A 141,014-nucleotide genomic window follows, 5' to 3' on the forward strand; every position below is an offset into this window, starting at 1 on the left:
AGACCCAGGCGCTAGAAGGGGGTCGTGGTCTGAACCCCCGCTCACACGCTGAGCTTCTAGGGCTTGGTGGGGAGAGGAGTGAGGGGTCTGTCTGTATGAAGGACCCAGGAGTGGTGAGCTCGGCTCCACGAAATTACAGCCTACAGCATCCGAAGCTTGGAAACCCCAGGGCAGAAGGGGACCTCGAGTCTGTGGGCCTCGGACTCTGCACGTCACAGCTCAGTTGCGGGGCCGCAGTGCGGATCCCCCCAACTGCCCCCTCTATCTAAGCTCCACTGTGGAGCGGCAGGTGCCGCAGCTGCCCCCTCCCGGGCCATGAGGGGGTGGGAGGAGGTGTAGAGGAGCCTCGCGTCTCCAGCCGCTGGCGCTCCCATCGGAGCACCCTGAGATCTCGGTGGAGAGGAAGAGGGGGTACAGGGGGCTGGGAGGAGGGGGAGGAGGACTGCAGAGCTCAGCCGCCAAGCTATGCGCGGGAGGGGGAGGGGCGGGGGCTCCCTTCCAGCCTCCGGGGTCTGGGGACTCTGGGATGTAAGGCGAGAGCAGGGGGGTGTGACAATTCAGCAGAGGTCGGGACGTACCACGGAGGCAGTGGCGGGGGGGGCAGAGGACGTGGTCACCGAGGGGAGCCCCCGCCCCCCTTCGCAAAGGCCTACAGCTGAGGTTGCAGGGAGAACTGGAACTGGGCTCGCTGTAGGGGGAAGCGGGGCGTGAAATCCGCCCCCTCCCCATACCCCACTTCCGAGGGGGTGGGCGATAGAGGGGAGGTCGGGGTTGGAGAGGCGGCGCGGGGGCCCCTCCCTCGCACCTCCCCCCACCGGACTTGGTCGCGCCCGAAGTGTAACACTTTCTCTTTGTCGGAGAAGCTCCGCTGTTTCTTGTGCTCCAGCTCTGGTGGCGGCGGCACCCGTGGCAGCCCTGGCGGACGCAGGAGCGATGGCAGCGACCGATATAGCTCGCCAGGTGGTGAGTGACCGGCTGGGGTGCCGGCGCCAGGGGCCAGGGGCCTGAGAAGGGTGGAGGAGACCTGGCCGCCGCCACCGCCGCGGCTAGGGCAGCGGGCAGCATCCAAGAGTCAAAGCGCGGCGGGACATCTGCTCCCGGGGTCCGCGGCTCACTCCCCCAGCCTGTCCCCGCGGGTGGCGGACGGATGAGGGGGCCTGGCGGAGGCTGCGGGCCGGCAGCTGAACTTGCATTGCCCTAGGGCTGCAGTGAGCGCCGCCGCCTCCCTTGCTGCAGCTGCCGCCGCGCCACTGGGGCGTTGCCGAATGAATGGCCGAACCAGCCGCGCAGCCCTCGAGGTCCCAGGCTCCCTGGTCTCGCTTCCTCCGGCCGTCGGGCCGCCCCCCTACGCCCAGTAATCCCCTCCCCGGGACCCGGGCCTCCTGCGGAAGAGGGGCGCGGGGCTGGGGTGAGCCCGGGGCAGGAGGCGGTGAGTGGTGGGGGGGGGCGGGGAGGTGACTGGCTGGGGTAGGGTTTCTCCATATGCATTACATATGTGACTGCGTCTCTGTGTGTGTGTGTATCACCGTATGCGTCCGAGTGCACGCGCGCGCACTCGTGCCTGCCGGGCAGGCGGCGGCGCCGGGGCTGTCTGTGACCCTAGATGAGTCCGCCTGTTTCTCTGTGGGCGCTCACCTCCGTGGCGTGTGTCCCTGTGTCCCAACCCCTCTCTGCTTGTGCCGGGTGCCTCTGGGTCCCGTGTGTGCGTGCGTGCGTGTGTGCGTGTGCGTGTGTGTGCCGCTCGCTGGTCTGGAGGGGGTGGCTGCGTGTTTTGGCATGTTTCTGGATACCTTGACCGGCGGTTTGCCAGCCCCTGGGGGTCTGCCTCGGGTGCGTGTTGCGCGTAACTGGGCTTGTATGCCAAAACCTGTGCAGGTGGCTTCTTTCTATTGGGACGCAGGAGAGTAAGTGTGAGGCTTGCAAAAGCGGTGCCGTCTCATTTTGTTGGCAACAGACTCTGGAAAAACAAAAAACATACAAACAAAACCTTCTTTTAAAGAACTGAAGTTTTCCAGCCTGGGATGTTCAGAGAAATCATAACTGAAGTGACCAGAATCTCCATATTTGTTTGTTTTTTTTTTTTTTTTTAGACCAGAAGTTTGGTTGTAAAGGGAGGGGGTGATTCCATTTGGGGGAACAGTCTAACATTTCTCTTCCTCCGTGGTATCGGAGATCTTCAGAAGCCCGCAGTTACCCTCACTCACTCTATGGTGAGGGAGAGTGAAGTAGGGATGGTGAACCCCACAACACCATATACTACTGGATGAAGATCTCGGAGCCACACACACACACACACAAGTTTTTAAACCTTGTGGCTTACTTATTTAGGGAAATAGTCTATGCACTGTAATTCCAGAGCAAAAACAAACAAACAAACAAAAAAACCAAAAACAAAAAAACCCCAAACCTCTAGGTATTTGTTGTAATTGAAATTGATTCGTTTTTGTTTTCAAAATCTGAATCCAGAATCTGGTTGTATTTTCTCTACAGGATATATATGAATTTTTTCCACCCTCTTGTCTCTGTCTGGAAGGGCAGGATGATTTCTTCTGAACCTCCCCAACCCCTGCAGACCCCAGAACCAGATCTTTACATTGTCATGATGCAAGAGGACCAGGAGTAGGTAGACAAGGCTCTGTGATCATGGAATTTGATAGAATTCTTTTCTCTCTGAGATTGGCACTGTCATATTTATTGCTGTAGCATTTTGAAGGTTCCCAGAGTGCTTTTCTGCTCCCTCTTACCTGCATTTTAGAGATGGCATGGCTTAAGTAGAGGGATTAAGTCTCCTGGATTACACTTGCCCTGTCTTTAGTGACCAAAAAGGACACTAATGATTTTTCTTGTCAGTTAATTAATTTGCATCGACCTGTCCTTGCTCCCTCACCAGTCCCCCTTGCCTGGATTAGGATTGCAGGGCAGATGTCGTAATGGGGAACATTCCAGAAGGTTGTGTTTCACCTCAGGCAGATTGAGGCAACCCAGAGGTCCCCTTTGTTTGGCGGATGGGGGGTTGGGGGGGTGATTTAGGGCCTTTTGGTTTGCTTTGCATGGTTCCAGTTTGCTCTGGCTGGCCTTGCCTATACCGTATGATGAAGAAGATAATTGTAAGCCAGATTCCGAAGCTGAAAGAGCAGCCCAAGCACTTGAGACCTTGTTATCAGGATAAATGGGTTTCTGGGAAGACTGACGTCACTCTCCCTGCCCCCCCCCACTCCAGTCTGTAAAGCTCTTGTTTATGTGTCATTTGTCTCTCTGTTCTCCTTTGTGTCTGCAAGAAGTTGTAATTCACCAGGGCAAGATGGAATTAACTCAGGAGACCTTGGGTGTCTGGTTGCTGCTTGTTTCTTCCAAGGACCACGTATCCAGGGTTCGGGAAGAGAAGACTGGAGAATCAACTTAAGTGTGTCTAGTGTAGGAGTTCTTTTGAATGAGCTCTGAGACATGGTGCCATCCAAGCAGCAGTCTGCTGTGTGCGTGACGGGGGAGGTGTTCTTTCCAGAATCAGTTGAAGGTCACCATGGCTAGTTAGGTAACATCATTAGTGACTTAAAACAGGCCATGGAGTTGTTGGATAGGACCCTTCTCTGGGCATGCATGCTGCTTGGAAGTTCAGCTTTTGAGTACGCAGTCCAATCCCGTCCCATCTGAACAAACACCACGAAGATTCTGCATGCCAAAACCGTTTCTCCATTGTGTCCACTCATTGACTTTTCACTGATAAGTGTCCAGCACTGTGGCTAGCCCTGGTGAACTCGACCAGAAAAAAAAAAAAAGTAGCAGACATAATTCCTGGCTTTTTTTTTTTTTAATTAAAAATTTTTTTTAATTTTTTAAAAAATTTATTTATTTGACAGAGATCACAAGTAGGCAGAGAGGCAGGCAGAGAGACAGGAGGAGGCAGGCTCCCAGCTGAGCAGAGAGCCCGATGCGGGGGCTGAATCCCAGGACTCTGGGATCACGACCTGAGCCAAAGGCAGACGCTTTAACCCACTGAGCCACTCAGGCGCCCTAAATTAAAAAAAATTTTTTTAAGGGTGCCTGGGTGGCTCAGTGGGTTAAGCCGCTGCCTTCGTCTCAGGTCATGATCTCAGGGTCCTGGTGTTGAGTCCCGCGGGCTCTCTGCTCAGCAGGGAGCCTGCTTCCTCCTCTCTCTCTCTCTGCCTGCCTCTTTGCCTACTTGTGCTCTCTCTGTCAAATAAATAAATAAAATCTTTGAAAAAAATTTTTTTTAAATTTTATTTATTTATTTATTTGAGAGACAAGAGAGACAGAGATAGCGAGAGAGCATGAGTGGGGAGGAGAAAGAGAAGCAGACTTCCTGCTGAGCAAGGAGCCGGATCTGGGATGATCCCAGGACCTTGGAATCATTACTGTAGCCAAAAGCAGACATTTAATGGACTGAGCCATCCAGGCGCCCAGCTTTTAAGCTTATGGTCTAGTTGGAGAGACAGACTGTGGACACTGTGAAATAATTAGAGAACTTCAGAAGATTCTTGGGCTGTCTCCACTCCCAGCCCCTACCTGTGAGGTGACTTGGGCTGCTATTAATATATACTGTTTAAGGGTACATGACTCGTCCAAGGTCACGTAGAAAGCCACAGCCCAGCAGGCCTCAGGGGCTGCATCTTCTGGCTTTTTCATTGAGCTGTTTCTTTCAGTGTTGCATTTTTAGGTCCAGACTGTTAAGTGCTGGCCTGTAAAAGGAACAGCTCATTGAGTCTGGCTTGAACCAGTCCCACAAGGTGGACAGTGATGCTGTCCCCCGGTGGCAGCCGGGGAATGGTCTTTCTCCCTAATGAAAGATTTTGCACTGCCCTACCCGGGGAACTGCCTACAGGCTGGCAGATGCCTGCCTCTGCATTCCAGTCTTGCTACCAAATGGCATTTACCCTCCATTCCCCCTGGAAGGTCCCTGCCTCACCAAAAGGAATAGTCTACTCCAAACGGGGAGAGCAAAACCCCAGTATGTACCCATACCTCCACTGAGGACACAGCACAGAGGGAAATGTACATGGCTGGGGTGCCTGGGTGGCTCAGGAAGTTGAGCAGCCATCTCCTCCTATCAGCTCAGATCATGATCATCTCAGGGTCATGCGATCAAGTGCGGCATGGGGGAGGGCTCCGTGCTCAGCTGGGCATCTGCTTGAGATTCTCTCTCAGCCTCTGCCCTCCCCCGTCCTGCTCACACACTCTTGCACTCTCTCTCTCTCTCTCTCTCAAATAAGTAAGTAAATCTTTAAACATAAGAAGAAAATTCGCACGGCCTCCAATATTAAAAATTCATTGAATCTAAATCAAGGTGATCTAAACCATTGCTGATCATGGTATTATTTTCTGACTTTTCTGTGTTTGAGACTTTTCCAAAGAAAAAGCTGGGGGGGACGGGGCACCCGGCTGGCTCATCCCCTGCCTTAGGCTCAGGTCAAGACAAGCTGGGCGGGAGTTGGGCTCGCTGCTCAGCAGGGAGCCTGCTTCCCTCCCCCTCTCTCTGCCTGCCTCTAGGCCTACTTGTAATCCCTGTCTGTCAAACAAATAAATAAAATATTTTTTTAAAAAGAAAATAAAGCTGGGGATGGCAGGAAATGACAATGTTCCGTCCCACCAAAGGCATACGGTCCCTTCCCTCAGGGAGTTTAGTATCTAGTAGTGGAGGCAGACTTAAATAACTATATAATTATCATCGTGATCAGTGCTACACAGCTGAGCTGTGGCCTGCTGTAAGAATTCATTACCAGCGGACCCAGTCCCGCCTCCAGTGCGGGTGGTGGGTGACTGGAAAGGCCTCCTGAGGGCTTTGGCTAAGAAAGGGGGTGGGTGTGAAGATGGGTGAGCTCTCACTCTGCTCCTGGCCTGGGAGCATTTCATTTGTTCATTCATGCACTTCTCTTCTCGTTCATTCCTTCAGTGCATGTTTTGAGCGGCACGCACTCTGCCAGGCCCTGGGCCAGGTGCTGGGGTGTATGTGGTGCCCAAGGCACACAGGACCATGCCCTCTGAAAGCCACCCCCCCCCCATGACAGGCAAGAATCATCCCCGTTTCCTTTCATTTCCTAAATCCTGGAAATGTTGAGTGTTAGCAGTGTTCTTATTACAAAACTGCATTACAGCTGAGCGGTTTGTCTGTATAGTATAATGAGATTTTGATCTGCAGTCATGTGCATAGCATTTACCTTGCGGAGCCTCTGCTGTAAATTTTCCGTTAATTGCTGGCTTTGTTACCCAGCACGGCCCCTCCCTTTGTGCGCAGCAAGGGAACACACCCGTTGCATGAGCCTGAGCAAAACTAATTAGGAAGATAAGTCCCCTGGAAAAAGGTATTCCAAAACCAAACAGGATTGATTTCTAGACTTGCCTGGGTTTCTGGATTATCAGAGCCATGGTTTTCTATTAGCGCGAATAACTGAGAAGGGCTTGTAAGTGGTGTGTAGTCTTTGGACCACATTCAAGAAAGAGAAGGAGAAGAGAAAGGAAAGAGAATACCATGGATAAGTGGAAAAGGTTTCTTTCAGTGGTCTCCAAATGCTGTCATCTATATTTCCCAGACGAGTCTTTGTGTTTTCTTCTTTTATGGGTACAGGGAGACCAAGGGACTTAGTCCCAAGTGTGTGTTAGTGTTGTTCAGTGGCTGAAACAGTGAGACCCACACCGGATGACATAGATCCGTTCAAAACAACCAAACCTGCCCTTTTCGCGAAGTTTCTAAGAAATAAAAATCCTGCCAGACCCTAACTTCCCCCTCTCTTCACTGCATTCCTTCCCACCCCAGTGCACCCGTAGCGGGGAGGGTGTAGCTCAGAGAAGATTATCCTTGGATGCCTCGATCCGTGATGGTGAAAAGATTCTCCGCTTCAATCCCAGATAGCGCAGTCATGGGTTACGTGTGGGTTTTCTTTTTTCTTTCTTCCCATATTGCTTTAAATAAAAATCTTGGAGCCACCAGCCATGTAATGATGGATTATTTTAAGTAACAACTGGGGTGGGGGAGGAGCCGAATAAATTAGAAACACAGACCCTTCCTCCTCGGTTTGGCAGGAGGAGGCTTCTGCTGCTGGGATTTGAAACCGTGGGTTTCTCCGCCGCCTGCAAGGGGAAGGAGGCCACATATGTGCTCAAGGAGGGTGAGAATTATGCCGCGTGCTCCTTGCTGGCCCTGGACTTGGGTCATCTGTTCCACTCACTTAAAGGTGACTGGGGAAAAGAGTTGCAGGCCTTTTCCGGGGTGGGGAGGTGAGAGACAGGATCAGGGCTCAGGTTTCTCCTGGCAGGGCCCCCTGGATCCCCATAAAGAAGGCCCAGGGGTAACAGCCACAGATCTCTGCTTTCTGACCCTGATGAGGTGTGAGGCGGTGCCGAGTTTCCTTTCCCAGCGAAGGCCCCGGCTCTGAGCACCGGCGAGGAGGCAGGAACTGGGTTTTCTTAGATCCACTTTAAATGAGACCAGATGGAGGCAGAGGCAAATTCAGGCTCCCTAGAGGACAGCTGGGCATTCATCCAGAGGCCTGTGAGTAAACCTTTTTTTCTTTTCTTTTCTTTCTTTCTTTTTTTTTTTTTAAAGCAGATTAGAGATAACAGTGGCCAGAACACCTCGAAAGCTCTGTTTAACGAGCCCAGCCCGGAGGGAATCTGGCTTTCTGTGGGAAAGGTGACCTGCTACCAGCAGGAGTGGCCCCTGGCCTGAGATGGAACTGGCTTTTACCTAGAATCTGGCTAGTTGGGTTAGGTCGCCCTGGGGCTCAGGCTTAGTTAGGCCCAAATCAGACTGCCTCAGTTGCCCTCCATGGGCCAGACCCACCTCGGTGAGCACACAGGGGTCCAGGTCGTGATCCGTGACTCTTGTCCCTCTTGACTGTCCTTAAGCCACAAGCCCGATGCCCCCAGAACTTTAGAAGCTTGAAGGAAAATACCTGCCAACTTGGAGTCAAGCTTTCCCACCTTAAAGCGGCCCTGCGCTCACCAGGGCCGGGAGCCCTGCACCCCTCCGCTCTCTGCCCCAAACCCCTCCATGACTTGGGCCAAATCACTTCCTCTCTCTCAGACAGTTTCCCCTTTTGCAAAATGAGCTGGTTGGCGTAGGTGAGCCTTCAGGGCCACGACCAGCTCTAACGCTGTATGGTCCTCTGTTTCCTTGTTCTCCAGCTTAATTTCTCTTAGGCTCCAGCCTGCTTCTACATCCGTCTGAGGTGGACGACTTGAACTCCACCTCTTCCCTGCTTTGACTCTCTGGAGCGAGCAGGGTGGGGAGAGAGTTGAGGGAAAGGCAAGTCTGTGCTTTGAGCTCAGCAGGATCTCTGTAAGCGGAACAGAAACAGCGGTTCAGATGGTCTGCCCATAGGTGTAGTGAGCTATTGTCTTCCTATAAAGGTACATGACGGCTGAATTTCTGTCTATTTGAATCCCATTTTAAATGCACTAGGAGAGCTGGCCATTTAATGGAATCCTGCTGCGAATCCTTTTATAGAATGAAAAGCCACTCAGGAACTGATCTGGTGTATTAAAATCCAGAGTTTCTTCTATTGGATTTGCCAAAAATGGGCCTTCTCCCTGCATGGTAAAGATGGTTTCCTTTGTGCTTCCCCAGGGTCCCTGAAGCTGCTTCCCCACTGAAAGGCCCAGGTGGGCAAGATTTCTCTTTCCTTGGAAAGGGCCCCCCCTTCCAAACGTCTCTCTCCCAATTCAGGGCATTGCTACTCTTGTCAGTTTCCTCTTAGCCTGGCTTAATCGGCAGGAGGGAAATCCTGACATTTGCCGTGGGAGACACACTGGAGGGTTTTTTGTTGTTGTTGTTTTTAATAATCTCTGGGAACTTATCAGTGTTTTTGTGGTTCTTAGGGCCAATAATACATTGGCGTCTACTTCCCCGACTGGAGGCCGTGGAGAGGGCTCTCAGCCACCTGATTGCTGCAGCAAGCAGTTTTTCTGGAAGTTTGTGGATATGTGATTTGACTTCTTGTTCCCATGAATCCTTATAATAATAAGTTATACCGTATAATAAGTTATGTATATATAATGTTATAGTAAGGATAATAATAGGGCTTTGTTCTCATATTGGGAAAATAAATGTTTACATACAATAAAACTGCCCCAAAGTGGACTACTTAACCGGATTTTCTGATTATCTATATGTAAAGCACCTTTCTCGGAGCTGTGGTTGAAGATTTTGCTAAAATATCTGAGGCTACTTCTCTTGTCTTGGAAAGCATCGTCATGAAATCTTCAAGAAAACATGACATTTTTCTACTCTGATTATAAACATAAAATCTGCCCCCCAAAAAGGTAAAAGATGCCTATTGTTGGAAATTTGGAAGACACAGAAAAGCAACAGTATCCACATTCCCTCTACCCGAAAGTATCTTTTTTTTTTTTAGATTTTATTTATTTATTTGACAGAGAGAGAGAGAGAGAGAGACAGCGACAGCGAAGGGGGGAACACAAACAGGGGGCGTGGGAGAGGGAGAAGCAGGCTTCCTGCTGAGCAGAGAGCCCGAGGCGGGGCTCGATCCCAGGACCCCAGATCATGACTTGAGCCAAAGGCAGATGCTTAACCAACTAAGCCACCCAGGTGCCCCCAAAAGTAACGGTTGTCACCGTTTTGACATAATGTTGACTTTGAACAACACAGGGGTTGGGGGTGCTAACCCCCTGCAGTGAAGAATCAAGAATCCACGTATAACTTTCATCTCCCCCAAAACTTAACTACTCAGAAGCCTACTGCTCACTGGAAGCTGTACCCGTAACAGGAATAGTAGGACCAGCACATCTTTTGTATGTTATCTGTATGACACACTGTATTCTTACAGGAAAGTAAGCTAGAGAAAGTAAAATGTTATTAAGAAAGCCATAAGGGGGGCGCCTGGGGGACTCAGTCGGTTAAGTGTCCAACTCTTGATTTCGGCTCAGGTCATGAGGTCGTGAGATCAAGTCCCACATCAGCTCTGCCCTCATACTGAGACCTTGCTCAGCTCAGAGTCTGCTTGAGATTTTCTCTCTCTCTCCCCCTGCCTCCCCTCCCTCGCTCTCTCTAATAAATAAATAAAATCTTAAAAAAAAAAAAGAAAAGCATAAGGAAGGGAAAACACATTTGTAGTCCTTTCTTGTATTTATGGGGAATAAATGCATGCATACGTGGACCCAGGCGATTCAAACTGCATTGTTCAAGAGTCAACTGTATATTCTTCTGTACATTCAGGCGGAGTGCCTGGGTGGCTCAGTCATTAAGGTTCTGCTTTCAGCTCAGGTCCTGATCCCAGAATCCTGGGCTGGAGCCCCGCATAAGGGCTCCTTTCTTGGCCGGGAGCCTGCTTCTCCTTCTGCCGCTCCCCCTGCTTGTGTTCCCTCTCTTGCTGTGTCTCTCTGTCAAATAAATAAAAATTTAATATATATATATATGTATATATATATATGCTTTCCCCCATGATTGGAATGATCCTGTATATATAGGGTTTTGTTTTGTTTTGTCATTTGCCTATTGGGTGATCATTTTCCCATGTCACTGAATATTCTTAGAAAATGTTGGGGCGCCTGGGTGGCTCAGTGGGTTAAGCCGCTGCCTTCGGCTCAGGTCATGATCTCAGGGTCCTGGGATCGAGTCCCGCATCGGGCTCTCTGCTCAGCGGGGAGCCTGCTTCCCTCTCTCTCTTTCTGCCTGCCTCTCCATCTACTTGTGATTTCTCTCTGTCAAATAAATAAATAAAATCTTAAAAAAAAAGAAAATGTCTTTATCACCTGCTTAATATTCCATTGTGCATCATTGAACTATTGTTTGATTTTGATCATCCTGAGGGTTGTAGGATCTATCAAAGATCCGTATTTAATGGGACCGGGAGGGAGAAAAACCATAAGAGACTCTTAATCTCAGGAAACAAACTGAGGGCTGCTGGGGTTGGGGGAGGGAGAGGGTGTGGGGGTGATGGACACTGGGGAGGGTATGTGCTATGGTGAGCGCTGTGAAATGTGTAAGCCTGATGAGTCACAGACCTGTACCCCTGGGGATAATAATACTTTATATGTTAATAAAAATAATTAAATTAAAGAAAAGATCAGTATTTAGGGGCATCTGGGGGGCGCAGTCGGTTAAGCTTTGGCTCTTGATTTGGACTCCGGTCATGATCTCAGGGTGGTGAGATCGAGCCCCGAGTGGGGTTCTGTACTGGGTGTGGAACTTGCTTAAGATTTTCTCTCTCCCTCTGTCCCTTCCCCAAAAATTGGCATTCAGGACTGGGACGGAGATGGAGAAAGGAAAGGTGTGAGAGATCAGGCCCACCAGTAAGTGACATGTGAGACTGTTGGAGTGAATCCTACTTCCAGTGTATCTACAAGGTGCAGAGGCCAGAGGAGAAAGTTTAGGGAAAGGCACGATGAGTTCCAACCTTTATGTTTTGGCCTCATACTTCTGTACTTCTTTATTGATTTAAGTCATCTCTGCCTCCCACGTGGGGTTTGAACCCACAACCCGGAGAGCAAGAGTCCCATGCTCTACCCACTGAGCCAGCCAGGTGCCTCGTTTTGTTTTCTTTCTTCAACATACCAGCTACTAACTCAGCTCCCCCAACTCGAGGCGGAGGCGGGGAAACTCCACTGATACAGATGGATCCTCAGTTCCCAGAGGCCTCCTGGACCTCTCGCTTCCTATCCCGCCAAGGCTGGAAGAGGGGTGGGGTGGGGGAGGGGGACAGGGAGACAGGGACTGCCCATCGGGGTGCTTATGGGACTCTCTGTTTTCAGAATAACAGCAATGGGAGCAAGCTGCACAGCTGGAACCGCCATAACTCGTTCTTAGTAACATGCACCTTTGAATATTCAATTAAAAAATGAAATCGGTGTGTCCCCAGGGGACGAGGCGGAAGAGAAAGAGAGCGGTGTTTCTGCCCGTGATATGAAATGTGGTATAACGTATTTCAAACCACAGGTGACTGCAGATGGGGAGAAAACAGGAAATGTAATTGGGGGGGGGAGGGGGGCTCTCCCAATTCTCAGGAGCACTCTCTCACTTTGCCTTCCTTTTAGCTCTTCTCAGATTTGGCATCCTAATTACCCCTGCTGCAAAGCTGAGTGAGAGCTCTCTTTTCTTGTATTAAAAATGTTTTTAAATGACATGGGTATTGTGTGAATACATTCATGCTGTAAAAGGATCAAATAATACGGAAGCATACAGACTAGCCCCTTGTGTAAGCCCCTGTTTCCGTATTGCTCCCCCGAGGTAGCCACCGACGTTCCTGGGTTTGGTGGTACTTTTTTCTTGGCTTCTTTCTATGCATTCACAACCATTTATGCGCAAGCACACATATATCAGGCTTTTTTTTTTTTTTTGCACATGTGGCCTCCCCCTGTGCTGCTTGTTCTACAGCCTCTTTTTTCTACATTGGAATATGTCTTGGAGATACTTGCCTCGGAACATACAGACCTGCTGCATTCTTCTTCCTTTTTAAGGATTTATTTATGTATTTAATTTATTATTTTTTAAAGATTTTTATTTTACTTATTTGACAGAGAGCGAGCACAAGTAGAGGGAGCCCCAGGCAGAGGGAGAGACAAGCAGGCTCCTCCCTGAGTGGGGAGCCTAACGCTGGATTCACTCCCAGGACCCCGGGATCGTGACCTGAACCAAAGGCAGATGCTTCACTAACTGAGCCACCCAGGCGCCCCTATTTATTTATTTTAGGGAGGGAGAGAGAGAGAGAGAGTGCACATGAGTGGGGGGAGGGCAGAGGGAGAGAGAGAACCTCAAGCAGGCTCCCCGCTGAGTGCAGAGCCTGATGTGGGGGCTCATCCCACGACCCCGAGATCACAACCTGAGCAGAAACCAAGAGTCGGGTGCTCAACAAACTGAGCCACCCTCGTGCCCCAAGACCTACCACATTCTTCTTAATGCCTGCAGAATATTCTAGAATATACATGTACCATAATTTAGTTAAATATTTTTCTATTTTCAGACATTTATGAGTTTTCCCCCTACTATTTCAGTATTGTCATCATGCTGTAATGAAGTTCCTTGTACATGGATCTTTGTACAGATACTGAGTTTCTTTTTTTTTTTTAAAGATTTTATTTATTTATTTGACAGAGAGAAATCACAAGTAGGCAGAGAGGCAGGCAGAGAGAGAGAGAGAGGGAAGCAGGCTCCCCGCTGAGCAGAGAGCCCGATGCGGGACTCGATCCCAGGACTCTGAGATCATGACCTGAGCCGAAGGCAGTGGCTTAACCCACTGAGCCACCCAGGCGCCCAGATACTGAGTTTCTACAGAATAGATTCCTAGGGAGGTTGCAGGGTGACAGGAGATGGGCCCTTAAAAAAAAGATTTTATTGATTTATTTGAGAGACAGCGTGAGAGCACATAAGTTGGGGATGGGGGAGGATCAGAGGGAGAGGGTGAAGCAGACTCCCCGCTGTGCAGGGAGCCGGATGCAGGACTCGATCCCAGGACCCTGGGATCATGAACTGAGCCGAAGGCAGATGCCACCCAGGTGCCTCAGAGATGGGTGACTGTGGCCCTTCTGGCATCTCAGTTCCAGCCTTAAACATGGCACCCACCACCTGCTACTCCAGATGATAACTTGAGGTATTACTGTTGGGCCAAGCTGTCAATTCCATCTTCTCTTGCACATATTGTAATCCAGGGAACGGGCAGTTAACTGCAGTCAGAGTAATTAAGGCCTCAGGTAATCAGGCCACCTTAAGGAGAAAGAGGAAAGAGATAAGATAGCAGAGCTTTAATGAGGCAGAGGACAGAAACTTCCAGGGGCTGTCCTGGGGTCAGTGTACATTCAGTCCAATGTCCTTTTTACCTCTACATATTTAGCTCTGAACAATGAGGACTAATACTCATAATGATGACTTGACATCTTATAAGATTTATCAAAACAAGAGTCAATGGTGCTCGCTAGACAGGATTTCCTAAAGCAGGAAATATATACACAAATACATTTTTGAAGCTTTCTCAACTACAAGCACTGAGACAAAAAGTTTCCTTCTCAAATCTTAGCAAGAAAAACACAGTAACCAGATCCCATGTCCCCTCGTCCCCAAACCTCCCAGTTAATTTTTGCGTATTGGATAGACACTAGGTAAAAAGACACAGAAGAAATAAGGATTCTAAAGTCACCAAATTCACCAAATTTCAGATTAATGGTTATTTCTCTGTAATTCTTCCTGACTTCAAACTTGGCCTCCGGTGCTAGAAAATTATTGGGTCATGTCTTATTTTTCTGATCATTTCCCTCGTGTGGAAGAATCCTTTCCATCCTCCCATTCCTTACTTGTGGGCATTTCCTATATTCAATCTCCAGCTCTTTTCTGTACGATCTCTTGGAGAACACATCCAGTTTCATACCTCCCACTCCTAAATTCATACCCCAGTCCTGAATTCTCCTTGAGCCTACAGTCCCATATGGGTAAGTAATTGTTGGATTTCTTCTCCTGCATATCTCACCAGAAAATCAAAACTGTCTTATTTTCCTTAACATACAGAATGCTTTGGGGCACCTGGGTGGCTCAGTTGGTTGAGTGTCCAACTCTTGATTTCAGCTCAGATCGTGATCTCAGAGACCTGGGATCGAGCCCTGCGTTGAGCTCTGTGCTCAGCTCTGAGTCTTGGCCCTCTCCCTCTGCTTCTCCCCTAGCTCATGCTCTTGCTCTTTCTCTCTCTCAAATAAATAAATAAAAGTCTTTTAAAAACATGCTTTTACAAATCCAGAAGACAGAGACAAGCACCAATTAAAAAAAATGGGCAAGGACGTGAATAGGCAACTCACATATATGTGTACCTTATACACAATGCATGTATAGAGTTGAACCATAAAAAGAATGTTCACCTTCACTAATACAAGCAGTTAAACGTTGTGATGCCATTTTTCAATGATCCTTTCACAGTGGTTTAAAAGCCTCAGAAACTTAGAGTTGGTCTAAGTATAGGTGAACAGACCCTCTCCTGTATTGGTGGTGGAAATAAGACGTTTGTACTATTCTCTATTGAATGATTTCACAATATGTACCAAAGTCTTTCAAATGTGTGTGCCCTTGGACCCAGTGGGCTTCAGTTCTAGGAATTTAACTTAAGACAATAATCAAAGATCTATGCAAACCTGTAAGAACAAGAATTATTGTTTCTATTGTTTAAAACTTGGAAACATGTGGAATGTCTAGCAGTGGAAGATTAGTTCTGTAGAATGCTATGTGGCCAGTACAAATAATGTTTTAGAAGTATGCTTAATTTCTCAGGAAAACATCCACACTCTTGTTAAGCGTCAGGCTACAAAAAGGAATATATAGAATTATCCCTATTTTGTAAGAAACAAAAGGTATACAGAACACATGAATGTTATGAGTGTTTGTTGTTTTCTCTTTTATCATTTTCCCTGTGTTGTAAAATTTCTACAGCGAACTTGCTTGCTTTTTAGAAACTAAAAACCCCCATAAATGTAATGTTTCTTAATAGCTTATTTAAAACCAGAATCCTCCATTTCCTCCACTAAACAAGCACCCTCTCCTGGCTTCTCTTTTTTCTGCTCATGGTGCCACCAATCCAAGCTCCCAGGCTCAGAACCTTGTGATTGCCCTGCGCTTCACTCCCACTTACCCGATCACTGATGGAGCGATCACCCTTCTTGAGGGCATGGCTCAAGTCTCTTCCTACCTCCTGAGTCCCAAGTCAGAGCAGCTCAGTTCAACCAGCATTTATTGGCACCGTGCCTGGATGTCACTCTGCCAGAATCATGTTAGTGGAGTCATCTGTCTTCCTGCTTCAGCTCTCTCTCTCCTCCAGTCAATCAAACGTCCTGCAGCTGGAATGATCTTTCAAAAACCGCCACTTGTACCATGCTCAAAAACACTCAAAGGGCCCCCGAATGCCGTTGCCTAGGAAATAAAGCCCATACTTTTTCTTCTTCTATTTAAGGCTCTTTACAGCACTGTGCTAGGTGGGAGGGAACAGTGGCAGGGGGAGGGGGGCACATGAGGTTCTTGGTGAGTTGTTGACAATGTAGGAAATCTTTAAGAATAAGGTGTGGAAGGGCGCCTGGGTGGCTCAGTCCATTAAGCATAGACTCTTAAATTCGGCTTGGGTCATGATCTCAAGGTCGTGAGATAGAGCCCCGTGTCAGGCTCTCTGTAGGGCTCCGCACTGGGCGTGGAGCCTGCTTATGATTCTCTCTCTCCCTCTCTGTCTCTTAAAAAAAAAAAAAGATTCTCTTCTTCTGTCCCTCCCCCTGCTCTCTCTCTCTCTCTCTCTCTCTCTCTCTCTTTTTCAAATGATTTAGCTGTTCATTTATTTTAGCGAGAGAGAGAGAGAAAGTGCTGGGAGGGGGCAGAGGGAGAGGGAGAGAGGAGAGGAACCCAAGGAGACTCTGCACCTAGCGTGGAGCCTGACCCGGGCTCCATCCTATGACTCCATCCCATGACTTCACCTGAGCTAAAACCAAGAGTCTAACGCTCAACCCACTGAGCCACACAGGCACCCATCTCTCCCTCTCTTAATTAAAAAAAAAAGTAGGAAGAAGAGGAGGGGCGCCTGGGTGGCTCAATCTGTTAAGCATCTGTCTTTGGCTCAGGTCCCAGGGTCCTGGGATCAAACCCCATGATGGGCTCCCTGCTCCGTGGGCAGTCTGCTTCTCCCTCTGCTGCTCCCCCCTGCTGGGCTCTCTCTCTTCCTGTCAATAAATAAATAAAATCTTAGGGACACCTGGGCGGCTCGGGGGTTAAGCCTCTGCCTTCAGCTCAGGTCATGATCTCAGGGTCCTGGGATCGAGCCCCGCATCAGGCTCTCTGCTGAGCAGAGAGCCTGCTTCCCCCACCCCCCTCTGCCTGCCTCTCTGCCTACTTATGATCTCTGTCTTCAAAAAATAAATAAAATATTTTAAATAAATAAGTAAATAAATAAAATCTTGAAAAGAAAAGGAGTAGCTTTCTTCCCATGTTTCCACTATGTTCAGTTTGAAAATTCTCTTTCCTTTTGGCGCTTGGACCAGAGGCCAGAGTTTCTTGGTGCTGAATTTGGAGACAGGAAGAGGCAGCCAGGGCTGATAAAATATGGCTCAGGAAACCTCAGCTCCGAGTGTGTCCCAATTTCCGATGCCTGCTATGTAGGAGGACCCACGGAGAAAGGCTGTTAAGTCTCTCTCTCCCCTGCCGTGTTGAGGACCAAGAACAACCGGTGGGAAACTTGCATCTTCGTTTGTTTGCTCTAAGAAAAAGGAGGAGGAAGGGGTGAGGGGAAGCAGAAAGGGGTGCATGTAGAACCAGCGCCCAAGGGCCGTGGCCCACGCAGGAATCCCAGCTGTTCTCAGGTGCCCCTCTGGGGCCCGGCAGACGCCAGCTCAGACTGAACTTTGGCATACGGTTGTGTGTCAGGAACACTCCGCTGGGAGGGCATGGGGGAAGACGTGTGAGGGTAACGAACTTTCCAGATGGCAGTCCCGGCCCTAGCCCTGTCTCTCGCTCTTGGAAGACCCGATGGCATGACTGGGTGAAGGGGCTACCTGGGCTGCCGTTCTGGCAACAGCAGCTGTGGAGGGGCTCAGCCCATCCCTCTCCAGGTGCAAATGCGCACTTAGGGACCTAGCCCGAAAGCAGGTGCAGGCAGCAGAAAGTGCTGCCAGTTAACACAGCCCAGGATGCTGGGGCGGGCCTCCTGACACAGACCATGCCCTTCTGGGCTTGCTCTGGGTCCCTTTCTGGTTCCCTAAAATCTTGGTGGAGCTCCCATCCACCAGAAACTCCCAACTCCTTACATAGCCCGCCGGTGTTTCCTGTCTAGCTGCTTCGGACTGCCCTTCTCTCTTCCCGTGGGGCCATTGGCAGTTAGCACTTTTCTTGAGTACACGCAGGCCTCTTTTTCCTCCCCCTTGGCTCCTTGGAAGCCTGCCCCAGTTTGAGGCTCTCCCTGCTTTACAAAACCACTAACAGTTAGAAGCACTGGGACTAACAGGTGAAGCAAGGGCCCTCTGCTTCCCAGGGCTGAGAATGGCTTGGCTGACCTTGGAGACCAGGGAACCAGGTGGGGGCAAGCACGGAGGCAGCTCTCTCAAGCTGGCGGGGGTGAGGGGGATTCCCAAGTGTCCCATGGCATCACGTGTTATTTGGGGACTCTGAGGAGAGGGGTAGCCTCCCGGAGCCCTAGCAGGAGCAGCTTCTGTCGATGGGAGGCTCCCCACATCCAAGGCACCATGCCCAGAGCTCATGGACCGATCGTCCGTGGGGTCCTCACCCCAGCCCTATGAGCTAGTCACTACTTGTCCCTGACTTGACAGATGGGCAAACTCAGAGGACTTAAGTAACTTGTCCGAGGTCAGAAGGTGAAGGGGGTGGGACTCTCACTGAGTCTCATTTCCAAGCCTAGTCTCTTGCCCCTTAAACTGCGCCCCCATTGTGTTTGCCCCCCATGGCCTGGGGAGAGGTGGAATTGCTTTCTGAAGTCCTTTTGTAATATTTACCGGACGCTTAGGCACGGACCAGGCCTTGTGCGAAGCTCCTTTGAGTCCCCCGACCACTGGACAGATGTGCAAGGAACCGGAGTCACGGGGAGATGACCTGGCTTTTCAGTGGTGGCGTGGAGCGTAACCCCATGACCGTGAACCTCGCCTGACCATGACCTGACCCCGCCCTCCCCCACTGTCCCAGAAGCCACCTGGGCAGTTTGCTCTGCGTGGACCCATGGTGACCTTCACCGTGGAGCCCACAGAGGCCTGCACTTGAGAAGCCATGACTTCTAAGCCAGTGGCCCTTCTGCTTCGGGGCAGGGAGGAGCTAAGGGAATATGGGGACCCACCAGGCTTGGGTTTGGGGGACTACTTCCTCGCTTGTGGGTCATTTGCATGAGAAGGGAGAACCCAGATTGCTTTTAAGCACATTTTCATTTTCTCCCCTCTCCGCCTCCCCTCCCAAATTAGGGTGAAGGTTGCCGCACAGTCCCCCTGGCTGGACACGTGGGGTTTGACAGCTTGCCCGACCAGCTGGTGAATAAGTCCGTCAGCGAGGGCTTCTGCTTCAACATCCTGTGCGTGGGTGAGTATTTCCACAGCAGGAAACGCTATTACAGAATATGGATCCTTTAATGGCTGCATGTGGCTTGGCAGGTAATTAGGTTAAATACAGTGTCATTCTGGTCCATTTGCAAAAGTGTCTTCCTCCTTCTTCCTCTTTAATCCCTCTGTTTGCCTTTGTGAGCAGCCAGCCCTGATGATGTTTTTCTCTGCTCAGACCAGAACACCAGGCCAGACCTTGCAGGGAAACTGAGCCGTGTGACACCCAGTGGAAATTTTTGTAAGGGAGCTGGCTGGCTCAGCTACCATGGTCAAGTTCACTTGGACTGCAGGAAATGGGAGCCAGGGCAGGACTAGGAGGGAGGCTGATGGCTGTGGTAGGATGCCTGCCAATCGGCTGTGGGCAGCAGGGTGGGGCTCTCCTCTGCAGCTTTGTGGTGCTCCGTCTGAGCTCAAGGCGAAAGTTCTTTTCTTCCCTTTGAGCATATGCCTGGGTGGCTCAGGTGGTTAAGCTTCCGGCTCCCTGCTCAGTAGGGAACCTGCTTCTCCCTCATCCTCTGCCTGCTGCTCCCCCTGCTTGTGCTCGCTCTTTCTCTCTCTCTCTGACCAATAAATAAATAAATGAAAATCTTAAAAAAAAAAGTATATCTCCACGTGGACCCTTAATCTCAAATGTGGGAGCCAGGCGTTCATCACCTCTCATGTGCTCATCACAGCGCCAAGAGAGTTCAGTAATGTTTGTGAAATGAATGAATGAGTTGACCCCATGGGCACCATTCGTTCTGTTTCTCAAACACTTTGCGTAGTAGCAGTTCGAGTCCTTCCAAGGACTCTGTGGTTCGAGCAGAGTGAGTACCATTTGTATCTTCACGGAGCAGGTGGAGACCCAGACATCTGGGGAGGATAAGAGACTTGACCAGGGCAACGCAGAGTAGGTGGGGGAGCGCGGACAAGGCCTGAGGTCTGACTGTGACCCCTTGACCCTCTCACTGTTTCTCTAACTGCTGCCAACGACATCTCTTGAGAACGCAAAGGCACTTCGGAAATGGTCAGGCACCAGCCACACAAACACGAGGAACAGCAGTTCCTTGACATTCTTAGGCTTTCCAAAGTCCCAAATTTGCAAACACGATGATAGCATACGATTTTCACTCTATTGGGCTGCAAAGTCTACCTGCACATTTTCAGCGCCCTTCTTCCAAACCTTAATGACTGTAGAAATACTATAACAGAGTCTGTTTGTCCACTGGTTGGAACACTCAGACACTCTTGTTGATTGCCCTTAGTTTTCTAGAGAGTGTATGGAGAACTCGTTCATGTTGAGGCTCCAAACTCCTGCTGAACTGGATATTTTACTCTTTTTTAAAAATTTTTATTTTTCTATAATTTTTAAAAATGATTTTATTTATTTGACAGAGGGAGATCACAAGTAGGCAGAGAGGCAGGCAGAGAGTGGGGGGAAGCAGGCTCCCTGCCGAGCAGAGAACCCAATGCAGGCCTCGATCCCAGGACCCTAAGACCATAACCTGAGCCGAAGGCAGAGGCTTTAACCCACTGAGCCACCCAGGCACCCTGGATATTTTACTCTTTAATGTCATCTACAGTTCTATTTTCTAACTAGGGTCATTCATTTTCTTGGACTCTTTCTTTTTCTTTTCCTCCATCCTTAGAGCTCTCTTTGTTGTTGTTTTTTTAAGATTTTATTTATTTGACAGAGAGAGAGTGGGAGAGAAAGAGAGCACAAGCAGGGGGAGCGGCAAAGGGAGAGGGAGAAGCAGGCTCCTCACTGAGCGGGGGGCCCAACTCAGGGCTCGATCTCAGGACCCTGGGATCATGACCTGAACCGAAGGCAGACTCTTAACTGACTGAGCCACCCAGGGGCCCCTTAGCCCTCTTTCTCAATCATTTCCTATAGGAGAATAACTGGACACTCAGGGGACGAGTAGACAACAAGGAGGCCACTTCTTAGTATGGACGACAGGCAGTCAGCTAGGCTCGCTTACTGGCCAAATGACTGTCCCCCACACGTCAGCTTGGGAACCCAGGAGATGACAATATGGGCGTCACAGAATTACATACTGTGGGCCTTGGCATCCAGAGCTAGGCCAGCAGTTCTTCAAGTGCTGAAGTCTACTACTCGTGGTTATGATGCGATGCTATTAGGAGAAGGACACAAAATAAACAGAAGCCACAGTGCTCAACACCGAGGTGCCATCATGTCCAATATCAGCACTGCCAAATTGCTTTGATCTTTGGGTGTTGGCCAGCTTACTTCGCATAATATTTGATTACCGCAAAATTTCCGCGCAAACATATTGGATTCCCTTGGCATCCCTCCCAGAGCTCCGCACGACCTGCACTGAAGCCGAGGAGCTCAGAAGTGACAGGACAGACCCACCCTCATCAACCTGTCAACGAGGGGTCGTCTGGCGGGTGACTGAGGCTCCAGGAGGGAGGCTGCGGAAATCGGAATGGCTTCCCAAGGGCCGGAAGTGTAGTACGCTTGGACCACCAGACCATGGGCTCCCTCAGGGCCCTGAAGAGGAGGCAGCCAAGCTCAAGGCAAAGGAGTGGGAGGAAGAGTGAACCCCTGTCCTCGAGTTCCCGCCCAGGCGCAGGACAGCGGCAGCCACTCGGCGTGCCCCTGCTGGGGTAGAATTTCTCCACCGCCCCCGACCCTTCAAGAGGGGAGGAGCAGGAAGGAGATCCTCACCCCCAAGAATCACCCCCTCTTTTTCTTGCGGCACCTGCCAGGTCCCAGGAAATCACCCTAGTAGCCCCCCTCTTGGCACTGCGGGGGCGCCCCGTGGATGCCCCGGCCTGGACTGGGTTCGTTTCGTTCCCCATCCCTGATCCAAATAAGCCGGCAGCCCGCACACCTCCTGCTCTCTGTTCTCACAACCCTGTCATTGCTCAGAGAACCCACAATTTGGGCTGAGGTCATGAGCGGTTTAGATGGGCTCTTAGGCAGCAATCTCAGCCCAGCCATGGGAATGGGTACTGTCACCGGCTTGGCCAGGGGTCTGTAGCTTGCCTGCGGGAGGTGACCTTTTCTCCCGCAGGACTTTCGGTGGTTGTGCCTTCAGGCCTACGGCTGGTGCGTAACTATCAGGTTTACTCCTGTAATGACTGTTCTCAGATAAGTCTGTTTGGGCCTAGCCTCTGTCCTCCCGAAGGATTTTTTTCTTCTTTTCTCCTAGGGCATGTTAAGGTCGAACTGATAGTAGCCCTAGCTTCAGTTACGAATAGAGACCTAGGACATTCGGATCACAGCATTGTTTATCTGGGTGCTGGGCTGCTGGCCGTAGGGGTCCAAGCCCAGCAGACTGAGTACCCTCTACCCTGACGGGAGTGTGTGCCCAAGAGCACAGGTGCGTGGTGGGACAGAGAGACAGAAATTTTGTGAATCCAGAGCCTAATTCATATGTAAGGCTACCAATAAATGGCACCCAATAGAGGGCCTGTTATGACTCCTGTTATGACTTCTATAATTATTATTATTATGGAATAATTACTGAGTGGGCTGAGGTTGCCCTCTCCATCCCCAGCCCTCCCCCACCCCCGACAAAAAACATACACTAATCGCTTAGCTCTGTTAATGGCAAAGATCCCAGGAGTCTAGATCTAGTGCAGGAGGCCTCGGCCACCAGAGCCAGCAGGACCAATGTCCTGGGGCTGGTTGCTCTTTTCTGCCAGGAGGGAGCTGCAGAGGGACGCTGCCCTCCAAATGTACCAGCAACAGTGACGCCCATGAAGAGTGCAGAGAGTCATAATGATAATATTTATTCTGAAGCTGCTCAGGATTCCAGGCTCAACTGGGCCGTGTTGAACTTGGAATAAAACACACACGAGAAGGAGATCTGCAACAGGCTGGGCGAGCCTGCTCCAGCACAACCCTCGGGGCCAGGCCTCAGCAAGGTTAGGAAGGAGAAGAGGGCAAGGTTACAGAGCCAGCTATGACCTTGTTCCTGTCATTAGTCTCCCTAGGGTTCCTGGAGAATTTCCTTTGGAATACCTCCTTGTTGAACCTGGGAAATGGCTCTCTTCGTTCGCAGCTTGCAGAGACCTCCGCTGCAGGGACCACGAGCTCCTTGCAAACAAGGACGGTGGCTATCCTGTGCACTGTTGTATCTTTCGTCCCTAAAATCGTGCATAGCTCCGGTGAGAGGCCCTGTGAACATTTGTCAAGTGACAAATGAGCTGATATTACATGCCCGTGGGATGCACTTGGGCTTATTGGTTATACGTCTGGGCTCCAGTGTCTGACTGGATTCAGGGCCCGCTCTGCCAGTGACTCCTCAGGGACCCTAGACCAGTTCCTTCCTCCCACTTTTTACAGATGAGGAAGGAGAGGAATGGAGAGACTGGGGAGTAGGGCAAATTCACACGGCTGGCAAGTGGCTTGGCTAACCCTTTGGTAACCAAAAGTCAAATAGTAATATCTACTTCCTAGGTTCATTGTGGGGAACAAATAAGGAAAGCTTTGTGTCACAGCTGTGCCTGGTACGTACAAAGTGCTCCAGAAACCACCGCTATCATTATTAGTCTGAACCTGTTCGTTTTCTGGGGAATGCATCTGTCCGGGCAAAGGATGTGGACATTAGCGGCAGACAGGAAAAAAGGGTGGATTATCCCAGGCAGTGTAGTTTGAAAAAGCGGATCTCACGTTACACGTTTCCAATGGAAATTCTTTGTTTAAAAAACCGGGTGTTTCCAGCATCCTATCTCCATCAAGCAAAGTGAGATGGAGTCTTCTGTGCCCGTGATGACGACCTTAAAAGGGTTAAGAAATCCCGCTGTCTGTTGGAGGAGGGAGGAGGAGAGAGAAATTGAACCCTGGGGACTCCCTGGGTTTCCTGTTGGAAACTGCCAAGTCCCCCACCTTCCTGCAGGGGTGTGGAGTCTGCTGACCTGACCCGATCCTCCTCCATGCTGGGTCCCCAGGGCAGCGTGGGAGGGGACTGCATCCTAGGCTCAGGCTGGGTCTGTGCCAACCACAGAGAGGGACCCCCACACCCTGCAGGCTCCACACTGATGGACCAGCTCACTTGATTCTCTGTCCTCTTCTCAGGTTGCATTTATCACAATTCCCTGGACGCCGGCGGGTTCCTGTCTTCCACTCATCGTTGGGCATCCAATTTCCACAGCCCTTTTGTGCTGGCAGGCATTCGCTTGGTCATTTGCCCTGCCGCTCCTCCCTTGTGCGCTGCCCTGCCCTGCCCTGCTCTGTCTGGCGGCCCTCCATTCCTCCAGCTGTGCAAACAGCAGCCGCCTGAGCCGCCTCTGGGCACGGGCACGCCTGGGCTAAGCCTTCTGAGGAGCACGGAAGATGCCCCATCCCTGTTCTCTGAGGATCTTGGGATCAGGGGCTGGGGAGCCAGCTCTGGGTGCTAGGGGACAGGGCTCAGCACTCTAGGAGCTGCGGGGAGCTTAGCCGAGAGCTCACTGAACAGAAGGAGGTGGGGATGTCCCTGGAAAGTTCATCAGGCGCACACAAACATGGGCTCCAAGGGGCCCAGAGGGGAGATGAAGGAGCCACCCGCTGTGTCCCCACATCAGCGGCTCTTGTCTCCTGGTCAGCGGCTCTTGTCTCCTCCTCAAGGGAGCTACACCCCCACCTGGGGCGGGGAGAGGGGGTGATACATTCCGTTGCTTGGCCAAATGTGTCACCTCCCATGGCTAAGGCCCCATCTCACTCAATCCTTCTGGAGACCCAAATACTTCCTGTTCCTTTAGGGAGGGGGGGAATGGGGGGCCTCTTCTGGGGGAATCTTTGCCGCTAATAGGTATAGCAGACCTTGGCTGGAAACATGATCTGGGGAGGGACCATTTCCCTGCACCCTGGCAATCCACCACGGTAGTGAGACCTGGCTACGAAGCTGGGTTGGGGGGCTGGGGAGCCAGGCTGAGTTGAATGTTCTTCTTGTTCTCAATCTCTCTCATCAGTCGCTACACACACAGAAAGCTCTCATCCGAGAGAGATTTGAAAAAGCGCCCCCTGTATTCATGGCTCATCATTCAGGATGAAAGGCAGGCAGGAGGCAGAGCTAGACACACCCAGAGGGCGGAAAGGGAGGGGGCCCTTTGCGTTTACATGTTCTTGTGGTGCGGCTCTAACCCTAGCCCTGGAGAGCAGAAGAGCAGGGTGGTCCAGAAGAGGCAATCCGGGGTGATTAGCTACTGAACCCTTTATTCCTGGCATTCCTGACTCGCTGGGGGGGGGGTGGAAGCCCAAATACAGTTTGGATCTCTGGAGATGACAAGCCTCTGTAGCGCCCAGCCCAGCTTGGGGCCTTCTGGCACATTCCTCCCCAACTCCCAGGCCACCAACTAACTCTCCTCCAACGTCTTCTTTCCCTGAAGACCCCTTGGCTCCTGGCAGTGGCTTGACCTCCCTCGGATCTCTCAGGAATGACCTCCACAAAACTTCACCGGTGTCCGCAGGCTTTCCCCCCCCGACTCCTCTCCCTGGGTGTGAAAGTCAAGACTTGAAATTCCAATGGTTTAGTTTATTAGTATCCCGCAGCCTGTTAGTTAAACAAACAAATGACTGGTTTGTTTGAAATTTAAGAAGAAGAATGTGTGGCCTGCTAATTTCCCACCCCCTTAGCTAAAAATGGCCTCCCCACTGGGATACACATCCAGGCTTGTGCAGAGCGCAGTCTGGGCCCGGCAGGGAGGTGAGGTGGCGATGAAAATCGAAAACAGCCCTTTAATTTTTATCACAAAAGCTATGCATGTTCCACCTAGAAAACTTGGAAAATACACAGAAGCAGGAGGAGAGAAAGGAAAACCGCACATCACCCTCACTACGCAGTGATAGCCATCTTGCTAAGTGTATTGTGTGCCCTTCTGGACTTTTTCCAGGTATAACTGCTACCTCTCCATCACTGCCGGCAACAGAGTTCTTTTTCTGACGATAAAAGCTGTGCGTCTGCAACCTTGAAATGACACAAAAATGGGAAGACTAAAAGGAAAATTACCCAGGTTCCACTCTCCTGAGAAGCTCCTGCTGATACGTTGATGCAGTTCCTCTCAGTGACTTCCACTTACCTGAGAGCCAACAGTCTGTCTAGTTTTACACGCTCTTCAGTTACCGCGCACATGCTCCCACGTCAATGAATATACGTCCAAAACCCGATGTGGGGTCCGCAGGGCCGTTGGGGGGACAGACCGTAATTTAATCTTTTGCTTTTCAGGAGAGACAGGTTTGGGCAAATCTACCCTCATGGACACCTTGTTCAACACCAAGTTTGAGGGGGAGCCAGCCACCCACACACAGCCGGGTGTCCAGCTCCGGTCCAACACCTATGACCTCCAAGAGAGCAACGTGGGGCTGAAGCTCACCATCGTTAGCACGGTGGGCTTTGGGGACCAGATCAACAAGGAGGACAGGTAAGGAAGGGGACGGTGTGGAGGCTGGTGGGAAGCCATGGGGAGGAGCCCACCGTGGGGACCTGCCTGGATCTCCTCCCAAAATGGCCGTGGACATGTACCAAGCGCTGCCCTCCTCCCCAGGTTTCCATTTCCACCAATCATTGTAGTCCATGCACTCTGCCAAAAGAAAGTTATCTTTCCGAGATACATGGATGAGGTCTCTATTCCATGTGGCAGACGCGTACTGAGTCCTTCCTACCTTGTGCCCTGACAACCTAAAAAGGAATGACTTTGTCTCTGTCCTTGAGGCACTCACAGGGGAGGCCAGTTTTGAACAAATAAGTTCCATCAAGTGTGATATGCTCTGGGAAGAACAAGGTACAAAGAGGTAAAGGGCAAGTAACAAAGAGCACACGAAGGAGACAACAAAGGTCTGGGAAGCCTTCCCTCCTCATCTGGACCTTGAAGGATGAACTCTTGCCAGACAGACAAGGGAAGGAAGGGAAGGGAAGTCTGGGCCGGGGGAATGCTTGTACAAAGGCAAAGTGTGGAAGACTATGGAATATTCTAGAGATCTATGGCTTCCTTGGTTTAGCTAGCTCAGAGGCAGATAGACTGTGGAGCTAATGAAGCTTAAGCTTCATGGCCCTCATTTGCATAGGCCCTGCCAAGTTCCTGGAACTAATTTTTCGTCATAATGTTGTTTTGACTTTCTGGAGGGCCCTTCTTCTAAGTGCATAAGCTTGATGTCCCACAGTACCTGTGTCTGCCCCTGGGCTGGGGCTTGGCGTGAGCGAGGGAAAAATCGGGGAGATGAGCCTGAAGAGGGAAGCAGAGTCAGGTCATGGGGGAATTTCTAGAATGTGCAGATATGGAGCCATTGAGAGGCTTTATGAAGTAGAATGAGATAGTCTTAGGGCATCTGGGTGGCTCAGTCGGTCAAGCGTCTGCCTTTGGCTCAGGTCACGATCCCAGGGTCCTGGGATGGAGTCACGAGGTGGGCTTCCTGCTCATCCGGGAGCTGCTTCTCCCTCTTCCTGGCCCCTGCTTGTGTGTGCTTTTTTTCTCTCTCAAATAAGTAAATAAAATCTTAAAAAAAGAGAGAAGGAGATAGTCTGATTGGCCTTGAAGTAGGTTCTTTGGAAGGGTAGGGAGGGCAAGAAGACCAATTAGGAGACTACTGGACCAATTAGATTGAGGCCAGAGCTAACACAGGTGCTGAGATAGGAAAGAGGAGGCAGGTTTGGTAAATATGGAGTAGATAGAATCAACAGAACTCGGCAGAGACTTGGTATGGGGTTGTGAAGGCAAGAGAAGGATCTAGAATGAGGCCCAGATTTCTGGCTTTGGAGAGTGGACAAATGGTGGCAGCATTCAGCAGGAGAATTCATTTTAGACCTGCTGAGGTTGAGCTGTCCGTGGCCTACTGAGACCCCCTGATGACCTTCTGTGGTAGGCAGCTGAATATGCAGGGGTTAGAGGTCGGCAGAGGGTCAGCCCTGGAAATATCGATTGGGATTGTCAAGGTAGAGGTGCTGTGTTCCAACCGCAGACACATGCAAGATCACCCAGGGATCATAGTGGAGTGTGGTAAACACTGGGGTACAGACAAAAAGCTAAGGGTAAGTCAGCAGATGGAGCAAAGGACCCATTCTGGAAACAGACCGAGCAGGAGTACGCAGAGAGACTGTGGGGCTGTGTGGGGGGGGCAGCTTGTGTTAAGAGTGGAGTGCGGGGTGGGGGGCGGGTGGGATGGCTTAGACACCGGGATGTGTTGAGGGAGGGGGTCAGGTGCCATGTGCATTTCACTAGATGTCACATGGTTAGCACACGGCCTGTCTCAGAGAAGGCCATTCATCATTCTGAGCGGTGTCTGTTCATCCTTTGAGGATCCTCTTGCTTCTTAGCCGAACTGGATCTCCAGTTCGCCTGTTTCTCCCTTGAAGTTCCAACAATCGTACTCATTTCCCGATAATGAGTAAATATATTTAGCTTCTTAATAATTGAACTGAATTTGGTTTTTCGTTGGAAATTCTAGACGGACATCTCTGCTTTTTATAGCTTTGCTTATTATGCTAATTTTGTTCCGTTGAGAATAAATCGGACCCTGGGCAAAGGGGATGGATATTTGGGGTCATCTCAGCTGCAGATGGCTCGGGAACTTTTCAATTAAATTTTTCACGATTCTTGGCAACATGCATTTAACATATCTGACATTGGAAACTGCTTTGGTAATGACAGTTTGGGAGGACTGAGCTGATACAGCCCCTTAGAGGCTAATCTACTTCCATTACATTGGTAATATCCTTATTGTTTTTCCTGATTATAAACATGATGCATACTAATACAAAATCAAATAATACAAACTCAAATAAGTAGAAATGAAAAGCCTCTCAGAAACTGGGCGGGAGAGCAGAGGTGGGGCAAGCTCCAGGGATTTGTAATAAAAAGCAGTGTTTTCTCCATACTGATGGGATCATTTGGGCATAGATAAGTCAGTGCAGCCGCACTGAAGCAGAGAACCAGAATGCAATCCTTTACCCATGGTGCATGGTCTTCTAAGAAGAGGAGTGATTAAGGCCGTACCCTGGGGAAAGCCACTGTTTAATAAAAGATGCAGAAGCATGGGATGCCTGGGTGGTTCAGTTGGGTAAACGTCTGTCTTCAGCTCAGGTCATGATCCCAGGTCCTGGGATCGCGCCAAGCATCTGGCTCCCTGCTCAACGGGGAGTCTGTTTCTCCCTCTGCCTCACCCCACCTGCTTGTGGATCCCTGGCACTCTTAACTCACTCTCTCTGTCAAATAAATGGATACAACCTTTCAAAATCCAAAAAGATGCAGGAGCACAGGAACTGAAGGAGACAGAGGACAGGCTAGAAAGAGGTGTGTTTAGGAACTTACGTTTTGGTCCAGACCGACCTGGGTTCAAATCCCATCTTGCTACTGATGAGCGATGTTGGTACAAGTGTTCTGTGCCGCTCTTGGCCTATTGATAACTATTGTCCTGGCTGGTCCCACGCTTGTGGCTTCTTACGATTGCAAGATGGTCTCAGCAATAAGGACCAGGGAACTTGGAGACCAGAAAAGTTTATTATTTGCAGGTCCTGGAAAGCACATGGCACAGCTGGGACCACACAGTGAGGTCGCAGGATAGAGAAAGAGAAACCGGGTGTGGGTCTGGCGTTCTGCTTTTATTGAGATGGAGAGTTTAGGTCTAGGATTTGGTGGGCTTGCTCTAGATGGATGAATTTATTTATTTATTTATTTATTTTATTTATTTAGTCACTTGAGAGAGTGAGTAAGAGAGAGCACAAGCTGGGGGAAGTGTAGGGGTAAGGCAGAGGGAAAAGATGACTCCCCGCTGAGCAGGAAGCTGGACATAGGGCTCAATCTCAGGACCCTGGGATCATGACCTGAGCCAAAGGCAGACGTGAAACCTACTGAGCCACCCAGGCGCCCCTAGATGGGCAAATTTAAAACATAAGAGAATTTTAAGCAGGAGAAGAGAAAAAACATGTGGCCCAAATGGTCTCATGGAAATCAACTAAGATTTCTGAAACAAAGGAGCCCCGTGGCGGGTGGTGGCAGCGGAGGGAGGGCTGACTCTTTACCTGAAGGAGGCTGGCAGTGTTTATTCCAGATAGTCAGTTGTCTTTGAAGTGGATGCTTCTGCAATAAAACTTAAATCAGGCACTTGGCATGGCAGAAAAGAAAAACCAACCCTCGGAGCTTACACCATAAGACACTTAAATTCTCTATAGCTCAGTTTTCCCACCTGTAGAGTGGGGATGACGATAGTACTAGTATCTACCCTAGAGGGCTGTGGTGAGGCATACTTGCTGTGTTTGGCATATGGAATGGCCCAGCAGTGGTGGGCACAGGGACGCTGGGTGGCTCAGTCCATTAAGTGCCTGCCTTCCGCTCAGGTCATGATTCCCAAGGTCCTAGGATTGAGCCCCGCATCAGGCTCTCTGCTCAGTGGGGAGCCTGCTTCTCCCTCTCCCTCTGATCCTCCTCCCACTTGAGCTCTCTCCCTCTCTCTCTCTCTCTCATAAATAAATAAATACCTAAAAAAAAAGCAGTGCCCAACACAGAGTAACTAGGGAACAGAAGATATTGTTATGATCATTACTTTTATTGGTAGAAGAATTGAGGGAAAGTTGTACCATGTAGCATAATGGGAGAGAATAACAAATGGAACTGAAAAATATCCATTGGCTTTGGCAATATGAAGGTCATTAATACACTAAGGAATAATAATTCCAGGGAAGTTGTGGGTGGAAGCTAAATGGCCATGAGTGAATGGAAGATAAGTAAGTAAAGGCATCAGAGTAGCAAAAAGAGCAACAGGACAGAAAAGTGGGACTAAGATCAAATGCATGTTTACATGGGAATTTGCCATATGTAAGTCAGCAGGGAAAGAATGGACTATTCAAGAGAATGTGCTGGAAAAATAGGCCATCCATCAGGAAAAAATAAAACGAGACCGTCCCACACAAACACTAGGCAAAAAATAGATTCCAGATGGATTGAAAACAAATTCTAAAAATATAAGGAGAAAATATAGAAGAATGTTTTTATAGCTTTAGGGATAAAGAAGGTTTTTCTAATTGTGACACAAAATCCCAAAGCCATGTAAGAAATGACCAACACATTTAAACTTTCTAAAATTAGGGGAAAAAAAACCTTTGCATACTGAAAGATGCTATAAACAAAAGACAAACTACAAACAGGGAGAAGATATTTGCAACCTATGTCACAGACAAATGATTCTTCTGAAGTGTGAAAAGAGCTTCTCCAGTTCAGTGAGAAATAAACAGGTAACTGACAGAAGGGGGCGGGAGGAATAGAAATTGACAACTAACCTACAAACCCAGACTCATCCCACAGTCACCAGTGTTTAGGAAGAGCAAAATGAAACAAAGATTTTTTATCCATCAGAGTTGCAAAAATAAGAGACAAAGAGACAATGGCTGCTAACACCAGCTAATTTCATTCATGTTGCTGGAGAATGTAACTGGATACAGATGTTTTAAAGGGCAGATGTGGTGGGACATATTAAAATCTTAAATGTGGCTACCTTATGATCCAGCAATTCCACTTGTAAGAATACAGCCGAGGGAAACAATTGCACACATTCATGAAAAACATACAGAGTGTTCACTGCTGCATTGGATATGGAAAAAAAAATTCGTAAGCACCTGAAATTTCCACCAATAGAGCAGCTAAATGAGCTATGGTACAACCGTACCATGGAATACGTTTGGCAGTTTAAAAAAAAGGCAAATCTGTGTACACTCATGTGGGGATGTTATTAAGTGAAAAGAGAGGTTGCAGAATGATAATGATACACAGATCATGACGCCATTTGTATAAGCCCGCCCTTCCCAATGAAACACCAAACACGACCCCCGCCATCAATGCAGAGAAAAAGATCTGTGAGGTGAACAAACAAACTGAAATCGTAGTTACCTCCGAGGAGGGGAGATCGAGTCCCAGGTTGGGTGTAGAGATTACTACAAAAAATAAATACAAACTTAAAAAAAAAAAAGTCGCGGGACGCCTGGGTGGCGCAGTTGGTTAAATGACTGCCTCCGGCTCAGGGCGTGATCCTGGAGTCCCGGGATCGAGTCCCACATCAGGCTCCCAGCTCCATGGGGAGTCTGCTTCTCCCTCTGACCTTCTCCTCGCTCATGCTCTCTCTCACTGTCTCTCTCTCTCAAATAAATAAAATAAAATCTTAAAAAAAAAGAAAAATTAAAAAAAAAAAAAAAGTCGCTCCTGACCTCTACACACTGCCTTATCTCTTTTTCCCAGTTCAGGAAAGCTTTTTAAGGGAGTGGTCTACACCCACTTTCTGTGTTTTTGAGGCTGAGAGAGAGAGGGTGAGGGCTTGAACGGGAATGGAAGCTTCGAGGACAGAGAGAAGGAGGCAGGTATGAGAGAAAGAATCCACAACACCTAGTAACCTAATTGATGTGGGGGATCTAGTTCAGTTGATAACATTACACTAAATGTCAACTGTCTGCCAGATACGTGTGAGGTGCCTGGGATACTAAGAAATAAGCAAGTTGTGGTTTAATGGAAGGGACTAATACGTAACCTACAAATTCTACACAGTGTAGTGAGTACCGTAACAAAGGCACATGGAGAGAGCTGTGGGGAAAAGTGTAGCCATCAGCAGAGCCTGGTGGGGGTTTCAGGTGGGGAGGAGGGGGTCAGGAATGGCTGAGCTAAGTCTTGAAATCGCGTGGGATGCGCACAAGTTAGCCAACCGGCATACTGTGGGTATTCGGTACCTATCTGTCGAGTGAATGAAACATACATTCAAGGGGAAAAGAAAATTTTAAAAATACCTCTAAGGTTTTATCTTTCAAGACAAAATGGATCCACTGAACGTTCTTAATGAGGATGCCAGTGAGGGTAGAAAACAGTCTACGATGTGTCGGAGACTGAATGAGAATGAATGAATGAGTGAATGAATGATTCTTTCCAAAAGATCTCCATTTACCCATTAAATATTTATTGAACTTCTATTATATGCCTGGCCCTGGCATATGAGAATGAATGAATGAGTGAATGAATGATTCTTTCCAAAAGATCTGCATTTACCCATTAAATATTTATTGAACTTCTATTATATGCCAAGCTCTGTTCCTGAGGGAACAAAAGGCATAGGGCAGTAGTTGGATAGAAATGTGTGGTTGAGAGGGGTTGGGTTGAGGAAATATCTTTCTTTTGAGATGAGGGAAGAGTCCAGCATATTTACAGGTTGAAGAGTCAGTCGGGGGTGAGGACCCCAGAGATGAAACAAGATTATCAAAGAGTGGAGATGTCACACGCGAGCAAGTTTTGGAGCTCGAGGAAAGCAGTGAAATTTTGGAAGGGTCCGTGGAGGCCATGGGAAGGGAGCCAGTCAAGGTCAAGGTTGCTCTGTCTGACGTTGGAGGCCATGGCTTTGAGTGCCAAGACTTTTGTGATGGCCTCTAGCTAACTTCACAAGCCTCTGTGTGGGAGCAGAGGGCAGGTCCCGAAATGTTTTCAGCGCAGCAATTTGCTGGCCCGCTAAGGTGGAGGGGAGATGAAGGCATTGATAAAAGAGTGTTTCAGGTAATCAGTCATGAGGTTCGGCCCGGGTGGAGGAGGAGATGAGGCCAGCGAGGGGCTGATTGCCAGTGAGACAATGGAGAGAGGTCAGGGTACCCCAGGAGTCCGTGAGGCAAAAGGTCAGGTGGAGGAGGATCCAAGGTGTAAGAGGGTTGGAAAGGTGAGAGGTCATGGTCAGAGAGCGGGGGGTTAGAGGATGTCTTGGGGGAAGCTGATGCGGCCAATGGTAAGATGTGTCGGTGGCTGAAGCAGATGGAGCCTGAGAGTTGTGGAGTTTGCACAATCAGGGAATAAAGAGGCTGAAGTCGGACGGGTTGTCCAGGGGCACACTGCTGACTGCTGACACCCAGACCGGGAGAGAGACCGCGTGGGTCAGGCGCCGCCAGAAGACGACAGAATAGGTCTCGAGCGAAAAAAAAGGTAGAGGAGGAATTGTCTCGCAGTGGCACCGGGGGGCTGCAGGAAGGCCCGCCCTGCTGACCCCAAGGCACACAGGCTGTGGGAGAGGACTTCTGGGTGGGACTGGGGAGTCTGCAGTTCCTACAAGCCTGCATGTTCGGCTCTGACCTTGTGCCTCCTTGGTTTTGCTGGCGGAGACAATTGTGTCAAGCACAGCGGGTGTGACCAGACCTTGTAGGGTTGTGGTTGTGGGGGCACTCGGATGGCTGTGGCTACGCAGAGGATGGCACATGGGAGAGGGAAGAGACTGGGGTGACCTGAAGGTGTCTAGGAGGCATCTAGGAAGGTGTCTAGGAAGCGTGACTGGGGGGCAGTGAGCACTGCAGCCATGGAATGCACAAGACATCTCAGGGATCACGTGTGTGCAATGTGTAGAATGATGGCAAAACATGGTCCAGGATGGAACCTTCGAGACAGGCCAATATTTAGGGTGAGTGAGAAAGAAGTGGTCTGTGGGCAGGAGAGAATGGCAGCAGGAAGCCAGAGGGCAGTGTTTCAGGAAGGGACTTGTCATCAGTGTCTAGAAAGGTGACAGTTGAAAAGTGCTTGCTGAGGGCACCTGGGTGGCTCAATTGGTTGAGCGACTGCCTTCGGCTCAGGTCATGATCCCAGACTTGCAGGATCGAGTCCCGCATCAGGCTCCCAGCTCCGTGGGGAGTCTGCTTCTCCCTCTGACCTTCTCCTCTCTCCTGCTCTCTCTCACTCATTGTCTCTCAAATAAATAAGATTTAAAAAAAAAAAAGAAAAGTGCTTGCTGAGGGGGTAGAATCATTAGTTTTCTAGAATACGGCTGTTTAAGAAACCCAAGGTAGTCATCTGGAAAACAATTCTAATGAATACCAGTGCAGTTAGGTAGCCATTTTTTAAAAACATTTTTTTATTTATTTGAGAGAGAGAGAGATCACAAGTAGGCAGAGAGGCAGGCAGAGAGAGAGGGGGAAGCAGGCTCCCCGTGGAGCAGAGAGCCCAATGAGGGGCTCGATCCCAGGACCCCGGAATCGTGACCTGAGCCGAAGGCAGAGGGTTAACTCACTGAGCCACCCAGGTGCCCCAATTGTCTTCCTTTTAGAGACTGAGTAATATTCCATTGTCTGGCTCTCCCCCATTTTGTTTAGCCAGACATCAGTTGATGGTTACCGGGTCGTTTTCATCTTTTGGCAATTGTGAGAGCGCCGAATCCTAACCACTAGACCACCAGGGATATTTTGGCAATTGTGAATAGTTCTCCTTTCTGTACTAGCTCCCAGCTCCCTTGCCTTCTTCCTATTGAAAATCTCCTCAAGCTCGTTTCTGCCTCTTGACCATTACCTTTGTTATTCCTCTCCGGAATGCTCTTCTCCCAGATTCTCCCACAGCTGTCTTATACCTGTCCATGCAGTGCAGCTTAAAGGTCACATTGTCAGGGAAGCCATCACGATCACTTTTTATCCCTATTATCTAAAGGAATAGAGCAAGGAACCAGAGGTACGGCTCAGGGCTCGATCCCAGGACCCGGGGATCATGACCTGAGCTGAAGGCAGATGTTTAACCCACTGAGCCACCCGGGTGCCCCAGACCAGGAACTGTTCTGTGCCTTTGGACTCCTTAGCAATCTAGTGAGGTCTGTGGACTCATTCTTCAGATAACCATCTTAAATGCCTAAAATATGCCCGTTATACTAACAATACACTTCTCAAAATATTTTCAATTTGTGATTTAGTAACCCCTGTTACTTTATTAGTTCCTGAAGTAATATCTACATAAAGCTTGAACAACTATCATAATTTAGAAGGTGTCTAAGTATAAATGCTATTTTGAGCTATTTGCAATAACTGTAATAAGAAGTGAAAGCATCAGTGATTTCTATTGACTGTGAAATCACACATATTGCTAAAATTACTGTAGATCGTTACCTACATTTGTACCTGAAAAACCGCTAAGCCTCGGTGAGGGCTCCGTGGAAACAATGTGGTTTTTTCCTACCCAGGTTGGTGGAATCTACAAATTCTCTCCATAGACCCCTTGGAAGTCTGTGGATCAGACTTAGAGCTCATGCCCTAAAATGTGAAAGACACACAGTAGTGACGAGAGGGATGGGTTACGTTGGAATTGGGCTTTTTTGGAAGACTTTCTTTTAGAGAGCGAGAGGGCAAGTGTGCGCCTGCGTGCACATGAGCGGGGGGTGGGGGGGCAGACAGAGAAACTCTCAAGCTGTGCGCAGACGCTGTCTTGGGTCTCGATCTCACCACTTGAGCCGAAACCAAAGTCAGACACCCACGGAGCCGCCCAGGTGCCCCTTAGAACTGGGTTTTGTAGCAGCTGGAAGCCATTGCAGGAGGCCAGGGAGTGATGAGTGGGAGAAGAAAACTGTCTTCTCCATCGTTCCACAGAACCTGGGTGTGAGAGACAGAGAAATTTCCAGCTGAGAAGGCACATGAGGGAAGCCTTGTCTTTGAAGGGGAGTCGGGTATCGCCCGGGAGAAGGAAACATTTGTGCAGACACTGCCTGTGGGAGTGAGGGATTTGATGTATGGTGGACTGGAGGCCAGTGAGCACAGCAGAATGGGGTGGGGAATTCTTCCTATATTCCGGGTAAGTTGGACACCGAGGAGAAGATGAATCACCCAGGACTGGCCGGTTTGGCTGGTCTGATTCAGAGACTCCTAAGGGCCTGAGGCGGCAGCAGAAAGATAGGCCCAGGGCACCACCAGAGACTGAGGGGTGGGGGAGGGCGAGAAAAAACTCAAAACGCACTCTATTCTTTCCTCCTCTGGTTCCTTTTGCAGAACAAAAAAAATGAAGTTTAAAAAAAAAAAAGTTATGTTGGGGCGCCTGGGTGGCTCAGTGGGTTAAAGCCTCTGCCTTTGGCTCAGGTCATGAGCCCAGGGTCCTGGGATCGAGCCCCACATTGGGCTCTCTGCTCAGTGGGGAGCCTGCTTCCTCCTCTCTCTCTACCTGCCTCTCTGCCTACTTATGATTTCTGTCTGTCAAATAAATAAATAAATATTTTTTTAAAAAGTTATGTTAAGGAGGGAAAAAAAAGCAGTGCCAAAAAAAAGCAGTGAATTTGATAATTCAAATGAGCCAATCATCCAAAAATTACTTAGAGAGGTCAAAGGGGTGCAGCCCCCTCCCTTGCTCCTAATTCTTCAGGAACCTTCTAAGGACCTCAGCAACCAAGAGATTCTTGGATGCTGTTCCCCTTCAGAATGATGTTTGGCTCAGAGGCATCAAAGGAAGGAAAAAAAAAAAAAAGGATTTTATTTTTAGAATTTTCTCTGGGACTCCAAGATACCTTGCACCTGGATCTCTCCTCTGTATGTAGTGTTCAGAATCTAGGATTTAGGGTTTTTAATTTTTTTTGTAAGCTATTTTCCCTTCTCTAGCAGGGGGATCTTTCAGAAAGGTTCCAGTTGGGAGCTGCGGCTGGTGGGAAGCATTGGCCGGGTCCTGCTCTCTTTGATTCTGTTTCTGTCTCTGCCAGCTCACCGTGCTGGGTTTGAGAACAAACCTTCTGGCTTGGATGGTGAGGCAGCGGACAGGCTGGTGGGGGGGTGAGAGCAGAGGCAGAGCTGAAGCCGTGCTGACCTAGTTAGAGCTGAGGCAGGCTGCAGAGGTGGCAGAAACGGCCCCGGAGAGAAGAGAGAAGCTTCCCAGGACAGGGAGGAGCAGAGGAGTGGCTCTGGTTTCAGACGCCCTGGCAAGACTTGGGGTCATAAAGGGGACAATGTGTAGAGACTGTGAGCTGAGTGTGTGTGTGTGTGTGTGTGTGTGTACATGTGTGTGGGGGTGGACAATCTTTACCAAATGTTGTCCACTTGCTTAGATTTTAAAGTCACACTCTTGGGGCGCCTGGGTGGCTCAGTGGGTTAAAGCCTCTGCCTTCAGCTCAGGTCATGATCTCAGGGTCCTGGGATCGAGTCCCGCATCGGGCTCTCTGCTCAGCCGGAAGCCTGCTTCCTCCTCTCTCTCCGCCTGCCTCTCTGCCTACTTGTGATCTCTGTCTGTCAAATAAATAAATAAATAAAATATTAAAAAAATAATAATAAAAATAAAGTCACACTCTTGGAGGAAATGAAAACCGGAAAAATATGTGGACCTTAGGGGAGCTGGTGGGCAGTGTCATAAACCCAGCGAGACCGAGCAGAACCCAGGCTGTTCTGAAAAGCTCCCCCCGCAGTGGGTCAAGGAGCGGTCCCGGCCCCCACCAGGTCCCCAGCTCCCACACTAGGCACTGAGGGGAGACGCAGGGAGCACGGATGCAGAACCAGCCTGGAGCATAGTCAGCCCACCCCCCGGGACTGCCCGCGGGCCCCACACTGCCTCGGGCCCCCATGGGGGAGAGAGGAGTGCCCTCTGTGGCCTCTGGCCCTCAGAGGGACAGTCTATTTGAGGGAATGGTCATCCTTGGTGAGTGACAGTAAGTGATCCGATAGCCTAATTATTATTATTATTATTATTTTATGCTCCGGGGTCAGAGAAGGGATTTCTGGCAAAAGTGGGGAAGGCTTCGTGGAAGAAGAGGTGAACAGTCCATGACCCTGAGGGGTGGGAGGGCAGGACTGGGCTGAGAACCGGAGACGCGGGGGGGTCCAGAGTAAAGGTACGCCCAGAGCTGAAGTTGGACCAAGGAGGTGGCGGGCCCTTGGGCCCGACGGGACAGGCAGGCCGATCAATGGGATATGGAGGAACCCAACTGGATGAAGAGAGTCAGATGACCCAGGGCATTTTAAACTTCGAGAAGGGACCGTCCCGAAAGCCCGGGTTGGAAGCAGTCGGGCCATGTCTCTGCTCTTCCCCACCTCACCCCCCAGCTACAAGCCCATTGTGGAATTCATTGACGCCCAGTTTGAGGCTTACCTGCAGGAAGAGCTAAAGATCCGCAGGGTACTGCACACCTACCACGACTCCCGAATCCACGCCTGCTTGTACTTCATCGCCCCCACGGGACATTCCCTGAAGTCTCTGGACCTCGTGACGATGAAGAAGCTGGACAGTAAGGTACGAAGGCAGGGGCGAGGGCGGGCGGGAGGCCGGGCACACGGAAATCCCCCTTACCGGTCTCTCGGGCCCTGCAGGTGCCAGATTGCAGAAGATGCTCTGGGGCCTCCTCATCCTCCCCTTCATTCCCTGATCCTCCAGAGAGATGGTGTTCTTGATCCAGCACCCACGTTGTATGCTTTGTGATCTGTTTTCCTGGCGTGGGGCATGGGTTAACCTCTGGGGGTTAAGGGTGGCTGCAAGCAAGATGGCCGCCTGGGCCTAGGGGCTCAGCCTTTGGCAACGGAGAGGTGTTTTCTTCTTTGCCCCAAGATTAACTGGCCTGTTCGAGAATCGAACATGGCAAACTGGATTTTGAAAGTTACTATTTCTATTATCAGTAATAATTTTAGTAACAGCAGCTAATGTTTGCTAAATCCTCATTATATCCCACTCTGAGGCAAGCACCATCTGGACTGTCTCCTGGAATTCTCACAGCCCAGTAAGGCAAACACCGTCATTATCCCCCACTTACTGGAGGAGACACGGAGGCTCTAAGAGGTTAAGGGACTTGCCTCTTGTCATACAGCTGGTTCCTGGCAGAGTCTAGATTCGAACTCAGATCTCTGGCACCATGTTCTGTGGCCTCCAGGCCTGAAAAAGGTGGCTGCGGGAATCAGTTGTGTCCTTCCCTGAAAGGAACTAAAAAATGTAAGTCCCACGCCAGATGGAAATCAGACAAGGATTCGTCCTCTGAAAGGACTATTCACTGTACAAAAGAATAAAGGCAAGATTCTTTAAAAAGCCTAATCCAATTTCCCCCTAACATTTCCTATGTGCCTGGCCCTGGGGCCAGTACCGTATATGCATTATTTTATTTCATCTTTCCAAGAATCCAAGGTGGTGGTTACCATTATGCCCACTTCCTCTTGAGAACAGTGAGGCACAGAGAGCCAAGTGGCTTTCTCTAGGTCAGACAACTTGTAAGGAGGGGTCCAGGATTTGGACCTGGCTCTCTCTGACTCCAAGGTATTTTATTTTGTGAAATTCTAATTTATATGCATTACTTAGTAGCCTATCCATGATAAAAAGACACTTTCAGCTCAAATCAAAACAGAAGCAAATTTTTGATTTTTTTGCCCCAGGATGCTCACCGCCCACGAGAACTGGGCTGCTCTGGAAAGGTCGCTATGCCCTGCGTGTCCTATATAGGGCAGCAGAGAGCCACGCACCGGTGGTCTGGTGGGTGGGTTGGGTGGAGTTAATCAGCCTTTGGCACATGCTGGTCCTGAGTCCATGGGGACACGTGGAAAGTGACAAGGAGAATTGGCTCTGTCTGCTGTTCCACCTTGGCAATGGCTTTGACCCTCCCACCACTCCCCACTGCCCTGTGTCCTTCGAAGACTTCAAAGAACATACCTGTAGGGTCCCATCTTTCTCTGATCTGCGCATGAAACTGGAGACAACCTTTGCGGGTACTCCTCAGGTAAAGCATAAAGCAGGCTGGCTTTAGCCTCCAAGTGTAGAGCTCCTCCGGGGGCCCAAGGACTGTCAATGATGCTTCCCATCCCCTGCCCCAAGTCTGCTGGTGGCAACACCTCTGCCCCGCACGTGAACCTGAGCCCAGGTGTGCTCTGTCTCACGAAGACATGTGCGTGTCACAATTCTTTACCTTCCCGCCGCAAAATCCCTGTCTCTCCTTGGAGTCATTTCAGGGGCCAGGGCTCAGGTGGATTGAACCTTGGTGTGGCGTTAGGCCTTTGTCCTCCTGTCAGCAATTGGACATATCCACCTGCTTGCTTTGTACAGAAATTAATCGCAAAACAGGCAGGGTAACTCTTGTTTGCATGACGTGTCAGATCACACTGGAGACTGAAAGGGTCCTCTCCCTCCAACTGGGTTGGTTCATAAGTTTACTGCTAGAAAGGAGGTGGGTCCCTAACACACTGGGGCAAACCTGCCCCAGATAGGTTGGAACAATTTACTGTTGACAAGGAGAGGCCCTTGCCCTTCTTGTCAAGCACAGATTCCCAACTGTCATCTTTCTGCTTGGAATCACTCAAGCAGTGACCTCGATATTAAGGTATCACACAGCTCATCGATCTGGAGCTGAGCTGGTTAAGACTCTGGAATTAGGAAGAAGGCCGAAGTTGGGTTAGTTCTGCTACTTACTGCTCTGTGGCCTTGGACAAGTTACCTAGCCCCCCTGTGCCTCGGTTTCTCATCGGTAAAGTGAGAGGGTGTCTTCAGGATTCATTGTGGTAATCCATGTAAAGCACTTAGTTCCGCACACAGCACTGAGTAAGCGACCCCCATCATCATTTATTATGCTGTGATTTGGCTACAGAGGTGGCCAGTCCTGGGCTGGTGGGTTGAGCTCATGGGAGTCCTCTGTCACGCCGCTATCGGTCGCAGATTACCAACAGAGATTCTGCTTTGCGCCTTCCTTCCCCAGGTGAACATCATCCCCATCATTGCCAAATCAGATGCCATTTCGAAGAGTGAGCTAACAAAGTTCAAAATCAAAATCACCAGCGAACTTGTCAGCAATGGGGTCCAGATCTACCAGTTCCCTACAGATGATGAGTCAGTGGCAGAGATCAATGGAACCATGAACGTGAGTGTGGGCAGAGGGGTTCAACTTGCTGACTTTGCTGTTTATTTTTATTATTTTTTATTATTTTTCTGCTTTAGAAAGATTTCATTTATTGGTTTTCGCGAGAGAGCATGAGCAGGGGGGAATGGCAGGCAGAAGGAGATGGAGAAGCAGGGAGCCAGATGTGGGGCTCGATCCCAGAACCCTGGGATCATGACTTGAGCTGAAGGCAGATGTTTAACTGACTGAGCTGCCCAGGCACCCCGGTTTATTATTATTATTTTACAAACTAGTCAAACAACACCATTCATTTTACTGCACTCAACTCTCCAGCGTCTGAATCTCGAGTGTTTATGAGAAGGAATCCCGAACCCAAACAGCTCCTCTCTCGTATCCTTGGCTGCTTCAAAGCCTCAGAGACGCAGAGATTAATAGCCAGAGACAGAGGGAGGGAAAGGCCAACTTTAGGAAGAGTCTGGAGCCGGAGATTCGGACCTCTCCTTCCACCCTCCCCTTTGGTGCTGCTTTGGGTCTAAACCAGCCCTCCCCCCCGCCCCCCGGGACTGCCAGAAAGGCAAACAGTCTTCCTCTCTGACCAAAACAATGCCATGACAACCACAGCAGGGAAAGTTGGCTGGCTTCCGAGACTCCGGATCATCGAACCCTCTCCCCACCAAGGGAGGAAAAAATGACATATAGCTTCCAATTTTTCTGGTGACGAGAGAAATGTTATTTTTAAGTTTCAGGGTGATGCTTTGCTTTATTAAGTGTGAATGAATCAAAAAAAAAAAAAGCATCCCGACTTGCCATCTTTCCTCTCTTCTCCCACGACACTACCCCCCCCCCGAAGAATGAGTAATGTGCAAGGCTGGAGTCAAACATCTCTTCAAGCTTCTTTACAATGTGTTGATGCTGTTGCTGTGAACTCTTCAATGTTGTGATTTCAAGGAGACAGCTAATAGCTTTCAGAAAGCCTCTGCTTTGAGAACGGATTTTTTTTCTCTCTCTGTTGAGAGGCATCAGTTTTTCCTAATGACATAATGCCCGGGTATAGCCAGACTCAGGAAAGACTGGTAATAAAAGCCATTTTTAGAAAACTTTCCAGCTGCCACCACTCCTGAGTTATCATTGTGGTATCAGCTGCTACCTTCTAGAATTTGGCAAACAAATTAGCATAGCGGGGCGGCAAGTCATTGTGTCCTCCCGCCTTGCTGCCCCCTCGGTACCCCTGAGATGCGTTCGTTATTAGAAGGCCCTTAGAGGAGAAAGGTCATCCAACCTCCCAACTGTAATGGATGTTTTGGAACTGGAATAGACTCATTCATGCCAACTGGGTCATCCAGACTTTTTTTTTAATTTACTTTTAAAGATTTTATTATTTTTATTTGTTTGAGAGAGAGAGAGAGAACACAAGCAGGGGGGAGCAGCGGGCAGAGGGAGAGGGAAAAGCAGGATCTTGGCTGAGCAGGGAGCCTGACGCGGGGCTGGATCCCAGGACCCTGGGATCATGACCCAAGCTGGAGGCAGACGCTTTACTGACTGAGCCACCCAGGTACCCCAACCAACCCTTCAAAATATATTGAGAGGAATGCAAGGTAGACACAAGACAGGAAAGGTGGTGAATCTTAGACTCCCAAGAGGAGGCTTGAGAGCTTCTCAGAGTTTTTGGAGACTGGATGTCTGACGTCGGGGGACACTCCACCACCCCCCACCCCACGTTTCAGGGGCAGTGCCGTCCTGCTGCCATCAGAGTCTCCTTCCTGGGCCCATAGCTGCAAAGTGCCACCCCCCGGAGGGTGTTTGCTTGGAGGGCGTACCCTGTCCCTGCTCTGCTGGACTCTCTGTGGGTCGTCTAAACCACCCAGCACTCAAGAGCCGCAGAAGGCGGGCCAAAGCCCGGCCCCATGCTTTTCTGCCCTTCGTGGCTAGCTGGCTTCCAGCAGATGCCATTCAGCCAGGAGGCAGCACGCGGGTGGCAGCGGGGGGCCAGGAGGGCCCAGCAGCAAAAGCCCGGTGGCCTTACTGTTCCCTGGCAAGATTTGGGCCCAGGAGTTAGGGACCTGGGCGAGTCGTTTTCCCCAGATTGCAAGTGGATGAGAGTATGAGAACTGCCCCATAGGGCTGTCACGAGAAGCCAGTGAGAGCTGCCCAGCAGCGCCCAGAAAATTCCGCTTGTGGATGCTTATCAGAGCAGACTTTGCTGCTGGTTGCCAAGCGTGTGCCGTGAGAGGTCTTGGGAGCCCTGGTGGGGGCTGGGCCTTCCTTACCATGGGCAAGGGCTAGAATGACTGTGTGTTGAGCAAGAGGGGAAGCCAGTGACCCTGTCCCCTAACTAACCAAGGCCTGTGGGGAGAAATCTAACAGGCCCAAGGGAAGACAAACTGATCTTTTTTTAATGCCTTTTTTCTCTCCTTGGGTTTTTTTTTTTTTTTCCTTCCTCCTTCCCTCCTGAGCCGAGAAATCCCTGCCCATTTCACACAGCCCCCTCCATCACTTTCGGCTAAGAGCCGGGAATGCGCCAGAAGGTTCTCTTTCTCACCTCCTCCCCCAGTCTAGCCCTTTGCCATCGCTGCCCTCTGGCTCTTTTGTGTCTTGTGGCTGAAGCCCTGGCTCTTGGCAGGAGGAGTGGCATTTTCCCAGAAAGTGCTTGGGGGTGGATTTGAGGGTCCCCACCTGTCTTGGGGTCCTGAGCGGGAATGCTCAGATGTCCTTCCGACTTCAGTGCCCCCATTGCGCCCCGTGTGTTACACAACCAACGACCCTCACGGTTCAGTCCCCTCCTAGGATCAACGCAACATTTCCCACGGCCACCCCAGCCGGTGTTCCATGTACCCTTAACCTCCTTTTTCCTCTGTCCCCACTTCAGGCACAGGGAGCGGAGTGGGAAGGGGTGGAGGGGGTTGCTGAGGAGATGCTCTGAGAGCAGCTGACAGAAGGTGACGGGAAAGTCCCCGTCAGGCAACGGTTGTATCAAGGGACCCTCGGCGCCTTTTTCTGGGAGCACTGCTCTAAGCCTCAGTTTGCCTTCTGTTCCAGGCGCACCTGCCGTTCGCTGTCATCGGCAGCACAGAGGAGCTGAAGATCGGCAACAAGATGATGAAGGCGCGGCAGTATCCTTGGGGCACCGTGCAGGGTGAGTGAGTCTCCAGGAGCCAGGGCCCCTTTCCCTGTGTCCAGCCGCTGTGCGTCTAGTCCCTAACTCATCCCCGGTCTCTACCCAAATGGCTGTGGCTTCCAGCAGCTCTGGCCCCGCCCCTGAATTCTCTTGGTCTCTAATGGAGAAGTTCCTGGAACAAAAACGTTCAAGAAAACATGGGTATTGGCCTCAGGTGCCCCTAGGGCACCAGGAGACGTACAAGAATATAGTAGATGAGTAGCAGACAACCCAGAAAGCCATCTGAAATAGATCAGAGGAACTGCAAAACATTCATCTAATGGGATATTAGTGGCAAAAATGAATGGATTATAGTTACTCGTACACGAATGAATCTCAGAAACACAAGACTGGGCTTAATAAATCAGAGAAGCATACATGCTGTATAGCTCCATTGATGTGAATTCCCAAAGCAGACGACACTGAAGAAGATCGGTCTTCTTAGGAATTCATATGTAAGTGGCGAAACAGTAAAGAAAAAGGAAGGATGGCAAAGCCTGAAGTCAGAATAGTGGTTCAGCCTCTATTTCAAGTCCAGGCAGAGACACAAAGGTGCTGGTACTGTTTCATTGGAATTGTAGATACATTGGTATTCATTTTTTCTTCTTTATTTCTCTGTGTGTGTGTATAAATTTTATACAATTTCAAAACAGACGTATATACACTCAGGAAACTTCCTTTCGTGGTCTGCCTGACCCGTGGTAAGTTACTCATGGAACTAGTCAGTTCTGTGGATACAGCAAGGCCTGGGATGCTGGCCGTGGGTAGAAAAAGCTTCTGGTCCTCCAAATCTTCAGCTCTAAGCTGGGTCTTAGAGGGTTACCATGTGCAAGAGGGCCACTGATGGACTATATGCTCATCCCTGCCACTGAACAAACAACCGAAAGTGGGTGGGAAGTTAATCCACTTCGCATACAAAGCTGGCATGCTTCTGGGCACACCGGAGCCTCTCCAGTGGTCGCTGGATTTTTCCATAGGTAGGACAGGACTGGTTATTGGAGCCGTGCTAGGTTTTGGTCTTCTCTGCCATCTGGGGCCAAGATGCTCTGCTAGGAACATTTGTGAATGGTTCCTGGACCCATAGTCCTAGCTGGGAATGAGTCTGTGGTCTGAGAGACAATCATGTGGAGTAAAATGAGGAGAAACCAGCCAACTGGTTCCAGTGACTTCCTGCCATTTAGATCGTGCACACCTAACTGGCAGAGGGGTTTTTGAAGGTGTTTCATGTAAGTTGCAGTTCACTGTTCTGTTCAAGTGACCTTGGAGTCAATCCTTTTGACCGGCCACCAGGCATCGCTGTGCGGAGATGGAGGAAGAGCTCGTCCAGAGAATTGCCTGACTGATGGGATTTTTAACATTAGCTTGTGTTCTATGGGAGCAGGGGGCTTTATCCCCAAGGCAATGGTTTTTTTTTTTAATTTTAATTTTTTAAAAGTTTCGCTTATTTAAGTAATCTCTATACCCAGTGCGGGGCTCAAACTCACGACCCCAAGATCTAGGGTTGCATGCTCTTCCAGTGAGCCCGCCCAGTGCCCCAGGGCCATGGGTCTCAAGCAGAGGGGTTATGTGAGCTGATGTGAGCGTTATAAAGGTCACTCTGTCATTCCAGACCCCCTCCCTGCCCCCACTCCCCTCTCCCAGGCCCTGGAAGACAGAACCTAGGGTGGCGAGGCCAGTTCGTCATCTCAGACACCACTGTCCCCTCATGATCAGGCCAGACACCCCCCACCATATCCCAGGGGAGGCACACAGCCCTGTGGTCCAAGTCCACTTGGCTATGATTTAGTCTCTGTTTCTGTCCTTCTCGGCCACTGCCCCAACTGCAGACCTTTGCCCTACTCTTTTGAGGGGGGGCACTTTCATTTGGGCCAGAAAGTGGGATCCGCTTCGCCCAGTCATCAGTACTGCTGTTGGTCCACCATCCGCCCTCTAAAACACACCTCCTTTGAATCTCCGACCTACCATTCAGGCAAGCCACACCTTGGTTCACACCCTTCCTGGTCACTGCAGTGTACAGAGGTCCTAGTTGTTTCCCTTTATTCTTTGGAGACTTGGCGCCTGCTCGGAGCCCCCCCCTTAGCTCACCTGCATTTCACGCCCATCCGCCGCTTGCTAGCCACGTAAACTTGCCTAACGTTATTGAGACCTTGTGTGGACCCTTTCCCGATCTGCCTGATAACATTCTCATTTTTCCCTCAAGAGCCTCTCTAGTGAAGCCTTCAGTCTGCTGGGGCACCTTCGGCCCCCGCCCATCCTCTGGGCTTGCACCACATAGGCCTCCGCTTTGGTAATTTTTGCATTGTATTTGCCTGTTTGCTTCCGATCTTCCGCTCCACTGTAAGCTCCTTAGGGCAAGGCTCCGTGACTTCGTTTCTGAATTCCTGGTGCCTCACACAATACTGAGAGCAGAGATGCCGGAACTCTTCATGGGACGGAGGGCTGAATGTGCATTTCCTGTGAATGCAAACGCGGCACAGAGCAAACAGACATTCCCATGAGGTGCCACGGAAGGCCTTCTTAGATTTTTTTTATGGTTTTGCAGTTTTCCGTTATTGTCCGCCTTTTAACTGTTCATGTGCGTTTTCCGTGGAAAAGGGGATCAGGAGGCCAATTCGCAGGCTGTGTACGCCCAGATGGAGGGGCCATGTGGCCGGGAGGCCTCTGGCCTCTCGATCGGTCCATTTCCGCTGCTTCTGGCCCTCCTCTCAGTGCGCTTTCCACCCCTCTCCCCTGCCATGCAGTGGAGAACGAGGCCCACTGTGACTTCGTGAAGCTTCGGGAGATGCTGATCCGGGTGAACATGGAGGACCTCCGGGAGCAGACCCACAGCCGGCACTACGAGCTTTACCGGCGCTGCAAGCTGGAGGAGATGGGCTTCAAGGACACAGACCCTGACAGCAAACCCTTCAGGTACCCCTCCAGCCAGCCCGGCCCACCCTGTGACTGTGGAAGGCTTGCCCCGGACCCTGCCCACACATGGGCCTGCTTGCTTCTTTGGACTCGGGCTGCCCCGCCAGATTTCTGAGCTGCTCCTTCCCCTCCTTCCCCTTGTCAAGCCCAGATGACGGGACCGGGTAGCAGTCATTGCGCACTTGTCGGTGACCTTCATGCTCTTCACGCACTGTCCTTAGTGTCTGCGTTCAAGGGCGAGGTTTTTTTTCGACCGTGGGATGTTGATAACCTCTGAGATACTTCTCAAATCAGAATCTCAGATGCTTTCAGACAAGAGGAATGTTTATTTTTTTTTCTTTAAGAGGCATGTTTCTGAAAGTGGTTTCCTATGCCGACAGGAGCCATCTGATCTGTCTGCATGATGTGTGACATAAGTCTCACACTTGAAATCACCATGGGATGTCCTTTATTACAGCTCAGTCCCCTCTTAGGAAGTGTCGGGCCTCAATTAGTGAGGGGGGTGCTTGTGGGCCCAGGTTTTCAGATGGTCCCTGAGATCCCACAGTACCAGTTCCCAGCATGAAGTCGGCCTAGGGGCAGAGTGTGGCCAGTCCTGCAGGGAGGCCTGGTTCCAAAGGAGTGGACTTGCTCTCCTTTGGGGACAGGGGTGGCTGGAACTCCTGGGGATGGGGGAAGTTGTGCTCACCTCTCTGGTGGGCACTCCCTCAGTTTTCCCTCTCCTTCCCCTCCCACAGCTTTATCTTTTTTTAAGATTTATTTCTTTATTTATCAGAGAGAGAGGGAGCACAAGCAGGGTGGAGAGAAGGGGCAGAGGGAGAAGCAGGCTCTGCGCTGAGCAGGGAGGGTGACGTGGGACTCGATCCCAGGACCCTAGGATCATGACCTGAACTGAAGGCAGATGTTTCACTGACTGAGCCACTGACTGGGCCCCTCTCCCACAGCTTTAATCTGCTTCTGTGTGCCCCTGCCTGCTCATTCAGTTGTTCAGTATCCCTCCCCACCGCTTCTTTCCCGAAATTCTCTCTGCCTTTGGCTTCCCTCACACTGGCCGGGCAGGGTCGGGTCCTTCTCTCCCCTTCTTCCTCTGGGCCACACTGGCAGGCTCCTTTTCTTCAGCTCACTTTAAATGTCGGGGTACCCCAGGGTTCCTTCCTAGGGCCTCTGCTCCTGTCCCTCTTTCTTCTCTTGGCAGCAAGTTCTTTTTACAATCAGTCCTTCTTACTGCTTAGAAAGAGATGACTCCCATGCCAAAATCGTACTTTTGAGCCCCAAACTCATTGCTCCAACTGCCAACCAGATATTCTGACTCGGACGCCCCATGGAGGACATACCCCCAAGTGCAGGGGTCTAAACTTCACTCCATCTTGTCCCCTTGTAAACACACCCCTTTCCCAGGGTTCCTTGCTGCACTTCCTGGGTCCACTGTCCACCTAGTTGCCTGAGCCAAAAACCCCAAATTATTCTAACGTCCTTCTGCTTCCCTCACTGTCCTGTAGGTTCCCTCAAATCTGGATTAAAAAAAAAGATTTTATTTATTTATTTGACAGAGAGAGATCACAAGTAGACAGAGAGACAGGCAGAGAGAGGGGGAAGCAGGCTCCCCGCTGAGCAGAGAGCCTGACTCGGGGCTCGATCCTGGGACCCTGGGACCACGACCTGAGCCAAAGGCAGAGGCTTATCCCACTGAGCCACCCAGGCACCCCCCATTGTTCCTTCTTTATCCCATTTCCTCCATCCCCACCCATCTCCTCCCAATACCCCCTGCCCAGCCCACACCTGGCAACCTTATTCTCCGTATTTTTTAGATTATGTTATGTTAGTCACCATATAGTACATCATTAGTTTTTGATGCAGTGTTCCAAGATTCATTGTATTTAAGAGTCTGGTTTTTTTGTTTGTCTGTCTCTCCTTTCTCCTTGTTCGCTTGTTTTTGTTTCTTAAGTCGCACATACAGGTGAAATCACCTGGCATTTGTCTTTCTCTGACCGACTCCTTTCACTTAGTCTTCCGCCCCCCGCCTGCCCCCGGATCCATCTGTCTTGTGATACATGGCAAGATCTCATTGTTTTTTTCCGGCTTTTTTGTGGGAGTGAGCGATCCCATCATTTCTTCTTTGGACTGTGGGGAAGTCTGTCCTTCACGCAACAGCTGGAGGGGTCTTTCTCATTTTCAAATGGTGTGAAGTCAGTCCTCCTGCTTGAAACCCTGCAGTGGCTAAAAGGCCAAGCGCGCAGGGCGACCTCCAACACCTGCTCTCTCCCGCTGGACTTGGGAACCCCACCTTCCTCTGCTCCAAAGCTTCTGCGATGCTCTCCGGCCATCTTGGACCCGCCCGGCTCCCCAAGTGCATCATTGTCTCTCCACATGTGCCCTTCCACCTGCTGCCCTCTTCAGAGCATGAGCCCTCCTCTTCTTCACTAGGTTGACTCCTGTGGTTTTAAAACTGAGGCTGGGGGCAGGGAGACTTGGCCTGGGTACCTCCCAGTAGACCAACCATGAGTTCCTTGGTGGTGGGCCCAGTGGCTGTTGGCTCTAGATGCTGAATGACTAGCATAGCGTCGCTTGGGCCTCTGTCGAGCACACGGTGGAGTCTCACCACATGTTTTTTTGAAATATTCTACTAATGTGGTCCATTTCGGAGCCAGGACGTGGGAGCCAGGTACAGAGGAAGGACCCAGATTAAGAGACCAGAGACCCAGCTTCTGGTTCCTGCCTTGCCTCCATCTAGCCATGTGGCCTTGAGCAAATCACCTCACCTCTCTGGTCCTCTTTCCTCACCTGGGTCACCGGGTCAGAGAAACAGATGCTCGGAGTCACTTTCAGTTCCAAGTGTCTTATCAGTTCTCCAGGGCTACCTCAGCCCCCTCTAGCAGCCCGTGACCCTGCGGTCACACGCCAAGCCAGCTGCCTGCAGCTTTATGGTTCTGTCTTTGCACCTCTCCCAGAATGGGGGAAAGAGGGGATGGGGGGACCCAGGGAGGATCACCGGGGCCAGTTTTCATTGACGAAGAGCCATTTCAAAGGCAGGGGAATTAACCTGACCATATTCACAGCTTACAGGAGACATATGAGGCCAAAAGGAATGAGTTCCTGGGGGAGCTCCAGAAAAAAGAAGAGGAGATGAGACAGATGTTTGTCCAGAGAGTCAAAGAGAAAGAAGCTGAACTTAAAGAGGCAGAGAAAGAGGTAAATGTGACCCTGACTGCCCAACAGACAGGAAGAGGGGGCTCAGCTTGGATTCAGTAGAGGCTTCTGCCACAAGGACACAGCCGGCAGGAGCCTCGAAGCTTCCAGGCAGGAATAGGGCCCGGCATCAGCAACCCTGCCTTGACTGGCACCGAGGATGCTGTGAGATCTGTCTTCTTGATCCCTCATTCACCAAGGCTGGGATGTGTTCTCATTCTGTGTCTCTTCATTCTCTAGAGCCTTGCACTCCCATAGCCACTAGCCACGTGTGGCTGTTTACACTTAAATGGACTAAAATGAAATAAAATGTAAAACTCAGTTTCTCAGTCACATTAACCCTGTTTCAATTAGCAATAATCGCGCCTCGGATAAACCTCATTGGCTACGATACTGCCACTGCGCAAAGCTAACATTAACCCTGTTTCAAACGCTCAGTCCTTCTGTAGCTGGTGGCTACCATATTGGAGAGCCCGGCCATGAACATGTCCATCACCGCAGAAAGTTCTATGGGGCAGTGCTGCTCAAGAGTCAAGGGAAAAGTCCATGGCATGGATATTGATTTGTTTTTCAGTTTCACTTTTTCAAAAGCAAAATGCCACCTGGTACATTGGAGGAGACACGAGGGGTTCTCAAAGATAAATGAGTGAAAGGCCAGTGAACGAAAGCCAGGTTAGAGCAAACAGATGGCCACAGCTTCCACCACTGTACCCCAGGGGACGAGTAAAAGCCGATCTGTTCAGCCAGCCTGTCATCCATCTCCCCTTACTAAGTGACAGTCCCAAACACTTGTAGGACCCGGAGACTTGTCCTCCTCTGTGGTATGATTTGATTGCTACGGAATCCTAAATTCTCTCCAGAGCCCTCAAAAGAAAGTGAGGTTATATTTGGTATTCAGGGGACTTGATCACATTCTGGTTTGTTAGCGCAGTGGCATGCCAGAATGTTCTTACCGTTCTCCTTCCGGTGTCTGTCTCCTTCGGGTGTCTGGGTTCTATCCAGGGCTAGCTGCGTCTCCCCTTGGTCAAAGCTGAGGTTTCTGCATTCATTCCATTTTATAAAATCCTTTCATCTCCTTCCATGTCTGAGGACAAGTATTTTCTTTGACCATCTTCGGCACTGCTGAAGTTTTTCCTGCAACCCGTGGTGATCCTCCTTGACCAGAGGGAGTAAGGAAAGGCAGAGGCCCCCTCTCATATTGGGCCATCTTGTCATATAATCCTCCGAAGTATGGATTAACCTTGGGCAAATTCCTTCACTTCTCTGCCCAGTTTCCTCATAAAATACAAATAACACCAGAACGGTTCTTAATACTAATTTTTAATTAATAGACATTAATAACAGTCCCCTGACCACATTCAAGAGCAGAGATGTGGAGATGAGGTGGCAGGGGAGGGACCTACCGCAGACACCATGCCCTCTGGTGCCATCACAGCAATCCCTGGCAGAAATGTCTCCTCAGGTCCCCGCCGGTGCCGCCGGTCCCCACCTGCCCTGGACTTGGCTCCGTGAGGAGCCGCTCCCAGGGGCCTCTCCTCAGACCCCCTGTGCTTCCCTGCCAGCTGCACGAGAAGTTTGACCGTCTAAAGAAGCTACACCAGGACGAGAAGAAGAAGCTGGAGGATAAGAAGAAGTCCCTGGACGATGAAGTGAACGCCTTCAAACAGAGAAAGACAGCGGCCGAGCTGCTCCAGTCCCAGGGCTCCCAAGCTGGAGGCTCACAGACTCTGAAAAGGGACAAAGAGAAGAAAAAGTAAGTGGTGGGTTGCTCGGGGCTGTAGCTTCTCTCTCCTTCTGCTCGTCCCCTCAGCACAGGGCCCGGAGACGGGGCAGGGGGGCGAGGGCGGTGGGCTGACAGGTGCGTTTTGCGTTTGAGTCCCTATCACTGGTCTCCGTGTCCCCTGAGTTGGGGAACGGAGAGTAGGGGCGGGCTCTGGCCCCGGCCCCCCTGCTCAGCTGGGTGGGAAAGCCCGGCAAGGTCCAGGTAGCTGGGGAAGGAGGGACAGAAGGGGGGGCAAACAGAGCATGGGAGGGGAGAAAGAAAGGAGGAAACCATGAGATCTGCAGAATTGCAAGGAACAGGTGAAGGAAGAGGACGGTAGAGGAGAGAGCCCGCCTTAGCAGAAGCCCCCAGGCACCCTCCTTCTCCCCAAGAGCTTGGCGCCAATGTGGCTTATGGGCCTGCTTGTTCATCCCGTGTCTGAGGTATTCACCTCCCCATGCCTCTAGCCCCCCAACCCGCTTCTCACTTAGCCGCAGCCAGCAGTTTAACTGCTTTTACTGAAGGCTGCAGCCCAGTCCGGGTCTCCCAGTTTGTGCCCTCCCTCCCTCTTGGCCACATCATTGTCGGGTGGTAAGTACTTGGTGGGGAGCCCCCAGGTGCTAGTAGACTCCATGTGCCCCAACCTCAAGCTGGCAGTGACTATAGAGTCTGTCCGTCCCCCTGGTACTTGAGAAGGCAGGACAGCACGGGCTCCTGCTCCCATGCGGGCCCATAACCCTGAGCTGCCTTGTGGCTTTGCTGGCCCGAGCTCCCCATTCGGCATCCCGGAGCCAGAGGAGAGGAAAAGATTCCCAGTGGGACTTATCCAGGGGTCCCCTATGCTCTAGTTGCTTGCACAGTGTGACACGGGAAGCCCTCACGGGGAGTCCTGGGCCACGTCCTTACCAAAGGGACCCCAGGATCTAAAAGGTGTCCACGATCTTTACCTTCTGTTCTTAGCGACTTAATTCTTGCCTCAACTGATCACTTAGGAATAAAACAGTGGTTTCGGCACCACAGTAAAGTAGTTACTATCTGAACGCACTCAGTGCCCCAATCCAGTTATTCAAAAGTGTAATTTGAACATTGTCACCCATGAGCCCAGAAATTTGTGTTACTGAGTCCCCAGACTCTGTGTCAGATTCACGGACTAATGAACTTGTTTTGGTGTTACCTGATGGACAAAGTTTAACTAGCCAGAAAAACGGGTCTTCAGACACGCTGTCTATGAACTGATCTGGGATTGTGTGAGTCACACCAGCAAGAATGGGTTCCTAGTTTTAAAATTGGGAAAAACTAAATCTGTCCTCCAGCTCTAACCTCACAGCCTGACACTAAACTGACACTAAACTGTAAATATTCCCTATTCAGACGCGCACTTGAAGTTCCTCCCAGACCAGGCGCTCCCTCCTAGTGGTCTCATGTGGACAGATCCCCCCTCTCCCGCTCCAGGCAGAAGACCCTCCATAGCGGGACATGTCTTCTCCAGAGGTTAAGAAAGAGTACCCACGGTTCAGGGGTCCGTACCCAGCCACCCTCCTTCTCCCCCAACCCCACTCTGCCTCATTTCCTTTGATCGCTAACCCTTCATTGTTTGCGTCAACTCATAAAATTGGATTTGTCCTCAAGCTCACTCTCTCTTCATCAGCTCTTACTGTTTTACAGTTAACTCTGCTGTTTGCCGCATGCTGCATGAGACCCAGGTCCTGGTAAGCTTTATTAACTCTCAGTCGAACTGGCGGTGGCTTCTAGAACACATCTCCCCAAATCCCTCTCTCCACTCAACACGCATGCGCAGTCACCAAAAAGCTGCTTCACAGTCCTAGCTCTTGTGACTGACAGCATTAAGCAACAGTTCGCTGTAGTCTCCAGGGTACGTGTGGAATGTTGGCCTGCGTGGGGACAAGCGGAGTGTTTTCAGACTTGCCGCTGCGACGGCTGGGTAGCCTAGGTGGATTCTGTGACGGGTAGCTGAGGTGTCAATTGTGGCTGTTTCTTTCTCTTAAAAGTGCCCTAATCATCGCTTTCAGAATTAACTAATAGGTAGTGATGAGGGAGATCAGTGGGCTCCCTGGTCTGTCCTGTAATGTCAGGGTTGACATTGAACCCCAGGTTTGGGAATGTTCCAAGTCAACGGAAACTTGCTTCTCTGTTTCCCTCTGGTGGCCGTTTCTTATCCAAGGGGTTCAAGTTCTCAAATTTGCCTTTGGCTCTGTGCCCACTCCCCTGCCAAAAAAACCCATAATAAAAATGGAAGAAAATGAGGTTTAAAATATTATAGAGATTTCCTTACAAGACCAGCTGCCTGAACTCCTTCGATAAGAAGGCAGGTAGGCAACCTTTGGCAGCATGGATTCCTGAGGGCTGGTATGTCTGTGGAGTGAATACAGTCCTTGGCATCATGTAGTTTATAAGTTAATTATAGCAACGGTTAAGCACCTTTTAGCTATTCTTCTAGACTCTGTGAGTAGCAAGGGAACATAAGTATATGTTTCACAGAATTAGGCATACTGCTATTTTTTTGAACTTGGCCATAGAAGCTTCCAGACAAGAACAAGAGAAGAGAGTATAATGTAACCCTGTGTGTCCACAGCCCAGTCCCCCAAAAACTCTCCATATATGGCCAATGCCATCTCATCTGTTAATCCCAAACCTGCTGGATTCCTGTAAAGCAAAAGCTGTATCATTTATCTGTCAGTACTTACGCAGGGGTCTCTAAGAGATGATGACTCTTAAAAAAAAAAACAACCCATAACCACAACGCCACTGTCACCACACCTACAAAATGCACAATTTGTTACCATCACATTCTAGCCAGTGTTCCGAATACCCCGGCTGTCTCATAAACGCCTTCCGCATTTGGCTTGTCTGGATCACGGAATGTAAACTATCAAGAAGGCTTCTCCCCACAATGTAGTTTATGATTTAAATGGACAGCCTGCTGTTATCGCCAAACCCGTGGCTGGCAGTATCGGTCTGGGGACTTCGGGCAGCTGGCAAGACATTCTAATTTCAAGCAAATCTCCAGTAGGAAGTCCCCAGAGGCTTCTGAAACACAAGGCCCCTGAAATTGGGCCAAAGGAAACAACCCTAAAAGAATAATGCAATGATTTATTGTCTGGCTTAAAGGCAAGTCTTGGAGCCCCTATTAGTTGATGGGTATGAAGCTGCAGATCTCCATTTGGGAAGACTTGGAATTCCTAGAGCGTCTGTCCACTGCTGTGGCTCTCATGCCTCCAGCAAAGTGTCCGACGCCTCTAGGGGCTCTGCGTATTTGCCTCCCTGTTTTCAGGGAGGACCGCAGCAAAGACGAATCCTGGTGGGTTAGACTTTGGTTGACTTTGGTTGCAGTGCCCAGGGCCTGACACAGTTTGGTTCATGTTTTCCTGAGTAAATCATTGTTAGTAGCCATTATGAAAATGAATTCTGGCAAAACTATAATTAAAGCCATGCTGTACAAGTGAGAGACAGTTGGCAACCAGTGGGAACAGCCCACCCCAACCCCAAGTAGATCAGCTTTTCCTGGCAGGCTTCTCCCCAGCAGACTGCGAGGACAGTCCCAAACCAAGTACGTGGGGGTGGGGCTGGGCTCCAGGGCATCTGAAAGCCACAAGGGCAGCCTGTCCCCTCCTCCAAAGCCCTCATTCCAGGGGCAGATCACAAAGGCCACCCCTCATTAACTGCAGCACGGGCAAGGGAAGGCTCGCTGTTCCTCCCTGGTTTTGAAATGTTTGGAGGCTCTAGGGGCCCACAGTCTGCACTTGCAAGAGATATTCCTCTGGGACCCCTACACAGTTGTCCATACTGTTATCTCAATGGTTTCTGGCCCCTTGGCCCGTGGTGTGTGTGTGTGTGTGTGCGCGCGCGCACACACACACACAGGATGTGGACAGGATACACGTACCAAAATACATCCGCCCGCCCACACTGCCCCGAGCATAGGCCGCCGCCATGTTTTTTAGGTCTCTCCTCCCCCGGGAAGTAGACAAAGACTAGAATAAGGGGTGAGCATTTGTGTGGCATTTTAATACTTTCCAATGCGTTTCTCCAGATGACATGTTATTTTCCCCTTGCAACAATCCTGTGAGGCAGAGAAGAAAGGAATAGTCTTTAGTTTGCAAGACAAGTGGATGGAGGAGTGGGGAATTTCAGAGGCTTACCGAGGCTCCCAAAATGAGTTAGTGGCAGGTAACTGTGGTCTGGACCCTACTGCACACTCCTCAACGATCTCCAGATACTTCCCAGTCCTGCCTCATAGTTAAGTGGGGCTGCTCCAGAGTCTACCTGAGGAGAAACCTCCATCCCTTCTAATTTCCCTGTGGGACAAGGCAAGCCGTGGCCAAGAGCCTGGCACTCTGCCCAGCGGCCTGAGGCCCCCTGGTTGGAGATTTGCTGACTGGACTCCTGTACAGTGTCTTGGGGCGGGGCATCAGGACCTAGTAATTAAGAAGAGAGAAAGTATTCTTTGGCTGTTGGTAATTATTTTGCTTAGCTAAAGCCACTCTCCTGTCACTCTGAGGGGTATGGGGGTATGTGAGAGAGAGAGCATGTTTCCAGGAGCCAATGCAATAAGACCTTATTCTAACATAGCTATATCCTAATTTATCCATTAGCCATCACGACAATTTCCTTCTAACCTTTTGTTGTTGTTGTTGTACATTAATCCATCCATTCATTAACCCAACTTCTCTTTTCATTTTCAGTTTGGGCTTCCTGTAGACGCCCTTTTCCTGCGCAACAGAGCTGGGCCTCCCTTTCTCTAATCTCCCCTTAACACGCCTGAGGGGGCACACAACCCATGCCCTCCCCCCTTTTCCTGCCAAAGTTTATAGAAGCCTGGGAGTCTGAGGATGGGTGTCTGGCCTCTGGTCAAGAAGCCAGCGGTCATGTGGCTTGGAAATGGAGATGCCTCCTGCATCCCAGTCCCTGCCCCTCCCCACCACCGCCAGCCACTCCCCCGCCATCTTTGCCAGACTAGAACATGTTCGAGGGTCCTATCTCCTACTCTCCACCACCAGCTTCCCTGTTCGAATTGTGATTGCCGCTTGTTTCCCTGAAGTATTTGCCTCTACTGCGGCTGCATAAGCGCCAGTGAGTCGCAGTTAGTCCCCATGCACTGGGCTTCCCTGACCCCCTCCTTACCCCCAACAGGAGCCATGGCCCCTTCTCAGAGAGCTCCAAAAGGAGAGCCTCGGGTGCCTTTTTCTTCAGGCCTCTCAGCCCCGCCTTTTCCAGTTTTGAGTTGCTCCAAGTAAGTTGCACTCAAGTTGTGTTAAAAATCCAGAACCAAGTCCTTTCCAGAAAACATGACTGCTGAAGAAAAGAACATAAACCTCTGCTCTCTCTAATTCCAGATAACCCACAAATGCAGAAGGGAGAATAAACCTGAATGTTATTATCAACCTAGTGTCTTCAATGATAGACTTCTGGAATTCTGAGGTGTCTCAGTATCTCTGTTCCACTCAGGCAGGCCTAGTTGCAGGTTCATGCTGGAAACTGCCAGACTGCAAGGTCAAAGAAGCAATGTTTTCAGCTTTGCTCTGATGCGTCTTCCAGTTTTTAGTTGGTGCATGGGATGAATTTTAACCTGTGTTTTGCATGTGTCTCCCCCCCACCCACCCATAAGAAGAGGCGAGACTGTCTGCTGGGGAGGAGAGAAGAGGGGTTCTGTCTGGGAAGGTCCCTAACTTTATCTGGATGTGATATTTAAAATGTAGTTCAGCCCCAGTTTTTATAATGGGCCTATGGTATAGTGGCTTTGGGAACCCCTTTGAAGTAGAGAGCCCTCCACTGTCAGGGCCACAAGGTACAGCATCCTTTGGTGTTTGGCCAGTGAGAGAGGGAGCAAGAGAGCGAGCTGAAGGTCACGTGGCAATAATGTGTGGCTAATGCGCCATTTCTCTGCCCTTCCTTTGCAGTAATCCATGGCTGTGTACTGAATAGTATTCCCCGCTACAGCTGGACTGGACTCCATTTAGCCTTTTAAGCCAAGGTTCCTATTTTAACTGACAGCTTTCCTTTGGGGGAGGGGGCAGACAGTACCCCCCACCCCCCACCCCCACCCCAGCCACGGACTTCCACCTCTTCTTCTGAGTTCTGCCTCTGAGTCCGCTGGCAATGATCATGACCTTCTTCTTCTTTACTTTTTTTTTTTTTTAAGGGTTTTTTGAGGGGGAGGGGATCACATTCCCCCCCAAAAAAACACATAGTAAAACCAGGCTTTGCCAAATTTTCAGGGCTTTCCGAAGTGCTGAGGATGGGGAGGGGCTTTCCTCTCTTCCCTAAGAGATTGTAAATAATACAGGAAGTGAAAAGTAGAAGCAACAAGAAACGAATGTACGCACATGTTCTCTCTTCTTGTTGGCAGAGCGAGAGCGCAGTTTTCATGTGTAGTGTTGGGTGAGTCACTCATTGGTTAGTGGCCAGAGGCAAATTTGGAGTTTCTTGAGAAAAATCCAAGTCTCCTAGGGGAGGATTTTAGGAGATCCCATGCGTGGAGGTTCAAAACAAAACAAAACAAACAAAAAACGATATTCCGCCAGTAGCTCGGAGAGATCCGACATTAGGGCTGGCAGGTGTCCTTGGGAAAGGCATCGCATTTGCAGCTTTGCTGTCTTGGGGTCCAGTCTTAACAGCTCTTTCCCAAGAACCTCAAACTCAAACAGCCAGCGGATCACCATTTCCCTGGGTTATCATTTGCATCACAAATGGGGGGGCTTCTCATTTGCATTTGTTTACATATTAACTACTTGAAGCCTGAGGAGCTCTGAAAACTTCAAAAGTAGTAGACCCGCCAGCCAGCTTTGGGAGAACTTAAGGGGCTAGGTGGGAAGGTCAGGGCCAGGGAGAAATTTTGGTTCATCAAACAGATACGACCCAAAGGAAATGGAGAGCCGGAGAAGTCGAGGGACTGGCCCGATGTCCCAGTGCTGTTCTGCGGTGGAAAGCAGGCGAAATTCAGTGTCTCCTGACCCCGGCTCCGTGTCACAAATGGATTCAGCCTGTACCTCTCTGTTGCTGGAGACCAAGGTCTTTTGATTTTGGGAGAAAACGGATAGTTGACATCACAGGGCCTTTGAGGGTTCCCCCTACCCCCATAGGAAACTGAGGAGGGAGTGGGTGGGGGCCGGCAAAGCAGAGGACTCCAGGCCAGCTTCTGAGCTGAGCGTTTCTGCTGATGGTGCCTGTTGACCAGCCAACAGGTCCACTTTTCTGGAACTCTGGACGGGGGCCCAGGCACGCGAGTGTGGAACAGGTGCCTTACAGGACCCTTGTAATCAAGGAAGTTTGGTAAAGGAAAAAATCTAACCTGCGAGGGAACAGAAGGCCTTTCTGAAGTCAACTAAAAGGATTAACATAGTTCTTTTTGTAGTTCATAAGCATGATGATTGGGTGTTCCTGCTCCTGTGTGGCATGTGCCACCCTCAAACCTTGTCACGACCTCGGCACATTACCCATCTGACGTGGAAAAAAAAAAAAAGAAAAAAATGGTTCTTTTCCTGGGTAGTTTTCTCACTGTAGACAGAACCAGTTTTTTTCTTTGTAATTCGTACAATTGTTGTTTTAAATACCCTTAAGTTCTCTGTTAACTTCTGGTGAGACAAATCCAGTCAGCATTTGCCCAAACTGGACCGGAATGGCTTTCCTGAAAAATTCCTATATGTGATCACACACACACACACACACACACACACACACACCATTCCTCTTAAGCCAAGAAGTTTCCTTTTCCTCGCTGCGGTGCAAATCACTTTTGGTTTTGGTTTTAATCATTTGGCATTCACACGTGGCTTTTTTTTTTTTAATTAAAACAAGAAGCTTCAAACCAGTGTGTGGTGTTCTTAAAAATCTTCTCAGCAGACTTCCGGTGGTTCCGGTCTGTCGGTGACCCCCTTCCTAACCTGTCTTCTCCTAGTATCCTCTGTGCTGCCTTCCACGACCCATGCCCCTTGCCTGGTCTTACTCTGAATGTCCTTTCTCTTTGGCTAATTTCATGTTTTCTTTCTCTTTCTCTCTCCCTCTCCAGCTTTTTTTAATCTTGTCTTCAGCAGCTGCACTAAGTCTCCAGGAGAAGACTGCCATTATCTTGTCTCAAACCAGAAACCAACCAATCCCCTTCTCCCCTCAAACTGGGCCTGTAACACACACCACACTCCACCAGGGTTCTCCTGGCTTACATGGTATTTTAAATGGAAATGTCTTGTCCTGACCTAAGCAAGGCAGGAAAAGAATCTTCCGAGCTGGAGCACGGACCAAAGGTAACCTGACAGAGACAGCTGCAGGACGACTCACCCAAGTGTCAGTGACTAGGACGGGAGACAGCTGTGGGTGTGGAAGCTCTGTTCCCAAGTTTCCTGGTTTTCCTTTTTAAACACCAATTCTCCGGTCCAATGGGTTGACTGTCGACGGCCACTCACTGTTAAACATGTCTGAATATGGAAGAGAAGGTCCAGCGACAGTCCTCTCTCCAGCATTCACAGGCCTTCTGCAGAACTCACCCTGCCCCTGCCCCAGTAAGGGGGAAAACCGGATCCATTCACCCTCAGGCGGGGAAGGGAGAGACAGGAGGGGCTTTAAGGTTAGTAAGAGCAAAACTACTCCATTCAACCCTCCAGGGCCATTTGGGGTTTTGAGAGAGGTTTCTGCTCAACCCGGGGTCTGCAAGGAGAGCTTCGTGTTAATAGATCTGCCTTGAATTCATTGGCTTAACTTGCATCAAAATACCATGTAAGCGCGCTCTTTCCTGTATATCCCGACAATCATTGCCATTCCACTGTCTGGTGTCTCCTGAGAGAGCCTCTTTGCATGTTTTCCAGAATCTCTGTGTGTTTTTCTTTCTTCTCCTTTGTTCTTTTTGCTCAAAAGTGTGACCGGTCACCGCCCCTCTGGGGCTTTCATTTGCCAGGAGAAACACCCCAAAACCAGCACTGTTTAGCTTGATACCTTTCTAATGTCCATGTCAATTTTCAATAAAATTCAAAGAAATGCTCCAAGGCTGTGTGATCTGATCTTAAATCGTTAGGTGATGCGTTCCACCACGATTTGCCCTGGGAGGAGTGGGTAGCTGCCTTTCACGTGGGTGACTCCCAGCGGCTCAGGGAGGCAAGCGCATATATAATCTTGGCAAGTGGGCTGCCATGCCCCCCTCTTGCCATTTGGGCCTACAGTTCCCATGGTGGGGGGGGCGGTGGGCAGGAAGTCCTCCATTTTCCTTTATTAGTATGGGGTTAACGGATACATTGAGCTGACTGTCATCTAGGATAAAAGGTGGAGGAAGTGGAATGCCAGATCCCGCAGAACAAGATTCTGGTGAGTTTTAATTCCTGCAGGAAAAGAACTCTGCACCGCATGTCTTTCTTTCATTTATTCCTGTGATGTGAGCATCCTGGAAATTCATTGAATAGGACCATGCTTCATGACTCGGAAAGCATTCTATAGATAGCAAGTAGGACTTGACGTCCTGGGTCTACCAGGGAGGGAAGCCTCCTCTTGCCCCCAGCGTTAAGGTGGGCAAGAGGGGAGAAGGGTCAGCTTTTTACAATTCTGGTTGCAGTCGAGGTGGGGTTCTCTCTCCTCGGTTTCATTTCCCGATTGGCCAGAGGCTGGAGACCCAGAGAACTGAGAAGTATCCCTCTTCTCCCCGTACCGGAGGAAACAACACTGTCCTGCGTTTGCGCAGCTCGCCCACTAGAGGGTAGTAGGGAGACACAGACAACACTCGCCTATGACGTCACTGAGCAGTGGCAGGCCCCTGGGTATGGGAAAATATGGGCGCTGGAGCCCGACACTCTTGCTGTGTGCTCTGGGGCAAGTTGGGTTAAAAACTTTTCGTAAAAGGAGAATAGAAGTAATTGCTTTGCAGGGTGATTGTGAAATCTACATGAGCAGATGAAAATTAACAACCTGGTTCAATAAACCACATCCCTTATTAAGGATGGAGTTTTCCCTTTACCTGAAGTACCTTAGGTTCCTCTAATCCAGAGTTTCTCAACCTCAGCACTATTGACATTCTAAATCAGAGAATTCTTTGTCGTAGGGGCCGTCCTATGCATTATAGCGTGTTTGGCACTCTCCCTCCCCCCAAGTTGTGATAACCCAAAATGTCCCTGGACATTGCCAAATGTCTCCTGGAGGGCAAAATCATTCCATATTGAGAACCATTGTTGTAGACCAGGGGTCAGCAAACTTCTATACAGGACCAGCCAGTAAGTTATTTTAGGCTTTGCAGCAATGTGGCCTCTGCAACTGTTCACTCCAGCACAAAAGCAGCCATAGATAATAGGGAGAAGGATGAACATGGCTCAGTGCCAATAAAACTGTATTTGTAGATACTGAAATTTGAAATTCACACGTGAATTTCATTTCCCTGTGTCCTGAATTATCATCCTTTTGATTTTTTTTCAACCACTGGAAAATGCAAAAAGCATTCCAAAAAGCTTTCCAAATGCAGGCAGGGGGAGCAGATTTGGTCTGTGAGTCATGGGGTTTTGGTTGGTGTATCACTGAACCTAAAGGCATTAGAGGGAACTGGCCAGTTAAAAGAAATTGCAAATAGGGATGCCTGGGTGGCTCAGTCGGTTAAGCATCTGCCTTCAGCTCAGGTCATGATCCCAGGGTCCTGGGATGGAACCCCACATTGGGCTCCTTGCTCTGCGAGGGGGCGTGCTTCTCCCTCTTCCACTCTCCCTGCTTATGCTCTCTTTCCCTTTCTCAAATAAATAAATAAAATCTTTAAAAAATAAAAGAAATCAGAAATGAAGACAAATGGCGGAAGACTTAATGAAAGTGAGTGGGGGTGGGGGACGTGTTTAACTAAAATTTGCATACAGTTCTGCTAGAACATGGACACGTGGGCAGGGGCCTGCTGTGGCAATGTGGGCCTGCCCCTGGGACACTTTTGAAGCCGGTGACAATGCCAAATGCTTCTAGGGAGAGAACCGGGCCTCAAAATCACTCAAAAGAGCCTAGCAGCCAGGCCTCCAACTGTAAGCCCTGAGGTTAAGCAGTATCCTCTCCTATCTGAAATGCCTCCACTTGGGGAGATTCCTCCCTTTACCAAAAGTGCAGCTTTCTTGCGAGGTCATTCTTTTAAAATGCAGGTTCCCCTGGAAAGAGCTGTGTATCAGACAGTAGAACCCCACAGTGGCTTTGCCACCTGGAACTACCTTAACATGGGTGTCTGTCCAGCCCCTGCACTACCTCTTAGCTCACCTGGCTTGGGCTTTAGAAGGAACCTGCCTTGGGCTCAACATCCATAAAAAATTATACATCGACCTTTTATATATAGACTTGGGGCCAAACTCCTTAGCTTGGTTTGGGGATTAAATTACTTGTTCTCAATCCAATAATAAGAATATATTGAACTCCTCCCATGAGTTTGACCCTGTGCCCTGCGCTGCGGGGGATACTATTGCAGGAGATCTAGGTAGACACTGCTCTTGAGGAACTCATGGACCGGTCACATCTTATCTATTCAATGCTATTCTCCAGTCCTTCCTAATACCCAGCCTTCATTCCACTCACCAGCCTCTCCTGGAGATATGCAAACTATTTTTTGGCTTTGTCTGAAATACCCTCTACCGATTTGATTTGAATCCTGCTTTCGGGGCTCAGACCCCAACTTCTCCTTGAAGTCTTTCTTAATCCCATCCACATCCACATATCCTGATCTCTTCTCCATTTTCAAACTTCCTAGTTGAACTTTTATGATCTTTTCTGCCTCCTATTTGAGAGACTTCCCTCCTCAAGAGATGTCAAGCTTCCAAAGGGTTGGAACATAATTTACAGCCCTTCAGAGAGCTTCGCAAAGAGCCGGCCACACAACCAAAAATCACCAAGATGTAGCAAGATTGAGATTCTTCAGCAATGTAGGGAGCTAATGCACTTTCCAAACATTTAATTTTGGAATTAAGTTGTGAGACTGCTATAAAGTATATCTGCATATTCTTGACTCGGATTCACCAGCTGATGACATTTGGCCCGTTTGGTTTATCGTTGTGCGCTCTGTATATACAGATATAGATCTACAGATGGCTATACATATTTTTTCTGAACCATTTGAAGGTCATTTACATGTATCATGGCTCTTTTTTAAAAGATTTTATTTATTTATTTGACAGAGAGAGCGATCACAAGGAGGCAGAGAGGCAGGAAGAGGGGTGAGGGAAGCAGGCTCCCTGCCAAGCAAAAAGCCTGATGCGGGGCTTGATTCCAGGACCCTGAGATCATTACCTGAGCCGAAGGCAGAGGCTTAACCCACTGAGCCACCCAGGTGCCCCTGTATCATGCCTCTTTACCCCTAAATATTCCAGTGGGCATTTCCTAATAAGGATATTTTCTTACGTAACCACAGTTATTGACTTCATTAAATTTAGCATTTTTACAACACCTTCATCTATCAAATAACATGCTTTATAGCATTTTTTTTCCATATAGGATTTGGTCTAGGATCACCCATTGTGTCCCATCTCTTTATTCTCCTTTATTTTTTTTAAATTTTAAAAGGTTTTATTTACTCACGTGAGAGAGAGAGAGCACAAGCAGGGGGAGAGACAGATGGAGAGCGAGAAGCAGACCCTCCGCTGAGCAGGGAGCCTGATGTGGGACTCGATCCCAGGACCCTGGGATCATGACCTGAGCCAAAGGCAGATGCTTAACTGACTGAGCCACCCAGGCATCCCTCTTTATTCTCCTTTTTTTTTTTAAAGATTTTATTTTTATTTATTTGAAACAGAGAGAGACTGATCACAAGTATGCAGAGAGGCAGGCATAGAGAAAGAGAGGAGAAAGCAGGCTCCCTGCTGAGCAGAGAGCCCCATGGGGGCCTCGATCCCAGGACCCTGAGATCATGACCTGAGCCGAAGGCAGAGGCTTAACCCACTGAGCCACCCAGGTGCCCTATTCTCCTTTAATATAGAATCTTTCTTTGTCTTTTTTTTTAAGATTTTATTATTTGAAAGACAGAGATCACAAGTAGGCAGAGAGGCAGGCAGAGAGACAGAGGGGAAGCAGGCTCCCTGCTGAGCAGAGAGCCCAATGCAGGGCTCTATCCCAGGACCCCGGGATTATGACCTGAGCCGAAGGCAGAGGCTTTAACCCACTGAGGCACCCAGGTGCCCCTCTTTGTCTTTTTTGATATTGATGTACATATATATTTTGGGGGGGCCAGGGCGGGGCAGATTAAGAGGGAGAGAAAGAATCTTAAGCAGGCTCCATACCCAATGTAGAGCCCCACATGGGGTTCGATCTTACAACCCTGAGCGGTGTAGGAGGTGAAATCCAGAGTTGGACGCTTAACCCACTGAGCCATCCAGGTGCCCCATGACATTGATATTTTAAAAGTCCCATTTTAAAAATAGATTGTTCTCATTTTGGGTCAAGTGTTGCCCAGGGGTGCCTGGATGGATCAGTGGGTTAAAGCCTCTGCCTTCAGCTCCGGTCATGATCCCAGGATCCTGGGATGGAGTCCTGCATCGGGCTCTCTGATCAGCAGGGAGCCTGCTTCCCTACTCCCCTCTCTCTGCCTGCCTCTCTGCCTGCTTTGATCTCTGTTTGTCAAATAAATAAATAAAATCTTTTTTAAAAAGGTGTTGCCCAATTTCTCAGTTATATAATTACAGGGGTTTTTTTCCCCCTCCTTCTTTGCTACTAATAAACAGTCTGTATGGAAGCAGCTATAAATCCATGCAGATATCCTACTCCTCATCAAAAATTTCCTCCTAGATTTAGCATCTATTGATAATTCTTGCCTGAACCAATCAACAAAATGATGATTTTCCAACTCCTGCACTCCCTTCATGTTTACCAATCAGCACACAGTATTCTATTGTAAGCCAAGGCCTTCCCTTCTCCCATGTTACTTCTTTAGCTACTTTGTAGCCCTGTGGACTTAGGACTCCCTATTTCTTCAGTAGTCATTGCTGTCCATAATGATTTTAATGCTCAGATTACCAAGATTTGGCCAGTGGAAGCTCCTAGATTTGCTTTTAATCCTCCAGGAAACATTCCTCAGGAAGATATTACAGCGCAGACTATTCTGGTCAAGAACTTTCGGTGAGTTAATTTCTGGGGTAGTTTATGGGGGTTGGGGCCAGGCTCGGGGCCTCCCTCCCTTATGTGTGTGTGTATATATATATACGTATGTATGTATTTTAAAGATTTTTATTTATTTATCTTACAGAGAGAGTGAGAGACAGAGATAGAACATGAGCAGGGAGGAGGAGGCAGAGGGAGAGGGAGAAGCAGGTTCCCCGCTGAGCAGGGAGACTGAGTCGGGACTTGATCCAGGACCCTGGGATCATGACCTGAGCCAAAGGCAGAGGCCTAACTGACTGAACCACCCAGGATCCCCAGGTCTCCCTCCTTTGAACAGTCACTGACTCCTCCGTAGGAAAGGGCAGGGAAGGAAGCTCAGAGCTGTCTGGGTGTGCAGTGTAAAGATGGTGGCAAAAGCCTGTGTTAGAGCAGAGAAAGATGATGGAGGAGAGGAGGATGAATGACAACAGAAGTTTCTGGATCATTTTAGGATTGTGATGGCTGCCTTTATCATTGCTCCCTCCTACATCTCTCTTCACCTACTGTTCAGACAATTTATTTCTGCTTAGAGGTCTCAGCTCCTGCTCACTGAGAAAATATCTGTGGCTTGTGAGAAGGGAATGAGCTGAACGTAGGTTGGCTGAAGGATTTTTTTTTCAGTGTCTTTTTTATTTTTTTATTTTTTAAAAAATATTTTTTAAAAATATTTTTTAATTTTTTATAAACATATAATATATTTTTATCCCCAGGGGTACAGGTCTGTGAATCGCCAGGTTTACACACTTCACAGCACTCACCAAAGCACATACCCTCCCCAATGTCCATAACCCCACCCCCCTCTCCGTCCCCCCTCCCCCCAGCAACCCTCAATTTGTTTTGTGAGATTAAGAGTCACTTATGGTTTGTGGCTGAAGGATTTTTTGATCAGAAGGATTACCAGGAAGGAAGTTCGTGGGGAATCGTGCAAATTTTGGTTCTGTTTTCTAAAGGATGGAACTGCTTTTTCCATAGTAGGAATTGCACATGAAATCCAGTTATGGCTGTCGCAGAGCAAATGGCCTCTAATATCAGTTTCACTGTCCTTCATTTTGTAATCCAAGTTCAAAACTCAGATTGTAGTTATTTGCTGCTATATGATGGAAATGTTTTAATGCAAGCTGACAGGAAGTATTTTTTATTTTTTCAACTCTTTTTCTAGTCATATGTGTATTGACTACAATGCTGATTTTGATCAAAGTTGGCAGTCTAGGCTGAAATTAATTCAGCTGTGAAATAACAAATCGGCTTAAAATGTAGGCTCTAAGAAAATGAATTTCACAAGGTTGGGACATTGGGAAGAGCCTTCCTTCCTTCCTTCCTTCCTCCCCTCAATGATTCATTTAATTCAACAAATATCTCTGGAGTGTCTACAGGAGCCAGGTGTAGGTGCTAAAAGCAAGATGAATGAGTTCCTTGTTCTTATGAAGTGCACATTCTTGGGGGGTGGGAAAAGTGAAACTTTAAAAAAAACCTCCCAAGTTGATACATACTGTGAAGCAGCAGCAGCAGCAGCAGCAGCAGCAGGCGGGGGCAGGGGGCGGAGTGGGGGGCGGGAGGGAAGAGAGGGAGAGGGAGAGGGAAGAGGAGGAGGAGGTGGAGGAGGAGGAGGAAGAACAACAACCCAGGGCAATGCAATAGCCAATGACTGGGGGAACACCCGGTAAGGAGTCAGGTGACAGAGATCTGATTTCAAGTTTTGCCAGTAATAGTCTCTATAGCTTCAGCAAGTCAGTTCACTTCTCTAGCCTTATTTTTCCTCACTTATACAAAGATGACTTGAGTATGATCTCTAAGCTTCCTTCCCAGCATCGAGTTCTCTGATTCAATGGTTTGCAGACCATTACTTCAATAAACATAAATGCTTACCATTGAGTCAAAGACAAAGCACACTTGGTTTAATGAGACAGACACTGGAAATAAATCATTATGAAACCGGACGAAAACCACAGTTATCTTCTGCTCTTCTTAGTCCAATATACCCCTACACAGAAGATGGGTCATATAATGAGAAATATATCATACTTTTTAAAGTATGTCATCTAAAGAGGCAAGGAGGGCAATGGTTCAAAACCACTTCATCCAGTGGTCCTGCTGCCCCTGGGACCCGGAGTTTTATGCAGGACTATTTTTCCCCATCAAGATCGTAATCAGTTCTAGGACAAACAACAGAGAAAACCCTGTTTCTTTTTCCTTTGTATTTCTACTATATCGAGCGTACAGTAGGTGCTGTATAAATCCCCGCTGAGAGATATTTGTTGATTACTTGAATATCGCAGGTTGGCGGCAGACAGAGACTGAAGAAACTGCCCGGAGCAGATCCACAGGTGGAGTGATACGTTTGACGACCGAGTGAGTTAGCCATTTGCTGCTGTGCAGCTTTTAACCCTCTTCTTTGCTCTCGTTTTGTATTTTGTACGTTTTAAATTCATACATGACATACAGAATTATTTGCGATCAGATTAGTTGCGATCAGAACTGTGTAAAGATGGTGTCTGCATTTGTCAGCAGTTGGAATGGCATATGGATGATACAAGTGTCTAACTTGAGAAGTAGCGCTGTGGTAATTTTCTTTGCAATAAAGTATTACATTTTCCTTATGTTTACACAATAAAATACAAAGTTAATAACACACCATGCAGAGGTTTTCAGGCTAGCCTCTGAAGAAAAGGCGCCTTGGAGAGCTGACATTAAAAAAAAAAGAAAGTGTAAAATCCAAACCTACGCTCCCCGTCCCCGCCTACCCCCTCCCCAAAAAAAGGGCACGGTCCCACTGTCGCACCGCTCAAAAACCCAGGCAAAAGCCACCAGGCGAGCCGTTGTGCCAACAATCATCTGAGGGCGCCTTCCAGGGATTTGAGGGAATCATATTCCCGAACTCTAGAGAACCTTCCAAAATCCCCTTCCCAAAGTCCCCGCCCTCCGCTTGTCACCGTAGTGCGTCAAAGGCCCGTCGTCACAGAAGGGAAAAATGGACCTCGCGCGAGATTCAGCTACGGGATTTCGAAGTTAGGGAACAGCCGCGGCGCACGCGCGCTGGCCTCACAACCTCGGGGCGGCACGCGGGTAGGTAGCCTAGAGCCCAGAGGAGGGGGAGCAGAGCGTGCTGGTGTCTCCCCCGTCCCCCGGTCACCGCGCAGTGCGTGGGTCTGCGGGTCGCTGGAGGTGCGGAGCAACGGGCCGGGCCGGCCTCCCCGGCGCGCGTGTGACCGCGACGGGCGTCCTCCTGCGCCTCCACGAGTTGGAGGAGTGCCGCCGGTGTGCGCCCCGGCATCGGGACGTGTGCTCGTGCTCGCCTTTTCCTTTTTGACGGTCACCCCCCCGCAACGCACACACTCCAGTCCCCTGCGAGTTGGTCTTCGCGCCTCGGCGCGCCCCTCCTCACCCGACTCCTCCCACCGACCCCCGTCCCCGTTCGTTCCTGGTGGGTAGCCGGCTTCATCCCTGGGGTCCCTGCTTGGGGGCGGAGAAGATGGCTGGCGGACGTCTGCTGCTGGGGGGCGACTTCCTGTCGCCGCCGCCGCTGCCCCCCCTCCCGCCGCCGCCGCTGCCGCCCCTCCCGCCGCCCCCGCCCGAGCCAGTGCTGGAGCAGTGGCGCTATAGCCACGAAAGTGACTGGCAGTGGGCTCTGCGGCGCAGCTTCATCTGTCGCCACCTGCACAGCTATCCCGGGGCTGCCCTGGACCAGCTCCTCGCGCTCTCCGCCGCCTGGACCAACCACGTTTTCCTGGGCTGCAGGTGAGGAGAGTGTGAGGGTCGGCTTAGGGACCCGGTAGGGGTCTCGGGGTTGGGATTCGGGACAGAGACGGGGGCAGGGTACGGACGAAGGCTTAGAGGCTAGAGATCTGGAGGTGCTGGAGGACACCAGAGGGTTCAGTACTGGTCTGGGGGATCGGCTGAGCTAGGTGGTGGAGGATGACATAAGAGCCAGAGGAAGGGTGCGGGGATCGCGGGAGCAGCTCCTCCAGGACCAGGGATGGAGATGAAGCAGCAGCTGGAAGGGGATTGTTAAGGGGTGGTCATTGTGGCGGTGGTTTTGGAAGGCGTGGGAAATGACGAAGAGCAGAATCTCGGACCTGCGTAGGACCTTGCAAGGATGCGGTATCTGCAGAGATACTCGATAGTAGGGGCTTCGAGGGTCTGCGAGCGGAGTGGGGGGGGTGGGGGACGAAGGGAACCCTGCTAGTCTCCTCCTGACCACTCCCTCTCTCCATCCCCATTAAATAAAATAGCACCAGCCCCCCCCCCCCGGCGGGGTTTTACTGTCTTCTCCTGGGGAAGCGGTTTGTATGAGGTCTCTCAGCCGCAGGGTCCGCCTTGCTTGTGGATTTGCGCATAATGTGTCTGGACGCAAACAAAGAGATGCATATATTTTACTTTAAAAATGGATTGCTCTTCTTTTACCATAAATGTGATCAGGAGAATTAATATTTGGCCTCTGGGTGAGCCTTTAGGGGTGTGTGCGTGTGTGCGTGCGTGTGTACCCCCCCCTTCCTAGAACCTGGTGCGCCTTCTGAACAGGCCTCTTTAAGAGCTCTTTGCAATTCAATGGATACTGCAGTATGATTCCAGCGCATTTTTTTTTTAAACGGACTACTTGGACCTCTGTCCTTCTGCACCCCCAAATCGGTCCTAGACTAATCATTCCTTTGAAAGACTAGACGCTTCTTTTTTTGGACACTCCTGCCTCACAGTTAATTTTTTATTAGGAAGGATGAGAAATTCTGGAAAATGATCAGATCAAATTCAGTCAGTTCAGTTCTAGGAATGACCATAACAGATACAGAAAAATAGTATTGTCCACGTCTACCATTATTTCTTGAACACAGCATCTAGTGTATACTGTTTTCCTCTGATCACCAAAACTTATTTTTTCCTATTTTCTCTAGGTTGGTATAATTTCTGCCTCCAGAGACAATGATTATTTTACTGGAGGAACTGGTTATAACTGGGGAAGCCTCAGTTATTAATTTGGATAAATCTAATTGACCTTCACTTAACAATATTGTTTTTTCAGTTGAAAAAGTACCTTTATTCTATAATCATACATCTCCTTGATATCACAGAAGGCCATAGGAAATCTGAATCCTGAAAAAAAATTTACATGGGGGATAATAGCTGTCCTTTGTGTTAATAATAAATCTTACCTTCCCACAAGAACGTAAGCTCTTTTGGGAAAGAGGTTTTTGCTCTCTTGTTCACACTTTATCCTCAGTGCCTAGAACAGTGTCTTCTGCAGGGTGGCCACTCAGTAAATATGTATGGGATAACAGATGAATATAGCTTTATAATGTACAACATTTTATTTATGTATCTCTCTTAATACAACAACCTTGGGAATTAGGTGGTATCTCATTTTTACAGCTAAATCAACGGAGGACAAGAAGCTAAGTGACTTTTCCAAGGTCCCACAGTTGGGACTAGGACTCAGGTCTTCTAGTGCTCTTTCCACTGAGACACGGCTGCTGTATTTGGGAAGGATGGACCAGGAGTGAAAGCAAGTAACTGACACAAGCCACATCATTATTATATCTCAGGATTTCATTCCAAGAACAACAGCCCTTTATATAACCAGGGCATTAACCAGCACAAAGCAGGCCAATGGTAGTTGGTGTTAAAAGCTTAAGCATCCGGGACATTTTGTGTGTGTGTGTGCACTCGCCCAAGCACATCTGTGTGTAGGGTGGGTGTGTAACAAGATGAATGAACATATATATGTACGCAGACATACACACATTCCATGTCACATTTTAGTTAGGTCAGTTCTGTCACTACAAGAATTGCCATAACATTATCAAATAGCTTAACTGAAGAATGTTTACATTGTATCTGATAGCATAGATACAGGAGAAAGGGAAGGGGCAACAAAGAATCTTGGAAGCCAGGGACCACGTGCAGTGTTCCGTGTTAGTCAGGCTTCATCCAGCTGTCAGCTCGGGGGGGGGGGGGGGGGGGGGGGAGGGTAAATCTACATTCCAGTACTTCTTAAGGTTGATGTTGGCAGACCTCATTTTCTGGTGTGTTCTTCTATGACAGAAGATTGTTCTCTCAAGGGAACTGCAGAATACATGGTGTAGCAGCGTATTCTAAATTTAACTGTTGCTTTGTGGTTCATCCCTTGACTTTGGGAACAGGTTGTAAACAGTAGCACTCCCCCCCCCCTCCAAATGAAGGGCTTTCTGTGTTCCCTTTTATTAGGGCCAAAATAACTCCTAGGTCAGGGGTATCTTTGAAAACTCCTTCATCATAAGACCAAGACAGGAGGCGCTCACACGTTCAGGGAGGCAAGCTGTATTTCATTTCTTTTGGTGATAGCGGTGATTTTCATGGTACAATCTTGACTATCTTGATTCTGCTGCGGCAGTGGTTCTCAAACTTATGTGAGCATCACAGTCAGCTCTCGGGCTTGTTGAAACACAGATTGCTGGGGCCCCAGCCCAGGCTTTCTTTCTTTCTTTTTTTTTTTTTTTTTAAAGATTTTATTTATCTATTTGACAGACAGAGATCACAAGTAGGCAGAGAGGCAGGCAGAGAGAGAGGAAGGGAAGCAGGCTCCCCGCTGAGCAGAGAGCCTGATGCGGGACTCGATCCCAGGACCATGACCTGAGCCGAAGGCAGAGGCTTAACCACTGAGCCACCCAGGTGCCCCGAGCCCAGGCTTTCTGATTCAGTAGGTCTGAAGCAGGACCCCTGAATCTGCATTTTTAACAAGTTCCCAGGTGATGCTGATGATCAGGTGATGCTGGTCCGGTGATTACACCATGAGAACCACTGCTTTATAGGATAAAATAAAGCAGTGCTTTTCCAGTCTGCTTTTTGATCATTTTTTCTCCTCATGGTCTAGGCAACCAGGAAGCTCAAATAGCTGAAATTCTTTCTCTTCACTGTTTGTCTGTTTCATAAAAGTGAACAACCTGTCAAAAGATTTTTATCCTGCAAGCAATTTCTAAGATATGTCTTGTGGCAAATGAAAGGTTAATGCAGGTAGGTGGGGAGATGGGGTAACTGGACGGTGGGCGTGAAGGAGGGCACTTGATGGAATGAGCACTGGGTGTTATAGGCAACTGATGAATCACTACATTCTATCCCTGAAACAAACAAAAAAAAAGGTGCAGTCTTCTAAGCAACTGTATCTATATAGCACTCAACGTAATTTTTCCTAGGAATGTCTGGGAACCATACAATTTTTACTTAAAAACTGTAGATAATGTATCTATCCTCAGGTTTTCAATGGTTCTTCATCAATAGGATTAGAAGCAGAATCCTGGCCTATTGATTTTTGATGAGATATTTATAGGAAAAATGTATCTTACAATGAAACCAGGTTTGCTGCCTTGATTATTTTCTCTTCCTTGTTGCTATGAGACTGATTTTTGGAAGGCAGGTGCCAGTTGAGCTCGTGTTGTGAACCTAACTTTGCACATAGGTGGCCTGCATCTAAAGAAATGGGAGTGGGGGCTTTCAAAAGATTTACCAATAATCTGACTGTGGATTATTCCCTTATGATGTTAAGAGTCTTATTAATAGTTTTGAATAAATAATTTTATACTCGGAAATTCGACTCTTTGTTTAGTTTTCAAACCTCAGCTGTTCTTCGGACCTAGAAGAACAGTTGAATGAATTTTTTAAAATTTGGGGAGCATTACTACATATTGTTAAATTTCAGGTGCATTGTAGATCATAAGTGTGCACCTGTCTTTTTCCAAGAATGTAAGATTCATGAAGTCACATGTCTTTGTCCATTATAACTCATCTTTATGTATGCCAGGCATGGTGGGACAGTTGAATAGCATCCTGATTTCCAAAAGCTTGGTACAAAATAAGCTATCTTTGAAAACCCTAAAGACCTGCTGAGGCTTTCTTGGTTTTGTTTTTTTAAGCATTTATGATCAAATGGGTAAATTAACAGACTTTTAAATATATAATATGCATGCATCTGAAAATTACTCTATTAGATTTGCCTTAATGATACTTTTCATCATGGTCTCTCCATAAGGTAAAATATTATATAGCCATTAAAACTCATGCGGTAATGACATAGAAAAAAAAAAACCCTATGATCTCATAAACTAAGAACACCCCCCACCCTACCAGAGTGCAGATCAACATAGATTATCTGTAGGAGACATGGAGGGGAGGCGGCGATATGGAAAGCATAGAGAAAGGAAAGAAAGTAAACTCCAGATGTTAATGAGGTTATCAGGGGTTGGGTTTGTAGGTGCTTTTCTTGGTGGGTTCTCTAAAATTTCTGGAGGAAAGGTGATCCTTCATTTTTTTAAAGATTTATTTGTTTATTTAAGAGAGAGCAGGAGTGGGGGCAAAGAGAGAGAGAGAAGAGAGAGAAAATCCCAGGCTGACTCCATTCTGAGCACAGAGGCTGAGGCAGGGCTCAATCTCCTGACCCCGAGATCAGAGCCTCAGCTGAAATCAAGAGTCGAATGCTTAACCACTTAACTGACTGCACCACCCAGGCACCCCTTATAGCAGATTTCAAAGTAACGCCTTTATGGGCTCCTGGGTGGCGCAGTCAGTTAAGTGAACGACTCTTGATTTTAGCCCGTCCTCATCTGAGGGTCTTGAGATCCAGCCCTGCCTCAGCCTCTGTACTCAGAATGGAGTCAGCCTGGGATTTTCTCTCCCTCTCCCAGCCGGTGCGCTCCCTCTCTTTCTCTAAAATAAACAGATCTTTTAAAAATAAGTAAATCGGGACGCCTGGGTGGCTCAGTTGGTTAAGCAGCTGCCTTCGGCTCAGGTCATGATCCCAGCGTCCTGGGATCGAGTCCCACATCGGGCTCCTTGCTCGGCAGGGAGCCTGCTTCTCCCACTGACTCTGCCTGTGCTCGCTCTCTCTCCCTCTCTCTCTGACAAATAAATAAATAAAATCTTAAAAAAAATAAGTAAATCTACTATGAAAAATACATAATGGAAACTGGTGCTCGCTCTCTCTTTCTGTAAAGTAAATAAGCAGATCTTTTAAAAACAAGTAAATCTACTATGAAAAAATACATAATGGAAGCCAGTAATGAAAGTTTAACTGGCTTGGCTTATTTAAAATTTGTGGAACCACTTCTTTGTTCTTGGATAGCTATTCTCTGAAGAATTTTAGAAATGGGAATAAAATAAAATAAGACCTAGTGGTCTTATTGAAGACTCTAGATTAATTTTTGCATTGTTCTCTGAATAGTCAAGAGTCAGATGCTAAATAGTCTTTTCCATTATTGTTGGAGCTGGTTGGGTTTCCTCAGTATTATGACTTCCTAATAAAGGACTGAGAAGCAGACTGTGTTCACAGCCTACGCAAAGGTTTATTTTTATAGCCCATGGGTGACATTGAATTTTGTGGCAGATGTAATGAATAGGGAACAGGAAGTAGGTATATAATCATTACTACTGCTGGAAGAAGCCTGAGAGAAAAGTGAATGGAATGAGCCCCAAATGCATCATTTGTGCGGGCTGTATGTCTGACATACGTGGTGTTTACAGTTGTACACTGTATTTGCGATCAGGCTGGAGTGGAAGTCTGGAGAATGTTAACTGGAACTCACGGTGAGTGGCTTGAGTGTAGTACATACAGTTCAGGTAGCAAAAGTGGCATCACCAGTTCAACATTTATAGACTTTCATTTTCATAATCTTCTGTTTTCATCCTGTGCCTTGGAATTTGGACTCCCAAGTCTGAATGGAAGTGATACATAGAAAGCACAGTGTTTTAGGCTATACTTTATTTTTTCTTTTTTTTTTTTTTTGGCTATATAAGAAAAAATGAAAACAAAATTACTCTTGGCATTTAAATACTGATGTTAGCAGCAGCAGTAGGAGCAATTATCAGTGGGAAGTGCGGGTTAAAACCAAGCTAACTTGTGCTGATCTCCGTGAAGCCCACCATGTCCCGACTTCTCAGCTTTGCAGGGAAAGATGTCTGCTGGGTGTGGAACCGGTCGGGCCAAAAGTGGAAGATGTTACCCTCCTTCAGGTTCAGAACCTATTCATGTCAAGGCGTGATAGTTACTCATATTCAGAACTTTATTCCCAAATGCCACCAGGCATCTCTTCTTTGATCATAGGCCAGGAAAGGCTCTCAAGGGAGGAAGGGTGAGTAGGTCCCCACGATAACAAGGACTTCACTTGGGCGCCTGGGTGACTCAGTGGGTTAAGCCACTGCCTTCGGCTCAGGTCATGATCTCAGGGTCCTGGGATCGAGTCCCACCTCGGGCTCTGTGCTCAGCAGGGAGCCTGCTTCCTCCTCTCTCTCTCTCTGCCTGCCTCTCCGTCTACTTGTGATCTCTCTCTGTCAAATAAATAAATAAAATATTTAAAAACAAAAACAAGGACTTCACTTGAGCCTCTATGTTTGTTTCTCTGCAGTTACAGGATATTCTGTCAAGCAGCCAATCTACTTTATAAGGAAGCCTTTTAAATATTGTATATCTTAAAGCTATTTATTGTGGAAAAAATCAAACACGTTAAAGAGTTTGGTGGACCTCCATGTCCCCTCACTCAGCTTCAGCAGTGTCAACCGTTTCATGCCATCCTTCTCAGGTCTTCGGTTGTGCCCCCAGTTTTTCTTGTGGGTGATAGTCTGGAGTATATTAAAGAAAATCTTGACATCATTTCCCCTGCGAATACTTCAGTATGTATCTGTCCTGGACAAGAGTTTTTACTTTTATTTTTTTTTTTTAATGGGAGGAGGGCAGAGAGGGAATCTTAAGCAGGCCCCGCTGAGCATTGAGCCCATCACCGGGCTCTGTCTCACAACCCTGAGACCTTGACCTGAGCCAAAATCAGGAGTCGGATGATTAACCAACACAGCCACCCAGCTGCCTCACAGATAAGAATTTTTACAAATAGAGTCCTGATAGGGGTGCCTGGGTGATCTCAGCTCAGAGCTCAGGTTTTGATCTCAGGGTTCTAGGTTCAACCCCCATGTTGGGCTTCATGCTGGGTGTGGAACCTACTTTAAAAATAGGGCGCCTGGGTGGCTCAGTCGTTAAGCATCTCCCTTTGGCTCGGGTCATGATCCCAGGGTCCTGGGATGGAGCCCTTCATTGGGCTCCCTGCTCTGCGGGAAGCCTGCTTCTCCCTCTCCCACTTCCCCTGCTGTGTTCCATCTCTCACTGTGTCTCTCTCTGTCAAATAAAATATTTTAAAAACTAGAGTCCTAATACCATTATTTACACTCAACAAAATTAACAGTAATTTCTTAAAACCCATGTTCAGTTTTCCCCGTTGTCTCAAAGTATATTTTTTTCAATTTTATTTTTAAGTAATCTCTTACACCCAGCGTGGGGCTCAAACTCAACAACTCTAAGGTCGAGAGTCACATGCTGTATGGACTGAGCCAGCCAGCGCCCCTTATTTGTATTTTGGTTTGATTCATGATCCATACCAGGTCCATGCATTGTATTCGGTTCATCTGTCTCCTTTAATCTATAACCGCATTCCCCTATCTGTTTATTTTCATGCTGTTGATTTGACGAAGAAACTGGATTGTTTCCTTCACTGGCTATGTTCTTACGGTGATGTTTAATATATTTCTGGGAGTGAAGGACTTGCTTAGGTTCAGGTTCAGTTATTTGAAGGACAATACTTTATACACAGTGCGTTATATTTCCTGTCATATCATATAAGGGACACATGTCTGCTTGTCTCATTTTTTAGTGATATTAAGATTATAAAGTTCCCATCAAATTTTTAATTTTTATTTTATTTCTTTAAAAGATTTTATTTATTGGGGCGCCTGGGTGGCTCAGTGGGTTAAAGCCTCTGCCTTTCACTTGGTCGTGATCCCAGGGTCCTGGGATCGAGCCCCGCATCGGGCTCTCTGCTCAGCAGGAAGCCTGCTTCCCTTCCCCTCTCTGCCTACCTGTGAACTCTGTCTGTCAAATAAATTAAATTAAAATAAAAAATAAAAGATTTTATTTATTGATTTGACACAGACAGATCAGAAGTAGGCAGAGAGGGAGAAACAGGGTCCCCACTGAGCAGAGAGCCCAATGCAGAGCTCGATCCCAGGACCCTGAGACCATGAACTGAGCCGAAGGCAGAGGCTTAACCCTCTGAGCCACCTGGGCGCCCCCCATCAACTTTTTTTAATCAAAATTTTTATTGAGGTAATTATAGATTCACATGCAGTTGTAGGACATAATACAAAGAGAAGCCCTGCATTCTTTACCCAGTTCCCCCAATGATAATGTTTTGTAGAATTATTGTGTAATATCAAAACTATGACAGTGATATAGTTAACAATCCACTGATTTTATGTAGTCTCCCAGTTTTACTAGTACTCGTGTGTGTGTGTGTATGCACGCATGCATGTGTGTTTGGTTGAAACAATATTGCATGTGGAGATTTGTGTATCCACTGCCACAGTCAAGATATTGAATAGTTCCAGTACTACAAGGATCCCTCACATCACGCTTTTATAACCACATCCGGGGCGCCTGGGTGGCCCAGTCAGTTAAGCATCTGCCTCTGGCTCAGGTCGTGATCCCAGGGTCCTGCGATCAAACTCTGCATCAGGGTCCTTCCTCAACAGGGATCCCGCTTCTCCCTCTGCTGCCACGCTCCCTGCTGTGTGCATGTGCTCTCTCTCTCTCTGACAGATAAATAAAATCTTTAAAAACACACAAATCACATCCGTTTCCTTCCCAATCACCATGATATTGTGTGTATCAGTAGTTTACTCCTTCGTATTGCTGAGTAGTGTTCTGAGGCGTGTGTGTACCAGTTTGACCATCTGCCTGTTGACGGACTTCTGAGTGGATTGCAGTTTTTGGCAGTTATAAATAAAACTGCTGTGAGCATTCATGTACAGGTTTTTGTGTGAATGTAAGTTTTGACTTCTCTGAGATAAATGGCCCCCAAAAAGGGGTCATTGCTAGGTCATGTGGTAATTGCATGTTTAATTTTATAAGACGCTTCCAAGTTGTTTTCCTGAGTGGTCGTATGATTCTGCATTCCCTCCAGCAGTTGATGAATGGTCCAGTTCCTCTGTGGGCCTTGTCAGCATTTGATGTTGTCGCTCTTTTTTACTTTAGCCATTCTGAGGGTGCATAGTGATACCTCATTGTGGTTTTAAATTACATCTCTCTCTGGTTAATGATGTTGACCATCTTGTCATGTGCTTATTTGCAATATATTTGTCGTCTTTGGTTAAATGTTCTGTTCATGTCTTTTTGTTCATACACACACACACACACACACACATATAGTTGCATTTTGAGAGATTATTATACTGGATACTAGTTTTTGTGGGGTTTGGGGGGGGCGGGTCAGGTGTTTGATTTGTAAATATCTCTCCCAGTCTGTAGCTTGTCTTGTCCTCTCACAGGGACTTTGAGAGCAAAAGTTTTTAATTTTGATGAAGTCCGTTTTATCAGTTTTTCCTTTTATGGATCTTGCTTTTGGTGTCAAGTATGAGAACTGTTGGCCTAGCCCTAGATTCTGAAGATTTTCTCCTATTTTTTAAGATTTTATTTATTTATTTGACAGAGGTCAAAGTAGGCAGAGAGGCAGGCAGAGAGAGGGGGGATGCAGGCTCCCCGCAGAGCAGAGAGCCCGATGTGGGGCTCGATCCCAGGACCCTGAGATCATGACATGAGCCAAAGGCAGCGGCTTAACCCACTGAGCCACCCAGGCGCTCTATTTTTTTTTTAAATAATTAGTTTTACATTTTACATTTAGGTCCGTGACACATTTTCAGTGAATTTCGGGATGAGAAGTGAGGTTGGGGTTCGCTGCCCACTTACTCCAGCACCATTTACTGAAAAGCATGGCCGCCTCTACTGAGTCGCTTTTGCGACTTGAACATGTTTCTGGGGGTCTCTTTCTGGGTTCTTCCCCATCAGCTTTTCACCTCATAGGCCTAGCAGCCATCGATGATGATTATTTTATGATGGGTTGCAGAATGGCAGTAGTCTATTGTTCCTCCAGTTAACTAGCTGGAATGCTTCCATAAAAGAGATTTTTCTCATTGACTCTTAGTTATTCTGATGTACAATTTGTACAGAAAAATGCCAGATAAATGCTTGCTTTCTTCCTTTAATATTACCTGTTTGGGGAGTAATGACTTGATTCCCTGCCGTCTTCCAAAGGTGACCAGTAATGAGTTTGTAAGTATCATTGTAAACTAACAGATTGTTAGTGTATTTGTTGTATCTGAATCCACTGCAGGTCGTTATTCTCACTGCTACTCTGGTTGGCTCACTTTGCCGGTAGGAATGTGTTCACATTGGCTTTTGAGTCCATTTGACACAACTCCTGAGGCCTTTCACAGCTTCCTTGTTTCCAGGCACAGGAATATCTCCCAGGTTCATCTTGTACATTTCCTCCCCCAGATTTGGAATCAGCCATTTCTGTAAGGACCCTGATTCTCTTTTTTATGGGAAATGGTAAAGACCGCAGTCTGGATGTCAACATCCCAGCCACCCTTAGTACCTGAGTACCTCTGTAAACACACAGATGCAGTTATTTACACAGGATATACATATATGATAGAGAGAAGCCATGAGTTGATATGGATGCTTCTAATTCAGATTAAAAGATCTTCCTTTAAATGTCTTGCTTTTATGTTCCTATGTCTTCTAATGATAGTAAGATAGGTAAATTTTGATAGGTAAATATTATAGGACACATTCTTCAGTTTTAGAGCTAAGATAATCTGTTGACATAGTCCTGTGGGAGCAATTACAAGATGAGCTCATGTAGAAGCTTTTTAAAAACTGCATTCGTACCTGTTTTAACTGTAGATTCTATTAATTTAAATAGGTACAGCCCACGCCTGATGGAAAAAATTCTCCAAATGGCTGAAGGTATTGATATTGGGGAGATGCCTTCATATGATCTGATGCTGTCCAAACCTTCCAAAGGTCAAAAACGTCACCTCTCGGCATGTGACGGTGAGTATACTTGTTTCTGGAAGGTGGGGTTTGAAGAAACAACATGACTTTTTAAAAAAATGGTATGAGTGTGGTATATGGTCTTCAGTAACATTGGGAACATTGGATCTTACACAAATGTGAAAGAGTTTTAACTTAGTTATGTACAGTTTTGTGTTGAGGATGCTGAAAGGAACTGAAAACTAAGAATACTGATTCAAACGATAACGCTATCTGTAAAGTCCATGCCATGGAACCTCCCTCTAAGCAGAACAACCTTATACTCTGATCATTTGAACATCTAAGTAACTAAATGCTCTTGGAGGGGTCCAAGACAGACCAGCTTTCTACTGAGCAGTGGTGTCGGAAGGAAGCTCCAGTGTCTGGTCTAGCCTCAACAGAGAGTCCTTCCACAGCGTTCAATTCGCTGTCGCCCATAAATCACGGGTCTCCAGCTGCTGCTGGTTCTAGAAATAAAATAGACCAAACTACCCTTTTGTGCAGAATGGGTCAGAACTAAGATTTTGAAGCTGAAAACCTTTGGGATCTTTTGATTATTATTTTTTATTTGATTTTTAGCCACAACCACATAAAGAACTGTGACAGAGTTACGTCTGCTGCCAAAGAGAGAGGCTGTGTACACGCCTCGGCCGTCACCTCTTTTGCGCTAGAGCCGTCTCTTCTGTTCGCAGTTTTTTATGAAGGGCGCTCTTCAGCACAGGTGGGGTGAGATTATCCTGGAACAACCTGTTAGCCAGTACGCTTCACCTGTGCTTTACCTTGTTAGATACAGAAGCACCTACCAGTCACATGTGGTGGTGAACCTGCATACCTTATTCGGTGGCATATTTTCTGTCAACTTTCTTCCCTTACACGTGGGACAGGCAGCATCCCTTCTTCTGCCAGAATCCTACGTTGATATTTGAGTCCCTTCCCCTAAATACCCTGAAGTTTTTGTGATGGGAAGTGTCTTGTACCAACAGTGCAATGTGCAAATGACACAGTTGGTACTGTCTTGCTGTTTGCTTCTTTTGAAATACTCCCTTTTTAATGAATTGTAAATTTCACTCGTTCTATAGGTCAAAATCCTCCTAAAAAGCAAGCCGGTTCCAAATTGCATGCGAGACCTCGTTTTGAGCCTGTGCATTTTGTAGCTAGTAGTTCAAAGGATGAGAGACAGGAAGATCCCTATGGCCCTCAAACAAAAGAGGTAAATGAACAAACACATTTTGCCGGCATGCCAAGAGACATCTACCAAGATTATACTCAAGACTCTTTCAGTGTGCAGGACGGGAATTCTCAGTATTGTGATTCATCAGGATTTATTTTCACAAAAGAGCAGCCTGTAACAGCCAACATGTATTTTGACAGCGGGAACCCCGCCCCAAGCAGCACGTCACAGCCGGCAAACCCTCAGTCGGGCCCTGAGCCTTCCCCGTCACAGACATTTCCTGAGTCAGTGGTAGCCGAGAAGCAGTACTTTATTGAAAAATTGACAGCGACTATCTGGAAGAACCTTTCGAACCCGGAGATGACTTCTGGCTCTGATAAAATCAATTACACCTATATGTTAACTCGGTGCATTCAGGCATGTAAGACGAATCCTGAGTACATATACGCTCCTTTAAAAGAGATCCCTCCTGCTGACATCCCCAAAAATAAAAAACTTCTAACAGACGGTTATGCGTGTGAAGTCAGATGCCAAAATATCTACTTAACCACGGGTTACGCCGGCAGCAAGAATGGGTCCAGGGATCGAGCTACTGAGCTAGCTGTGAAACTCCTACAGAAGCGTATTGAAGTTCGAGTCGTCCGGCGGAAGTTCAAGCACACGGTTGGGGAGGACCTTGTGGTGTGTCAGGTCGGCATGCCCACCCACGACTTTCCTCCGGCCCTGAAGCCGCCGGAGGAGCTGGTGGTGCTCGCTAAAGATGCCTCCGGGCAGCCGATTTTTAACGCTTCCGCCAAACACTGGACCAATTTTGTCCTTACCGAAAACGCAAACGATGCAATCGGCATCCTCAACAATTCCGCCTCGTACAACAAGATGTCAGTCGAGTACAAGTATGAGATGATGCCAAACCGCACGTGGCGTTGCCGTGTGTTTCTGCAAGACCACTGCTTAGCTGAAGGTTACGGAACCAAAAAAACAAGTAAACACGCGGCTGCTGATGAGGCCTTGAAAATCCTCCAGAAAACACAGCCCACCTACCCCTCGGTCAAAAGTTCACAGTGCCAGACAGGCTCTTCACCCAGGGGATCTGGAAAGAAGAAAGATATAAAGGATCTGGTAGTTTACGAGAATTCTTCAAATCCAGTGTGCACCCTGAACGACACGGCCCAGTTCAACCGCATGACGGTCGAGTACGTGTACGAAAGAATGACCGGCCTCCGGTGGAAATGCAAGGTGATCCTCGAGAGTGAAGTGATCGCAGAAGCCGTCGGGGTGAAGAAAACGGTCAAATACGAAGCCGCCGGGGAAGCTGTGAAAACCCTTAAGAAGACCCAGCCGACCGTCATCAACAATTTGAAGAAGGGGGCTGTCGAAGATGTGATTTCCAGAAACGAAATCCAGGGCCGCTCAGCGGAGGAGGCTTACAAACAACAGATCAAAGAAGACAACATAGGAAACCAGCTGCTGAGAAAGATGGGCTGGACGGGCGGTGGTTTAGGTAAATCTGGCGAGGGCATTCGGGAGCCCATCTCTGTCAAAGAGCAGCATAAGCGAGAAGGGCTCGGTCTTGACGTGGAGAGGGTGAACAAAATCGCCAAGAGAGATATTGAGCAGATCATCCGCAACTATGCCCGCTCCGAGAGCCACACGGATTTGACTTTCTCCACGGAGCTGACTAACGACGAGCGGAAGCAGATACACCAGATTGCCCAGAAGTACGGCCTTAAGAGTAAGTCGCATGGGGTCGGCCACGATAGGTACCTGGTGGTAGGAAGAAAAAGACGGAAGGAAGACCTACTAGATCAGCTCAAACAGGAAGGCCAAGTGGGGCATTACGAGCTCGTGATGCCTCAAGCCAATTGAGCTCTTAACTAATTTATTTTGTAAACGCCCAAGGAGGCAGATTTGTGAATTAAAGAAATGCCACATGTCCTGGTTGCAGAGTACATTCATTCTTAAGATGTTTCACCTTGTTCATTTCCTATAGTGCTCTATTAGCTATCGGAACCTGAAGAATTATGTCCGCCCGTATTAGCTTGGGTCCCGCAGATGATATTGTGCAGTTACTGTTTGTGTCTTTCATATTGCTGTGTCCCTCCGATTTTAGTAGTTTGTACAAAGCAAGATCACGTATCGCAGTGGAATTTCACCCCGAGAAGGGAATTCCCATTTCAAAGGGCATAGCACAGCAGCCTGCAACAGTAGTGACATTGACCGCAATGACGGTCAAACTCCAGTCTGAACTTCAGACTTCCTGAAGACGCCGGGTCGTTTTGTATTACTATTTTCATCTTTGTGTGAAGCCAGTTCAAGAATGTTTAACGGTAAATTGTGCTGTACGTGTAAATGTCGTTCCCGACTAAATGATGTAAAACTTTCCTAAAGTAATTTTAGTGTTCATTTATTTATAACTTCTACCATGTGGTTTCCGGAATATTGGAAGTGATTTACTGTTACCTTGTGGTATATGAGTTTTAACAAATCCTAGTCTTCACGCGGAGAGAGCACTACTTGAGAGAGCCGTTGAGAAGTTTCACAAACTTTGACCCAACCCGAAGGAAGGAAGCTGGAGCTGTTTGTCCTTGGGGCTTCGCAGCGGGCCTCGCAGCAACTCCGCGTTATAGCCGTCCTGCCGCCCGGGCGTGTGGCACAGCCCGGGTGGCCGTGGCCGTGGCAAGACCGGGTGAAAGACCGCAGACACACTGGTGCTTGGACGAAAAGGTCAGTCGGCCGATCCCTCTCTCACACAGCTTATTAAGCCCCGAAAGCCAACTTTGTAACATATTTAAAACTGCTATTTTCGCTTATTTCTGGAATGTAAAAAAAAAAAAATGTATAAAAAAGAACTAGTGTATGCTTCCTGAATAAAAAGGAGCTGATGTTGATCAAAATGGCAGCGTGCTTATTTTGGGCAGCAGCCTAGGAGCCACACTTTGGGTTATCAGGAGACAGGAAGTGGCGTTTGCACAAAATGTTTCAACACCAGAGCACACGTGGGTGAACGTAATGACTTAGCGGACTCGGTCTGGTCGGTCGCCCGTCACTTTCCTATGGACCAACACGCCGGGCGCAACCAAACCTCTGGCTGTGTCCTTTTATGTGATTTTGGTCTTGCAGCTCCGATAAATCAAGTGTCACTATTCAGAGATGAATAGTAATACCGAGAGTTAAACACGCCAGTGAAATGATAGAACAATTAGGTTGTTCACGGTGTCTGGAAACATTTAGCACCATACTTGACAGGTAATTGGCCCACAATAAACAGTAATTTCCTTTCTCCTCTCTTACATTTTGGAATGAAAAAGCTGCCCATTGTAGTTAAATCAGTAGTTTAAAAAATAAAAAGGGATTGGCTTTTATACCTGGATCTCTAGGTTTTAGTCATCTACAGCTATTAAAACTGTGTGACACTTGCTTTTTACTAACCCTTTCTCTTACAGTGCTTGCCCTTTCCCAATGTTGGTAGGAAGAGAAATGAGGTGTGCATTTTATTTGGGCTCTTATTGTTTTAACAATGGCAAAGGGAACATAAGCGATGATATATAGGATTTTTTTAAACCTACAAGGGCTCATGCCAACCTGGAGAAGCTGTGGCTTAATTAGCAAAGTTAGAAAAGCCAGCCTTAGTTCTCTTGAGTAAGAGTGGCTTTGCAGATCAAGGGGAGCTGAGGGCGGGTGGGGGCGGTGGGGTGAAAACTCGTTTCTCCCTTTACATTTTTTTTCTTTTCCCAAAATGGTTGGACAGGGGAAGGCCTGTGGGGAGTAGGGACATAAATCTGGTTTTCTTAAATTTAACAGAACAATATTAACGTAGTAAGGGTTAGGGCTCCCAAATAATTGGGCCAACTATACATTTGGTTCTGGGTTTGAGGGTCCAGATTTGCTGACTTTTTTTTTTTTAAGATTTTGTTTGACAGAGATCACAAGTAGGCAGGCAGGCAGAGAGAGAGGAGGAAGCAGGCTCCTGGCCAAGCAGAGAGTCCAATGTGGGGCTTGATCCCAGGACCCTGGGATCATGACCTGAGACAAAGGCAGAGGCTTTAACCCACTGAGCCACCCAGGGGCTCTTGTTGACTTCTTAGATCAGCTTCGGTATTGATGTGGAATTAGGCTGAAGTCACTTAACTCTGCTTGACAATAAAATACATTGAGAATGAGCTGCTGACAACCTTGCTGTACTGTGTTGTCCCCATTCTGTTCCCCATTCTCTTGGCTCCTCTATTTTCCTTTTCTTCTAAAGAGCAGTCATTTGTAGCTCAGTAACTTTGCTGTAAAACAACAGATAAATGAACTGCTGCTTCAAGTTTTATTTGAACTAAATAAGTTATACCGAAGAAGTAACTCTTTCAGTTACATATATAGCCTCGAGTCTCACAGATCTACTTTTTAGATTTTTTTTCCTCCTTTGATTGCAAAATGAATGGGAATTTCATGCATTCTTTTGGGAAACTTTTTTTTTAAGTAGGATACAGTGCATGGACTTTGCTGTGAGTAAGCCCTGAAGCTAGAGATGGGTCTTAAATAAAGGACTCTTGATTTTAACTTGATTACAATCCTCATGGTTCTCCCTCATGCCACCTTCCCCATATCAGAAGGGGCAGAATTGAAGATTCAGGTTCCAATCAGACTTCCATTTGTAAGGGGACCTTACAAATCTGTTTTAACCTTACTGTTTAATTATATGCAGGCAGCCTGTCGCATTTGTTTAAAAAAAAAACTGTAAAGAAAAAAAGAAATTAGCATTAAATGTTTGGTTTGTGTAGTGCCTTTGACGGTGGACATGATGCTTTTAGAGATCAGCTGTTGTAAGGATACATGGATAATCCCATGGAAAAGATGGTGTTTCTCAGGAGGTGTGTAAAAAGAAAAAATTAAATTTGCCCGTTATGGATCTCACCTTAATTTTTAAAAGTGTGACTAATAGTGTCACTATTTAAGGTACCCAGCCACAGTAGGATGAAAAAGTTAAGGTAAAACTAATCTACCAAATAAAGACCAATTTAATGTGGTTCTACTCTGAAGCAGAAATGGACTTAAGGGAAAGTGTGAAGCACATTTAAGGTTGATGCTCCTAGGTGGGGTCAACCAGTATGTGCACTGAACAAACTGCCGCACCGGGGTTCCTTTAGGGGCCATGTCTTAAAGGATGAATATAGTACATACCCCATGAAGACTCATTTTTTAGGATTGGAGAGAGAATGTGCACAGATGGAGAGGGAGAAGCAGACTCCCCACTAAGCAGAGCGCCCAATGTGGGGCTCCATCCCAGGAACTGGAAATCATGACCTGAGCTCCCCAGGCGCCCCATATAAAGACTTAGTTTAATTTCATTTAGCCCCCTACCCCAGACAAGAGGCAAGTGTTTCTGCAGTCACTGTTCTTGGCTCTTTAAAATGAGACCAGTTCTTCCCCAGAAGAAAGCAATTTTGTTAAAACAAGATTGAGGATACCTGTACTCCCAAACTTCACTGGGGAGTTAAAATGCCATTTTTAAAAAAAACGTTTTTTTAAGATTTTATTTATTTATTTGACAGAGATGACAAGCAGGCAGAGAGGCAGGCGGTGAGGGGGGTGTGCGGGGAAGCAGGCTCCCTGCGGAGCAGAGAGCCCAATGTGGGGCTTGATCCCAGGACTCTGGGATCATGACCCAAGCCAAAGGCAGAGGCTTTAACCCACTGAGCCACCCAGGCACCCCTTAAAATGCCATTTTATAAGTTTGGTACTATTTGCTTTTAAGCTAGGGCTTCTTAAAAATTTTTTTAAAAGATATTATTTGACAGAGAGAGATTACAAGTAGAGAGAGATGGGGGAGAAGAAGGCTCCTGGCTGAGCAGAGAGCCCGATGCAGGACTCGATCCCAGGACCCTGAGATCATGACCCAAGCTGAAGGCAGAGGCTCAACCCACTGAGCCACCCAGGCACCCTAAACTAGGGCTTCTTAAAGAGGTGGAATGTCAGGATCAACAAGGCAGATCTTGGTCCCTGGGGGCACTGGTAAATACCCAGGTTTGTCTATCACCCCCCTTCCCAACACACGCTTGATGGACCATACTATGTGCTGAGGGAACTTTGTTCTATTTAACAGTTTTACATTCTTATTAAAACATTAAAAAAAGAACAAAGCATTAACACTTAGGACAAGAAAGAAGGTCTCCTCCAACAGTATTTCCTCTTTTCCCTCTCCCAGCATGTGTATTTTTCTTTTATCATGTTTATTTCAAGGGGGAAAGTGAGTAGATATGAGATTCCAGTAAGTTAATACTAAAAGTTCATAGTGAGCTAAAATATAATTATACCTTGACTACAAAATTTTAAGTTTATTTTTATTTACAAGTTTTGAAAAATGTACATTTTTTACATGGGTTACTTGTGCAAAGTTAGATTTAGAAGAGTGACAAATGCACAAAAGGTGACAATGGAACATTAGACAAAACATGTACAAGCTTTGTCCCACACTGCTACTTAAAGGTACTGTCTATCTAAAGTATAAATAGCCAAAGAAAGATCACAAACGTGACTTCAAGGTTCTTATAAAACTGAAAGGGAAGACGAAACTAAAGCATGCAGCATTAACTCAGGATTTGAGTGGAAAATGGTTTGCCATAGATATGCTCCCTTCCTTGGGTTAATTAAAACTCTAAAAAAATGATGGGGGATTACAAGTTTATCTAGGGTGGCACTTGCTCCCTTAAAGATTAAAGGATCTCCCACCTTCCCTAGCTTAAAAATCAATGATTGTTTCCATTCCTCTGTTTCCACACCTCTTTAAAAAGCAAAAACCCCGAAGACTTCAGTATTCGGAAACTTAACATGGGTGAGCCCAGTGAGTATCCTGCAAGGAGAGGGTGTGTCAGTTACAACTATTGCCGCGTTCCTTTGGCTGAGTCCTTTGACTTTTCCCTTGGTACCAGTAAAAAACAAAAACAACAACAACAACAAAAAACCCGTCTTGTAATTCATTTTGGCTAGATCTTAGTATTATAGCATTTTTAGCCTCCATTGCTCTTTCAGAACGGGTGTTTATGTGGATTGGTTCCCCTGTTTTTCAGAGGCCGTATTCCAAACATTCACTTCTAAATCCAACGCAAGTGAAGGACCAGCCAGGATGAAATGCCTTAGCGATCCTTTTGTTAAAAATAACATCCCGGCCATCAAGCTATGCATAAGCACCACTTGTACAACAATTCACTTTCAAAGCTTAGTGTAGAGTACAGTAACACAATACCACCCTAAAGCTGGAGATGAGACGACAGAAAAGGGATGAAGCATTAGTAATTTCCGCACGTAACCCAGGTACAGTACATTTGATCTCGTAGAGGGTGTTTTCTGATGTTCAAGGAGAGGGGAGAAGGGGTAGGAAGAGCTCGGCAAGGGAAGATGGAAACAGCACGACAGCTATTTTGCTTTTAATAAAGTAATGTAATGACACTGAGGAATAGGAAGGTGACAAACACATCAATATATATTTTTCTTATGACCAGCCTCTTCTTTTGCTGCACCCGGGTCAACAGTCACGCCAGCTCTGTTCTACTATTGCAGAAACACGTTTCTCATATTCCCGCTTGTTCTCCTGGTACAGCTGAGCAGCCTGGCTGTTTGCTGGACTATTGGGATTGGGTTCATCCAATAGGGACTATAGAGACAATTTGTAAAAGGTCAGTTCCTCAATGCAAACAAAATTTATATATATATATATCTACATCATTCAACTGAATTGTCCTCAGTAACAACTAAAAGTTGATCTCTTAGCATACTAATCAAAGTAACATTAATCTGCTAGTAGCTAGGCAAATACATGTTTTCTGGGGGCGAGGGTCTTAATGACCTGCCCTTCACCTTAAGTTAGGACTTTCAGAAACAATTCAAGTACTAATAAAACCTATCAAAGGCCACAGTTCGTCACATCAAGGAAAATTCACCTGTATGGATGTTAAAATGGAAGACACATCATACGTTGGACTCCAGCGGTTCTGAAGTATGTCCAGACATATACTACCATCTGCATAGACTAAGAGCACAGCGGAGGTATGTTAAATGTAGTAAAACCATTCCCATTTTTAACAACACAGTCAAAACAAACATAGTCAAGAATACTTTGTGAGGTTTAAAAAGATTCCCAAACTGCTTCTCAGTTATCTTCCTAAGAAGTGTCCTAATAATTTCTACTGAAATAATCAAAGAATGTCAACTATTTAATTGATATAAAACTAGAAGCTATTTAGTGTTCTTTCTTCTGAAAAGACTGCCCTATTAACCAGGAAATCATACACGTTTTCCAACAGGGTCCCCAGCCATCCAGACAAGTGGGAAATTTACTCCACGAAATTTGCAAACTCTGTTATCTGAAATAACAAAAGGTAGCTCAGAGTTCACAAGGTCTCATTTCGGCATGAAGATAAAAATATCTGATATTCCAGAAAATACTTTATTAACCTGAATAAAAAAGCAAGCTGTTCTAGGCTTACTACTAGCCAAAAAAGCAGAATGTACATCAGAATCACCCATGCTGCTTTTCCAAAACACCGGAGCCCTCAGCCACAGAATCTCCTATTCAGTAGGTCTGGAGCAGGGCCAAGGAATCTCTATTTTTAAAGTGTTCCACAGCAATTTTGATCCGCATCTAAAGTTGAAAACTATTGTTTTGAATAAACAGTTCTAGATGTTGTGAAAATAGTCACAACACAAGACGACCCCAATCCAACATCAAAAGGGAACATCAAGAGCGTCCTCATTTTGGGGTAATAAGTAAATGATAAAGATCATCAAAACCAGGAGGCTCGCAGACACCAGGCCAAGGCAGAGTACCTTCACTGCTCCCGTTCTAGGACTAGAGATCAGGACCGCAATGGACCATCATGAACAAGCTGTTTTCAGGAAACGGCAAGAGGCCTAAACATACACTCAGGTACTAAGGACAAACACCTAAAAAACGTGGAGCACCACCCATAATTAACCATGCAGTTTAAAACAGTGCATTAACAGGGCACCTGGATGGTTCAGCGAGTTAAAGCCTCTGCCTTCGGCTCAGGTCGTGATCCCAGGGTCCTGGGATCGAGCCCCGAGTCAGGCTCGCTGCTCAGCGTGGAGCCTGCTTCCTCTCCTCTCTCTGCCTGCCTCTCTGCCTACTTGTGATCTCTGTCTGTCAAATAAATAAATAAAATCTTAAAAAAACCCCAGTGCATTAAAAGTGATACTTGCCATTTGGATGAAACATCTTAGAAACAAATCTAACCGTAGGTGGCTTATTTGGATATTCTTCGGTGAATTCTATTGTAAGCTTAAATGTTCCTGTAGTTAGAAAGAAAGGTTTAAGAAACAGATTTATTGCTTTGTTCCGTAGTACTTTCTTTTTAATGCTACATTACATTTTTTCCAGTACTAAATGAAATAATGCAGATATAGGGTAGAGAGGAAAGAAAGGCCAGGTAAGGGACTGGGATCTCTGGGTAAGATCTCTGGGAACTGCTCTAAAAATAGACAGATAGTGTAAGAACCACCACGCAAAGGGGATTTGTTTTTTTGTTTTTGTTTTGCCATAATTCGCCCCCAAACTTAAAAATACAGTCATCTTAAACTCAAAAGTACTGCCTACAGGATAACTTTAGCAACTGACCATTTTGAAGATATCCCTAAAATCGCAAGAAACTATAGAGCCTAAATTTGGCGCCCTTGCCTCAGAAGACTGAGACCTCAAAGGCCTATTTTAACCAGCCACCATCTTAAACTCTCCAGTGATTCTGACATGGGCTAGAGAGAACCAGAGTACACAGGTTCCAAAATCAATGCTAGAAATACAAATTGATAACCAAATTATCTTTAAAAATGGAAGGGAATAACTATAAAAGCGTTCACTGGCTCCTTTTCATATAATAGCAACTCTATAATGAAAACATAATTGAATGTAAGCCAGAAAAAAATGTTATAGTCTCTTTCAAAAATCCTTAAGTATGACTCACAAGGTACTTCACTATAAAATCAACTCAATTATTCACACTAATGGAGGGAATTAATGGCAGAAATAATTTAAAAATCACATTAGATTGCATTCATGTCTCCAGCAAATTTATCTTTCTCATGATGTTTGTTTAGGCTACTATTGAAATGAATTCATTTTCTCTGAATATGTGTCACCTCAGGTAGCAGGGGGCTCTGACGCATACTAGGTTATAGACTTATTTATAAGGAATGAACAAAATGAATCTCATTCAAGAATTGCAGGATGCCCTGATTTAGGGAGACTGTTTCCTTCAAAATATTTTTAAAATTGGGTTTAACAAATCCAAGAAAACAATTGGGTAATTGTTTTTTCCTGACTGAAATCTCTTCAGGTAAACTTAAGGAATCACTGTCTGGTATAAGGTAATGAATGTTCCACTGTATTACTCTGGTCCGTTTATAAATTTATTCTAATACTACAGACCACACTTCAAGTCGAGCATACTTTGTTAGTGGTTCCTTCAGAGTAGGCAATTTCCTCCTTCCACCAATAGGTTTATCATCACAAAAGATAAAAAGACTACACTCGATTGCTAGATCCCTTACATAACAATGCCAAAGTTTGTCTCCTACCAGTAAACTCACAGGAAACAATCTGCTAACAGAGTTGTCCAAGTATGATGAATGTTCCAAAGTTTCAGAATAATTTAGAGTACAACACAGAGACATATTCCCCAAACTACTGTTACTCCTTAAACTGTGTGAAAGCCAGATCTGAAGATATCGTATATTAACACTAAGGGCAAAAAGTGAAATATTTTGGAATGGAGAAACATGCTGTAGTCTATGAGAACCTACTTTACCTTATTACCACCTGGTCATAAATCTTCCTACTTTTGAGGAAGAGACATTGTTTCTTCCTTTTCAGTACCACTGATAATATAATACGCAGGAAAAAGTGCGAATGAGCGTTAACTTGGAGCTTCCTTATTCATCTCAAGTATAAACACATTTGGCTCAATGTTGAAATCTGATTAAATTATAGGTAAGAGATTTCTCATCATGGAATTGCTCTAAAAGTGGGCAGATTTAACAGCACACAGGTACAAGGTCCCAGGTACTTTAAATTAAGACCGGTAAAGCAACACAGGACAGGCCTAAGTGGAAACGGTAGAGCATATCAGGGAAGAGCACAGCCTTGCAGTCAGACCTAGTTATGAGACCTTGAGGAAGCCACCTGACCTGACTAAACCTCAAGTTCCTCATCTGTAAAATGGGGTTAGTGATAATACCTACCACATTACATTGTGAGGTTGAAATGAGTGACATGTGCACAGTGACACAAAGTAAGCACTCTACAAGGGGTCCCTGGGTGGCTCAGTCACTGGGCGTCTGCCTTTGGCTCAGGTCATGATCCCAGGGTCCTGGGATTGAGCCCCACATCGGGATCCCTGCTCAGCGGGAAGCCTGCTTCTCCCTCTCCCACTGCCCTTGCCTGTGTTCCCTCTCTGTGTCTCTTTTTCTCAAATACATAAAATCTTTAAAAAAAATAAGTGTTCCATAAATATGGTAGCTATAATAATTCAAACATTTCACATCCCTAGACCCAACCCATGGAGGCAAAGACCAAACATCCCAATTTGACTATCAGTAAGAAATATACAATTAATCAGTTTAAATATTAAATATTACTTTCTTTCTGACCTACATGAAATGCTCACAGCTGAATTCAAGTGGAGTATGTAGGCTGGTGGCTCTCGAAACCCTTGACTTGAACTTTCTGCCTAATACTTGCCCAGAAGTTGAACACTAGCTACCAAATAAGTTAATCAAGTCTTTTCAAACAGCTCGCTTACTATCTTGAGAAGCGAAACAACCTGCTTATGTCTACCTGAATATAAATTAGGAACTTACCCCAAATCTTATTGCAAATACGTATTTAAAAGGGGACAGTTCACACTTTTAGCCACATTATACTACTGGAACCTTTTTAATACAAGCCTCAATGCAATTTCTGAGATCCAAAACAAACGTTAAGGAAATTTAAAGTCCTAGAATATTATGCAATTGAGACTAGTGCTTATCCTCTCAATATTTAGAAGGTTAGGCTTTAAAATAACGGAAGACTTAAGCCTCGCCATTGTACACACAATCAGTACTGCTTTTGTTCATCTTCCTGACGAGGCCAAAACATCATAAGGAAAGTATCAATTAATCCATCTAAACAGGGGACTGGGAAAAGTACATGTGTTCAGTGGCAATGGTATGGCGATAGGGAGCGATATGGTTGGAACAGAGTATATGTTCTGCTAAAGACATTCACAAATTCAAATTTTTGAAAATACTGTGTCAGCCAAAGAAAACATCTGTGTATTTTCTGCCATTTGGCCACCAGCTTGTGACCCCGGAGGAGAAAACAAAGTATGTGCACCTAAACAAAATTTCTTTGATGAATGAAAATTCTGATTTTTTAGATAATAACCCAAATACTCTTCATAGAATGTATTTACCTTAAGAACACCCCCAGTGGTTTCTACATAATTTTTAACACACTTACAACCAAACTCCTACAAAAAGCAAATACTAGTATTGTACTGTATGTATTGACAATTTTTAGATGATGTGATGGAGAATACTTTATTCCATAGTCTTTGTATTCAGCATACATGCCAAGATATTTTGATGAGGAAGCATTGCCCCCCAGTGTTTTGTGTGGTAGTGTAAGTTCTTGAGAACATTTTCCTCTTACTTTATATGTGTAAAGTTAAATCAAAATACCCTCAAGAGTTCCTTTTCTCAAGTCTTTCTCTTTAACTGGGGCCTGGCTGTTCCAGGAATGTCCAGCACAAATGATTTACAAGGCAACAGCAAAAGTAGTTTTGGGGCTGTTGATTGAGGTAATACATTGGAAATAGCAAAATCAATTACGCCACTTGTTCCTAGTCAGTCTTTTCTAGTAAATTCCCTAACTGTAAATAAAGGGTATTAAAAAATGGCCAAAATTTTTTGGGGAGCCACAGCCTATGTTCTAGACACCTGAGGAAGCATCCATGGACAGCAGACTGTTCAAGAGAATGAATCAGAGAAGGGTATTGTCATTTAGCTTGAGTAGTTCCTTTCAGCAATGCTGGTATGAAGACACGCATCATCAAAAATAGAACCAGTGATGTCAACGGGGAAGATCCAGGTAGATAATGGATTCCTTAAGTACCTTCTCAATTCATACCACTTAAAATGAGTGAAGCACCCTTGAAATATTTAAGTAGCCAATCCTCCAGCAAAGCAATGCAGTCTTAATAAAGCTGTGCCCGGCATAAAGCTGTCCAAGGGAAGTCAGGAGGAAAAGAAGAAGCCAATGAAAATAAAGCCAGCCAGAGCTAAAGCAAATACACAGTTAATCTGCACACAATGCTTCGGTATAAAGAACTAGCACCAATCTACGAGAGGGAAATGAAGTTGAGCTAGCTCTTGCCACGGATCAGTTCAAATGATTTACTGCACCAAAGTGGTATGCCTTTAGCATCACTCCCTGCTGCCGTTTCTTTTTATTGCAGCACTGAAGAGCAGTGACATTTACCCAGGGGGTGGAGACAGGGAGGAAACTGAAAGTATTCAGGTGACTGTCCACAGTCTCCTAGGGAAATCTGAGTATTTGAGACAAATTGGAGAGCTGGCTGACACTGCCCTCCCTCATCGCATCTTGCAGACCGGTAACAGCAGAAAGCAATCCGACTCGGCAATACAGGTATATACTCAGTACTTTGCAAAAGTGTTTTCGTTCCCCCCTCCAGACTGAGTTCTATGTATGTGTGTATTTGTGTGTGTGCAGATGTGTGCATGTGTGTGTGTGTGTGTGTATCAAACACTAAGTGAGTAAAGAAAGATGGTCATTGAAAAAAGTAAAGATGCTTTTCTTTTTCAAATACCTCAAATATTAAAGATGTCAATCAGTAGTTCAAATACTTTTAATTGTGTTTTAAATGTATTGAGCGTTCCAAAAACAACTATACACACATGCACACAACTGAACGCACATAAAACTATACCAATGTCAATTTCCTGGTTGTGATATTGTAGTACAGTCATTCAAGATGTTACCAAAGGGGTGGGGGAATGGGTGAAAGGTATACAAGGTGTCTCTGTATTATTATTATTAATTATAACCACATACGAATCTGTAATTGTCTCAAAATAGAAAGTTTTAAAAAAAAACTGAAAAAGCAAGCAACGTGTTTTTAAAAGTCAAACTTAAATCCATTAAAAATCCTGTACCTATAGGTACACATACTACCTTCGAGTAGGCTGGAACCTGTCAAGACAGTACATTAAGGTTCTCCTTAATTCTGAAGCTGCTTTGAGAATACTGACCATAAAATCTTGATAAAAGCACACTGAAAACTCATTTAAAAATAAGAAACAATGTTATAGTCAAGCTGGCCATTAAAGGTGCCATTAAAGACCATCTTAGAGCATGAGGCTGATAGGCATTCAACACCAGATTGTAGAAACCAGATAGTTCTATGCAAGGGACTCTCTCGCACCCATCCAACTACTAACAGATACACGTTAAGCACCTGCTGAACACAGTTCCTGCCCCTGCGGTAGAATTCTGAACCAGGTGGTCTCTAGGGCCTCTGAGTCTATCAGAAAGTGTCTGGGTTGATACTAAGTCAGTAACTTGACAGGGTGCTGAACCGAGCAGGAACACAGCCCAAACCTCAAGAATCCTTAACATCAGTGCTATGATGCTCCTTTTAAAAAGTGATCGCCTTACCCATTTTCTCTTTTTTAAAGAAGCAAGCAAGAAAAAGGGTGCAGTTCTAGTCAAGCGGACAATGGCCAGAACCACTTGCCACATATGGGAGTCCACTGAAGCCTGTAGCAGGCAGAGGCTAGGGAGAAGCGGATTCTTAAGTAGGAGGCACTTCCAGGATGAGTGGGAACCCTCTCCCCCAGATGCTCAGGCTCCTGAAAGGTGGGTAAAGAAACTCTCTTACCATCCTCAAACGGGGTCCCTTCAGGCCTGCAACACACACAGAAAGAGAGAGAGACAGTCAGTTCCTGCTTCAGGGGCTTCCCTCTCCCTTAAGGGGTTCACCTTAAGACACATGGCTATTCCCAGCTCTGCCAACTCTACCTCTGCTAAACCACCGCTTCCTGGGTCCGAGAGCCAGTACACATGGGTGTCTGGGGCTCCGAACGCCGGCGCAGGCCGCCGCGCCTAACCGCCACCACTCCCCGCTCCGCCCCCCTCAGAACCCCAAACGGTTCCCCTGGCAGCGGGAACCGAGCTAATCGAGGCACAGGCTCCGGCGAGGCGCCTAGGCCCAGGCGGACCCAAACATTCCCCCTTTGCCTTTCCGTCCCCGCCGGGGGGCCGATCCCCGACGGCAGGCCGGGCCGGCTCTAGTACCCCCCCCACCTCCCGGCACCTCCCCGTAACGCAGACTCACCCGAAAATGACCGCGTTCCAAACCATTATGTTGTTCTCGGACGGAGCCCCGCTGACTCCCGCCGGAGGATCCTCCTGCAACCTTCAGGGGAACAGACAGGGGCCCCGCGGTCCGGCACCCGCGTCCGCTCCGGGCCGCCCCCGGCCCGCCCCGGGACCCGCCCTGCGCCCCGCCTGGCAGCTCCCCCCTCCCCGCCCGCCCCGGCCTCGGCGGTCCCCGTCGCTTTACCTCTTGAAGTCCCTCATGAGGCGCCGCCGAGCCGGGGTGGACATATCTCTAGCGGGGTCAGGGGTGGGGCATACACCGAGGTCTCGGGTCCCGGCGGACGCTGAAGAGGCCGAGGAAGCTGAAGGAGCCGAAGCGGACGCCGAGGGAGCGCCCAGAGGAACGGCACTGCCCCTCCGAAGTCGAGGGTCGGTCTGGCGCCGACTAAGCACCACCCCGGAGTAGACGGGGGCTGAACCAACCTGGAAAGAGAGGGGGGGAGTGGAACGCCGAACGCCGTACGCCGGACAGGCTGTACCAAGACAGGGCGGGGGGGGGGCGGCCGGGAAAGTTGCTTAGGTCATTAAACCCCAGCGGGAGGCGGGGAGCGCCGGGCCCGTGCGGGACTGAGAGGCGCGCGGCCCACTGGGCGGAAGCCTGTAATTCACTAGGAATTAGTGCGGGAATGGGGTCCGTCTCCACCTGCCCAGGCTAAGACGAACGCTGGGAGGCTTCTTCCTATTTTCTTTTTCGATCCTTTTTTTTTTTTTTCTTTTTTGGAAATCAGATCACTTATGACAGTGCGCACTGTGGCTGGGGACGGCGGGCGAGGGGTACGGGGTGGCGGGGGGGTGGCGGGGGGGAGGAGAAGGATGGGAGTCCCTAAGTAGAAGGGAGGAGGAGACAGTGGGTGGAGGCACATCTGGTTCTCTGGAAGCGGGAACTCTAGGGACCCGGGAGGCTAGGGAGGAGAGTGTGTGACTGGTTCAAATCACTGAAAATCAAAAGACTAAATCGGCCTTGGCTACGACAAGAAGCTTGTGGGTCCCTCGTCTGTGAGATGAGCGTGCGGGATTCTGGTCCCAATGTTAGGCCAGTGATCACCCCCAAGCAGGATAAAATGGTGGTGTGTGTCCTGGGGGAGGGAATGAGATCTTAAGGCAAGCACAATGAGGTTTTAGCTCTGGGCACTCACAATTTGGCTCTGGAACCACATTTCCCCTTGGCAGTTCAACAAGCCAAGCGGCTACTATATATTCAGAAGAGTCCAAGGTATGAGAATATCCGACTGCGGAGAATTGGAAGGGCAGAGAGTCTGAAGCAAAAGTAACGGTAAGATGCACGGGAAAAAGCAGCAGGTTGCAGAGAAGAGTCACAGTTAGTATGTGAACCTGCAAAAGCAATAACAGTTTAAAAAAATAATTTGTAAAGGTCAACCCCAAATAACTTAGAAGGTAGACAAAACACTCATTTTAAGAATTTATGAAAATACTAGAAAGGTTAAGTTTGGGTTAAGTCATGGAGAGTTGGAATGTCAAGCTAACGGATTCCTTGGAAGGTGGTGCATCGTTAGAACCCTGCGAGTCAGAGATGGGTCCCAGGAGAGCAGCTAGGAGACACTTGGAGTAGTCTAGGTGAGAAACATTGAACTAGGCAGTGGCAACAAAAATGGAGAGGGTGGGATGAATGGAGAGGACTTGGCAACAGATTGAACTTGGAGGCAAGAGAGAGGAAGGAGTCAACAATGGCTGGAGTTCTAAACCCGAGATAATGAGGGCTTTGAAGGTGCCATGAACAGAACTCCAGAACAGAGTGGAGAAGGGGGTGCTTTGGGGATAGGAAGTTTGGGAGCTTACTGAGGGCGCGGGACTGCTGAGACATCCGAGCAAAGATGTCCATAAGATATCAGATTTGCTTAAATTTGTTTCTAAGGTGGTGGGTGCCTGGGTGGCTCAGTGGGTTAAGCCGCTGCCTTTGGCTCCGGTCATGATCTCAGGGTCCTGGGATTGAGTCCCGGGGTTCTCTGCTCAGCAGGGAGCCTGCTTCCCCCTCTCTCTCTCTGCCTGCCTCTCCATCTACTTGTGATTTCTCTCTGTCAAATGAATACATAAAATCTTTTAAAAAAAATGTTTCTAAGGTGGGAGGCAGGAGACACTTGACAATGGGGGTGATTCTAGCCGCTGCTTAACAGCAGGTACTTTCATGGGCAAGGATTTTGGCTCCCATTGACTCCAGCATATCAGGGGTTAAGGCAAGTCTCCCTGATAGCATCACATTGTCACTGTAGTGGGCAGGGGTACAAAAGTAAGTTTAAAATCTCCTTTTCCTTTCATCTAGTAACTGGCAGTCTGCTAATACACACATGCAATCTACAAAAGCAAGTGCCTTTGTTTTCTATTGCTACTTAAGGAAGCTGTAGGCCAGGTTCAGTGCCTTGCAGTTCTAAGGACTGAACCACCTCCCCCACCCCCACCCCCACCCCCCCCACCCCACCCCCCGCCATTTGCTCACTGGCTGCCAGCCAGGGGCCATTCTCAGGTCCTAGAGGTCATCCACATTCCTTGCCACATGGCCTGCTCCACTTTTAAGCCAGCAACAGAGAACTTCTCCCCCATGAAACCCTCCTCACACTTGAAATCTCTCTTCAGGAAGACCCCAGTTCACTTTAAGGGCTTATCTGATGAGGTCAGGCCCACCCTGGGTAACCTCCCTCCCCCCTTTTCATCTGATCTGGTCCCTTAATCACATCTGCAAAACTCTCTCACAGCAGAACCTAGATGAGCGTTTGATTGAAAAATTGGGAGAAGGTGTGTGTACATCCATGGACAGGGATCTTCAGCTTCTCCCTCCCAGTGCAGCGGCAAGAAATGTAGCAGAGGCATGTAAAACTATAAAGGCCGAGGGGCTGCACAGCAGAGGAAACCCTCTGTCTGGTAGGGGTGAGAACAAGCTTTCTGGAATGGGTCTGTTTCAGTTTTGTTTTAACAGAAGTGATGGCAGGGAGAGACATCCCTGGGAGAGAAGTCAAGCAGTTTCTAGAAGGGCCACAGTGTGAAGGAGCACGTGCTAATGGGGGATGATGAGACCCCTCCTTGGAAAAGTGAAGGGGACAGAAGCTGGTTAGATGCGCTCAAACGCAAGGATGAGGGCTTAGGCTCGAGAAGCAGCTTTTGGAGGTTTTCCAGGTCTAGCTCACATAGGGGCTGAGAAGCTGCATCTACCATCCTGGAGAGCCAGGAAGGGGCTGGGATGGGAAGCTCCTGCCGCTGGACAAATGTGTCCGAGACTCACTGAAAGCCAGAGATGTAGCTGAGTTTGTGGTGGGTTTGTTGACTTTCTGAAATTCCTTTGCCCTAGCTCATGAGTAGTTCTCTGACTGTCTAATCCAGAAACCTCGGGGACATGAACCGCAGCAGTTTGGAAGCCCCGTGGCACCAGGGGATGGGGAGGGCATGCCCTTGACTGCACAGTGGAGACACAGCGCAGAAACACTGTGCCGCCACATTCCTCACCAGAAGCAGTGTTGTCACAGCGAGCAGCAAGACAGAAGATTGTCCTCTAGCAGATGATTATCAGGCTAGAACATGCTAACTATAGCATAGTCTGCCAAGCATTCTTTCCATCCCCTTTTCACCTTGACGTCTTGGAGAAATACCCTGCGCCCAGCCAAGCACCATGCCCCTCCCCAAAAGCAGGGGTCCAGAATAGAAGCCCTTTTCAGTGAAAAGAAAAGCGTATTAGCAATGCAGCTGCCAGAGAGATAAAAAGTTCCAAACCATCCCCAGGGAAGGACTTTAGAATTTTCCTAAAAGGGAGGACCGTAGCGTCGGGGAATAATCCATGACTAGGGGAACTGTGGGATTTCATTCATGAGGCTTTCAAAATGCAGACTGGATTGTGATTTTCCGGAACTATTTTGGGTTGGGGAGAGAGAGAGACTGAATAAACTATCATTTCCTGCCTTATGAGGCTGTGAGTTTGTATTTCTGTTAGCCAGAGAAGGCAAGGAATTTTATTTTCCTATGGTTCCTGTTTCTACCAGTAACAGTACAAATGGCAACCAAGAAATAACAGAGTATAAAACCACAAGGTCTTTCTTGACTCCAGTAGCCTCAGAAGACAAGCCAAGAGAATTGCTCATAGGAAACAACAGTCGTCACAATGTGTATTCTTGGCGGTAACAGTAGTGGTCTGTTTTCCATCTATAGACTCTAGGCTATAGGGAGAGAAAGAGGGAGAAAAGGTGTAGTGAAGTTTAGGTAAGTGGGGGGACATTAGGGCCGTGAACATAGACCACTACCTGCTAAGTTGCAGAATCAAGAACAAACATGTGGCAGGTGGGCTGAAACATGCAGGCACAACTTCCCCAGGATCTTCTTGTCCTCATCTCTGGAATTTGTGCATATATTGCCTTAAACGGCAAAAGGGACTTCACTGATGTAGTTAAAGAATCTCGAGATGGGGAGATTATCCAGGATAAAACCAGTGGGCCTGATGTAATCACATGAGTCCTTAGGAGAGGGAAGAAAGTCTGAATTCAGAGAGAACTTCATGTGACCATGAAAACAGAGATTGAAGCGATACTGCCACCAGCCAAGGAGCCAAGGGATGCTGGTAGCTTCTAGATGCTGCATGGGGCAAAATGGGTTTTCCCCTGGAGCTTCTAGGAGCAACCAGCCCTGCTGACATCCTGACTTTAAAACAGCAAGATTGATTTGGGACTTCTGATCTCCAGAACTGTAAGATAATCAATTTGGGTTTTCCTAAGCCACTAAGACTGTGGTAGCACATTACAGCAGCAACAGAAAATGAATACACATGGTTTCAACCCCGGGTATAGGAATTCAATCAAACTGGCCGCAGCCACCAGCAAACCACAACCAAATCCAGCCTGTCATCTTTTCTCCCAGGGCTTGCAAGCCCAAGTGATTTTCTATATTTTTAAATGGTTGCAAAAGTCAAAGGAAGAACATTTTATATTATTTCATGTGTGAGGGTAATGTGAGGATAATATGAAATTCAGATTTTCAACATCCCTGAATAAAGTTTCACTGGGACACAGCCATGCTATTTCTTTCTTTTTTTTTTAAGATTTTATTTATTTATTTGACACAGAGAGAGAGATCACAAGTAGGCAGAGCAGCAGGCAGAGAGCGGGGTCGGGGGGGGGGAACAGGCTTCCCACTGAGCAGAGAGCCCAATGCGGGGCTCCATCCTAGGACCCTGAGACTACGACCTGAGCTGAAGGCAGAGGCCTAACCCACTGAGCCACCCAGGTGCCCCAGCCATGCTATTTCTTTTCTAAGATTTTATTTGACAGAGACAGCGAGAGAGGGAACACAAGCGATGGGAACTAGAGAGGGAAAAGCAGGCTCCCTGCTGATTAGGGAGCCCCATGCCGGATTCGATCCCACGATCTGGGGATCATGACCTGAGCTGAAGGCAGAAGCTTATCAACCCAGTCACCCAGGTGCCTGCAACCATGTTATTTCAAGCATGTATTGTCTATGGCTGCTCTTGTGCTCCCGGAGCAGAGTTGAGGATCTGTGACAGAGACTGTATGTGGCGTCATGATGAGGTTCTAACTCGTCAGCATGTTGAATGTCACGTGTATCACCAGATTATGGCATTTCAGGTTTTTTTTTTAATTACACGTGCATACCCATGGTGTCAGAAAAAGAAAACAAAAAGGGTTTCGAATGTCATGCTTTTAAGGCACAGTGGAATGTAGATTACCTGGTTATCACATTAGATGTCAAAGCCCTATGTTTATTACACAATGACCCTGTAGTGTTGCTAAAAGAATCCAGTACACAACAACATTACCAAAAATAAGTGCTCATTGAGATGTTCCTGACTCCCAGGAAAGCAGTGGTTAGAAAAACCAGAAAGTTTTAAGTGGAATATTTTATCATAGCAAAAATCCTTCACAAAAATAAAAATATGAAAATGAGGCTGCAGCCACAGTAATTTTCTGAGTGGTTCATTTGTTAGGCAAGCAAGGAAAGCCATCTACTGATGATGAGTTAATTAAATCGTGTTTGATTGCCGAAGCCAAAGAAATGAGTTCAGGGAAAATAAACTTTTCAAAGGCTATTAACCTTATGGCAAGAATAGTGGCTCAAAGAGCTGAGAACGTTGGAAGTAACACCAACAGTCATTTAAAAAAAAAAGAAAGAAAGAAAGAAAGAAAGAAAACAGAGCCAGGGCATCTGGTGGCACAGTCGATAGAGCAACTTGACTCTCGGTTTTAGCTCAGACCTTGATTTCAGAGTTGTGAGATAGAGCCCCGAGTTTGGCACCGTACTCAGCACAGAGTCTGCTTAAGTTTCTCTCTGCCCCTCCCCTCTTTCTCAAATAAATAAATAAATAAATCTTTAAAAAAAAAACAGGGAAAATGATTTCAAGTGATTTTCGTTGGCTCTCAATGAGGTGACAGTTGTTACCAATACTGCTCAGTTGTATTCTACTCAAAGAGCCGATGCTGAGTTTAAAGTGATGGGAGAATTGGTCTGTGTGGAATAATTCAGACTTTATTTATTCAGAGCGCCTGGGTGGCTGAGTCTGTTAAGCCTCTGACTTTGGCTCAGGTCATTATCTCAGAGTCCTGGGATTGAGCCCCATGTCTGGCTCCCTGCTCAGCGGGAAGTCTGCTTCTCCCTCTCCTTCTGCTCATTCTTTCTCTCTCTCAAATACATAAATCTTTTTTCAAGATTATTTATTTATTTATTTATTTATTTATTTGACAGGCAGAGATCACAAGTAGGCAGAGAGGCAGGCAGAGAGAGAGGGGGAAGCAGGCTCCCTGCTGAGCAGAGAGCCCGATGTGGGGCTCAATCGTAGGACCCTAGGATCACGACCTGAACCGAAGGCCGAGGCTTTAACCCACTGAGCCACCCAGGTGCCCCTCAAATACATAAATCTTCTAACCGTAACCTTTATTTATTTGAGAGGGGAGAGAAAGAAAGAGAGCAAGTCAGCACATGAGTAGGGGAAGAAGACAACTCCCTGTGGACCAGGGAGACTGATGTGGGACTCGATCCCAGAACCCTGGGATCATGACCTGATCTGAAGGCAGACACTCAACTGACTGAGCCAGCCACGTGCCCAAGATGAGAATATTTTCAAAGAAGTCAAGAAAAATACTAATTCAGTACAACCTAAAGTAGACTCTGATGTGTTACAAATATGTATGGAGCCGAGCAAAGCTTAGTTGGACAACTGTACAAAGCTTGTGAAAATGTGAGTTGTTCAAATCCTCTGGTTGTTCATTGTATTATTAAACTGCAGGTATTTTGCAGGAAAATATTTGAGTCTATCTTGTGTATTTCAAACATTAGTGTCAACACGTCATTTGCTCATGGACTAACCCCACTTGTCAGTTACACGAATTTTTGTCAGAAATAGAAGCTGAAGATTCTGACTTGCCCAACCAACAGCAGTTCAATAGCTTGGCAGTGGCAAAGTTTTTCAAGTTAAAAAAAAATTTGGGGGGGGGGAAGCTTAGGGCTGAGGTTGAAAATTTTCTGAATGAGGAGAAACACTTGCAACCACTGTTATTGAAAGCTGGATGGTTTTTTAAATTAACTTTTGCTGTAGACAAATTGTTACTTAATTCATTTGAAAGAAAATTACAAGGCAAAACACTGCTTATATGTGAAACTTGCATTTCAGTAAAGTCATTTCAAAGACAACTAACATTGTCTCAATTGCAAGTAATGTCATTACTTTAATCTCTTCCTGTGCTCTCAAAAATGAAAACAAAAATCAAGATTTGCATTCCCACACCAGTTTGCAATGAATATCTTTTCTGAGCTCAAATTACAATTCCAGCGGTGTTTTGCAAAACTTGATGCAAAGTGCAAAGGAAATTTCTATATTTAAAAAGTCAATTTCACTGGGGGCGCCTAGGTGGCTCAGTCGGTTAAACCGCTGCCTTCAGCTTAGGTCATGATCCCAGAGTCCTGGGATTGAGCCCCCATATAGGGCTCCCTGCTTGGTAGGGAGCGTACTTCTCCCTCTCCTGTTCCCAATCCCCCTGCTAGTGCTCTCTCTCTCTGTGTGTCAAATAAATGAATGAAATCTTTTTAAAAAATCAACTTCAGGGACACTTGGGTGGTTCAGCCAGTTAAATGGCTGCTTTTGGCACATATCATGATCCTAAGGTCCTGGGATTGAGTTGTGCATCGGGCTCCTTGCTCAGCAGGGAGCCTGCTTCTCCCTCTATCTGCCACTCGCTTTGCTTGCGTGCCTTCTAGCTCTCTGATTTTTAAAAAAAAAAATCATTTTCACTGTGCATTTTAGGAGCTTCCACCTAAATTTCAATTAGAAGTGATTATTCTGTATGCAATGACATCCTAAAAGGCAAATATCAAGAGAAGAATCTAATTGAATTTCATAAATGCTTTCTAAAAGATGAATATGCTCAATTAAAATCAGGTATTTGGTATCAGTATTTGGCAGTACTTATGTGTGTTAAAACTTTTTTCAAAGATACGATATGTAAAATATCATTATAGATAAGTATTAACAGATGAATATTTGCAACTGATTTATATCATTAAGATCTTTATTAATGGGTTGTGGTGGCATAGTCAATTAAGCATCTGACTCTTGGTTTCGATTCAAGTCGTGATATCAGTGTCATGACATCAAGCCCTGTGTTGGGTTCCACGCTCAGCACAGAGTCTGCTTAAGACTCTCCTTCTGGGGGTTAAGCCTCTGCCTTCTGCTCAGGTCATGATCTCAGAGTCCTGGGATCAAGCGGGGAGTCTCTGTCTCTCTCTCTCTCTGCCTGCCTCTCTGCCTACTTGTGATCTCTGTCAAATAAAAATTTTTGAAAAAATCCACTATTTTGGTGTCTTCATTTGGATTTTTGAAGTTAGCCAATGTAAACTGTCTCAGTATCCTTGTTTAGATTGCTCCAGGCTCTTGTCCTCCACAAAGAACGTACTGGAAGAGTTTCAGTATCTTCAGTTTCAGTATCTTCCAAAGAAGATACATAAATAACCGATCAGCACATGAAAAGGTACTCAACATTAGCCACTAGGGAAAGGAAAATCAAAACCACAGTGAGATATCACTTTACACCCACAAGGATAGTTATGATCAAAAAGACGAACAAAAATAATTGCTGGTGAGATTATGAAGAAACATCATATATATATTCTGGTGGGGATATAAAATGGTAAAGCCGCTTTGGAAAACACTCTTGGCAGTTCCTCAAATGGTGAAACATAAAGTCACCATATAACCCAGCAATTCCACTCCTCAGTATACAATGAAGGGAATTAAAAACATATGTCCTCACAAAAACTTGTACACCAATGTTCACAGTAGCATTAATCATTATATCCAAAAAGTCAGAAAAGCCCAAATGTCCATTACCTGATGAATAAATAAAATGTGGGATAGCCATACAACAGGATTTTCAGCCATGAGAACGACTGAAGTTCCTTTTTACGGATTCATTACTAATTTTTACCCGTTCGCGCTACAACATGAATGAACCTTGAAAGCATATTGTTAAGAAGCCAGACACCAACAGCCACATGCTGTGTGATTTCATTCATATGAAATGTCCAGAAGAGGCAAATTTAGAGAGATTGAAAGTAGATTTGTGGTTGCCAGGCACTGGGAAAAAGTGGAGAGTGACTGCTAGTTATATGGGATTTATTTTGGGGAAGATGAAAATGTTCTGGAATTAGTAGTGATGGTTGCACAACTTTGTGAATATATTAAAAACCACCGCATTACACATTTGTTTTGCATTATACATATTTAAGGGTGCATTTTATGTCATATGAATTATATCTAAAGTTAAAAAAAGATACCTCTACTTCATTAGGTACTCACCTGAGTATAGCCATTAAAATCAAAATCCTATTTTGAGGAACACCTAAAACTCGTATTATCCCTATAATATGTAAACGTAGTTCTCTTTTATGTCTGGTTTTATGTAACTGCATTTACATACGTGTACAGAAATATATATGAATAATTTAAACGGTATTAAGGGTGTCCCAAGTAAAGCACTCCCAGCTAACTCAGGCCAAAGCAAAGGAGGTTCTGAGAGCTCAGGACGCCCCCGCGCATCCGGGTCAAATGGAACGGCCCGGAAGTCCACAGGCCAGCTACTGACACGTGACCAGCGTTGAGGCTGGGAAAAGGCTTGGCGCCAGTCTGTGACCTCATTTCTGCGCGACCCTTATTTTTTTGGCGTGGAGTTTCCGCGCTGCTCCTGTGAACGATGCCGAAAGTTGTGTCTCGGTCAGTGGTTTGCTCCGATACCCGGGATCGGGAGGAGTATGACGACGGCGAGAAGCCCCTCCACGTCTACTACTGTTTGTGTGGCCAGATGGTCCTGGTGCTGGGTGAGTAATGGGAACCGGAGGGCGTCTGCAAGAAGCGAAATTTCGGGTTCTCTAGGGCGGGTTTCTCTGGCTGTGATCTGGGAGGCGCGTCTCTTTGAAGATTGGTGGGCTTTCCTGCTCCATGCTGATGCCTCCCTACCCTACTCCAGGGCAGCTTTTCTGTTTAACCTTCTGTGTATCCGGGCTTCCCTCAAAACCAAATTCCTCCTTCAGAAAAAATTGTTTATCTCCCTTTCCTCCCACGCCGCTTCTAGAAACTTTATAACCTTTCTCCTGCATGCTAGGAGGCTGTCACAGCTTTTACCTTCAACGAGGATAAAGCATTCCCTTGATCCTACGTTCTCTTCCAGCTGTAACCCCATTTCTTTGCTGCTTTTATAGCAAAACTTCTGGAAAGAGTTGCTTATATTGCCTGTCGCCGCATCCTCACTTCCCATTCCATGTTGACCTCACTTCAGGCAGACTTCTCTTCCCACCTCACCATCTAAACCATATTTGTCAAGGTCAGTAACTGAACCTGTTAGTGGTGCCAGTGCTCAATGGCCGGTGCTCATTTTAGTTCTCATCTGTGTCATTTGACAGAGATGATGATTCCATCCTTCTTAAAACACTTTTTGTCATTTGCTTCCAAGACTCCACAGTCTCCGGATTTTTCCTCCTACCTTGAGTTTGCCCCTCCTCAAGGTCTAGCTCCTTTTCTGACTCTGATGTTTAGGCATTGCGAGGCCCTAGGGCTCAGTCCTCTCACCTGTTCACAATTTGTACTCACTCCCTTCTAAGCGACCCCAACCATTCCCAAGCTTTAAATGCCATTTACATGCTGATTCCTACCAAATGTTCATCTTTAACTTACACTTCCCCTCAAACTCCAGCTACCTGTTCCCTGTCTCCACTGCATGTCTGGTGGGTCTCTCAAAGTGATCATGTTCAGATCAACTTCATGATCCCATACTTCCTGCTCTCCACTGTTCTACCCTAGTGTGGTAAGTGGTAACACTGTTCACCCAGAATCTCAGAAGCAATCTTGACTTCTTTCTTTCCCTTACCTTATGCCCATCCAGTCCATCAACACATTTTGCCACTACTTGAAAATCTATCCAGAATCTGACTACTTCTTATCCTTCCATTTCTGCCACTCTAATCCAAGACACCATCATCCCTCACCTGGAATTCCTTCCTTATTTCATTCAGGTCTCTGCTGAAATGTCCCTTCCCTGACTATCTAAAATGGTACCCTTGTTAGTTACGCTTTGTCCTCTTAACCCTGCCTGATTTTTCTTGGTAGCACTTATCCCTATTTGAGATCATTGTCCATCCTTTTAATATCTTGCTAATTTTTTTATGAGCACTTATCATTATCTATGGTCATATTATATAATTCTTATTTAAAAAATTTTTTATAAAGATTTCATTTGTTCGTTTGACACAGAGAGAGATCCCAAGTAGGCAGAGAGGCAGGCAGAGAGGGAGGGGGAAACAGCTCCCTGCTGAGCAGAGAGCCCCATGTGGGGCTCGATTCCAGGACCCTGGGATCATGACAGGAGCCGAAGGCAGAGGCTTAACCCACTGAGCCACCCAGGCACCCCTATAATTCTTACTTTTTACAGTTTTCTGCCTTTTCCACTAGAATGAAAACTTCATCGGGGGAGGGGGGGGTCTCTGCCTTGTCCTTTGCTGAATCCCCAGCACCATGTTTGAACTGCGATTGGTACCCAGAGAGCCCTTGAATCCTTGTTGTGTAAATGAGTTCTCTTTTAATCACCTAGAGTTGAGTGTGAATTCTTGTTCTCCCTCTTAGTAAATGCTTGGCAAGTCTCTTGCCTTTTTTAAGCTTCAATTCCCTCGTTTCTAAAGTAGAAATACAAAGTGTCTACTCCAGCAGGTCATTGCTAAGATTAATGAATGTGCAGGCTGCCTGGTGCCAACTCCCCTGCCCCTTCCTCCATTAATCTCGAATCACTGTGATCACTTGACTTCTCTGTGACCCTTTACGTACTTCATTTGCATTCTGTCAATTTCCATTTGCTTTTTTTTTTTTTGCACCTTGTTTATTTCCTGTATGTTTTCAGATTGACACAACTCCAGCTGGTTTGGGTCATTTTCCTGTCGCATGTAGCATAGCACTGACCCTCTCTCTTTTTTTCTAAGCACTTAATCACTTTTCCCAATGCCTTTGTCGTAGGCGGTTCCAGATGCTTGGTTGTCTCTTCTGATTCTCATGCATTAGAACACAAACCAAGTGTACCGTGATTACAGAAACATAGCAAACTTGCCGTGCTGGGAAGGACTTTTGAGATACTGTCATCTATTTATCCTTCCAATGAGGAGTCAAAACAAAACAAAACAAAAGGAAGTAATTTGCCAAAGATCACTAAGGTGGTAACGGAGCTCCAGACCTTCTGGCACCAAGTCCTTTTCAGTTGGGAAATTCAATAATAGGCTTCCATAAGCATTAGTAATTATAGTAGAAGATTACAGTGCTAAGGCCCCCACTGAACACTTGTGATTGTCCCAGGGTAGATTTCAGTAGCTCTAGTGACGGAATCTTATTCCATTTCTTTAGACTGTCAGTTAGAGAAATTGCCCATGAGGCCCCGGGATCGCTCCCGCGTGATCGATGCTGCCAAACACGCCCACAAGTTTTGTAACACGGAGGACGAGGAGACCATGTATCTTCGGAGGTAAGAGGCTGATGCTTGCGTTTCCTTGTGTTTCGGTCTATTTCTGAGGAATCCGTACCCCAGCTAGTGCTAAACAGGTTGTTCTTAGGGGTCCAACACTTTGACATTTGTGTTAGCTCTCTAACTTCTGTTAATGTGGCAATACCTTCGCTGTGCTTCTTTGAAATGCTGCCGAGATGTGATTCTGTTGCCATTCGATAGCTGTAATTTGGTTTTTTTGCAAGTAGAATGAGCTCATTCGATCTGTGATGTCTTAGCATGCCATGTGCTGGGCCCCGAGCAGGGACCTGGCTCTATGGAGTTGAATGAGGTACTGCCCTTACCACTGAAGAGCCCGCCGCTCAGTGCGGGGGCCTGGCTACCTTCTGTGATACAGTGAAATGCCGGGGTGGTAAGCCAAAAGCTATGGGAAAGCAGATGGGAGCGGGTCATTCTGAATGGTGGTGAAAGGCACCAAACGATGATGGCATTTGTCTTTGGCCTTGAACTAGGATTTCACCAAGTTGATGAGGGGGCTGAAGAGCATCCCAGGTGTGGAGGGAATATGGAAGCATTGAAAGGAGCACTTATGGTATGCTTGGAACTTCGAACGGTCCTTGGGGACTGTAGTCCAGTGACTTTACAGGAAGGGCTTCATGCATCCTGAGGTGGGGCCAGAGTGAATTGCTGAAGTAGGCAAGTTTGGACCTCACCTGCTGGCAAGAACCATCTCTCTCTCTCTCTCTTTTTTAAGATTTTATTTATTATTTGACAGAGAGAGACACAGCGAGAGAGGGAATACAAGCAGGGGGAGTGGGAGAGGGAGAAGGAGGCTTCTTGCTGAGCAGGGAGTCCAGTGTGGGGCTCGATCCCCGGACCCTGGGATCATGACCTGAGCCGAAGGCAGACCCCTAATGACTGAGCCACCCAGGTGCCCTGAGCCATCTCTCTCTTTTAAGCAGGGGAGTGACATGGTTGGATCTGTTTGAGATTTGGGAGTCCTTGGCCGAGATAATTGAAACCTGGGAAGGGCTAACGTTATATGGCGTGTGGAGCAAGAGGAGACAGGACTGAAAATACCATCCTGGGGAGCACTGACATTTAAAAAGCAGACAAAACAGTTGGAACCTGGCCATGTGGGAAACAGGAGGAGAGAATGTCAGGAAGTGTGTATGTCTGGGGAGGGTGGCCGTCAGCAGGTGCCTGAGGCCACAGAGAGGTCAGTTGCAGGGGATTAAAAAGTCCAGACGTTCCTTCACATACATTTCATCTCCTCAGCTTCTGCTCTGTGCCGGAGTCCTGTCCAGAAGCCTTTGAGATGCCAGTGGATTTATTTGCTAGGGCTGCCGTAACAGTACCAACAGCTGGGTGGCTTAAAGCAACAGAAACTGTCTCACATTTCTGGAGAGTAGAAGTCTGAAATGAGGCTGTTGGCAGAGCCACCCGTGGTCTCTCTGAAGGTCTTAGGGGAGGATCCTTCCTTGGCCCTTCCCAGCTTCTGGTGGTTGCCGGCAGTCCTTGGCATTTCTTGGCTAGCAGATGCAACACTTTAGTCTCTGTATCGTTACATGGCCTTCTCCCTGTGTCTCCGTCTCTGTTTTTCTTCTCTTCTTTTTATAGGGACATCAGTCACATCGGATTAAGAGCACATTCTACTCATCTACATGACCTCATTGTAACTAATTATATCTGCAACGACCCTCTTTCCAAATAAGGTCACATTCCGAGATTCCTGGAAGGATGTGACTTTTTAATGGATACCATCCAAGCAGTACAACCAGTAAACAAGCAAAGTACCCTGCCTGTATGGAGCTTGTATTCTAGGGCTGAGCTGGAGAAAGCAACAGGCTGACATCTTGCTATGTTAATTTAAGAAACCAAACTGTTGTCAGCCCACGCTAATGAAAAGAAGTACCGCTAGGTGACATTCAGTAGCAAATGAGACCTCAAGCACCACTGTGCTTCTAGAGCACAGGCTTCTAGAGTTGTGCAGCTGAAGAGGAAATTGGTCATACACAAGATACAACTCGAGGCCAGTAATACAACCAGATTATAAAAAATTGATGAAATTTACAAAGGAATGCCCTTTGGGAAGCACGGGGAGAATACCCCATTATGATGAATAGGACGGTTGACAAGATGCCCTATCTGAAGCTAATCCGTTGTCTTTTTCTCCCTCCATTAACCCTTGTTTAGTTTTCTGATGTTGAAAATTACCAACTGAGGGGTGCCTGGGTGGCTCAGTCCATTAAGCGTCTGCTTTCAGCCCAGATCGTGATCCTGGGGTTCTGGGATCAAGCCTCGCATACGGATCCCTGCTTAGCAGGGAGTCTGCTTCTCCCTTTCCCTCTGCTGCTCCCCCTGCTTGAGCTCACGTGCACGCTCTCTCCCTCTCTCAAATAAATAAATAAATAAGTAAAATCTTTTAAAAAAAGAAAAACTCTCCTACTGAGTATCGTTAAGATCACTAAGATTTATGATGTGTGTATTATATATGTATCATAGTTACATATACTAATGTGTAATAGTATTTCAATATATACCGAACGGTTGTGTATTACTCAGTTAATACAAAAACTGATCTAACAACACAGCAGGCCAGAGGCCCCCATGGCACTAAAAGGCAGACGCCCTCACCTCTAGGCCAGAAAACGGAGTGGCCTTAGTCTGAAATAGAAACCCCAGAATCCAACCAGCCTGGTCCTGGAAGCGAGCCAGCTTTGGGACGTCACCCTAGGGCTGGGTATTGCCCGGGCTCGTGGTCTCTGGCCAGGTGACTGTGTCGGGCCAGAGAGTTCTCAGAGTTTACCAACAAGGCAGGGTAAACTCCCCTCCCGGTTGTTGTTCCTGATCTAATCATGAGCAGTCTGTCCAGTGGCTGACTCTAGTGTGCTCCCCTCCTGGCTGGCGGGGAGTGCATTTCCCTCCTTAGCCGGGGGTGTGTGCGAGCACCGGTTGCCGAACACATGCAGTCTGCCCACCCCCCATGTGCCCGGGAGCCCAAGGGTGTGTGTGGGGGTGCTCCTCGATTGAGCGTCCCACTACTGATCTTGACTCAGGTCTTGGTGTCAGGGCTGTGAGTTCGAGCCCCATGTTGGGCTCCACATTTGGAGCCTACTTCATTTATTTGTTTTTAATTTTTAATTTTTTAAGTTTTTAAATTTTTTTAAAAGATTTTATTTATTTATTTGACAGACAGAGATCACAAGTAGGCAGAGAGGCAGGCAGAGAGAGAGGTGGAAGCAGGCTCCTCGTGGAGCAGAAAGCCTGATGCGGGGCTCGATCCCAGGACCCTGGGATCATGACCCGAGCTGAAGGCAGAGGCTTTAACCCACTGAGCCACCCAGGCGCCCCTGGAGCCTACTTTAAAAAAAAAAAAAGAGTACCCATGCCCCGGAGCCCATCGCAGTCCACCTCCAAGTCTTCATTCTAAAGTTCCTCTCTTTCGACACTGTTGTTCCTGGGCACACACACACACACACACACACACACACACCCCGTTCCCATCCAGCAGTCCCAGTGTTTGCAGATCCAGTACTTTTCTGTCTCTCTGTTGACCCTGCCTCCCTTGATGCTCTCCTTCCTTGACTTCTGTGAAGCTGCTCTGGGGATTCTCCTACTTCTTTGGCTTTCTCAATATTCTGGATTCTTTGGCCGCCTGCCCCTTAAATGTTGGTATTCCCCCGGGCTCTGACCTGGATCTTACCTTCTCTCTCTTTATACTCTCCTTGGACGTCCTCACAACCTCTCACGGCATCAGTTATATTATGTGCTGGTGACTCACAAAATCTAGATCTGCCTACGTTTCTCTCCCATACCCAGAACTGTGTATCTAACTGCCTCCTCCTCCTTCTTCACCTGATGTTCTGTCTCAGATTGAACATGACCAAGGCCAAACTCATTATTTCTCTAGTAAGGAAATACTGCAGGTGGGCTGACCCGGCACTGCCACAACACTCTTCTTTTACACCTGCCTGTATGTGGGTGTCTGAAAAGTTATGGCATACATTACAGCACCCACCCCACCCCTGCCCCAAATGACCCTTAAGATTCTGAATGTGACTTCACTTTTGCCAAGTAAAAGGGATAGAAGTAGAAGCTGTTGCATGAGGCTTCCAAGGAAAGGGCTTTTCACTCTTCTATTCTTATTTCTTCCTGCTTTTGGGGACAATGGGCATGATAACTGGAGCACCAGCAGCCATCCTGGGACCAGGAAGGAGAGGCCACAAGAATTGCAGAGCTTTGCCATCACCATCCTTGGGTCCCAGTCACTGCCATGAACCACCTTTTCTTTTCTTTTTTTAAGATGGGGGAGAGAATTGGGGGGCAGGGGCAGAGAGTGAGAGAGAGTCCCAAGCAGGCTTCATGCCCAGGATGGAGCCCGATGCGGGGTTGGATCTCATGACCCTGAGATCATGACCTGAGCCAAAATTAAGAGTCAGACGCTTAACCTACTGAGCCGCCCCGGCGCCCCTCTTCTGGATGTCTTTTATAGGAGAACAAACCATTGTGTCGAGCCGTTGAAGACAGGTCTCTAAATATCAGCCACACACAGTTCCTTCCTTCTCCTCCCCCTGCTACGATGACACCCCCATTCATGCAGTAGTTGATGCCAGAGTCCGTGAGCCAGTCCTCCCTTTGGCTCATCCATCCCCAGCCTCACCATCCCCTGCACACACCAGTCACTCACCGTGTCCTGTTGACTCCCCCTTCCAGTCTGTCTTGTGGGTGTCTCCCCTGCTGCCAGGCCATCTTCCAGTACCTGCCATCGCTGGCTTGGGCTGTTGAAGTAGCCTCTTACCTGGTCTTTTTGCCTCTCATTTTGTTCTCCTCCAGTCTGTTGTCTACTGCCTGAGTGGTCTCAAACACACATTACAGAAGTCTCCTGCTTCCAGTCTTTTAGTGACTCTCCATCACTTACAACAGTGCTTTTCAGACATTTTTAGACAGTGAATCCTTTCTTCAAGTGGCATGCTTGTCCAGAAGTATGAATACGCAGGAAGCTGCTGTGACTGGGGAAGAGTCAAGCCCAATCCATTAAGGACTCCTACCCTTCCCCTATCCAGTTTCATTTAGGGGTCCTGGTGGAGTACGATTTTAGAAATCATGGTTAGCGGGGTAAAATTGAAGTCTGAAGCCTCTCTGTGATCTTGCCTTGGCCTGCCTTTTTATTCTTGTCTCCTGGTACTCCTTGATTTTTTTTTCTTTTCTTTTTCTTTTTTTAAGTAGGCTCTACACCCAACGTGGGACTTGAACTCATGACCCTGAAATCAAGGGTTGCATGCTCTACCAGCTGAGCCAGCCAGGTGCCCCTTGATTTTTTATTTTATATTTATTTTTTTAAAAGAATTTATTTATTTATTTGACAGACAGAGATCACAAGTAGGCAGAGAGGCAGGCAGAGAGAGAGGGGGAAGCAGGCTTCCTGCTGAGCAGAGAGCCCGATGTGGGGCTCGATCCTCTGACCCTGGGATCACGACCTGAGCTAAAGGCAGAGGCTTTAGCCACCCAGGCGCCCTAGCCTTTTGATTTTTAAAAACACAACATTTATCATCTCATATAATTTCTGTGGGTTAGGAATTCAACAGCAGTTTAGCTGGGTGGTTCCTATCTCTTCATGAGGCTGCGGTTAGGAGGTGGATCATGGCGGGACGCCTGAGTAGCTCAGTCTGTCAAGTGGCTGCCTTTGGCTCAGGTCATGATCCTGGAGTCCTGGGATCGAGCCCCACGTTGGGCTCCCTGCTCATTGGAGAGCCTGCTTCTGCTGCTGCCTGCTGCTCCCCCTGCTCGTGTTCTCTTGATCTCACTCTGTTTATTTACAAATAAATAAAATCTTAAGAAAAAAAAAGTCAATCATGGGTGCAGTCATTTGAAGTCTTGATTAGGGCTGGGAGTTCCACCTCCTACGTGGTTGGCCGCTGAGCACCGACTTCAGTTCCTCACCACGAGAATCTTCCATAGGGCTGCGTGACTATCCTTGGGTTGTGGCAGCTGGCCTCCCACAGCGTGAGTGATCCAAGAGAGGGCAAGGTGGAAACCACAATATCTTTTAGAACTGAGACTCAGTAGTCACACACCATCATTTCTGCAGTGTCCTCTTGTTAGTACAGGTCAGCCCTATTTTTTTTTAAAGATTTTATTTATTTATTTGGCAGACAGAGATCACAAGAAGGCAGAGAGACAGACACACACACACACAGAGAGAGAGAGAGAGAGAGAGAGGAGGAAGCAGGCTTCCCACTGAGCAGAGAGCCCAATTCGGGGCTCGATCCCAGGACCCTGGGATCATGACAGAGCTGGAGGCAGAGGCTTTAACCCACTGAGCCACCCAGGCGTCCTAGGTCAGCCCTATTTAGTTTGGGAGGAGACTACACTGGGTGTCAATACCAGGGCACAAGGATTATTGGGGGCCATCTTAGAGACTGCCACAACCAGGAAAAATGTTTTGTTTTTGGCCTTCCCTCCCTCACATAATCCTAGACCAGAGTCAATTAGTGCAGCTACCTAGTTCATGTTAATCATTTCCTTATGCCAGTTCAGTATCTTGTCTCACCTCCATGAACTTTTTGAGAGCAAGAATCCTGCCTTGTACTTCCAAAACCCTTAGTACACCTTGCCTGGTTGTTGGCACATGGTTAGAGTAGATGAATTGTTGCAAACTTGACAAAATCCTCTTTGGCACTGGTATTTGAAAATTTCTCACCGAAAAATACAGAGTCCCCTTTACTTAAAATCCTGTGTTTTCAAAGCTCAGGCTTATGAGATGGGCTGACTCCAGAATTCTAGAAGTCCGTTCTATGGTGGAGCCCTCCCTTCAGGCTGAGGTTGAATTTAGAGTCCCAGTAGGAAGTTATATGGAAGTGTAAGTTACATGGAACCGAAACTATGGCTAGGGCCCTAGTCACATGATGCTGGTGAATCATGGCACGTTTGACAGAAGTGGAGAGGCGGGCTGTTAAAGATGGTGGAGCAGCACCACCGTGAGACTTGAAGCAACTCACTTAACCTTTTTGGGCCCCAGTTTCCATATCCCTCAACTGGGAAAACAATACCCATGTGTTGTCAAAGAGCTGCTAGGAGTCTCTGCAGTACCAGGAGGACCATAAATAGTTACAATGACTTTGGAAAGCACTTTGGCCTTGTAAGATGCACGTAATTACTCCTCTGCAGTTTTATTCTTCTTCATACGCACCTCTGTGAAGTGCCTCTTGGCTGTGTTAGCACCATCCAGGGGAGTTTTTGAAAAGTCCTGATGCCTCACCTCCACCCTCGGAGATGAGGGGGAAGTCATAGAGCATAAACTCACCATTTTACGGGGTGCAATCCAGTGGTTTTAGTATATTCACATGGTTGTGCAACCATCATCAATTCCAGAGCATTTTCATCACCCCCCCTAAAACAAACGTTATACCTAATAATGGTCATTCCCCACTTCCTTCTCCCCCAGCCCCTGGCAACCATTAATCTACTTTCTCTCCCTGTGGGTTTGCCTATTCTAGGTACCTCATTAAAAGGGAACCATGAAGGGGCGCCTGGGTGGCTCAGTGGGTTAAAGCCTCTGCCTTCGGCTCAGGTCATGATCCCAGGGTTCTGGGATTGAGCTCCACATTGGGCTCTCTGCTCAGCAGGGGGTCTGATTCCCCCCCCCCACTCCACCTGCCTCTCTGCCTACTTGTGATCTCTGTCAAATGAATAAATAAAATCTTTTTTAAAAAAATGGAAGCATAAATATTGTAGCTTTTGGTGTCTACTATTCTTCATTTAGCGTGTTTTCCAGGTACATCCATGATGTAGAATGACTCAGTACTTTATTCTTTCTTGTGGCTGAATGACATTCCATTGTAAGGACATACCACATGTTGTTTATCTGTTCATCAGTTGATGGGCATTTGGACTGTTTCCTTTAAAGATTTTTCCTTTAAAAAAAATTTCTTTTTTACTATTATGGGTAATGTTGTAAACGTGTGGACATGTGTACAGGATTTTGTGTGAACATGTTTTTGGTTCTCACGGGTGTATACTTATGAATAGCTGGGTCATACATGTCATGTACCTTGTGGTCATTTGTGTATCTTCTTTGGAGAAATGTTTATTCAAATTCTTTGCCCATTTTTTAATTGGTGTATTTGTCTTTTTAATTGTTGGGTCATAGGAATTAATATATTATAGATGCTAACCCCCTAACAGATACATGATTTGCAAACATTTTCTCCCATTATGTGGATTGCCTTTTCATTCTTTTTGGTGATACTTTTAGAAGCATAAAAGTTTTTAATTTAATCAAGTCCAGCTTATTTTTTTCTTTGCTTGTGCTATAGGAGTCTTAGCTAAGAAACCATTGCCTAATTCAAGGTCTTAAAGGTTTATGTCTACATTTTCTTCTAAGAGTTTTATAGTTTAATTCTTGGGTTTAAGCCTTTCATCTATTTTGAGTTAACATTTTTTTTGAGTTAATTTTTTTTTTTTAAGATTTTATTTTATTTATTTGAGAGAGACAGTGAGAGAGAGAATGAGCGAGGAGAAGGTCAGAGAGCGAAGCAGACTCCCCATGGAGCTGGGAGCCTGATGTGAGACTCGATCCCGGGACTCCAGGATCACGCCCTGAGCCAGAGGCAGTCGTTTAACCAACTGCGCCACCCAGGCGTCCCTTGAGTTAATTTTTTTAGATGGTGTGAGATAAGTATGTAATAAATTCATCGTTGTACATGTGGATATCCAGTTGTCCTGGTGCCAGTTATGGAAAGTCTGTTCTTTCTCCTTCGAATGGTCTTGGTACCCTTAAATCAAAAATCAGTTAGCAATATATGTATGGGTTTATTGGGACTCTCTGTTCCAGTCCGTTGATCTGTCTTTATGCCAGTACTACCCTGTCTTGATTATTGTGGCTTTTGTGGTTTTAAAATCAGAAAATGTGAGTCCTCCAACTTGGTTCTTTTTCAGGATTGTTTTGGCTATTCTAGATTCCTTGTAATTCCATGTGAATTTTAGGATCAGCTTGGCAATTTCTGCAAAAAGCCAGCTCGGATTTTGATAGGGATTGTTTTGAAGCTTAGATTCGTTTAGGGAGTATTACCATCTTAATGTTAAGTCTTCAGTCCACGAACATGGAATGTCATTCCATTTACTTAGGTGTTGTTTAATTTCTTTCAGCAATGTTTTATAGTTTTCAGTGCACGAGCCTTGCACTTATTTTGTTAAAATTTTCCTAAGTATTTTATTCTTTTTAAGATTTTATTATTTATTTGACAGAGACACAGAGAGGGAGGGAACACAAGCAGGGGGAGAGGGAGAGGGAGAAGCAGGCTCCCTTGGTGAGCAAGGAGCCCAATGGGGGGCTCGATCCTAGGACCTTGGGATCATGACCTGAGCTGAAGACAGCCACTTGGTGACTGAGACACCCAGTATTTTATTCTTTTTGATGCTATTATAACTGGAATTGTTTTCTTATCTTTATTTTTTGTTCATTTTTAGTATATAGGACTCCATTAGTTTTTATATGTTGATCATGTAACCTGCAGTCTTTCTAAACTTGTTTATTAGCTCTAATTGTATGTTTGTGTGTTCTTTAGGGTTTCTGTGTGTAAGATCATGTCATCTACAGATAGAGATGGTTTTACTTTTTCCTTTCCAATCTGGATGCTTTTTATTTCTTTTTCTTGCCAGTTGCCCTGGCTAGAACTTTTCCTACAATGTTGGATAGAAGTGTTGAGAGTGAGTATCCTTGTCTTGTTCCTGATCCTAAGAGAAAAGCTTTCTGTCTTTCACCATTAAGTATGATATTAGTTTATGTAACTGTTAGTAACTGTGGGTTTTTCATAGATACCCTTTATCAGGTGCAGAAAGTTCCCTTCTATGCCTAGTATATTAATAAGGGTTTTGAATTTTGACAGCTGCTTTTCTTTTGTGTCTGTTGAGATGTTGAGATGATCATTTTTTTCCCTCTTTTGTTCTATTACTATGGTGTCTTGGCTTTGATTAATTTTTTTATATGTTGTACCAGTCTTGTAGTCCTGGGATAAATTCTACTTGGTCATGTTATATGATCTTTTTTCTATGCTCCTGGATTCAGTTTGCTAGTATTTTTTGTTTTTTAAAGAGTTCTGCCTGTGTGTTTGTAAGCAATATTGATCTCTAGTTTGTTGTTGTTGTTGTACCTTTGTCTGGTTTTGGTATCAGGGTAATCCTGGCTTCATATGAAGAGCTGGAAGGTATTTCCTCCTCTTTTGAAAAGTTTGTGAAACTTTGGTATTAATTCTTTGAACTTTTAGTAGAATTTACCAGTGAAGCTACTCATCCCAGGCTTTTCTTTGTGCAAAGTGTTTTGATTACTAACTAAATTTCTTTACATGGATAGTCTATTTAGATTTTCTGTTTCTTTTCCAGTGAGTTTTGGTAGTTTATCTTATTCTATTGTTCTAGGAGTTTGCCCATTTCATCTCGATTATCTCATTTGTTGCCATATGGTCATTCATAGGATAATCTTAAAAATCTTTTTCTGTCAGACCAGTAGTACTCTTGATTTTTTAAAATCCTACTAACATTAGACGATTTATAATTCCCTGAATATGCTGTGCTTTTTGGCTTTGCACATAATATTCCCACTGCTTGAAATACTGCTTGCTATCAGGACCATTGACTTTCAGCCACCTCCTCATGAAGAAGCCTTCCATGACTGCCTCAGACAGACTTGGTGCTCCCACCTTTACATTCCCATTACATGGTATACATTTCTCCATTTAAGAACTTACCTCCGTGATTGTAATTTTCCTCACTAAACCAAATTCTTTTTTTTAAAGATTTTATTTATTTATTTGACAGACAGAGATCACAAGTAGGCAGAGAGGCAAGCAGAGAAAGAGAGGGAAGCAGGCTCCCCACTGAGCAGAGAGCCCGATGCAGGACTCGATCCCAGGACCCTGGGATTATGACCTGAGCCCGAGGCAGAGGCTTTAACCCACTGAGCCACCCAGGTGCCCCACTAAACCAAATTCTTAAAAGAATTCTTCCAACCAGTGTTTTATTGCATGTCTGTTTTGTTTCCAGTACTTTGCTCGGTTCTAGAGTGGCCAGACAGGCATGGTCTCCATTAATCTCTGATCTCATGGGCCCTACAGTCCAGTGGAATGACAGAAAAATAAAGTCATTATGATTCTTGGAGGTCCTGTGAATGAAACAGAGGGCTCATACAGAGAATATAATGAAAACTTCTTTGAAAAAGTGGCTGAGACCCCAAAAATGAGAATGGGAAAGCAATGAGAAGAGCATTCTGGGGAGAAAGAAGTGTGTGTGTGAAAGGTCCGAGGTGGGAAAGCACTTGTTTGTTCAAAGAAGCGAGGTCTGTTGTGGCTGGTTCATGGTGAGGGAGGGAGGGCATCTGTGAAAGGAGATGGGCCCAGTTTTGTGCTCAGCTGGTGCCTGGGAGGCCATGGTAAGGAGGCTGGATTTTATTCTAGGTGTCTTAGGAAGCCACTCTTGCCTCTGTTTAAAGAATGATTTGGAGTGTAACAGTAGTGGAAGCAGATTCTAGAATAGTAGTTAAAGTTTGTATGTTAGGTATGAATTTAGAACAGGGAAGGCCTAACCAAATACCACACACATGCGCACACTTGCTTTCGATTTGACTGCCCCCAGACCTGAAATTTCCCCAGTCAAACTGGGGAAGAAATATTTATAAGGCCCGTCAACATTTGCAAGTCTAGAAAATAAGAAGATAACTCAGTAGGCAAAAGGTATGAACTGACAGTTCACCCAAAAAGAGAAAACACAAATGCCTTAAATACACGAAAAGATGCCTCACTTTTCACTCTTTAAAAAAAGAAATGGAAATTATGAGAGCACAGTTTTCATGTGTCAGATTGACAGGCGTGCAATTTAATCACATCCTGTGTTGGTGAGACTGGAGAGAAACACAACTTTCACATTGGCGGTAGGAACGTAGATTGGTTCAACTTCCCTAGAGAGTAATTTGGCAGTATTTCTCAGAATTTAAAGCGGATACTCTTCTAGGAATTTATCCAACAGGTAAAAGACTTTTCGGTTTATCCACACAAAGGAATACAGTGCAGCCCTTAAGAAGAATGAGGCACCTCTTTGTCAGTTGGTTACGGAAGGGTCCCCTGTGAATTTTCTAACCAGGACACATTTTTTCAGGCAAACAAATGAAAAACAAAGAAGTGTAAGGTATGCTGCGTTTGTCTAAAAAGGGAAAGAAATAAAATATATTTTCTTTCTATGTCAGTAAGGATTCCTTGCTTGAATTGTCAACTATCTCTGGGAGGAACAGAAGAAACCAGAAGCAATATTTGCCGCTGGGGAAGAGAACTGGGTGGGTGAAGGGTGGGTGGGGGAGATATTTACTTTTCTTTATATTCTTACATATGCCATGTTTGCATATGGCCTTTTAAAAAATGGAAACAAACAAGGGGCAAGGAAGTGAGGAGACCAGTCTGGAAGCTAGGACAGTCGGCCAAGGAAGAGATGGTGGCCGGAAGTGGAGCAAAGCAGACAGGTTCAAGATCTTTTTTTGGAGAGAAAATCCATAGGATTTGCTGATGGACTGGGTGTGGGCAATAAGAGAAAGAGGAGTCAAGGACGAGTCCCAGGTTTGTGTTAAGCATCTTGGGTGGGTGGCAGAGTTGCTTACCTAAGGCACTCTTGTGGGCTCTTGAGCTTGGTGGCCTGGGCTTGAATGTAGCCTATTCTGCTTCTGGACTCTGACGGGGGGCAAATCATGTGCTTAGGTTTGTGCCTTCGTGTGGAAAATAGGAATGGTAGGAACTTGGGTTGCTGTAAGGCTTGAATGGCTTCATAACATACGTTCTTGAGCACTGCGTACATATGGGTGCTGGTATTATTATTGTTGTTGTTATTGTTACCACCGTGACCCTGCCTGCTGCTGTGACTATAGCTCCTGCTGCTCATTTGTTCATACCTTTTTTTTTTTACTTCCGTTTCCTGCACAGGCCTGAAGGCATTGAGCGACAGTACAGAAAGAAGTGTGCAAAGTACGTGTCTGTCAGCGTGGGATTCTCCTAATCATGCAAAAGCAAAGGCGGTAGTGTGTTCGGGAAGGAATTATATGGATACCATTCTCTGTTATCTTTCTCCTTGTAATCCCAACTGCCTTCGAACTTCAACTACACAAATACCAATATGCTTCTCAGAAGTCACATCTCTGACCAGCTGGTCACAGAAATTTTTTTTAACATTGTATCATTTTTTCTAAATAGAGATATAAATTATATATGATAAAATTTGCCTTTTTTTAAAAAAAGATTTTATTTGACGGAGAGAGAGACAGCGAGAGAAAGAACACAAGCAGGGGGAGTGGGAGAGGGAGAATCAGGCTTCCCGCTAAGCAGGGAGCCCAAATAGGGCTCAATCCCAGAACCCTGGGATCATGACCTGAGCTGAAAGCAGACACTTAGCTACTGAGCCACCCAGGCGCCCCTGTCCATTTTTTTTTTTCTTAACTAATCTCTCTGCCCACTGTGGGGCTTGAACTCACCACCCCAAGACCAACTTTCACCTGCTCTCCTGACAGCCAGCCAGGTGCTCCCCAGACTTGCCCGTGTTAAGCATACAGTCTGAGAACTTGTGACAGAAACGTATAGTCCGCAAACACCATCCTGCCGTGATGCGGGCCATTCCCGGCCTCCTGTGCCCTTTGCAGTCAGTCCCCTTCTCTGTGTTCCCCCACTGGCAGCCGCTGAGCTGCCTTCTGTAGCTACAGTTTTGCCTTTTCTAAAAATGTTACCTACAGGCGCACCTGGGTGGCTCAGTGGGTTAAGCCTCTGCCTTTGGCTCAGTTCATGGTCTCAGGGTCCTGGGATCGAGCCCTGGTGAGTAGTGTCCATGGCTCCATTGTCCCTCTCCCCTGTACGAGGGCATTTGAGTTGCTGACGGTTTTGACTGTCCTGCATAAAGCCATTATGAACAGTCTAGTATAAACCTTGGTGGGGACACGTGTTTTCTCTGGAGTGGAATCGCTGGCTCGTATGGTGAATGGAACATAACGTAACGTAATTCAGACTTACTTATAAAGCCTACTGGAGGGCCCGTAGACCCACAAGAGCGTTAGAGACTGTTCTGTAAAGCTATATCTACATGTCCAGCTTTTGGCCGTTAACAGTGAGAATACTAAACTACAGCATGTTCCATCTGGTTGATGGCGCGACAGCTACACCTTGGCTCTCAGAAGACTCAGGCGAGGAGAATCAAGGCACAGAAATGGCTAAGGCGGCAATTTAGTTCCCAGCCACACTAGAGTTGTCAACTTCAGTTTGTGTCTTTTTTTTTTTTAAAGATCTGATTTTTAAGTAACGTCTGTACCCAACGTGGGCCTCAAACTCACACCCCCAAGGTCAGGAGTCACACTCCACCCACTGAGCCAGCCAGGCGGCCCCCACCAGCTTATCGTGTCTTATGAGTACTTCCTGTAGCTGAAAAAGTAGAACAAAACTGACTGACCCAAGAAAGTATGATGATTACTCCCTAGAGCAGTTGGCCGGCCACTGCCGGGGAGCTTTACACCCCTTCTCGACACTACAAAAACCCAAACAAAACTAGACAAACCACCCATGCTAGGTACCCAGACTTCTGGGAAGAATGGCAGCAGTTTTTTTTTTTCCCTAAATCTATATCTATTAGAGAGTGAGAAAGAGAGGGGAACCCAAGTGGGCTCCTCGCTGAGTGCGGAGCCTGGTGTGGGGCCTGATCCCACAACCCTGAGATCATGACCTGAGCTGAAACCAAGAGTTGGTTGTACCACCCAGGCGCCTCAGCAGGTATATATATATTTAGAAACTTGTATTTTAAAATTTTTATTTATTAAGTAATTTTTCTATCCAACATGGGGCTCAAACTCACAACCTCGTCCGGAGTCACATGCTCTCCCAGCTGAGCCAGCCAGGCGCCCCAGAGTGACAGTGGCTTTAACGGGAAAGCAAACAGCAGCGGGCGCCAGCATTTCCCAAACTTGTCCAATGCTGAGAATTACCTGGGATGCTGAGGAAAGTGATAGATTCCCAGGCCTCAGCTTCCAGATTTGCTGAATGAAGATCTTTGGAAGGAGCTGGGAGTCTGAGCAGCAGCTGTAACAAATTCTTATTCGGTAAAGCGATTCCTCAGTGATTCTTAGGCAGCAGTTCTGGGAAACACCGGAAGGAGTGAATCCTCAGTTTATGCCACGAATGAAACTGTTCTCAGTGTCTGAGCGCGCTTTGTGAATCGGCGTTTTGGGGATTTGGATTCTGAGCTTCCCAGAGACTGACTCTGCTGTTTGCAGGTGTGGACTGCCCCTCTTCTATCAGTCCCAGCCCAAGAATGCCCCCGTGACCTTCATTGTGGATGGCGCAGTAGTCAAGTTCGGCCAGGGTTTTGGTAAAACGAATATCTACACTCAGAAGCAAGAGCCTCCTAAGAAGGTAATCACTGCAGGAGACCGACTGGTTCATATAGCTGCGAATCTCCAGATCGCCCTCCATCTTTCAATGAGTATAATGAGAAAGTGCCCTTTTTGGACGCATGCTTTATTAAGAGGATGCCATTTTTATGGGTGAGCAGATGTGAATGTAACATCTATTATGTGTTCTGTTCTTTCCTACGGCTGTCCCAGGAGTAAAGTTAGAAATTGTATGGTTTTGATTCCCTTTGAAATCTCTTCCTTTTTCAGTGTGGATAGTTAAAGTGAAAGTTAAAAAGCCTTGATGGCAAATATTAGAAAAATAGAATCCAAATAGAAAAAAAAAAATCTCCTGGCCCTTTCAGATAGGCCAGCCTCTCTGTCCTCCCCCCGCCTAACCGCCTCACCCTGCAGTCAGGCATGTGCGTGGACACGCGTGCGCGATGTGCAGCTCCCAGAGCCTCTTGCAGTGAACGAGACTGATTCCTCCTCCTGTGACTCCAGGTGATGATGACCAAACGGACCAAAGACATGGGCAAGTTCAGCTCCGTTACGGTGTCTACCATTGATGAAGAGGAAGAGGAGATTGAGGCTGTGAGTGCTTCTGCTCCCAAGGGAACTGGATTGGGGGGTGGGCCCGGAAGGAACTGGGACTCTAGAATCAGCCCATTTGAGTAGCGGAATAATGAGAAATGTTGCTTCCAGGCCTTACTGTGTTAGTAAGAAACTAGAGGACCCCAGTCCCGTTCCTGTCTCTCTGGATCCCTAGGGCATCTGTGAAATGAGAACCAGGGAGTTGGACTGGATCAGTGGCATTTTCATACTGATTTTGAGATGCTTTCAGGGGGCAAATCCCTCATCTCTCATCCCTCTTCATCCCTAAAAACCTTTCGGACGCTGCAGTTTGAGGTCCCGTCAGTCTGGCTTGAGTGGCTTGTGAGGCTCTCTGTAGTAGTAGGGGCAATTACCTTTATGGTCCTTCAGTATAATGAGGTTTACAGAGAGATGTTATCTGTTGTTTTTCAAATGGTTTCGGCCGAAACCTGAGCTCTCCTGGATTATTGTACAGCTGACGAGTTTAAAGGGAGCAGAGTCCATTTCAGGAACAATTCTGAGATCCGAGGAGCAGGAATTGCTATTTAAGGTCTCTGGGACTCACTGGTACCGGCTGCCGCTCTTCCTCCCGCAGAGAGAAGTCGCCGACTCGTATGCACAGAATGCCAAAGTGATCGAAAAGCAGCTGGAGCGCAAGGGAATGAGCAAACGGCGACTGCAGGAGCTGGTGAGTGGCCTGGGCGGCAAGGGTTTCTCGGTCTGAGAGACCCTCCAGTGGTCGGGGAGATCCTGCAGGAAGTCTGTGTGCCGGGTGCAGGACGCCGGGTAGCTGGTGGCCAGCTGTCTCACCCTGGCCCGTCACGGTCGGTGTACTCTGTCTAGTGACCATGGGCTCCAGGCCCCAAGTTAGAGAACTCACTGGCCAGTCCTGACTGGGCCGGTACTTGAACCTGCTGCCCGGGGTTCGTGGATGTGCACCTAGGTGGGGAGGGCGTACAGCTGTGCTACATTGGCTTTACTGGGATGGGGGCCTCGGGGCTCCCTAAAGCAAGCCCCGGGGCCATCCTTACTTTCTGTGTGAGTCACAGGCTCATGGCGCGTGCACACTTGCATTTGATGGCGCCGGCAAGGTGGGTCTTCTTGATAACAATGTACTTTTGCTAGTTCTTTAAGATCAGCCATCACTGTCTTGGTGCCTCATCGGAGGCTGTGGCGGTGCAGTCTGATGACCGGAGAGCTTCCTTCGGTGACAGGTGGTGGGTCCTGGGCACGGCATTGCCCTGCCATCGTGGTCTAGAGCCGTGCCTATCCCATTTGCTGAGGGGAAGGGCCGGGGCTTGCTTCTTTTTTATAAATCTCCATTTTGTCAAGAACAGATTTATAATTTATAAAATGCCATAAAAATGCATTTGCCTCAAGTGCTCATGCTAAATGATTTGGTTTTGTTATGACGCTGGCAAATTACTGTGCAAGGTTCTAGATGCTAACTCTTGATTTTTATATATATCTTGCATGAACCAACAACCAGCAGTTCACGGACTGTATGACATGAAGAAACACTGTTCCAGAACAGTGTTTCTCGTCTTATTCTGCCAGGAATGGGATACTGGTATATCATGGTATTGACTCCCTCAGCCCTTTGAAGGGCCTGGGGCTGTAGGAGCCCTGCGCCGATCGCCTTTGACCGCAGCCTTTTACCACACAGACGCCATCGTTTTCTATGTGCAGCATAATACCAGAAAGGTTGGAAAGCAGCTGCTAGAGATACGTGGATTTGCCAACCACTGTTCTAGTTTCTATACTAAATGAACACAAAAGGATAGTGTCTGGGCAGTTAGGAGAAGGAAGGAAAATAAGAATGTCATGGCATCGCTCAGGGCATATGCTTTTCTTCCTTTCCAGGCTGAACTGGAAGCCAAGAAAGCAAAGATGAAGGGGACCTTGATTGACAACCAGTTCAAGTGATCAGGACCTCCCTCTCAGCCCAGACCGGAAGCAGGCATTTAGACAAGGAGGAAAAAGAACTGTTTCTTGACTCCACAGACCTGTGGTCACCTTTTGGCCCCAGTGGAAGGCTTTCCATTACTTCCCATTGATTCTTCCTACTTTCGGTGAGGGCTTTGAGTCCATCTGACCTGCTTTCTAGAGATGGGTTTTCTAAATCTTTCTGTATATAGGTCTTCTGTACTATTTTTTGTGCATTTGATGTAAACTTCTTCAGCTGTGTGGAAAGTCTGAACACACCAGGGCTTGAGTGTCTCTTGTTTTGAAAGTAGCTCTTCTTAGTCCCTCTTCAAAGCTAATAAAATGTTTATAGATTTTTTTAAAAAAGTACTATGATGTATCACAGAGAAAGTGGCATGGATTATATTTAAAGTTACAGCAATTATGATTCTTTTAAGTGACTATTCTTAGATGAGCAGGAATTGGCTATGTTTTGAACCTCTCTCCTGTCAGAAAGGAATCCGTGGAAAGCCAGAATGTCCATAAAGCTTCCTTTAGCTTCGCATTCGGAGAAACTTCCTTGGTAACAAACTACAGAAATGATCCCTGAAAGTGTAGTCTTTCTTCCTTTACTTCAAATGGTAAAGCTGTAGATGCATTATTCCTTACTGGCCTTTGTACTTAAAGAAGGAACAGCCAGATTGGGGGCAGGGGTGGGTAGGGTAGCCCAGGTCCCAGGTCTAAATGAAAATGGGGTCTCAGGCAGCTAGGAAGACGCCTGCTTCCATATGTGGGTACGGGAGGGAGACCTAGAGTAAGAGCTGATACTGAGACAAAACAAAAGTAGCTGTTGGCCAGCTCGTATTTCATATTTGCTATTTGTAGAGGAGTGTTGTCTTTTTAAATATTTAGGGGCGCCAGGGTGACTCCGTTGGTTAAGCCTCTGCCTTCGGCTGAGCCCCGCATCGAGCTCCCTGCTCAGTGGGGAGGCTGCCCCTCCCCACCCAGCTCGTGCTCTCTCTAGTTCTGTCTCTCTCAAGTAAATAAATCTTAAAAAAAAAATAGTTAATGTCACGCCGTTTCAGTGATAACAATATGGAGCATTATATACGTGCTTTTATCTCTTCACCTGTGTTACAAGCTGTTGGGCCGGATTGCTCAGCAGTCGCCCAAGACGCGTGTAAGGCGCTGCTGGGAAATAATAGGACATTTCTCCTTGCTTTTTTCCCTGCCTTCCTTATTTGGAATGCAGAGTAGCTTGGAGTCGGGGGTAGATGCGAGCTAGCAAGAACTGGGAGAAAGAGGAGTGGCAGGGGGCCGGGGCAAGCCAGGTGGGGCTGTGTTGCCATCTTCCTGCATCCAGTGATGTTCTCCTGCATCCAGTGAGGTCTTTGCAACCGAGTCTTCCTGTCCACCTCATTTCCTGTCCTTGTTCTGAAAGATACTTGGACAGCATGTAGATGGCCAACCATAATCTCCTCGCAGTTCCTTGACCTCACCTCCAAACAGTGACCTTCACCTTCACGCCTCTGTAGCCATAAACTCCCATGACCGTAGCCTGGCAGCCATGTCCACCACATCTGAGATCCAAGATTCTAGAGATCCAAACTTCTGCTCTGTGATCACAGCCTCCTCACATGGCCACTCTCATGCTCTCACTTCCACTAAACCTGATCTGTCTGTTTTTAGATGTGAAGGATGGTTATTTTATCAGTCCTTATAGAAAAAACTGCAGGAGTTTACAGATGATGACGATACTCTTTAATGGCTGCTCGCTCTGTGTTACGTGCCATGGAAGGCACTTCGTGGGTATGACCTAGTCAAAACAAGATGACAGGGGCGCCTGGCTGGCTCAGTGTGTTAAAGCCTCTGCCTTCGGCTCAGGTCATGATCCCAGGGTCCTGGGATCGAGCCCCACATCGGGCTCTCTGCTCAGCAGGGAGCCTGCTTCCCTTCCTCTCTCTCTGCCCACCTTTCTGCCTACTTGTGATCTCTGCCTGTCAAATAAATAAATCTTAAAAATAAACAAGATGGCAGTCTTTTGAGATCGGTCTGTTCCCATTCTCATCTCACAGACGAGAATTGAAGACTCTGAGAGCGTAAGTTTCCTAAGATCCCGTAGCCAGGAAGTGATAAAGCCAAAAATCTGACTATAGAACTAGGCTGAATTGCTTCTTCTATGGGATTTTTTAAAAAAAAAAAAATCTATTATGGAGAACAGATAGCAATTTCATTTTGAGAAACCAAGTAAAAGGTGCTGTAAAGACACATAGAGGATTTCCCTGTAGCAATGTGTTGTCGTCACCTTTCCACATATTTTGTGAAATATTTGTCCTTAGATACTAACCCTAAACCATTTTAACAGCTGGTTCAAATTGCACACTTTGCTTCATCTTTAAGACTGCAAATCATGATGTCATTAGTACCAAATAAACATGTGCTCTTTAGTGTTGGCTGCTTTCATATTGAACTACTTACAAAAGTGATACACTGTGCTGTCTCTAGTCTCTTTATTTTCTTGTAGTATTTTAGCAGCAAATACAGTGTTTAAATGTTAGTACTAAGAGCCATATTGGAATTTCGGAGAGTCTTACTATGTTTTATTTTGTGTTTGTACTATCAACTGTAATAAAATAGTAAAATGTAAAATGTTTCCACTGTAATAATTACTGACATTTGGAGGTATAATTCTACCGCGTAAGAGAAATTGAAAAGCTTTTTAAAAACTAGCTCGTCTCCACTCTTTTGGAATCCTTAGCACTGTGGGTCACCTCCTTTTCTTAAGGAAAAAGCTTCGCTTTTGATTTCCTTGATGTTTTACTCTGCTGCTGCTTTACCTCTCTGACTACTCTGCTTGTTTGTTTTTAAGATTTTTAAAATGATTTTATTTATTTATTTGTAAGAGAGAGAGCACAAGCAGGGGGAGCGGCAGGCAGAGGGAGAAGCACGCTCCCTGCTGAGCAGGGAGCCCCCTTCAGGGCTCAATCCCAGAACCCTGGGACCTGAGCCGAAGGCAGATGCTTCATCGACCGAGCTACCCAGACATTCCTGACTACTCCATTGTTTTGTTCAGTTTTAACAAAGTACAGTCTATTACACTTGAGCTTTTAGTATCTGATATTCCTCCAGGAAAACAAAAAACATCACAGTGAACTAAACCTGCTTCTACACTTCATAGAACTTCGATCGTCCTGTTTTCTCCCAGTACTGCCATTTTGTCAGTACCCGTCTTCTTTCTGACCCAGCTAGATCCTGTGGTTGGGGCTCTGAAGTCCTCTCACCTTTAACCCTTCTGACTTTGAGTTTGCTTTTTCTTTATTTAAAAAAAGTAGGCTCGGGGCGCCTGGGTGGCTCAGTGGGTTAAAGCCTCTGCCTTTGGCTCAGGTCAGGATCCCAGTGTCCTGGGATCGAGCCCCGCTTCGGGCTCTCTGCTCAGTGGAGAGCCTGTTTCCCTTCCTCTCTCTGCGCCTGCCTCTCTGCCTACTTGTGATCTCTGTCTGTCAGGTAAATAAATAAAATCTTTTTAAAAAAATAAATAAATAATAAAAATAAATTAAAAAAAGTAGGCTCTATGCCCAACGTGGGGCTTGAACTCAAAATCCTGAGATCAAGGGTCACACACTCTACCAGCTGAGCCAGCCAGGTGCTCCTGACCTTGAGTTTTTTATCTTAAAGTCTTTGAATCATTTTAGATGTACAGAAAAGTTCCAGAGATAGTTCAGAAAGTTTCTATATACTCTCCATTCAGATTCCCTAGTATTAACATCTTATATAATGCTGTGGGCTGAATTGTGTCCTCTCCAAAATTCCTGTGTTGAAGCCCTAATCCCCAGTGCAGTGGGATCTGGAGATGGGCCTTTGGGAAGTTAATTAGGTTTAGATGATGTCATGAGATGGGACCCTCATGATGGGATTATTGCCCTTAGAAGAAGAGACCAGAAAGCTCTCTCTACCACATGAAGACACAGCAAGAAGGTGGCCGTCTGCAAGCCAGAAAAAGAGCACCGGGAACTGAATCGGCTGGCACCTGGACCTTGGACTTCCAGTCTCCAGAACTGTGAGAAATAAATGTCTGTTGTTTATGCCACTTGGTCTATGGTATTTGGTTGTAGCAGCCCAGGCAGACTAATACATACGAAACCATAGCACAGTACTCAAAACTAATAAGTTAACATTGATATGGTGGTCTGAAAGCCACACGCTTTATCTGGATTTCACCAGCTGTTCCACTGTCCTCTTTCTGGCTGAGGACCCCATTCACAATCACACGCTGCATTTAGCTGCTGTGTCTCTCTAGTCTCCTCTGATTCATGACAGTTTCTCAGTGGTATCTTGTGCTTTCGACTTTGCATCTCCGTAATGATAGATGATGTCTTTGCAACCCTGCTTTCAAATCTTTGGGTAAATACCCAGAAGTGGGACTTCTGATTCCTATGGTTAGTTCTATGAGTAGTTTTTAAGAAAGATTTTATTTATTTATTAATAAATAAATAAATAAATAAATATTATTTTTAATATTATAAATTATATTTATATATAAAATATTATAAATTTATAAATAAATTTTATTTATGTATAAATAAATAAAATAATAAATATATTAGACATATTAGAGACAAGTGGGAGGGAGGGGCAGAGGCAGAGGGAGAAGCAGGCTCCCTGCTGAGCAGAGAGCCTTATGCGGGGCTCGATCCTAGGACCCTGGGACCATACCCGAGCCAAAGGCAGAGGCTTTAACCCACTTAGCCACCCAGGCACCCCACAATTATTGATGTTGAGTAACTTTTCATATGATTCTAGGCCATTTGTATAGTCCCTTTAGAGAGAGGTCTGGTCGTTTTAATTGGATTATTTAATTTGTTATTGTTATGAACATATTTTTTTGAAAATTTTTATTTATTTGTCAGAGAGAGAGAGAGCGAGCGAGCAGAGGCTTGCTTACAGGCAGAGTGGCAGGCAGAAGCAGAGGGAGAAGCAGGCTCCCTGCCGAGCAAGGAGCCTGATGTGGGACTCGATCCCAGGATGCTGGGATCATGACCTGAGCCTAAGGCAGACGCTTAACCAACTGAGCCACCCAGGCGTCCCGAACATATTTTTATTAGCTGATTTTTCATCCATATGTCTTCTTTGAAGAAGCATCTGTTCAGATCTTTTGCCCATTTTTAAACTGTGTTTGTTTGTTTTTATTGTTGGGCTTTAAGAGCTCTTTGTATACCTTGGATATGTATCTTTTATCAGACATGAGATTTGCAACATCTCCTGCAGGGGGGTTGTCTTTTTATTCTCTTAATAGTGTAGTAGCTTTCATGACCCAGGATCGTGCAGATTTTCTTCTGTAAGTTTTATATTTTACATTTAGGTCTGTGATCCATTTTGAATTAATTTTTTTAAAGATTTATTTTTATTTTAGAGAGAGAGAGCCAGGAGAGGGAGAGAATCTCAAGCAGACTCCCCACTGAGCACAGAGCCTGACGTGGGACTCAAGCTCATGTCCCTGAGACCATGATCTGAGCCAAAAATCAAAAGTTGGACGCTCAACCAACTGAGCCAGCCAGGTGCCCCCATTTGGGATTAATTTTTGTGTATGGTGTGATGCATGTGTAGAGGTTCATTTTTTAAAATTTGCATAGACATCCAGTTTTTCCAGCACCATCTGCTGAAAAGACTCCTTTCTCCATTCAGTTGCCTTTGTACCTTTGTCAAAAGTCAATTGACTGTGTATTTTTTAAAGATTTTATTTATTTATTTGACAGAGAGAACACAAGTAAGCAGAGCGGCAGGCAGAGAGAGAGGGAGAAGCAGGCTCTCTGCTGAGCAGGGAGCCCAATGCGGGGCTCAATCCCAGGACCCTGGGATCATGACCTGAGCGAAAGGCAGACGCTTAATCGACTGAGCCACCCGGGCGCCCCATCAGTTGACTGTATTTTTGTACTATTTCTTTTGTCTGTTGTCTATGCTTGTGCTAATGCCACACTATCTTGACTCGATCAATATAGCTTTGTAGTGAGTCTTGAGATTGGGTAGGATGACTTGTCCAACTTTGCTCTTTATAAGAATTACTTTGATTATTCTAGTTCTTTTGCCTTTCCGTATACATTTTAGAATCAGCTTGCTTGGGATCTCCGAAATTCTTGCTGGACTTCTTATTGGAATTGTGTACAAACTAAAGATCAAGTTGGGGAGAATTGACATCGTAATAATACTGCATTTTCTAACCCATGAACACAGTTATCTCTTCCTTTTTTTTTTTTAAGATTTTATTTATTTATTTGGCAGAGAGAGATCTCAAGTAGACGGAGAGGCAGGCAGAGAGAGAGGGAAGCAGGCTCCCTGCTGAGCAGAGAGCCCGATGCGGGACTCGATCCCAGGACCCTGAGATCATGACCTGAGCCGAAGGCAGCGGCTTAACCCACTGAGCCACCCAGGCGCCCCAATCTCTTCCTTTATTTAATCTTTGATTTCTTTCATCAGTGTTTTGTAGTTTTTCTTGTACAGATCGGGCAGGTATTTTGTTTAAATTTATACCTAAGTACTTGGTCTTTTTCTGGTACTATTGTAAACCTTACCTCTTTTTAAAAAAATTGTTTTAATTTTGGTTTATTTTTTTAAGTAATCTCTACACCCAGCGTGGGGCTCAAACTCACAACCTCGAGGCTCAGAGTCACATGCTCTACTGACTGAGCCAGCCAGATGCCCTGAACCTCACTTCCCTGTAAACAAGGAAAATAATCTCCGAGTGGATCTGCAAACTCCCCGAGATGGATTCTGATGCGAACTCAGGCAGAAATTCCATTTCTCTCCTGACCCCCTGCTCCGAGCTCCCGGTCTGACTGGTCTCGGAGCGTCGTTCTGGCTCTCCTTCTCTAGCTGACAGGGGCTTTGTTCAATAGCTGCCGGACCTTTTGGGAAAGGACACAAGAAAAACTGATATGTGTTTGTGGCAGTGTCCAGGGGATGCATTATTGTCTCTTGGCTCAGAGGGCTCTAGGTCAGCCGGTCTGGAATTAGCAGGTCTGGGAAGTGGGTGAGAGGCAATGCCGCATCATCCTAGCGACAGCGATTAGAGTCCCTGTGCAGAGGTCAGGCCTGCAGTTCTTTAAAAAAAAAAATTTACAGTAATTTATGGGATGCCTGCGTGGCTTAGTTGATTAAGTGTCTGCCTTCGGCCCAGGTCACAGTCCCAGGGTCCTGGGATCAAGTCCCACATCGGGCTCTCTGCCTACATCTCTCTGACAAATAAAAATAAAAATCTTTTTTAAAAATTAGAAAAAAATTTACAGAAATGTATATGGTAATGGTCTTCTGCCCAAATATTCTAAGCCACTGCCCATGATTCCTCATTATCACAGATTCTGATCAATACCCTGGGCTTGATCTCTGTTACAGCAACCGTGCTTTGTTGGAAACAAGACTAGATCAATCTTCCCTCCTTTTAATATTATAATATCTGCCCTGCGAACTCCCAGTTTAACAGCAGCCCCACAATCTGCTTCCTCTGACCTCTTCCCCAGATAGATGCGTGTCCCGAGCTTGTGAGTGGGTGGAGTCTGACATCATGGATCTCTGGTTTCAGTATGGGACGGGGTCCCGCCACAGCTGGCCAGCACTTCGGCCTGTCTGGGTCAGTGACCTTCCTGAGTCCCCCTGGAACAATTTAGAGCCTTCTCCGCTTCCTCACAACCTCTCTGCCTGCAATCCCTTTCTCTCTTGGCATTTTTTCTTCCCAAAGCACTGAGGACATAGGACACCCTTAGTCGCATCCGTTCCCAACCTTCTCTCCTTCCAGTTTCCGGAGGCAGACGTAGCTCGCTTCCTGCTCAAGTCTACTCCGGTCCCTTCCTCAGTCAACTCCTAGATACGGAGTAGCTGTTACGGGCTAGAGTTTGCACGAGGAGCTGGGGACAGAGTGGAGAACAGAGCAGCTCATGTTTTGGGGCAGGGATCCCAGCCAAGCAAGTGAACCCGAAATGGATCAGTTAAAATAGCGTGACGTGCCAGAGAATGGCGGGTGGGCAGGGGAGGACCCTGAGGAGGGGCCCTCCAGCCTCCCAGACCTGAAGGATGAGAAGGAGGCAGCCAGGTAAGGATGGGAGGGGGAAGCAACCCGGACGAAGGCAACAGGGAATACGAAGGCCCCGTGGAGGGATAAGCTGAGCGCGTTGGAGGCACAGAAAGAAGGCCAGTGGGACTGGATTGTACTAAGTGAGAGAACGAGTAAGCAAGAGGTAAAGCCAAAGGAATGAACTAGAGCCAGGCTGTGAATGGCCTTGCAGGCCCAAACAGGGAGTTTGGACCTTAAAGGCACAGTGGGGAAATTATTGGAGACTTTCAGGCAGTAGAGTAATATCCTCTATGCTTTGAAATGATTCTAGCTGCCACACAGAAAATGGCTTGTCATTGGGAGGCCAGAATGGAAGCAGGGAGACCAATCAGACGACAGTCATAGCCCGGGTGAGTGTTGAGAGCGGTTGGACCAGGGTAGGAAAGGAGGAGTTGGAGAAAGTGAAGGGAGGTGTGTTTGGGAGGTTTTGTAAATCAGGACGAGCTGATGGATCGGACATGGGAAGTGAGGGGAAGAGGGAAATCAAGGACAATTTCTTGACCTGTGACTAGAGTAACTGGGTGAATCGAAGTGCTATTTACCGAGATGGGGAGGAACAGCATTTGGATGGGGGGAAGCCAAACACTGTTAGGACAGACATGGTATGTTTGAAATGCCTACTGGCTATCTAAGTGGAGATGTCCAGCAGACAGTTGGCTCTGTGGTCTGGAACTCAACTGGGGAGGTCTAGCTAGAGATAGAAATTCGGGAGTTTTCTGTAGATGTCATTCAAAGCCACAAGCCAGGATGAGAGTCCCAAAGACTTAAGTGTGAAGGGCAAAGAGCACAGTGCAGGACTGAACCCGGGGGCCTCCCAACGTTTAATGGTCAAGAGATGAAAAGAGACCAACAAAGAAGACCGGATAGAAATGGCCAGTAAGGCTGAAGGGAAACAGAGGGAACTATCCTGAAAGCTAAGAGAAATGGGTGTTTTCTGTCAGCCAGGGGCCAGTTGGAGCACAGAAGCCACGCTCAGAATTGTAAACAGAAAGAATCAAACCCAAGGAAGCGGTTAGTCAGGTGAGAGCTATTCCTCTCAGGAAGCGCTGACAAGCGAAGGAGGGGGTGGTGAACTAACCATGAGACGGAGCAGCAGCGGGAAGCCGGAGCAGCAGCGGGAAGCCGTTCCCCTTGAGGGCTTCTAGCTGCTTCCCCTCCACAGGGGGTGAAAGCAGAAGTTGGTGTTACTCAAGTCCACAGTCAGGAACCACCCAGCAGAAGCAGGAAGGCTGGCCCCACGGGAGCTTGGTCCACAGAGGGAGGGCCTACGGGGGGGCCACGGAAGAGATGCAGTGAGTGTTGGAGATGACACTGCTCACAGAGGGAAAGGAAGGGGAGCACCCTCGCTTCTCCCCTCCTCCTGCTCTCCAGTCTTCAGCCAGTAATGCCCATTGGCCAAACCTGCCCGGAAGCCAGAGGGGAAGGACCCCCAGGATCTGTAATCGTCTGTATCACACAGCAGAGCAGAACAGGCGAAGTGGCCAGCACATGTAAATAAGACGAGGACTTGGAAATGAGTATTGCATTCAGTGGAGGTCTTTGGTGACCTTGACAAGAGCAGTTCAGTAGAGTGGCGTGAGCAAAAAAGCCAGACAGGAGTGAGTTCAAGAGAGAACGGGAGGAGAAGCTGTGAATACAGATGACATTTTTTTTTTTTTTTTAGTTTTTCTGTAAAAGGAAAACAAAGTGTAGTATGTGGAGCGGCAAGACTGACAGTAGGTATTTTCTTTTTTTTTTTTAAGATTTTATTTATTTATTTGACAGAGATCACAAGTAGGCAGAGCAACAGGCAGAGAGAGAGAGGGAGAAGCAGACTCCCCGCTGAGCAGAGAGCCTGATGTGGGGCTCAATCCCAGGACTCTGGGATCATGACCTGAGCAGAAGGCAGAGGCTTTAACCCACTGAGCCACCCAGGCGCCCCTGACAGTAGGTATTTTCAAGATAGACGAAGTAACAGCATATTTGAATGCTGATGAGGAAAAAGACAAGAGGGAAGTAAAAATCAGTCATGCAGGAGAGATAATCACTGGAGCAATCTACCCGAGTAGACAGGAGGGGGTAGGAACCAGTGCAAAAGTGATACAATAAGATGATTTGTGGAAAATCAGCCATAGTATCTTCATCACTCAACTTTGGAAAAGAAGCTTAAGAATTGTGTGCTCTAACCTCCATCATGCAGGAACCCCCCTGGCAGCCCCCAGACTCATATGGGTCCAGCCTTTGCTTGAGAATCTCTAGTCTTAACCACCTCCCAAAAGAGCCATTTCCATTTTAAGGCAGATAAAATTGTTAGAAAAACTTTCTTTTTCAAAACAATCAGATGCAATTAAGGTCTTGTTCTGGATTGGGTTATGCTTTGGATAAACCAGCTGTAAGGGTCATTTTGGGATCATTTGGAAAAATATAAATATATGGTATTAGATGAGATGAAAATTTATTAAAATGGTGAAGATTATTGGCCAAAAAAGCAGTTTCAGAACAGAATATGGAGTGATCTCACTTGGTTTATTATATATTTGTTCATACATTTACATACATATACATGGGGAGGGGAAAGATTTGGAAAGATAGGCATTGAGAGACTAACAGCAGTGATCTCTGGGTAATGAGACTGTGTCACTGAGTTCCAGCAGAACTTTATTATTTTTTTAAGATTTTATTTATGTATTTGTCAGAGAGAGCGCACAAGCAGGCAGAGCAGCAGGCAGAGGCAGAGAGAGAAGCAGGCTCCCCACTGAGCAAGGAGCCCAATGTGGAACTCGATCCCAGGACTCTGGGATCATGACCTGACCCGAAGGCAGTGACTTAACCAACTGAGCCACCCAGGTGTCCCCTAGCAGAACTTTAAGGAACAGATAGTTCTTAAACTGTTTTAGAGAGTAGAAAAGATCATTTCCCCCAATTCTTTATATGAAAATAGGATTACTGATACCAAATCTGACAATGATAGCGGGAGAAAGAAATGTTTGGACCAATCTCACCTAAAAATACACATATAAAAATCTTGAATATAGATGTTCTAAAGTTCTTTTTTTTTAAGCTTTTATTTACTTATTTGACAGAGAGAACGAGCGCCCACACAAGCAGGGGGAGCAGCAGAGGGAGAAGCAGGCTCCCCGCTGAGCAGAGAGCCCGACACGGGTGAGGCTCCCTCCCAGGACCCTGGAGCCAGCACCCAAGCCGAAGGTGTATGCTTAACCAATCAAGCCACCTCGGTGCCCCTCGATTTTCCAAAGTGTTAAATAAGATATTAACAAGTAGAATTTAGATGACATTCTAGAGGCATTTACATTAATGTCAGGAACGAGACGAGGATGTCTGCCATCATTGCTACTACTCAGTATTATGCTGGAAGTTCTACCTTACTGAATAAAATAAGAAAATTGAGAGGTATAAGTATTTTAAAGGAAGTGACAACATGATCATTGTTTTAGTTAGGTTTTTTTGGATATTAGGAACAGATACTCAAAGTTATCCTAAATAATTGGGATTTATTGTAAGGATGCATATGGGAATAAGGGACTAGGAATAGAAGAAATATTCTTAGTTATGATCAAAGGTATCTAAAAAAATTATATGGCAAGTATCATACTTAAAACTTGCCTCCTGAAATTGGAAATGAGGCAAGGATTCCCTCTGTTACTATTGTTTTGGAAATCCTAGCCAGTGCAATAAAAGAAAAAGAAACAAAAAGGTCAAAGATCTAGAAAGGAAGAAATAATGCTGTCATCATTTGTAGAAAACACAACTGTGTACAAAGAATGTCTAAAAGAATTGAAGGATAAGCATTTGAATTGATAAATGAATTTAAATAAGTTGATGGACATGTGCTCAATATGGAAAATAATTGTATTTGTCTATATAAGCAACAAGCATTTGGAAACTTAAAAGAAATGAATATTAAGTCATTATAATAGCATAAAAATACCTATATATTTATATGTATTATATATATAACATATATATGTATAATACATATATATGTATTATATTCCTATGT

General features: G+C 46.9%; 4 protein-coding genes, 1 non-coding gene and 2 pseudogenes across 11 annotated transcripts; 4 read left to right on the forward strand and 3 right to left on the reverse strand.

Annotated features, from left to right (window-relative positions):
• The first annotated feature begins 841 nt into the window (after positions 1-841).
• SEPTIN6 (septin 6) lies at positions 842-61,479 on the forward strand. Of its 6 annotated transcripts, none has more exons than XM_044236077.1 (11): positions 842-963; positions 18,883-18,997; positions 26,175-26,370; positions 38,712-38,898; positions 41,333-41,494; positions 44,510-44,606; positions 47,369-47,537; positions 50,594-50,726; positions 52,286-52,476; positions 54,134-54,194; positions 57,189-57,887. In XM_044236077.1, the coding sequence occupies exons 1-11, from the start codon at positions 934-936 to the stop codon at positions 57,246-57,248; spliced, it is 1,401 nt and encodes a 466-aa protein (XP_044092012.1). In that variant the 5' UTR covers positions 842-933; the 3' UTR covers positions 57,249-57,887. The 6 variants fall into 6 exon arrangements, with proteins under 6 accessions (XP_044092012.1, XP_044092013.1, XP_044092014.1 ...); XM_044236082.1 differs by having other exon boundaries at positions 844-963; positions 54,151-54,194; positions 57,189-57,223; XM_044236078.1 differs by lacking the exons at positions 54,134-54,194; positions 57,189-57,887 and adding an exon at positions 53,857-54,090.
• On the reverse strand, positions 51,002-51,134 carry LOC122897728 (annotated as a pseudogene).
• Positions 59,846-59,949, forward strand: LOC122897877. Its single transcript, XR_006382706.1, has one exon. It is a non-coding gene; the product is annotated as a small nucleolar RNA U13 (small nucleolar RNA).
• Positions 61,480-69,612: 8,133 nt separating the features above from the next.
• On the forward strand, positions 69,613-85,495 carry NKRF (NFKB repressing factor). The gene is made up of 3 exons (XM_044235080.1): positions 69,613-70,293; positions 81,321-81,451; positions 82,510-85,495. The coding sequence occupies exons 1-3, from the start codon at positions 70,028-70,030 to the stop codon at positions 84,465-84,467; spliced, it is 2,355 nt and encodes a 784-aa protein (XP_044091015.1). The 5' UTR covers positions 69,613-70,027; the 3' UTR covers positions 84,468-85,495.
• A 4,499-nt stretch (positions 85,496-89,994) lies between these two features.
• On the reverse strand, positions 89,995-98,454 carry UBE2A (ubiquitin conjugating enzyme E2 A). Its single transcript, XM_044234876.1, has 6 exons — positions 98,222-98,454; positions 97,994-98,074; positions 97,538-97,563; positions 91,803-91,892; positions 90,524-90,612; positions 89,995-90,237 (listed from the first exon to the last, which is right to left on the reverse strand). Exons 1-6 carry the CDS (start codon positions 98,263-98,265, stop codon positions 90,109-90,111), a joined length of 459 nt encoding a protein of 152 aa, XP_044090811.1. The 5' UTR covers positions 98,266-98,454; the 3' UTR covers positions 89,995-90,108.
• A 9,690-nt stretch (positions 98,455-108,144) lies between these two features.
• On the forward strand, positions 108,145-132,920 carry STEEP1 (STING1 ER exit protein 1). Of its 2 annotated transcripts, XR_006382452.1 has the most exons (8): positions 108,145-108,351; positions 110,915-111,032; positions 123,974-124,015; positions 126,298-126,436; positions 126,919-127,008; positions 127,604-127,696; positions 128,872-129,080; positions 132,840-132,920. XR_006382452.1 is itself a non-coding variant. In XM_044235072.1 (7 exons), the coding sequence occupies exons 1-7, from the start codon at positions 108,228-108,230 to the stop codon at positions 128,932-128,934; spliced, it is 669 nt and encodes a 222-aa protein (XP_044091007.1). In that variant the 5' UTR covers positions 108,145-108,227; the 3' UTR covers positions 128,935-129,877. The 2 variants fall into 2 exon arrangements, 1 of the variants encoding a protein (XP_044091007.1); XM_044235072.1 differs by lacking the exon at positions 132,840-132,920 and having other exon boundaries at positions 128,872-129,877.
• Positions 129,423-129,535, reverse strand: LOC122897725 (annotated as a pseudogene).
• Positions 132,921-141,014: the final 8,094 nt, after the last annotated feature.

This window comes from Neovison vison, chromosome X, assembly GCF_020171115.1.
Source record: "Neovison vison isolate M4711 chromosome X, ASM_NN_V1, whole genome shotgun sequence".
Lineage (NCBI taxonomy): Eukaryota > Metazoa > Chordata > Mammalia > Carnivora > Mustelidae > Neogale > Neogale vison.

What these genes read in the sequence shown, in the direction of transcription:
- SEPTIN6 (XM_044236077.1), top strand. Translation starts at nt 934, where the DNA reads ATGGCAGCGACCGATATAGCTCGCCAGGTG. An exon ending in TGAAGAAGCTGGACAGTAAG is followed by an intron (nt 38,899 to 41,332) that starts GTACGAAGGCAG and finishes TTCCTTCCCCAG; the next exon opens with GTGAACATCATCCCCATCAT. An exon ending in AGGGACAAAGAGAAGAAAAA is followed by an intron (nt 52,477 to 54,133) that starts GTAAGTGGTGGG and finishes TCTCTTCATCAG; the next exon opens with CTCTTACTGTTTTACAGTTA.
- NKRF (XM_044235080.1), top strand. Translation starts at nt 70,028, where the DNA reads ATGGCTGGCGGACGTCTGCTGCTGGGGGGCGACTTCCTGTCGCCGCCG. An exon ending in CACGTTTTCCTGGGCTGCAG is followed by an intron (nt 70,294 to 81,320) that starts GTGAGGAGAGTG and finishes TAATTTAAATAG; the next exon opens with GTACAGCCCACGCCTGATGG. An exon ending in TCACCTCTCGGCATGTGACG is followed by an intron (nt 81,452 to 82,509) that starts GTGAGTATACTT and finishes CTCGTTCTATAG; the next exon opens with GTCAAAATCCTCCTAAAAAG.
- UBE2A (XM_044234876.1), bottom strand. Translation starts at nt 98,265, where the DNA reads ATGTCCACCCCGGCTCGGCGGCGCCTCATGAGGGACTTCAAGAG. An exon ending in TGGAACGCGGTCATTTTCGG is followed by an intron (nt 97,564 to 97,993) that starts GTGAGTCTGCGT and finishes TGTGTGTTGCAG; the next exon opens with GCCTGAAGGGACCCCGTTTG. An exon ending in TAAGATGTTTCATCCAAATG is followed by an intron (nt 90,613 to 91,802) that starts GCAAGTATCACT and finishes CTGTGCTCTTAG; the next exon opens with TCTATGCAGATGGTAGTATA.
- STEEP1 (XM_044235072.1), top strand. Translation starts at nt 108,228, where the DNA reads ATGCCGAAAGTTGTGTCTCGGTCAGTGGTTTGCTCCGATACCCGGGAT. An exon ending in TACAGAAAGAAGTGTGCAAA is followed by an intron (nt 124,016 to 126,297) that starts GTACGTGTCTGT and finishes TGCTGTTTGCAG; the next exon opens with GTGTGGACTGCCCCTCTTCT. An exon ending in AGGAAGAGGAGATTGAGGCT is followed by an intron (nt 127,009 to 127,603) that starts GTGAGTGCTTCT and finishes TTCCTCCCGCAG; the next exon opens with AGAGAAGTCGCCGACTCGTA.